Raw genomic sequence first — 121,896 nt, forward strand, 5'->3', positions numbered from 1 at the left:
TTCCACTTTAAGTATAGGAATATAATAGGCTCTGGGGGAACAAGTACCCTCATTCAATGTTGAAGGGGATGCTGAATGGTATTTCACTGCATGAATGTAGCTCACATTTGGAGTTTTATAACTCCTAGAGAGGGAAATTTGGCACTATCTAAAAAACTGTCCATTAACCCAGCAATCCCATATCTAGGAATTTACCCCAAGCATACACTTTCAATATGAAAATACATATGCATGTGATTGTTTATTATAATTTAATAATTTATAATTTAAAGTATTGAAAACTACTTAAATGTCCAAATATAGGCTGTTGGTTGAATAAACTATAAGACATAGGCACAGTGGAGTACTATGCAGCTAAAAAAAAAAGAATGGGGAGCTTTAAGAACAGATATGGAGTAATTTCCCAGAGATAATGTTAAATGATGAAAGCAACATGCAAAAAAATCTATCTTTTGTATAAAAGAGAAGAGGACATAAGAAACATATGTCTGCTTATCTTTACAAAAAGAAACTGAGGAAGAATAAAGCAGAGAGTACTGAATTTGGGGGAAGGAGAACAGGGTGTAGGAAACACGGGAGTGGGGACTTTTTTCTGACTATGCCTTCTACATGGATTTAACTTTCAGAAGAAAGTTCATTTTCTATGTATTTTAAAAATAATCTAAAATCAACAAGGATGGGATGGAGAAAAGAAAACCTAAGACAGAAAACAAATAAAAATAAAAAACCCAAAGGGTTTTTTGTTGTTTTTTTTTTTTTGTTGTTTTGTTTTGTTTTATGGCCACAGTGAGGTGTATGGAAATTTCCTGGCTGGGGTTGAGTCTGAGCCACAGTTTCAACTCACCCTATAGCTAGGGCAACACCAAATCCTTTAACCCATTGCTCCAGGCTAGGGATCAAACTACACCTTTGCAGTAACACAAACTGCTGCAGTCAGATTCTTAACTCACTGTGCCACAGCAGCAACTCCAACCCAAAAGTATTTTAAAGAAACACAAAACTGTACTGTTGCAGGGGGGAGGTGGATAACTAATTCAAGTGACTACGACACTGTGTGTCGATGTGTATCCTTAGTGTTGAGTAGGGTTGAAGACTGGGGAACAACGGATTTCCTCTTAGTTTAGTTCTTTTTTTTTTTTTTTTTTTTTTGCTCAATGGTGCGAGTAAAGCATTTTTAAAACTACTTTACATGTATAATAGGATTGAGCAAATAATTAATGTGTCATTGATGTGGTCGGTATCTAGGGTTCTCACTAAGGAAGAAGGGAAATTTAAATACGGAACAAGGACGACCAAAGAGGATGTGGTATACATATACCTTGCAATATTACTCAGCCCTAAAAGAAGGAAACCTTGCCATCTGCAGCAACACAGATGGACCTAGATATTGAAATAAATCAGACAGAGAAAGATAAATCCTGTTCGATGTCACTTATTTGTGGTCTAAAAAATTATACAAATGAATGCATATATACACGACAGAAACTTACGTTGTATATGTCAGTATGCATACATTTTCTAGTTCAGTTCTTATTATTATTGCAACTTTAAAAATGCACATCTAAGAATTGGTGAAATATGGTCTTTATTTACTTGGCCCTTATGATCTGTCTCAGTCCTTTGTAACATCCATTCTGTTTATTTTGCGAATTGCTTTAATTAAAGCCTAGGACAGAGCCTGCCACAAGATGGATGTTGATAACTATTTGCCAAATGAGTGCAGAGACAAATAAGTGACTAATCATTCTCATTTAAAAGTTCAAAGGAGTCCCTGATTTATCATAGTTGTATTAGGATGAGCCTGCCAAAGAATCCCAAGCTTCTAGCCAGATTTGAGTTTAACAGACTGCTCTCTCCAGCAATGTAAGTAGAATGTCACATGTATTCCTGGGTTTCCACAGTCAAGTTGGTGCCTCCCTCTCCACCAGTGCAGGGAAGACTAAGGTACAAGACCTGTTGTGACTGCCAGATCCCTAGCTCCTAGGAACATAGTAGTCCCCTGAGTGATGAAAATGGGATTTTTTTCTGGCATTTTTTCTCAAAATTAACTTGAGACTTTCCTCCTTTTGGCCCAGGACTCTGCTCCCCCATCAGCACTTTGTGGGTAGCCATCATCGTGGCTCAGTGGTTAAGGAATCCAACTAGGAACCATGAGGATGCGGGTTTGACCCCTGGCCTTGCTCAGGGCATTGCCATGAGCTGTGGTGTAGGTTGCAGACGTGGCTCGGATCCCATGTTGCTGTGGCTCTGGTGTAGGCTGGTGGCTACAGCTTCTATTTGACCCCTAGCCTGAGAACCTCCACATGCCGTGGGAGCGGCCCTAGAAAAGGCAAAAAGACAAAAAAAAAAAAAAATTAATATCCATGTGACTTCAGATAAATCGAGGGGAGTTATTTGTAGAAAAACAGAACGTCGAAGACCAAGTATTCAAATCCAGCACATAATACTTTTGAAATTGAAGAGTTTATCCAAGAGAGCCAAAACTGGCCAAAGGACAAATCACCTTGGAGAACCAGCCAGATCAGGTACACAGGAGGCCCACTTTAAGATGTTAAGAGACTGTGGTCTGCTTTGAAATTCAGAATTCAGCCTTCCCTGGACATCAGCTTCACCGCAAACTTACACAAATGTGAATCACTTGCCATTCATGTGGGCTCCTTCCCTGTTTGAGGATAGCTCTGACTCCTTTTTTTTTTTTTTGCTTCTTCCTTTGCACATCCAATCAAAATCTCATATCCTCCCCCAGGATTGTGGGGACCTCAGCCACTGCCTTGTCCCTGAATTGCTTCTTGATTGAGAGGTGCCCAGGTGCCAGGCTCCCTAACTCTCTGGTTGCACTGGAAGAAGATTTTAGGGCATAGAAAAGAGAAAACATGGAGAAGATCCCATGCCAACTGGCCTCAAGCCCTGTATCAGGACCACAGGGCCCGGAGGAATGGTGCTGGAATTAACCCTTTTGCTGTTTCTGAACACAACCAACCCAGCTCCTATCTTTTCTTTCCCACGGGAGCATCCCCTGGCAGGAGGGAGCTCATTTAGTAAACACCACTGAGCTCTCACTCAGTGGTAGGCATTTTTCTAAGGGTGTAACAGGCATTGACTCATTTCATCCTTAAAACAATCCTGTGAATTAGCCACTAATTATACTCACTAAATACTTCCAGCCTTCCGGAAGTTCCTGAGCCTCTGAGGTTGTGTAAGGCCATGCAACCGGTTCTGACCAATAAGATGTCAGCAAAATGATATGTGAGCATTTGATTGCCAGACCCTCCAAAGAGCTCTTTCCCCTTTGCCATGGGCGCCAGCAATGATCAGACGCCAACTGCTCCATTAAGAAGCATTTTTCAGGAATTCCCATCGTGGCTCAGTGGTTAACAAACCCGACTAGCATCCGTGAGGATACAGGTTCGATCCCTGGCCTTGCTCAGTGGGTTAAGGATCCGGCATTGCCGTGGGCTGTGGTGTAAGTCGAAGATGAGGCTCGGATCTGACGTTGCTGTGGCTGTGGTGTAGACTGGCAGCTATAGCTCCAAGTCAACCCCTAGCCTAGGAACTTCCATATGCCGTGAGTGCAGCCCTAAAAAAAAAAAAAAAAAAGAGAGAGAGAGAGAGAGAGAGAAGTTGCCTTGGAGGAGGAACATTTAAGATTTAGAACTTGAGTTCTCAACAATGATCAGCAGTTGTCAGGGGGACTATCACATACTATCTCTGAGCCTGATTTTGAAAAAAAAAAAAAGGTTGGTAAATTACCTTTATGATTCCTCTGTTCAAGGATGCCTTCCTAGAGACAGCAGTGACATATAAAGAGGAGCTTGGGAGAGGAGGGGACCAACTACCTGGAAACCACTCAGAAACCATCCCAGGCCTAGAGGCTCCAGGCTCTACTCTCAGTCCACAAGGCTTGGAAGACAGCTGAATCTAGTCATTGAGCAAAAGTCGGGAAAGCTGGTAGCATCAGAGGGGGCCAGCAAGAGTGGTCTGGAGGAACTCTCTTGTTGCCACTTTCTACATGGTCCTACCTCGGGCCTGGAGGGCAACTGGGTTCCGTGATGATGTGGATCTCTTCTAGCTATGGGATTCAAGTCCTGCCGAAACCCCTGAACCAGATCCATCAGCCATTTTCTCCTTTGACATTTTAACAACCCAAATGGAAAACTCTTGGGGACCCAGTTACAAAGCATGGTGAGTCATGTCATCAAGTTAAATGATGCCACCTGCATATTCTGTTTCATCTGGATGACTTTTAGACTCTGCTTTTTGCTTAAAAGAGTCTGAACAGCTGGCCACCAGATTCCAGTCTCCAACCCTTGAGTTGTGTTGGCAGCTGATAGTTGGGATAATTTAATGACCAATCCTCACTTAAGTTGGTGCATAGTTACTTCCAAGTTGGACATTTATTATTATGTGGCATTTAAATCCAAGACTAGAGAAGGCTTAAAAAGAGGACAAAGATGGGTCAAGAAAATAGTGCCAAGAATAGGATGGCTAGAGCCAACAGAAGTTTCAGAATTTTTCGTTTACGACCTTGTGCCTGGAGAAGTAAAAGGAGTTCCCGTCGTAGCTCGGTGGAAACGAATCCGACTAACATTCATGAGGACACAGGTTCCATCCCTGGCCTCGCTCAGTGGGTTAAGGATTTGGCGTTGCTGTCAGCTGTGGTGTAGGTTGCAGACGCGGCTTGGATCTGACATGGCTGTGGCTGTGGTGCAGGCCAGTGGCTACACTCTGATTCAATGCCTAGCTGAGAACTTCCATGTGCCTCAGGTGTGGCCCTAAAAAGACAAAAAGCAAAGAAAACAAAACAAAAAACAAATCAGAATAAATATACAAAACTAACCCTGTCTTAAAGATAATAGCTCAAAACAAGTACCACATCGCAGCCTATTTCAAGACTTTCTAAACATTTATCAAACATATATCTTTGGTACAATGAGTAGAAGACAACACAAGGCATGTTTAAATATCAATAAACAGTCTTGATTTTCACATTGGTACAGGAGCATTCAATTTTCTGAAGAGGATATACGAGCTGAAAAGAGTCAGAATTCTCAAGATAATTGCAGGAATATTTTCAGTATTTTTCTTTCTAAATCAACTTTATCAAGGTGTAATTCACATGTAATAAAACGCAACCGTCGTACATGACGGTTCAGTGAGTTGCGACAACCATCTACCCTTGTAGTCACCACCACTGTCAAGACAGATAACCTTCCCATTACTCCCGAAATTTCAAAATTTCGCTGGAGCCCGTCCCCTGCAAGCCCTTTGCTGTCAGTCCTCACTTCCACCCCGGGGCCAGATGGGCTTGCCTGTTCTAGAATTTCTTATAAATGGAATCATAAGTTTATTCGCCTTTGTATCTAGTTTCTTTGGCTCAGCAAAGTGTTTTAAGATTCATCCGTGTTGTTACACACATCAGCCCTCCATTCTTTTTTCCTCATTATATGAATTTATCACACATGGTTTATTCATTCTCCTATTGATGGACATCTTAATTGTTTCCAGTTTTCTTGGGGAGAAGTACTCTATGACACGGATATACTCTGAACTGTTTATCCACTCAAATGATGGATATTTTGTTTCCGGATTTTGACTGTCCTGAACGAGCGATCTATGAATATTTTACATAATTTCTCATAGATGTATATTTTTTTCATTTATCTGGGACAAAGCACCCAGGAATGGAATTGCTGGATTTTGTGACAGAGTTATAGTTAACTTTATATGAAAGCGCCAACTAGTTCTCTAGTGTTTGTAGTTTTCCTCTCCCACCAACACTGTACAAGTTTCTCCACACTTCTCAACTCTTGGTACTGTCAATCTTTGCCATGTTAGGTGGGTGTGGAGTGTTATTATGTTTTTCATTTTCATTTCCCTGGTGACAGGAGCCTATAAGACACTTTTTAAGGTAGGAAGACAGAAGACCTGGACTCAGGTGGAAAGAGTGAAGCTAACGGGTGATTTCCGTATGTTCCAACATGCCTCGGACAGTCGAGGTTTACAACCAGCGTCCTGGTATAATTACCACTGGCATCCCTGTATTAGCTCAGTCTGCCCTGACAAAATACCATGAATGAGGTGGCGTAACAGGAATTTATTTCTCACAGTTCTGGAGACCAGGAAGTCTAAGATCAAGGTGCTGACCCAGTTGGTTCCCCAACAAAACCTCTCTTCCTGACTTGAAGACAGCAACCTTCTCTCTGTGTTCTCATATAATGGAGGGAAAGTGAGAAAGCAAGCTCTCGGGTGTCTCTTCTTCTTCTTCTTCTTCTTTTTTTTTTTTTTTTTTTTTTTTTTTTGTCTTCTTAGGGCCTCACTCGCAGCATATGGAGATTCCCAAGCTAGCGATCAAATAGGAGCGGTAGCTGCCAGCCTACGCCACAGCCCAACAATGCAGGATCCCAGCTGCGTCTGTGACCTACACCACAGCTCACGGCAACATCAGATCCTTAATCCACTGAGCGAGGCCAAGGATGGAACCTGCATCTGCATGGATCCTAGTCAGATTCATTTCCACTGGGCCACGATGGGAACTCCTGGTGTCTCTTCTTATGAGGAAACTTATCCCATCATGAGCATCCTACCTTCGCATAAACCTAGTTACTTCCCAAAGCTCTCACCTTTAAATACCATCACATTGGGATTAGGGTTTCAGCATATGATTTTGAAAGAGGAGGACACTTCACCACAGCGCTGTTATTTGGATGAAGTTTTGATGTTGAGTGTGTGATGTGGTCTCTTCTCTCTCCTTCTAAAACCTTGAGTACATATATATTTCTCGCCAATACATTCCAGGTTATATTTGTGTTGGTAAGTCAGTTGCCAAGAGCAGGAGTTACCAATGAGACCCCATCACAGTCATGCTACTATTATTATAAATGTTGATAACATTAAAAAGTATATGGTACTATATGCAATAAACTGCTGAACTCTTAGCTTTCTTCCAGTCTAGTATTTTGGTGTGAAAAACAAAGCCATAAAGCACATGGCAAGTTTAAAGAACCACTGTTATCAATGAAAATATATTATTTCTCATTCTGGCCAATTCTGAAATAAATTTGAGAATTTATTTCTTTTATTTTGACCTTTTATGAATTGAAAGAATCACACTCCACAATCAGGTACAAGTGTATCCATGAAAGCAAAATAAAAGTTGACCCCAGAATTTTGTCCACCCTGGAATCAAATCCAAGCAAAGAATGTTTTCTTGACTTCCTTCCCATTTTCCTCTTTCCTTCTGGCATCGAATTTCCATCAGGATGTAATAACTTCAGTCTCACCCAGTCTCTCTCCTCCCTGTTAGGAGTCACAGTATGATAATGTCCCGTCTCAAACAATGTTTCCAGTAGCACTTTTTAACTGTTTGAACATTAAGGACCGTGGAGGAAAACAGACATGCACCTGTTAAATGTGCTTCATAACTCTAAGCACATTTTCACAACATAACCTTTCAAATGATTTTACCCTTCTGTGGTTTCATTTGGCAGGTACTTTTTGGTTTTGTTTTTGTTTTTTTGTATGCACATAAATACAAAGTATCATGTGAAGCACCATGGGGATAATGGAAAGTTACAATGAAGGTTAAGATATAATTCTAGCTTTGAGAAACTAACACTGTCGTGGGGGGGGGGCAGTCACATAAAGAACGATGACATAAAGCAGAAAGTGTAAGTACCCTGTGGGTGGGATGAATGACTACAGCTTGAAAGTAATGAGCGTCCTTGTAGGCAGGCTTAGCCAGGACAAGAGAACTATGCATGTAAGAATGCGTAGGCAAGAGGGAAATATGGTGATATTATTTACTAGCTTTGTAAATGCCCATTCCTACCACACTCTGGTCAAGGGGGAGAAGAGCTTTTCTTTTCTCATGCTTAGTGTTGAAGCACAAGGTTTGTTTCAAACTCCAGGAGGGCTTCACGACATTCCATCTTCCACGCCCAAATCCACAAAACCACTGCCAAACTCACTTATTTAAGTAACTGCATGGTCCGCATATTTCAAAAGTCCAATAGAGGAAGGCAGTGAAATGGACAGGGAGTTTAGGGTTAGTAGATGCAAAATACTACACTTAGAATGGATAAGCAACAAGGTCCTACTGTACAGCACAGTGAGCTATATCCTGTCTCTTGGGATAGACCATGATGGAAAATAATATAAGAAAGAGAATGTGTGTGTGTGTGTGTGTTATTGTGTGTGTATATATATATATATGACAGGGTCACTTTGCTATACAGCAGAAATTGGCACAACACTGTAAATCAACTATGCTTAATTTTTAAAAATTGAAAATAAAAAGAAAAGAAGCCCTACAGAATGAAAGATTGGTGGACCTACCTCCGGGCAGATGACTATCCGGTTATTACATGGAAACAGGAAATTAAAAACCACACTCACTGCTAGGGGCAGAGGAAGTGAAAAGGTCCACAAGGCAATGGTCTTCATCCAGCCCTGAGGACAGAAGTCATTCCCCCAAATCAGAAGAGAGCTCAGACAGAAAAGCCGCAGGTGGTCAATGTTATGTCTCCACCCACTAGTGAACTGTGGCCAAAAAATTCCAGTCTTGGACCAAGCAGACCAAGCCTTGGACCAACTTTCTCTCCGTTAGAGGGATAATAGATAAGGAAAGTGTTGCTGAAACTCGGCCTCTGTCCGCCGTTGTCAAATAGAAACGCAGAGACAGAGTTTTGGGTGAAGGAGAAAAAGATAGCTTTATTGCTTTGCCAGGCAAAGGGAACCACAGCAGGCTAATGCCTTAAAGACTGTGCCCCCTTTGGAAGGGGTTAGGAGGTGGTTTTATAGTTTGGGAAGTGGAAAATATGGCTGCAGACAAGGATCAGGGTAGAGGCAAGCTTGAATTGTCTTTCAAAGCCAGTGTTGGGTGGCCCCAGGACTGCTTCTGGTGGTCCCCTTCTCCCTGGAATAAAGACTACTTCCTCAAGTAATTCTTCCATTTGTTGGGGGTTTTAGTTCTGCCAAAAGGCTCAAAGATATTGTTATGCATATTCCTTAAGTAGGAACCTGAGCCCTGCCCCAAGGCTGCACTATTGTCTCTTGACTGTTCCTTCCTGGCCTCTGCATCCCCTCCCTTCCCTGACTAGCAACTGCCCTTTGGAACTCAGAGGTCATGGAGACTGATGCTTACGCCCTAAAAACAAGAAATAGAGGACACAGAAAAGGCTATTTGCCTAGGAGCACCACAGGGCACTAGCTTGGATATAAAATGAAGATCATGGAAAGAGAAAGCAGTAGCACTATCTCTGTGAGCAGAGGGATAGAAATATCCCCTTTCTCTCCCTAATTATCATTATCTTAGAACAGTCTCTTCCTAAATCTGCTTCGTTCACTGCTTGTGCCATAATGTGTGCCTCGAAATAAGAATTATTTGAATCAAGCAATTCTTTGGAAAAAAGGGAATATTTTACCCCTAAGTGAAATATGGATTGTACCCATGATATAAATTTTACACATTCTTGGATCCATATCTAATTTGAGTTCGAACATGCAACTTGCTTTGACTAATGAGTCAACAGCAAACATAATGCAAGCAAAAACTTGAAAAATGAGTTGCATACTTCAGCTTCTTCTCTTGGACTCAGTTACATGAGGACACGTCCAGACCATCCTTCTGAGAAGTTAGAGACATGGAACAGAGTGACCTGCCATACATATCCTGGATCAGCCAACAGCCAGCAGACCACAAGACATATGAGGGAACTCCTACTAAGACCAGGAGAACTGCCTAGCCAACCACAGCCACAGACAATGGAACTGCCTGGTCAACTCACAGATTCATGGGGAATAATAAATGGTTGCAGTATTAAAGAACCACTAAAAAGCTGTTTCTAAAGCTGCAGGGTTTTTGTTCATCATCAAAAAGTCACAAATAAGAGTTCCCATTGTGGTTCAGTGGGTTAAGGACCTGATGTTGCCTCTGTAAGGATGCAGGTTCAATCCCCAGTCTCACTCAGTGGGTTAAGGACCTGGTGTTGCCACAAGCTGTGGCATAGGTTGTAGATGCAGCTCAGATCCTGTTGCCATGGCTGTGGTACAGGACTCAGTTGCAGCTCCAATTTGACCCCAGCCCCAGAACTTCCATATGCTGCATATGAGGCTGTTAAAAAAAAATCTACAAAAAATAAATGCTGGAGAGAGTGTAGAGAAAAGGGAACCCTCCTGCACTGTTGGTGGGAACCTAAACTGGTGCAACCACTATGGAGAAGAGTATGGAAGTTCCTTAAAAAACTAAACATAGAACTACCATATGATCCAGCAATCTCACTCCTGATCATCTATCTAGAGAAAATCATAATTCAAAAAATACATGCACCCCAATGCTCATTGTAGCACTGTTTACAATAGCCAAGACATGGAAGCAACCTAAATGCCCTTTGACAAAGGAATGGATAAAGAAGATGTAGTCCATATGTACAGTGGAATATTACTCAGCCATAAAATAGAATAAAATAATGCCATTTTCAGGAACATGGATGGGCCAAGTAATTACCATAAATGAAGTGAGGCAGACAGAGAAAGACAAATATCATTTGAGATCACTAATATGTGGAATCTAATTTTTAAAATGATACACAACTTACAAAACAGAAACAGATTTTGAAACTGAAGTTCCAGTTACCAAAGGGGATACTGGGGGAGGGGGGATAAATTAGGAAGTTTGGATTGACATGCATGTATATAAAATGGATAAGTAACAAGGACAAATTTATAGTACAGGGTAACCTACCCATACTGTGTAGTAACATATATGCAAAAAGAATCTGAAAAGGAATGGATATATGTATGTGTGTAACTGATTCTCTTTGCTGTACACATGAAACTACACATGTTTGTAAGTCAACCCTACTCCAATAATATTTATTTTTTAAAAAAATGGTACAACCTCTATGGAAAACATTATGGAGGTACCTTAGAAAACTAAATGTAGAAATAGCATATGACCCAGCAATCCCACTCTTGGACATATATCCAGGCAAAACTTTCCTTGCAAGAGACACATTCACCTGTATGTTCACTGCAGCACTATTCACAATAGCCAAGACATGGAAACAACCTAAATGTCCATTGACAGATGGATGGATTAAGAAGATGTGTATATATACACAATGGAATACTACTCAGCCATAAAAAAGAACAAAATAATGCCATTTCCAGCAACATGGATGGAACCAGAGACTCTCATATTAAGTGAGGTAAGTCAGAAAGAGAAAGACAAACACCAGGTAATATCACTTACATCTGGAATCTAATTTACGGCCCAAATGAACCTTTCCACAGAAAAGAAAATCCTGGACATGGAGAACAAACTTGTGATTTCCAAGGGGGAGGAAGTGGGATGGACTGGGAATTTGGGATTAATAGATGCAAACCATTGCCTTTGGAATGGATGAGCAATGAGATTCTGCTGTATAGCACTGGGAACTATATCTAGTCACTTATAATGGAGCGTGGTAATATGAGAAAAAGGGATGTATACATGTATGTGTGATTGGGTCACATTGCTGTACAGTCGAAAATTGACAGAACACTGTAAACCAGCTATAATGGAACAAAATACAAATCATTAAATAAAAAAAATTAATTTTTAAAAAGCTGCAGTTTTTTAGCATAGAAATAGCTAAGTGACAAACCCTTTTTGGAAACTGCTGTGGACTTGTGTCCCCCAGAATTCACACTGAAACGCTAGCCCCCAATGTGATGGTCTTTGGAGATGGAGACTTTGAAAGGCAATTAGCTTTAGCTGAAGTCATGAGGGTGGGCCCTGATAATAGGATTAGTGCCATATAAGAAGAGGAAGAGACACAAGTGGCTCTCTCTCCCCACCATGTGAGAACACAATGAGAAAAGCCAGGAAGACAACCCTCATCACAGCTTGTCCGTACTGGCACCTTCCAGAACTGTGAGAAGATAAAAGCCTATTGTTTAAGCCACCAGTTTATGGCATTTTGTTATGACAGCCCAGAAGACTATGACAGATTTTGGTACCCAGCTGTAGGGTGCTGCTGTAGCAAATACCTAAATGCATGGGAACAGCTCTGGAACTGGGTAATGGGTAGAGGTTGGAGGCATTTGAGATGCTTAAGAAATATGGACATTAAAGGTGATGCTTATGAGCTCTCAGACAGAAGTGAGAACATGACACTGGAAACTGAAGGAAAGGTAATCTTTGTTACAAACTGTCAAAAAAAAAGAATTTGGTTGAATTGAATTTTAGTTTTTTGGAAAGTTGAATTGGTGAGGAATGAAATTGAACATTTAGCTGGGGAGATGTCTAAGCAAAGTGCTGAAAAAGTGGCTTGGTTCCTCCTGGCTGCTTAGAGTAAAATATCAAAGGAAAAAGATGACTGGAAGAAGGAATTACCAAGCAAAGGGAGCCAGAATTTGAAGATTTAGAAAATTCTCAGCCAATCTATATTGTAAAAAAAAAAAAAAAAAAAAAAACTAGAAAGCTTGCTCTGAAAACACTAAGGGTATATATAACACTATTTGATAAAGACCTCAAAGGTAGAATTCATGAACTTAATCAGCTATCTCAGCAGAAAGCCATGAATAGATATGAGATGATGTCAGCAGAGACACTGCCAGTTTAGGACAGAAAATGTGGGAAGGGATGAAGGAAGGCTGTCAGGCATCTGGCTTTTACCAGTGGGACCACGGAGCTATTTGGCTGTAACGGCATGCTGTCTTTCAGGAAAATCTTAGAAGAATCTCCAAGGCAATGCAGAGACCCACGGGGCTGCCGCTCTCACCGCAGACCCAGAATGCACAGGTGCAGAGGCAAAGCTGTCTCCACCTTAGTTTCACAGGATGGGCCCACCAGCAGCAAAGCCACATGTGTGAGGTCATCCCACGAAGACCCAGGATTACAACCCCCCCCCACGCCACCAAGTGAGTCTGAAGAACAGAGCGTCCTACCAAAGAGAGTGAGTCTAGAGCCTTTAGATCTAACGCACACTGACATGCTATGTTTTAGACTTGTTGGGGCCGTCACTTTCTCCTTCCTTCCTATGTCTTCCTTTTGGAACATGTGTTCCATTCTTGTACTTTGGAAGTATGTAATTTATCTGGTTTCACAGGTTCACAGCTGGACAGGAATTTTGTCTGAGGATGAGTCCAAGTTCAAGTCTCACCCACATTTCACTTGATGATTTTTAGATGAGAAGTTGTACCTGAAACTTCAGTTGATCCTGGCATGAGTTAAGAGTTTGTGGGCTATTGAGAGGACATGTATGTATATCTGTGTGTAAGAATAGCTTGAACTTGGAGAGGGAATCAGGGAAGAATGTTAGGGACTGAGTTGTGTTCCCTGAAAATGCATATATTGAAGTCCTAACATCCGTGTGATGGTGTTTGGAGATAGGCAGTTAATTAGGTTTCAATGTCATGAAAGTAGAATCCTCATGATGAAATTAGTGTCCTATAAGGAAAGGAGGAAACCCCAGGCCTACCTCTCTCTACCATGAGAGGACACGGCATAAAACACCCTATACAGGTTGAGAAGAGACAGCTCACCAGAACCCGACCATGCTGGTGCCCTGATCTCAGACTTCCAGCCTCCAGAACTATGAGAAAATCAATGTGCATTGTTTAAGCCACCACTTTCCTAGAGATCCCGTGTATAACTAGTATCATGCAAACTTGACCATTTGCATCCCTCTCCATGGAACATTTCAGAATATGATGTCACAGACAACAGTCTGGGGAGACACGGCGATGAATAAATTGCAGTAAATAATGCCCCCAGATGTCATATTTTGGAGACATAATCAAGAAAGGACAATCAGGATTTGATGGAGGGATGTTTGGGGGAAGCAGAAGGGTGAGTGAGAGGAATAACATTTATTTAAAAGCCTGAGAACCCGAGAGGGTTGTGGTATTAATGACAGAATTAGGCAACTCAGGAGAAGAGGGTCTGAGGGAAAATCATTTTGCCTTAGAGATATTAATGTGACGGGAAGATACTATTTCCAGGAAGTACGATTCAGCAGGCATCAGAAACACCAAAATGATGCCAGGATAGAGACTGGATGTTAAATTCTAGATTAGAATTTAATTAATTCTAGATTATATTCTAAATGGTGAATGACTAACTCATGAAAGAAGATTCTGCAGGAGAGAGAAAGCCAGACGCTGAGGGAGGCACCTCAAGGGGACTTGATATGGGTGAGCCATACAGACAGAGGCCAAGGGTGGGAAATTTTTCGGGTACATTTTAAGGCAGAGATGAGACTAGACTGCAAACTGTTGATTTCTTGTAACACTACAACACTGCCCATGAGTCATTTGGTCATTACTTGAATATTGGTTCGCCAGAGGGCAAGCAGCCAAGATGGTAACCTAACTGCCATCATGTTGCATGAAGAAGAGTTGGCGGAGTCAGAATCATTGAACTTGGAAAAAAGGAAGATGAAGTTGTGGGGGGAGGGGCAAGGCTTCGCGTGGCCTTTGGACATGGTAAAGGCTTTTATGGGTGGCAAATGAAAGCAGGAATGGTCACTGTTACTCAGGAGATTCTCCTATGCCTTGTGAAGTAGTGACTCCTTTCCCTGGGAATCATCAATAGAAGAGGAATGGCCAACTGCCAAGGCCATGGAGGTAGATCATCAGTAGTATGAGCGTGAATTCAAACACCCTCAAGTCTTCTTCCAATTCCAAAGACTTCTTCCAAGTCGTCTTCTTCCCATGATCAATAAACAAATCATCTCCTTTCCTTATTTTGACTGTTTGCAATAAACTGATTTGCTGCTGCTCTGTATCACTAAGAAAGTAAAAAGGGGGCTTGAGAATTGTTCCCCAGCACCCAAATCCAGGAAAGGTAAGCTAGACACTGCAAACTCAAAGAAATGGCTTCTGCCCTCTCAGTGCCTCTGATCTGCAGCAGTGATGGGCACAAAGTACCCATCTATGTACCACCTGATAATTTAGAGAAGATCAGCTGTACCTTGAAGTTGAGACTGAATTACAGTCAGCCCTCCATATCCAGGGGTGCCACATCTGTGGATTCAAGCAACTGAGGAGAGAAAAAAAATTTTTTTAAAGTTCCAGAAAGTTCCAAAAAGCAAAACTTGAATTTGCTGCATACCAACAACTGTTAACATAGTTTTAAACAGTATTTACAACAAGTTACATAGCACTTACATTGTACTGGGCATTATACCTATTCTGGAGATGATTTAAAGTATGCAGGGAGGGGAGTTCAGTGGTTCAGTGGTAACAAACACAACTAGTATCCATTCAGACACGTGCTCAATCCCTGGCCTCGCTCAGTGGATTAAGGGTCTGGGGTCGCCGTGATCTGTGGTGTAGGTCACGGACATGGCTTGGATCTGGAGTTGCTGTGGCTGTGATGTAGGTTGGCAGCTGCAGCTCTGATTTGACCCCTAGCCTGGGAACTTCCATGTGGCCCTCAAAGGAAAAAATAAATAAATAAAATTTTTTTAAAAAGAAAGAAAGAACATTTCATTTGGTCTCCAATCTCCAAACTTTAATAATGTCTTCCAAGAGGAAGAAGAAGTTTCCCACAAGGTTCATTTCTCCTTTGGCCTCTTCCTTGAGGTCTTCATGTTTGATAAAACACAGCAAAGGCCTTATTATAAAATCTAGATGAAGTCACCTGGGTTTCAGGATATAATTTGAGACTTGGCTGCTTGATGCATGCAAAGGAGAAGAAATAAAGTCAACTGAAAGAACACAAAGCTTATGTATGAACAATGTTCAAACTTTATAATTACATTCAGATAGGGAAGCACATGCTTTCCAAGAAAAACAAGTGTCTGCCTCTAAGCGTTTAAAGTATCTTTCAGAAGTAACTGGCACTCATCTCCTATGCAATGGATGCTGAATGAAATACATGACATAAGTATATTCAAGCATATTCTCTTCATTTGTCATCGAGAATGTGTTTTACCCAGTATTTAAGAGGTACTGGAATCTGACAACCTAGGTTTAAATCCCAGCTTTGCTACTTACTGGCTGTGTGACCTGGAATTAGTCACCTAACCTCTCTGGGCTTTAGGTTCCCCAACCATAAAATGAGGATAATGTTAGTATCTACCTTACAGGATTGTTAAAAGGATAAAATGAGTTGATACATTTACAGAGCACATGAAACAGTACCTGGTACATAGTCAGTGCTCAATGAATGTTTGTAGTTGTTGTTGCTGTTGCTTCACAATAGCGGAAGAGAAAAGAGTCTGACTCTTTTAAAAAGCGTTTGTGGAATGAAGGGAGTCACAGGTCTACTAGAAACTGCTCAAAATAGGTAGAAATAAAATATATCAATTAGGTCCTTCTGTGCCTCAGTTTAGAGCATTCCAAAGCCAGTATAAAAAAAACACATGGCCTGGTGGGAGGGCAATTTTAGGAAAATTAGCTCTTGGCCAGTATTAACGAGGTATTTGTCCATTTCTCCTGGGGCACAGCCTGGAACAGCGAATGTCAGGATGATTGCCTTGTTCTGTATACACAGTAAAACAAATGTTTGGGTAGTGGCGGTTATACTAGTTAAATGCTAAGAAGAGTACTTAACTTCTAACTTGTAATTTATAACTTTCTTTATCCTCTGGCTTGAAGGTTGCTTGTGAAATCTAACAGTAAACCGTTGGGCAATTTTCTTAATAAATGTGTATATTTTTAAAGACAGGGAATAAATTTTGGTTTCAGTATCTCTTTCTGCCACTCATCTTTCCACGGTTGCCAGTTTACTTTGCCCATTAGCACGCAATGGAGAAGACAAATTTATGGAAGCACTCACAATGGCATTGGGCTAGATTCATTTTGCGAGAGCAAGAAAGTGTGAGATTATGGCTAATATAAAAATTACTATCATTTGTCACACACCTATTATTGTGCCAGGCCCTGTTTAGCGTTTTTTTTTTTTTTTTTTAAGGGCCACACCTACGCATATGGAAGTTCCCAGGCTAGGGGTCAAATTGGAGCTGCAGCTGCCAACCTATACCACAGTCACAGTAACGCCAGATCCGAGCCACATCTGCACTGCAGCTGGTGGCAATACCGGGTCCTTAAACCACTGAGCAAGGCCAGAGATTGAACTTGCATCCTCATGGATACTAGTTGGGTCCTTAACCCACTGAGCCACCACAGGAACTCCCTCCTGCCCTGCATTCTTCCCATCTACTCTCTCACTTGCTCTTCCAAGAATCTTTCAAGATCAGGATCTGTAGGAATCGATGCTAGCTAACGCTGACAAAGAAACCCCCAAACTCAGTGGGGGAACTCAATATAGGTTTGCATATTATTCAATAATGGCTGATGTAGGTCATGCAGCTCTCTTGGATAGCAATTCTCTAAGGCATGCCTTGGGGTGTGGGGCTCTGACTACTATGGGGCTTCAGGACCTCTAAGTCTTTGGCTTCTTGCCAGGTAGACAGGAGCGAGAGAAAGAATGTGGAGTAGCAGCAGTTTCTAAACATCACGGCCCACAATTAACCTCCCTTACTTCTGTTCACATCCCATTGGCCAGAAATCAGTCACGTGGTCAACTGAACTGCAAGGGAGGCTGGGGGATGGTGAGGAAAATATAGACAGCAGTAAATCCTAAGAGTACCTGCCATAATTTACTCTCTGGTCATGAAATATCTATTTCTATCTTTCGTTCCAAGCACAGGGTGTATTTATCATCGCCAAAAGAAACAATGTCAAGTTCCATCTGATCACTGCAACCAGCTCAAGGTCCAGGACTCCTGGGTGTGGTTAAGTTCTTGTCATAAGTCTGGATGTGGCATTTCTTGATCCAGTGTTCTATGAATTAAAAGGAAAGTGATGGATAAACCAAAATAACAAGTGTGCACCCACTCGCCCACCCATACACACAGTACAAATGATATAACATTTGTACTTATAATTATAATAAAATATTATAAAACATTATAAAAATAAAATAGAAAAATTATAATAAAATATTAATTATAATAAATATTGTGATTATAATTATAAATAAATATATTATATTAAATGCATATTGAATATAATTATAAATAAAGATAATCATAATAAAAATTCCTTTCCAGAAAATAAAAAAGAGTGAGAAAGTGGGAGACACACAGCAGCCACCGATGCTGCATATGGCCAGGCTGACATACCCACCCTCTGCCTTGTGGGTGGAGAAAGTTCTGGATACAGCCCTGGATCTGCTCTCTTAGGGAACTCCCTGCCTGTTTTTCTCCACGGTCAGCAGTTCTTTCTCCTGAGAGTGTCCTCTCGACCATCGCTGAGGTGTGTGTTGAGGATCTAGCCCTCCAGGCAGCCAAGAGTCCACCTCCTGCTGGTAGAAGAGGTGGTTTTCAGTCTCTTGAGACATTCTTCATCCAGGCTTATGGTTATCTTGGCCATATTAGTCCCCTGAAAAATTGGCAGGCTCTTGCAAGCCATCAAATCTATGTACTGTCTCTCGATCCCTTTTATTTCTGTCTGCAAGCCACTTCTTTGCCCAGGCTCATCTCATTTGCGAAACACCTTTGCCAAACGCAGTGCATAGCGGCCAACACAGTCAACTAATGATTCCCTCCCCCCATTCTCTCCTCCGAGAGCTACAAGGTCATTTAGCACACACGCCTTTCAAGTTGTAGTAGTTGTCAGGTTCACTACATGTCTTGCCACTGCAAAACATCGCATCTCACCTTTCCAGCCTTTGGTCATCAGTTTCCTTGCCATCCACATCCTGACTATTAGGCCAATGGCACCAAGTTTAGATTTTGTTAGAGCTGCATCCCACGTCCATTACCGATTTGGGGACTAAACAACATAGGTGCTGTGATAAATCACAGTGACTCATACACAAGTTTTGCTAAGTGCCTTATGCCAGTGAGGTGCTTATTACAGAAAAATGCATTATTAAGTGTGTCTAGGCAAGTAGGTTGTTTTAACAAATTTGTACTTAATCTTTCACAATTAAGGAAACTGATGCTTAAAGAAATTATGTAACTCATCAGAGGTCACATATCTGGAATAGTTAGTCCAGGTCTGTGACCACCACCTGTGCTTGTGCCTCCAGCCATCTCCTCAGTAGAAGCCAGAACAAAAATATGCTCGACTTTCTTCTCTGCTTTTCCAGCAAAGGAACCTGAAACCTGACCATTTCCCTGTAGTTTTAGATCTTGTTTCTCTTTGCACTATTTCAGAGGTAGTGCCTCTGTTCATAACAGTTACTTAAGATGACTCAAAAGCACCATGGAAAATAATCTATAGTTTTTGAAATAATGAATGAGGTTTTTCTCTTGAAATTTGTTTGCATAAATTTACACAACGAGCTTACTTACTAAGTCATGCCTGTGTCAACATTTCTTTTCTTCACTGAATGGTTTATTTATTTAATGAATGTTTTCTGTATTCATCCAGGGCATTTTATTACACCATAATCATTCATTAAATCTGGCAAAGGTACCAAAAATGTCCTATGCTCATCCTTTTCACAGGCTTTGACATATTAACCTTCCTTATGGAAGCATACCTGCAAAACAAATTGTCAAAACTGTTGGTTGATCTGCACCTATGCAATATTTTATTTAGTCAATTAATATTTGTTAAGCACTTAATATCTATCAGGCTTTGCAATAGACTATAAATATTTTTTAAATCACCATTTTCAGTAGACCATATAAATTGGCTGGAATTTCAACTCACCCGTGTGTGTGTGTCTGTGTGTGCGTGTGTGTGTTTAATGGCAGTTGGGAAACGGTGGTGGAAATGGTAAAAATTGCTGACATCGGTTACAGACTTAATGTCAGAAGATTTATTCAGCTACAGGGACAGACTGCAAAGCAGATTCCTGCCCAGAGGCTATGATTTGCCTACAGGATAAGGGTTAAAATAAGGCTAATTCAAATAACATCACTTTAGAGATTCCCCCCCCCCCTTAGGAAAATAGAAGGTTCACTCATTTAAATTTCCAAACAGAGTAAGGGAGGAATTGTATGGAAATAATCGTGTCAGCCAAAGTGATGTTTAAACACAATTTCATTAGCATCATTGCTCCATAAGCAGGAACCTAAACTTTCCTACGGGCTTTCTGTTTGCCAGAAGAGGACATCACTCCGTCTTAAGGTATCACTTTAAAAGGCAAAAGCCACTTGAAGGAACCCGGTGAAAAGAGCAATGGATAAAAGAGAGAAAGAGTACTGTTTAGATATCTGAAACCTTTGCTTCTCATTTGCCTCAGTCTGGGCTTTGCAGAAAAACGTCACCCACTCCCACTCATTCCTAACGAGAGTATATATTAAGCTCTTTGAAATGTGAGTATTATGGGAAGGATCGCAGTTGCTTTAAATTATAGAAGTTGGCAAGTGCTTGGGAGGCGCGGGAGGTTGTTTAAACTGAGAAAGACAGTTGCAAAACTTCGGACGACAGCATGAGCTCCAAGCTTCAAAAGGATTCTCACGCGCGGAGGAGCAGTTTATTTTTCATCAAGTTATCTTCCGTGTCTTTTTGAAGCAGCTTCGAAGCATAAACACCTATTTCTGCTTTAAACTTTTTTAATGGTTTCTAAATTCATGGGACAACCAAAGCCAGAAAGCCTCACGCTTTGGAGGAGCATTTGATGTCAGCAATGCCTAGAAAAGGTAAGCTTCGGTTTTTCACTGCAATTTTTCTCTTTTTCCTTGCTATTCGGCCTTTGTCAAGAATATTTACTAGAAGGGCTTAAGCCAGCTACTTGTAGAGAAATGGAGGACTTGTAGAAAGTATATCAGCAAATGATACGTCAGACATTGGAAAACCTCAGCAGTTTCTCGATTTTCTATTCCGCTGGACGCAGGAAGCTCTGTGAACTATCTTTGACTATGTGAAAAATGCCATTTCCCTCAGAAAATGTGTGCGGGTCTTCCCAATCTCCAATCTGATATGCCTAGCATTCGCCAGTATTGCGGTGGGCTCGTTTATTGTCAAGGTCAGCCTATCTGTGTTTTCTTATCCTTATATGCAACTCAGCTTCCGGAGCTATGACCCCTCTATTAACTCAGAAATCTTTCCCACGGAAGAGTTTCACATTATTCCAAAAATTCTCTGAAGGATGCTTACTCTGATTTCTTATCAGCTTGCCTATGCTTTTCAAAGTGAAATAGATCTTTCGACTTTGCTCTGTAATGACACAAGAGGATGTCACAGATATTATGTCCTGGGCAGGGGAGAAAAAAAAGTTCAGCTCCAAGTCTGAGGTCGCGGTGGACTGGCAATGCTAGCATCTGAATGGGGTGGCTGTGTCTCCTTGATTATGTCCCAGAAGCAGGAAGGGAGCAGAAAGGCTGAGGCAGCCCTGGGTTTTCTACGTCCGAGTCATCGGAGAAGCATCTTGTGGTTTGAGGGGGACAGCCACGTAAATGTGTGACGTGTTGTTCGTCTTACCTGAGAAAGTCTCCGTTATAAGTGTTGCCATCTTTCCCAGGCAGAATCCCCGGTGCAAAACAATTAAAAATAAATAAATAAATAAAAAATAAAAGGCATCCACAGGGATCTGCAATTGCCCCCAGCAGGCTGCGATTTTAGCCAAGCCCACCTTCATCCCCCACGCGCACCCGTGTACTCCCTGGCAGAGGTTAAAGAGCCCTGTGCGTTTGCTGGAGCTCGAGTGGTTTGGGACATTTGGGCGACCTCCGTCTGCGAAACCCACTGCTGCAGAAACCCTATCAGCAAACCGGTTAGGCCTGGGTGAGAATGTGACCTGCCGTCCCAGAGGCATCACTCTTGAGGTGCAAAGGGCCCTACCTTGCTTGACTGTACCAGCTGTTGAGGTTTCTGGAATGTTTTTCCTTCTGCGTCAAATTCTAATGACATGAAGTGGCGCACAGCCACCTCCCCCTGCCTCCTGTGGTCTCGGGGAAAGGAAAGAGATTAAAATCAGGGAGAAGGACAGGACTGTAGAAAACGGGGAAGGCGGCTCCATCCGCTCATGGCAAGGTGGCGGCGGACACAAGCCGTTCTTTGTTTGCTCCATCCGCAGTTGTGAGTGGAGGCTGTGAGGGACCCAGCGGACCGCTTCTCTGTCCCTCTCCTTCCCGGGTCTTCTCTGCCCTCCCCTCTCCCTCCTCTCCTCTCCAGCCGTGCATCCTCAAGAGAGGGAACAGTGGGCTGGACAGAGGAGATTAGCATCTCCTCCTCTTGGCCATCCCCAGGTCAGTTGGGGAAGCCCCCACCCTCTTTGGAGGGGGTCTCCAGGACCGCACCCCATGACCTCATCGTAGGCAGCCAAACAGATGGGGTGGCCAGGGCTTGCGTGGCGCCTGAGTGCACCCCGGGGATGGGTGCGGCCACGAAATGCGCCGAGTGGCATGACTGACGTTGACTGCCTGCCGGGGCGAGGAGCGCACACTTCCCATCTCCGGCTCCGGCGCAGGCTGGCGGTGTTTCTGGAAGCCAGACCCGCCAGGCCCCGCCTCTGGGCCCGGGGAGGCCCCAAAGAGGACACAAACAGAAAGGCAATTAGAGTTGCTAATGAAGCCCCAAGCCAGCTGACTCATCTGCGGCTCAGCCACTGGGGAGGGGGGTGGGGGGCTTTGACATGAAACCTGGACAGGGCCCTGGAAAGGACAGGTCAGGGTTGTCCCAAAAAAAGAGGGCAGATGAGAGGCCCGGGGTGACCTAATCATGTCTCCTCACCTCAGAGAGGCTGCGAGGGAGGCGGCATCAGCAAGGGACCAGGGAGGAGAGCATTAACTAATGAACTGCCGAGCAGTGCGAGAGCCGCTCTGTCTGAACCTGAAGAGTTTGAACAAGACTTAGCCCAGGTTGCCAGCGGGCCGTTAGGCCCCCAGGCTGTGAACCAGGCTCTGAAGCCTCAGGCGCCGGCTCCAGAATCAACACCTGGGGGCCAGGGAAAGAGACACCATTGTAATTCAATAAACCTCAACTTCGGGTCCACTCTGTGCCAGACACTTACCAAGGCTCTTTGAACATGGCCCTTGCCCCAGAGGCCAGAGGGAACAGCATGGAAAGCACAAGAGAGAAAGAGGGGCTTCGCAAACCAGCCAGCTGAATCAAAGCGAGCTTCTAGTTGCATTTGAACTAGACCTTGGAGGAGGAGTAAAACATGGAAGAGGCAAGAGGGTCAAGTGCATGCAGGCGGAGGCCAGGGAGCAAAGGCATAGAGTTATAAATGTCCTGGGCCATTCCCATGGGGGTGCGAGGCTCTGTTTCCCCAAGTGCATTTCCAGAAACACCAATTTCATGGGTTATTAATAAGAGGGTAACCAAAAGTACTTACAGGTCAGGCAAACTTGGGAAAGTGAAAAACTGTACACCCCCAAGGACCAAAACTCAGCCTCTACGGTCACAAACAACAGACTTCAAATCCAGCTCCACCCGTTAATTGCTCTGTGAACTTGGACCCATTCGACCATCAGTTTCTTCGTTTATTAAGTGAGGATAATCACATGCATTTTTATAGTGCACTTTTTTTTTTTTCTTGCTTTGTTTTAGGGCCAACCCTGTGGCATATGGAATTTTCCAAGCTAGGGGTCGAATCAGAGCTGCAGCAGCCGGCTGGTATCACAGCCACATCAGATCTAAGCTGCATCTCCTTAAACCATTGAGCCAGGCCAGGGATCTAACCCTCGTCCTTATAGATACTATTTGTGTTCGTTACCACTGAGCCATGACGGGAACTCCCTCTTATAGCACACTTTAAAGTTTAAACTAGCAAAGTCGTGAAAGAGGCCTCCTATCAAAGGGTCTGGCATATAAAACTCAATGAGTATTAGCAATTCTTACCATTAGATGCTGGTGTCTTTACAGCGTGGTCTCTCACCGTGTTTTAGTTCCTTAATATATCCTCTGTCTCTCCATGAAAAGGGTCATTAGAATCTAATGTTTTCCAACTCATTAGACATGAAATCATTTTTATTTTCCCAAAGAGTATCGCAATAACCAGGGAGCTCAGAAAATGTTTGAATTGGCCCAGTGAATTCAGGCCACATGGCCTTCAAACATATGAAGTTTCATTGAAATGTATCAGTCTCCACCAGGCACTTCATGAATTGTCTTCCACGGTTCTATGAAACAGAAACCCCCAAACTGGGATTCTCATATCAAAGGAAACTGATTCAAAGGAAAAAAAAAAAAAAAAAAAAGACTATTGTCAATTGTCGCCTCTGTGGCATTGCCAGTTCAGTCCCCGCCCCAGTGCAGTGGTTTAAGATCAGTGTTGCCGCAGCTGCGGTGTAGGTGGCAGGTACAGGTCAGATTCGATCCCTGGCTTGGGGAATTTCTATATGCCACAGGTGCAGCCAAAAAAGGAAAAACAAAAGAAAACATGATCCCGCCTTCAAGGAGTCATCAATTGGGTGGAGAAAATAAAATGTGTGTTACCTCTAAAATGCAAAATTAGAGTTACAAGAAAGAATATAAGAGAAGAAAGAATTCAAAGAAAAGGAGATCTCAGGTCCCTGGAATAATCAGAGTAATAGATAACATTCTTTGACATTCGCAGTGTACAAGGAACTGTCCTAAGGACTTTACAATATGATGACCCATTTGTACTTTATAAGGATGCAAGGTGGGTACTGCCCATTTCACAGATGAACAAACCGAGCCCTAGAGAAATGCAGTAACCTGCGTGAAGTCTTCCGGGAAGTAAGGGGCACAGTTCCTCTCAAACTCAGGTCCTTCTGATGCTCTGTGTCCCTCACCCAGGGAAGACTTTTCAGAGGGGACAGTGTTTCACCTGGCCTTTAAGGATGGGTAAGGATTGATGGAGGGGCACTCCAGGCCTTGAGAAGAACATCAGCCAAAGCAGGAAAGAGAAGAGAACAGGGAGTAATAGGAAAGCCACCTTGGCAGAACAAAGGGTGGCATAGAAAGAAGAGGGAAATAAGCTCGGAAGCCTTGGTTGATTCTTGAAGGTTCTCATCACAAGAATAAAAATGTACAAGTATGTTTGGTGATGGAGGTTAACCAGATTTACTGTGGTGCTCACTTCACAATATATACAATTATTGCGTCATTATTCGTACACCTGAAACCAATGTAAGGTTACATGTCAATTGTATCCTAATTTAAAAAAATAGAAAATAAATTCTAGAAAATGAAAAAGAATAGTCAGCCAGAAAATGTCCAAAAATTCATTAAGAAAATGTAGGGAAGTCATGTTGGAGAAATGTATACTTAATAAAAAGTTATGTTATTTTTCTGGGGAAAAAAAAAAAAGACGTGGTTGGGGAAAAAAAGAAAGACTTGGTTGGAATCAGATCATAGAAAGCCTTGAATGCCAAACCGCAAAGACTGGATTTTCTTTTTTTTTTTTTGGGTGGTAGAATAGTTAAAACTTTGTAAACAAGAGAGGAGCTCTCTGGCCATTCATTAGGACAATAATTTCAGATGATTAATCAGTCGGTGTGGCAGGGGCAGAGACTAAAATGCCAGTTTGGAAGTGATGTTTGCCCGGTGAGAGATAACGCTGCCCCAGCAGCTAAGGGTTGGAGGTGTACATAGGACCGAGTTCCCCCAACCCCCTGCACCAAAGCCTGGACCAGCATCGTGGCCTTTCAAAAGCACAACCTTGAAGACCTCACGAAATCCAGATGTAACCCTGTAAACTGGGAGGGGGTGGGAGTCGGAGAGACAAGAGGAGATGGGTGATCTCTGAGGACCTCCTGAGCTTTCACATTCCGTGGAGATAAAACTCCAAACCCTTTATGGAAATCATTAACTCCCCTGTCCCCTCTTCCATCCCCCGTTTCCAGACTTCTTCTTCACATCAAGCAGGCATATGTCCAAAAGAACCTCGGCGTCTACAAAGGCTTTACGAGTTTATGCGTTTATGGCAATTACATAACAGTGGTATTAGTATGCAGTGACTGGGGAAAGGTTATTTTAATATAGCCCTTCAGGAGAAATGTTTTTCCCTCCGGCTGGCTGTCTGCCTTTTGCAAAATCCCACTGCCTACCTCTCGTGACAGAGAACGCTAACTGCCATGCAATGCCACCGAGGATCTTTGGTGCTTTGCATGATAGTTACTCATGCAGGGATGACTTCCGCCAGCTCTCATACAGGGTAAGCTTCAGAGAGGGGCATGAACTCGTCTTGAGATTTTCCAACGCTTTACAACTCTGGTAGGTCTGAGTCCATCTATAAACACAGGTCTGCAAGAAATGTCACATTTTTCAGTTTTATTTAATACAACTTAATCTGATTCCAAGAGTTCCTGGCAGCAGGAACTGTAGTTTCAGAAAATACTAGACTCCTAGCCTCACAATCCCCAATACCAGGGAGGTCCCCCTTTGCATCGGCTATGGCCTGTCCCTCTGAGGGCTGTGGATTCTGCTTTCAAATCCCGCTTGGGCACTGGGAATCGCTGCCCAGCCAGGAACCTGGTGCTTGCACAATCCAAGACAGCCCTCCTCTGAGGTCTGACCACACAGAGTGAGCGTTTCCACTTCTCACAGATGCCCCGATTCCAGACCCAAGTCCCTCCAGGTCTGGATATCACCTCCTGTCAAAGGTCCCTCCTTCTTCCTTCCCCCAGCGCCCGCCCGTGGGCTTGGACTTTCAGAAAAGAGAGGAAGAAGTGGTGTGGTCAAGAAACTTCTTCTTGCTCTGCCTGTACAGCCTTGGACAAAGAAGTACGAAGAGCTGGGCAACATTCTTGGGATAAGTTGGGAGTGGAGAACACATGCAGATAAATATTTCCCTAAGTTATTCTTTCACGTACCCAGTAGGTATTCAGTAATGTCTGTGAAATGGGTGCCCCAGTATTTGATGAAATGGCTTCTCTGAAGTTGCTCCCTTTGCCACCAGAAATCAGTGAGGCTTTTTATTGAGAACCTACTATGTGCCAGTTCTTTACATGTACTATCTGCAGGTTCCCATTTTTCAGATGAGAACAGTGACTCCTGTACCCAGTGGTCCTATGAGGGGTGAAGCAGGTGTTTAAGCTCCACAACCCATGTGCTTTCCATCTTGCACGTGGACCCTGGAAAGGAGTCCTTATTCTCTAACGGGCAGTTCAGAGTCTTGCACTCTTGACTAATCCTTCAGCAGCCATTGCCAATTAACATTTGTTTCAAATAGAGATTTTTTTTTTCACTGTGAATGGCGTGTGCTTGATACAGTGACAATCTCATGGAGTGGTTTATTACCTCATTGGTAAGGTGGCAAGGAGGGAGATTTAATCCTATTTGAAAGATGAGAGTGAGATTAAGGGGTTGTCCCAGGCGACAGAGCTAGAAGGGAGCTCAAGCTCCAACAGGCATTTGTCTATCTTTGCCTCCAAGTCAGGGCGGGGGTGGGGGGGTAGTCCTAATTAATCAAGAGCTAATTATAGAACAGTATTACATATTTGCACTTTTGTGTCTTCTTATGCTACTGAAAACAGACATTGAAAAACCATAACTGACGACCCTGCCTTAAAACGGATCTTAGCAGGCAGATGTACTCTAATGACGTCTGAGAGCTGTCATTAAAACTTTAGTTGAGGAGTTCCCACTGCGGCTCAGTGGGTTAAGGACCCGACATAGTGTCCGTCCATGAGGATGCTGGTTCAATCCCTGGCCTCTCTCAGTGGGTTAAGGATCTAATGTTGCCACAAGCTGAGCCACAGATTGCAGATGTGGCTTAGATCCAGTGTTGCCATGGCTGTGGTGTAGGCCTGCAGTGCAGCTCTGATTCAACCCCTAGCCTGGGAATTTCCATATGCCACAGATATGGCTATTAAAAAATTAATTAGTGGCCTTGACAATTTCTAACATCCTCAAAGCAGCTTACTCACTTAACTCATTTTTTCAGTTTCCTTCTTGTACCATTAATTGTTTAGGAAGACTTTTTTTTGCTTTTTTAGGGCTACACCTGTGGCATATGGAAGTTCCCAGGCTAGCGGTTGAATTGCAGCTACTGCTGCCGGCCTACACCACAGCCACAGCAACGCAGGACCCGAGCCACATCTGTGACCTACACCACAGCTCACGGCAACGCTGGATCCTTAACCCACTGAGCGAGGCCAGGGATTGAACCCTCATCCTTATGGATCCTAGTTGGGTTCGTTAACAGCTGAGCCACGAAGGGAACCCCAGGAAAGACTTCTTATGAGTAATTTTGATCCCCATCCCCTCTAAAATCTAACTTGATGTCAGTAGAACCTCAGCTTAGGGATCCTTTGACTCACCAACCCATTTTATCACAGGTGTTCACAGCAGTTCCTCAGATCATTCGAATCTCAGCCTCTCCTTCACCAATAAAGGCCATACGCTCTGGCCTGGTCAGAGGGGGGGCTCTGAAAATCTGTCTCTTACCCGCCTTCCTCGTCCCCTTCACTCCTACTGCTCTCTCTTGAATATCCATATACCCGTATACACCAAACACCACAGGCTGGGTGGTTTAAACCACAGAATTTATTTGCTCGCAGTTTTGGACATGCGCAGTCCAAGAGCAAAGTGCCAGTGGGTTCAGTCCGGTTTGAGGCCTCCCTCCTTCGTTACAGACAGTACCTCCTCCCTGTGCCCTCATGTGGCTTTGTTCTCTGTGCAGAGAGACCTGGCTTCTCTCTGTGTATCCAAGTCTCCTCTTTTTATAAGGACCCCAGTCAGACTGATGAAGACCCCACTCTCTAGGCTGCATTTGAACCTCGTCCCCCCCTTCACATGTCTCCCCTCCAAACACAGTCCCGTCCTGCGGTATTTCAACATGTGACTTTGGGGGAAGCATAATTCAGTCCAGAGCAACTCAAAAGCTGTGCACAGAGGATGTCACGGTTTGTCAGGCATCCCTTTTCTCATAATCTAAGGAATGGAGTCTCTTCCCTTGCCTTCGCATGAATTATGTTGAACCATATAAAAACGACTGACCTGCGACCATTCCATTACCTACCAAAAAAAGCAATTTCCTATGATTCCAATATAATCTGGAGACTTAAAAATCCCCACTTCTTAAACACGATTTATGTGCGAGGCCCTTAAAATATCACGGAAATCATGGGTCGTCCTCCTGTTTGTCCTTGAGTCTGAGATGAAAGGGTCTCCAAACAGACTTTGAGGATTTATCCACATCACAGACCACAGCTTCAGCACCAGCAGAAGCAAAGCTTACACGTAATAGGGCAGCCTCTTGCATTAAAATACCACTGGTTCCTGCTATGTAGCTTTGAGAACTATGTCTAGATACTTACATCGCAACACAACAATGGGAGGAAAAAGTATGCATACATGTATGTGTAACTTGGTTCCCATGCTGTACAGTGCGGGGGGGGGAAGGAAAAAAAAATACCACTGGTCACCAGAAAGTTCTTTCTTATGCCAGAATCTGGTCCTTTTTCATGTTTCTCCCCTGGTCCTTGTTCTGTTTTTAGGAGTCACAAGGAGAAGTCCACCTCTTTCCTGCGGCTCCTTAAATATTTAAAGACCATCACCACCTGCCTTCCTCTCTCCAGGGTCTCCCTGGACTTGTAGGAGGATTTTTTTTCCCCTGGACCCTGTGTGGGTCACCGAGGAGATTCGTGCCCCTCTTCAAATGGACATGCAGATCTGAACACTGGATTCCAGATGAATTTCACATCTAGTGCTAGCTCCAGATCAATTTCCTGGGAAGGATAACAGCTGCACAGAGCCCCATGTTGAGAAACAATCTGGAGCCAATCTAGGATTATCAGGAAAGAATGGCGAATTCAGTGGGTAATGTCTTAAGGAGAATCAGATACTCTCCAGAGCTGCCCTAACTTCCACTCTGGATACTGTCTGACAGCCCAGAGCACAGGGGAGCTGTCCCTCTCTATGATTTAAAGAGTCTATTTTCCTTGATGCTAAATTTGCATCAGCTTTGCTGGTCAGCCCATCTCATAAAACAGACCAGCTAAGATGCTCAGCCTTGTCTGTAAACTGAGTTGCAGCAAAGCCTACTTCTCTCCATGTGATGGTTCTGCTTTTCTTCCTCCACCACTAAAAAGAATGAAGAATCTGCGTTGTGACTCCCTTGTGTGCCAGTTTGGGTTCTAACCCTTCCTGGTTGTGTATTATGGGCAAGCTATTTGAACTCTCTCAGCCTCTCCTCGGTCATGTCGTGTTAAGTAAGATATTATGGAGAAAATTTTCCAAGTCAGAAGGTGACATGAAAATCCTGGTTAATGTTAGGAGCCTGATAGTTTAGCCAGCCAGATAATCTTTTGACCTTGGTTTCTTTATTTTAGGGGATTTCATCTCACTGGACAGTCTGACACCTGGCAGGAGATTAAAAACAAAAGCACAGGGAGTTCCCTTCGTGGCTCAGTGGTTAACAAATCCAACCAAGAACCGTGAGGTTGAAGGTTCGATCCCTGGCCTCGCTCAGTGGGTTAAGGATCCGGTGTTGCTGTGATCTTGGTGTAGGTCACAGACGTGGCTCGGATCCCATGTTGCTGTGGCTCTGGTGTAGGCTGGAGGCTACAGCTCTGATTAGACTGGGAACCTCCATATACTGCTGGAGCGGCCCTAGAAAAGGCATAAATAAATAAATAAATAAATAAAATTTAAAAATAAAAACAAAAGTACAGGCAAGAGGGAGGAACACGCACTAGATACTCAGTGAATGGACTTGCACATAAATGTAAAGTCATCAGGGAAAGAAGTTTAGCTGAGACAAAAGTGCTTCCACCATGAGGTCAAAGCAGAGTGGCAGCTGAAATCCAGGGTGCCCTCTGCCTGGTTGTTCTGATTATTCACGGGCAAAGGTGTCTGGTTTGGGATGATGTGTGCTTGCTGTATGCTTACACCAATCTACTGCTATCCTAATGCTTTTGCCTGCAAAAGAAAACCGACCCATTTCTCTGAGGGCTGGCATTAGCACAGCTATACCATACGCTGTATCCTCGGGGTGACAACCCTAACTCTGCAGACCCAAGCCCGCAATGCACACAAGAGAATAAGCATGGAACAGAGAGTCAGCAGACCTGAAACTGCAGACCCCACCCACTAGTGGGGGGTGTCCAGTGGCCATGTCACCCATCAATGCCAGACCTTCAAATTTGTCAAGAAAATCCCCATATCTGGATTTTTATGTGATGAGTTCCTTTTATAAAAAGCTCTTCAGAGTTCCCATTGTGATTCAGTGGGTTAAGAACTCGACATAGTGTCCTTGAGAATGTGGGTTGGATCCCTGGCCTCACTCAGTGGGTTAAGGATCCAGGGCTTTGCTGAAAGTTATCGTGTAGGTTGCAGATGCGGCTGAGATCTAGCCATTGCCATGGCTGTGACGTAAGCTGGCAGCTGCAGCTCCAGTTTGAACCCCTAGCCTGGGAACTTCCATATGCCACAGGTGCAGCTTTAAAAAAAAAGGAAAAAATAATAAAAAGAAGGAAGAAAAAAGCTACTTGCTGTGATTTTGACCCACGGAAATGGCAGTGTTATATGGTTTGACCCAATATAATCTAGAGACTTAAAAAGAGTTCCAATTGTCTTGCTAGGTGAGAAATATCAAGAGGACTTGCCCTTCAAAAAAATCTAAGTGGACTCTTACACACACACTATTAATAACAATAGCTAACAGAGAGCACTTGTTACTCAGAAAGATGCATGTAGGTAAACCCTCATTTAATCCTACCAATACACCTGTAAGGTCTGTATTATGTTTATCCCTACTTTGAAAATGATGTTTATCCCAAAGCCTCGCCATCTGTTGGTAGTGACACATATGTACATCAATAGATGATCAGAGCCAATGTCCTTATGTTTCTTGGATTGGAGGAAGAAATTTGAAATGTATGTTGCTACCCACACTCCCAGAGGCTGGGGGTGAATGATAACTTCTGGTAACTTTGGTGTTTTGGTGGAGGTTTTTTTGAGGGTTTTTTTGGGGGGGGCTGGTTTTAGGGGCTGCACCCGAGACATATGGAAGTCCCCAGGCTAGGGGTCGAATCAGAGCTACAGCTGCCAGCCTACACCACAGCCACAGTGATGCCAGAGCCAAGCCGCGTCTGCAACCTACACCATAGCTCATGGCAGTGCCAAATCCTTAACCCCCTGAGCGAGGCCAGGGATCCAACCTGTATCCTCGTGGATCCTGCTGTGATTCGTTTCCGCTGCACCACAACAGGTACTCCTACTTCTGGTAACTTTAAATCTCTGCACACCTTGTGTTAGTCCACTCAGGCTCCCATAACAGGACAATACCACAGACTGGGGGCTTAAACAGCAGGAATTTATTTGCTGATAGTTCTGGAGGCTGAAAGTCCTAGATCAAGGTGCAGGCAGGGTTGGTTTCCAGCCAAAACCCTCTTTCTGGCTTGCAGATGGCCACCTCCTCGCTGAGACTTCACATGACAGAGAGAGAGAGATCTGTGTGGTGTCTCTTCCTCTTCTTACAAGGACACAAGTCCTGTTGGATCAGGGCCCCATCCTCATGACCTCAGTTAACCTTAATGACCTCCGTAAAGTCCTACCTCCAAATAGATCCACATGGAGGACTGGGGCTTCCACATATGAATTTGGGGGGTGGGGACACATTTAAGTCCTTAACACCCCACCCCCTTCTATGGATCATCAGCTTCTCTTGCCTTTTTCTCCACCTCTCCCCCCACCACACCCAGCATTCTTCCCATCCAGCCCACATCATTCAGCCACCTCCCTCTTTCCATCGCATGCGTTGTGTCCTGCAGTTCATTCTCCTACACAGCCTCTCTTTTCTCACTTCCCGAACCCCTCTCTTGACTCGTTCTCCTCCTCTTTCCCTCTTCCCGTCCTCTGTCCCCCGCTTCTCGTTTATTCCAACCATCACCTTCTCCGAAGCCCTCTCCCCTCTCTTCAGTTTCTTCTTGTTCTCTTCTCCACAATGGCCCCTCAAGTCTAAATTCTATTTTTGGTTTGTTTGCATTTACACTTCACACCCTGCAGGGTGTCGCCCCCATAACTGGTGTGCCTTTCACAGTGCCTGGTACACAGCAAAAACCCCAGAAGCGTCAGAAAATTCTTTCTGCATAGGATCTGACGCAAGTTAACAGCAATGCGCAATTTTATATTTACATTTATAAATGATTGTAACTGATGGATCGTGTCATAAAACCAAATTCTTTGTGTTTTCAGAGTATAACTTCAAGACAGATAAGCTTTTTTTTTCTATTAACGAATAAAACAACATACCCTTGTGTCTTAGAAATACAGAGAGAAACACTTGAAGAAACCATTAAAAATTGTTGAAAGACGAAAACAAAAACCGAAAACCAAAAAAGCAAACCAAAAAAGCAATGTGCAAAATAAAGCAGTTTAAGTGGAAATTAAAAAATCAAAGCCATGAGACCGAAGAGAAACAAACTATGTGAACCGCAAGACCCAATCTGGTTACTGTGATTGAGCGTGAAATTTCACTTCCTGGCAGCCAAAGCCAGAGTCCTTTCCGACTTAAAGGGACCCAGGCCACGCTAGTGTGCTGGGGTGAAAGGCTGCCGGAGCTGAAATGAGTTCCTTTTCTCTTACCCTGACCTGGATCCTGCCTTGGAACAACTGTTTCCCCATATCTCAGCTTTCTTCTCAACCTTCCATTGATCCCTCGCTGGCTCTCCAGGGCTGTATTGTGTTAAAAAGCTCACTCAAATCCTATTTAGAATGCTGTTTTGTGTAGCGAAGAATGCAAATCTTATAATTAAGGCAATTTGTCGTTGAAGTGGTTGCTAGGATGTTGCTAAAGGAAATCTGCCATCTTTGCTGAATCAGAAAGTTTACTGAATGCGGGTTCAAGCAACAGCTGTGTGGTTCATGGGAGAAAAATATCAAATAAAAGAAAGAAGGAAGGTAGGAAGAGGAGAGGAGGTGAGGGAGCAGACTTTTCTCTGAATCTTTTTCTACGTTCCCCTGAAGATACTCAGTTTTGGAGTTCCCTCTGTGGCACAACGGGATCGGTGGCATCTTGGGAGCCCGGGATGTAGGTTCGATACCCGACCCAGCACGTTGGGTTAAGGATCCTGTGTTGCTGTAGCTGCAATTTAGGTTGCAACTATGGCTTGGATCTGATCCCTGGCCAGGAAACTCCATATGCCTCGGGGTAGCAAAAAAAAAAAAAAAAAGGATTTCCTCATCCTCCCCAACATTGACATTGTACTCTTTCCTCTTTTCTGCTACTGTCACCTTCCCTCTGAAGCCTACAGAGAAACCCTTATCTCCAACTTAGGCTACTTCCTCACAATAAAAACCTAGTCCTTTATCTCCAACTCCAACACTTCCTCCTGAACATAGAAATGTAACCGTTGTCACAGATGTTCTGTTTTGTTACTGACTCGACCATTGTCCTAGACTGTAAGTGACAACTGGTCAATGCCTAAGACTCTTGCTTTCATACTAGACTCTGGATACTAAGGATCAGTAGGGCCATTGTCAAGATAAAGTAGAGGCGGCCTGGGGGACCAGAAGATGAGAAGTGTTACAACCAAAGCCCATAGGAGTTCCCACTGTGGCTCAGCGAGTTAAGAGCCCAACACAGTGTCCATGAGGATGCAGGTTCAATCCCTGGCCTCACTCAGTGGGTTAAGGATCCAGCGTTGACACAAGCTGCAGCATAGGTCACAGATGCGGCTCAGGGTGTTTCTGTGGCTGTGGTGTAGCCAGTAGCAGCAGCTCCAGTTCAAATTTTCGCCTGGTAACTTCCACATGCCACATGTGCAGCTGTAAAAAGAAAAAAAAAGGCACATAAACAAGGATTGAGAGGTCCTACCCTGGAGAAAGGAAAGATGGGAGATAAGAGAATGATTTCAGCTATTTGAATATCTCTCTCAAGTGTGATACTGGAGTCAGTTCTCTAAGAAAATAGCACCAATTACTTAGGATTCTAATCAAGAGAGGATTTGACCTGAGCTCAAATCTCATCATTTTCTAGACCTATGTTCTTGGGCAACTGACTCTCCCCATCATCCCATCATTTCTTTGATGTGAAAAAATGAGGATAACAGTTTGAGTTTGCAGCAAAGATATACCATGGTGCTCAGTTGATCATTGCTCAGATGAACATTCCTGATGTTTCTGCTGAAATTCAAGAGAAGAGAAAGCACTAGATATATAGGGTTACTGTTTGGATCATAAAACATAAGATTTTCTTTCCTTCCTTTCTTCCTTCCTTCCTCCCCTCATTCTTTCTGCACTGTCTAGTCATACCTTGATCCCACATTCAGTAAACTTTCTGATGAACCAAGAGTAGTAGACTTCCTTTAGCAACACCATAGCAACAACCCCAACTATAGACTGCCTTAATTTATAGTTAAGCCTTACAATACTAGCATTCTTTATTACACAAACCTATATTCTAAGAACAGGATTTGGGTGAGACCTTGAAAGGGATTCAGGAGTTCCCGTCGTGGTGCAGTGGTTAACGAATCCGACTAGGAACCATGAGGTTGCGGGTTCGGTCCCTGCCCTTGCTCAGTGGGTTAACGATCCGGCGTTGCCGTGAGTTGTGGTGTAGGTCGCAGACGTGGCTCGGATCCCTCGTTGCTGTGGTTCTGGCGTAGGCTGGCAGCTACAGCTCCGATTCGACCCCTAGCCTGGGAACCTCCATATGCCACGGGAGCGGCCCAAGAAATAGCAAAAAAAGACAAAAAAATAAAAAATTGAAAAAAAAAAAAGAAAGGGATTCAGAAGACGTGTAGCAGAGCTCTGCAATATATAAATAAAGGCAAGAGAATGTCTTAGCTGTGGTTCTCAACCTTAGCTGCACCTTAATTATGAACAAGGGAGCTTTGAAAAACCCCAAAGCCCAGACTATACCCACAGACCATTCCATCAGAATTTCTGATGCTGGGATCCAGGGATAAATAATTTTTTAAAGTCCCCTGGGTGATTCTAATATACAGTCAAGGTTGAGAACTGCTGTTGTAGAGAAAGTTAGCAGGCAATGGTGTAGAAAGCTGCGGAGTTGATGACGCTGGATGTGTACTCATGCTGTGAGCATGTGGGTAATTTTCTAGGCCCTCGAGACACCTTCCAGGAGAGCTGCGGAAACAGAAATCAGGCTTGACAGGAAGGAGGGAGTGGCTGGGAAGAGTCCACAGCAGGTGCAGCTTAATCCTTAAACGAATATAGCAGAACCCTGAAGGGAAGAGTGGCAAAGATGGCTTGAGGACTTAGCAAAAGCCAGACAATTTATTTCTAGACTATGGGAGATCTAAACATATTTAAACCAAAGACGAGCCTACCATATCTTGTACCCTTGCAATTTAAATTTGGGGGAACTAGTTAAAAAAAAAAAAAAAAAAAAAGCTTGCACTGATCCAGTGGATTTCGTCTTGATTTCAGCTACATCACAGGCGGTTGACCAACTATGCCCCTGCTTTATGGCTCATTTCCTTTTAGCTACCACTTGTTAAATTCTTTGTTGTGTGTCAAATATGTCACTTGATGACCTCTCTTGATCCTCACAAAATCCTATAAGGTGGCTGCCTCCCATTTTACAGACTAGGAAACTTTTCAGATGAGGAGATGAGATTCAGAGAGGTTCTGTGGTTTGTCCACAATAATAAGTGGCAACACTTAGAGTCAAACATGAGTCTGTATAACCCTGAAACTCACAGTCTTTTTACCCTGCCCCTGTGCCTCCAGATAAAGCACTAATTCAATCCCTGGAGAGTTGCTTGCTTCCTTCCAAACCTCCAAAATTGAAAAACAAACAAACCCTATGCTGTGAAAGGTGGTGTTCTGGCTCCAGGACCTCTAGATGAAATGAATGAAAAAGTGAAAATGGGTTAGAGGCTGCAGAAGGGCTTGAGGAAGGTACAAAGCACTTCGGACAGAGGTGGGCACCAGGTCTCTGTCATCACTGGCACAGATACCCAGGAACGTAGTGGAGGGGCAGCCAGAATTGGGGTTGCCCACAACTGACATGAACCTGCACACACAGTGTCCTGAGCTTCATGCTCACAGTGCAGTGGGGTTTGGACAGCAACAGCCACTCTCAACACCGTTCCTCTCTGCCATCTGCCCACACCTTCCTCCTTCCCTGGACATGTCATCCTGGCTAACTCCTGCCTGCCAAACCATCCACCTTGTACCAGCTCATTTGCCCATCTTCTCTTGCTGAAACTGAATCTCTACCTCCCTTGATGACCCCCGACAACTGATTAGTATCCACTTGCAATATTTTCTTCCTAGTATGTCCAGGTATATAGGCTCCAGAGGGCGCTTTGATGTCTGGGATTTTAGCTTAGAGAAGAATGAAATTTAATGACAAGTATACTCTTAGTTCCAAATAGTTGCATCATCTGTGTCAAAGAGATGATTTCCATTTGGGCTGCCATCTGCAGACGTGATGATCAGTTATCCCCTTCACTCAGATGGGGAAGTGAGAACAATTTTGCCTTCCCTTCCAATGAAAAGTTCTCGAAATTGGCGTAACATCCACATAAAAGAGCCAATGGCATTTTGTGTTGCCTTTAAAAAAAAAAAAATCTTAATATTGTATCTTAAAAGAAACTGGCCAACAAGGTCATTCCAGGACAAGTTTTAGATTCTTTGAGAATCAAGTTGGGTAAGACCATAACAGAGACTGTTTAATTTGGACAAATCGCCAACATGCCCTTAAAAGGAAGGATCAGCTGAGCATTTTTTGGGGGCTCTGATTTTCAGTTTTCTTCAAAAGCGAGTCTAACAAAAATTCAAGAGTAGCCGTGCAACATATTCGTGAAATACAAACACCTCAAATAGAGCTTGTATCTCAGACCAAATCAGTCCAGGAATTGGTGGTAATTTGGACAAGATTTCTGTCTGCGATGCCCTAGATTGACTACAAAATTCGTCAGAAGGCAAGGAAGGGCATTTGCTGAGCGTCCACTGTGAGTGCGACACGTGCCCTACTCCTAACACATGTCAGATGGACATCATCTCATCCTCTCCTCTCAATTAGGGAACTAGTCCCATTTACCAAGAAAGAAAAAGAAGTAGGAAATGTGGTAAGTGGAAGGGAAAGATGTGAGTTGAAGAATGAGATTGCAATCATGACGCATCCAAAATGTATCTTGAGTCAATGAATGAATGAAACTTAGAAGGAAGCAAAAAACAAATACAAGGAAATATATTATACAATGAACCCATAGGCCCTGTATCCATTTCAACCCTTGGAAATTGGAAGCTGATGTTTCACATGAATCTAAAATTTCAGTCTGGGGACATCCCAATATCCTGAAGAAGCACCACCATCTCTTTCTCCACAGCTGTTTTGTGGTTGGCTTGAATGTACACTTAATCCTCATCATAACCCACTTTCCAGCTCGGGGAAATGAGAGTCATAAGTCTCAAACTTCAAAACAGGGGAGGTTGGACAGCATCTTGAGAGGGTATGGACCCACATATCCAGTGAAGAACAAGAAAAAAAAAAAAAAAAAAGATTTGTGTATGGAGTCCTTGGTGAAGGCCAAGCAGCCCTGTCTGATCAGAGAAGAATGTTCTAAAAGAAAAGTAGGGAGATGAAAGTTAGGTAAGGGTTGGATAAAGGTCCAAACTGTGAAGGACTCAGAATGCTAGAGAGGTAATTATGACTTTATTTTCAAGGGACTGGGAACTCATCAAAGGCCTTTGAGTGAGGGAGACATGTGGGAAGCAGAGTTTTATAAGAATTAAACTGGTCATGGTTTGAGAGAGGGACTGGAAGTGGGGAGGCCAGATTGGGGGGTGGCGCGGGGCGGGGGGGGGGGGGCTTTGCACAGAAAAACTCCATGACATTCACAGCCATGGCTCTTAGGAGGCTCTGTGTGTCATTTTGGCTCTGCTGTGTACTCTTTGGATAAAGCAGGCATCTTTGGGCTGTTTGGTGCTCTGCTTAATGGGCTCCTGCAGAATGGTCTAATTCCCTTTGATGTGAAAATGTCATCTTGAGTGAATTCTGGGAACTCTTCCAGCAGAGAACACCCACTAAAGAAGGGGGACCCCACTACAGGCATGTTGACTTTAGGAAGCAGGGAGATGGTGATGAGAAGAAAGCTGCTTGCTGGGTGGGGGGGGCGAGGAATGTGGGAATGTGCTTGCCTCTTTAAAGAATTGTTCCCAGTGCCCTAGGACACAAATTTAAACTCTGCTCCCAAAGTAGGAAAGTCAGAACGTGAAGGGCTCTGTTGAACATCATACTTAAAGAATAATTTTCCATAGAGACATTGTTGCCTCACCCCACTCTGCTCATGTCTGCATCTCTGGATTCTTGCTTTTATCAGAGCCATCTCCAGAGATCATTCCATAAGGAACATCCTCGCTTGGCCTTGCTTTTTGTGGGGTAGGGGGTCTATACCTATTACAAGTGGTAAAAATTCAAGAAGACTTTGTGAGTAGAGGCTGGAGAAAGAGCATTGCATCTCAGCTCACTTAGGTCTCTGATCTTGAGCAAATTCATTCAGCTGCAAAACCGTCATAAAAATACAATCAGATAAACTAGTGGAGATGACAGTATGATACACAAAGTAAGGGGGACACAAAGGTCTGCAGGATCATAAATTAATGCCTCCAGAGCCGTGTAAGAGATGCAAATGAATGCAGTGGGCTGCGTGAAAACTTGAAAACCAAAGAGGGTACCAGCTTCTGAGCCCCACACGATTTATCCCCCAATGTTTAAATAATAGCAACTAATTCTGATCATTTGCAAACTCCAAACAGAGCAGTGGGTCAAATTTGGCTGCCAGTTTGCAAGCATGGATTGGTTGCTTGCAAATGGTTATGCTCAAACTCCAGTTCTGCGTTCACTGGTTGTGTCTGTTTAGAAATGTTTTACATCTTCTCTAAAGCTTGCTTCCTCATGAAAGCAATGCAGATAATAAGGGCCATGCAGAGAGCATTCACTGAGAGTGTACACAGGGCTTGGCAATCAGGAGGTTGGAGCTGGGAGGTGGAAGCCCCCTGCAGTGCCAGCCAATAACCTTTTAGTTACTGGTCTTCAAGGAGGTCTGGTGGGTGGTAGATTGGCATGAGTTTTCACCAAAGCCTTCATCCAGTTTTCAGTCTTCTTAATGTTCAATACATGACAAAAGGTTTTTTTTTTATTAAGGTATAATTGATTCGCAATGTTGTGTTAGTTTCTTGTGTATAGAAAAGTGAAGCAGATAGACAAATATAGACATATAATTTCAGATTCTTTTCCATCATGGGTTATTCCAAGATACTGAATATAGTCCCCTGTCCTATAGGTAGGTCCTTGTTGGTTATTTGTTCTACATATAGTAGTGTGTATCTGTTCATCCCAATCTCCTAATTTATCCCTCTCCCTCCTTCCCCCTTTGGTAATCATAAATTTTGTTTGCTTTTTTTCCTGTATCTATGAGTCTGGTTTTTTTTTTATAAATAAGTAAATTTGTATCATTTTTTAGATTCCACAAGTAAGTGATATCATATGATATTTGTCTTTCTCTAACTTCACTTACGATAATAATCTCTAGGTCCATCCATGCTGCTGCAAAATTGCATTATTTCATTCTTTTTTATGGAGAGAGAGAGAGCCATTCTTTAGCCATTCATTTGTTGATGGACACTTAAGTTGCTTCCATGTCTTGGATATTACAAACAGTGCTGCCATGAACAGCACTGTTCATGAACTGCAGCGCAGGTATCTTTTCAAATTAGAGTTTTTGTCCTTTTCATAACAATTTTTTTTTTTTGTCTTTTTGCTATTTCTTGGGCCGCTCCCACAACATATGGAGGTTCCCAGGCTAGGGGTCTAATCGGAGCCGTAGCCACCAGCCTACGCCAGAGCCACAGCAACGCAGGATCTGAGCCACGTCTGCAACCTACACCACAGCTCACGGCAACACCAGATCGTTAACCCACTGAGCAAGGGCAGGGACCGAACCTGCAACTCATGGTTCCTAGTCAGATTCGTTAACCACTGCGCCACAACGGGAACTCCCCCCATAACAATTATTTTTAAGGCTCAATTAAATTTCATTGCTGCTCCCTATCAGTAAATGTTTTCATGTCACTAGGAACTATGCCCTGTGTTAAGGGGAATAAATACAAGGAAAACATAGGCACTGATAATTAGAGGATATAGGACATTTAAATGACGCATCACAGAAAAGGCCAATGTCACTAGACTTGGGCTCTCCTTGACCCCTGATTTGCTTGGGTTTAGCCTCCACCAAGGTCTGGTAGGTGTAATAGGATGGTCTGGTACACTGAAACGGCCTCAGATACTCCACTTGGCCAAAAAGCTATCCTCTGAATAATCAGAGGATAGCTGACTTGCTTTGGGTTTGGAGTGAGTGACCAGACATTTGAGAGTTGGGTTCTATAAGCAAAAGGAATCCATCAGTCTTCAGTTCTTGCTGTTTATAGTAGCAATGTTCTATTTAAAGTCATTCCAAAGACTGACATAGCAAATTCATTGCTCCTAGGGGAAATACAGAGTTGGGTTCCTCTGGTCCCAGCATTTTCTGCAGATGACCTACACATACCCTTGTGTTACACATGTTTCTATTTAAAGATACTTTATTTAGCACATACTGTTGATTCATTAGCATTGAATGCATGGCAACAGAACTAAAACTCATGCCCGATGGAATGATGCTTATCTAACCCACATAGTTTCTCCATAAGGCACCACAGCCTTCTTTACTTAGATACACTAGACAGCACTTCTTGGCTGTGACATGGCAACACACAGACCCTTATTTACCATAAGGGAGCTGAAAGGATACTTATTTATCATATGGTAGCTGAAAGAAGAAAGCAAAGCATAGCCTTGGTTGACCTTGCCAGGAACATGCATGTCAGGTGACTCACATTTTTTTGGCAGTTCTGTACATATCTACAAATGAACAGGAAATCACTATTGATTTTGAGGTTGCAAATAAATTTCAGCAAGCAGGCGAATTTGCAAATACAGAATCCACAAATAAAGAGCATCTAAAAGTTATTCACACTTTTAAACTGTATCTAAAAGTTATTCACATACTTAACATTTGCATTTAAACTCAGCCTGGCAGAGCTCTGGTCAATTCACATCGACTCCATTTATTTCTAAAACCTATGAACAGTAACTAGCCCAGAGGACATCATGAATATTGAAAAAAAATTAAATGTTCCATTGTAGAATTTTTTTCCTTTAAAGGACATAGATCTCAAATGGAATTATCCCTGAGACATCTTACCAACATACTACATCAGCTGCTTGAATATTTTAGCATTTAATTGGTAGAAAAATCTTCTTTCAATTAAAGCAGACTCTCTTTCCAGAATTCCTACTGGTTGATCCTAGTTTAGTCCTTAAGAACTACCCAGAACTGGGTCGAGCTTCCTTCCATGTGGTGCTCTTTCAAGCATCTGAAGAGGGAGTTCTCTGATGGCCTAGCAGGTTGAGGCTCCTGCGTTCTCACCGCGTGGCTCTGGTTGCTGCTGTGCGGCGTAGGTTCAATCCCTGGCCTAGGAATTCCCACATACTGCCTGTGTGGCAAAAAAGAAAAAAAAAAAAAAAAAAAAAAAAAAAAACAAGAGAGAACCTGAAATAAACGTTGCAACTCTCATTTAAAAAAAAAAAAAAAAAAAAGCATCTGAAGACACTACTGGTGCCTCTTTCAAGTTCACAGTTTCCCATGTTCAATGTCCTCATTCCTGGTAATTACCCCAGTTTAAAATCTTTATTTCGGGAGTTACCATTGTGGTGGTTGCAGGTGTGATGTCTGGCCTCACTCTGTGAGTTAAGGATCCAGCGTTGCCTTGAGCTGTGCTGTAGGTCAGAGACGAGGCTTGGATCTGGCATTGCTGTGGTGTAGGCCAGCACCTGTAGCTCTGATTAGACCCTAGCCTGGGAACCTCCACGTGCCACAGGTGCAGCCCTAAAAAAAAGACAAAAAAAAAAAAAAAGCCAATGTTCACATCTTTATTGCTTTCTTGGAACAATGTTCTAATCTATCAGAAGTTAACTGTCATCTCCTACCTAAGGTTCTAGAATGAAATGAGTAGCCTCAGACTCTGCTGGTTAATTTATACAACTTTACTTCCGTGTCCCTTGGCAATATATGTGAAACTGTTTAAAATAAGCACATCCTTCCATGTCTTAATTTTTTTTTTGTCTTTTTAGGGTGACACCCGAGGCATATGGAGGTTCCCAGACTAGGTGCCAGCCACAGCCACAGCCACAGCAATGCAGGATCTGAGCCACATCTGTGACCTACATCACAGCTCACAGCAACGCCAGAGCCCTAACCCACTGAGCAAGGCCAGGGACCAAACCCACATCCTCATGAATACAGTGTCAGATTTGTTTCCGCTGAGCCACGATGAGAACTCCTTAAAATTTATACTAAGGAAATAATCACAGACATGTACTAAAATTTAGTTATGAAGCTGTTCATTACAGGGGTGTTTATGACTCCAACATGTGCAAACGCCCAAAAATAGAACCATATCAAAGAAATTATGGTACATCTATACAGCCGTGAAATAATACATGCCATTAAAGTGTCAATGTGAACAAATCTATGTTGACTTACATAGGTATTTATATAATTGTAGTAGGAAAGAAGATTATAAAAGAGTGATTACAATCTGATTACATTTTATCAAAGCATCCTTCCATATGAAGGGACAATATTCTCAAGAGGTTAACAAATCTCTCAAAGTTTAGTTCCACTGAGTGTTTCCCTTCTTCTTTATCTATTTTTTCTACCTTCATACTCAGGGAAAACTCATTCTGTTCAGTGCTTTACAAGATTACAATGAAAACAACCCTTTAGTGGTTCCCTGTCATTTTCAGGAAAGAATCCAAACACCTGACTTGGGACACCAGACTTCTTACAATCTTACCTCTTATGTTTTAACACCTAACCAGCCATAATGAACCATCTGCAATATCCCCAATTTTTATCACTGCTTTCCACCTTACACCTCTTTTATTTTATTATGCAATGAATTTATTACATTTGTAGTTGTACAACGATCATCACAATCCAATTTTCCACCTTACACCTTCTGCTTGAGAGATATCCTCCAGGTTTAGAAACTGATTGGGGAGATGATCCAAAAATTACTCAAGTGACAAAACCAGTCGAGGTTGCCTGTCTCTGAAGCCGCCTCCAGATCTGAATGAAAAACTGGGACCGTCAACATGATATGTTTCTAATTGTCTGGGTGCCGTATTTAATCTCAGCACAGGCAAGCTAATCACTTGTGCATGTAGGCTATCTGGAGAAGAAGGAAAATCCTGAAATACAGCCCATTCCATTGACCTATATACAGAGGGTCAAAATAATTTCAAAAATGTGTTCTTTCTTTTACAGAGGAATGATCCAGGGTATTTGGAGCAATATTTTGGCAGACATTAAAGCCTAGTTCCAAATCTATGCCCTTTGTGTCAGATTCGCTAATCTGGCCCTCTCTGACTTCTTTGTCTCTTTCATTATAAGAAATTACTATTGAATTTCAAAACCCGAATGGCATAAATAAATTCCAGATGTCTTCCCAAATCCCTAAATCTCACATTAGAATAAGGAGAAACATAAGGATAAGAATAAGGAGAAGAGAGTTACATTTCAATTCACTAAAAAGCTAAAAGGATCTCTGGGCAATATTTCAGCCTTTATTTCACCAAGAAAACACAGGAACTCTTTGGAGTTTCTCATGGATCTGAAATCCTCAAAATTCAAAGCCCAGCTGTCAGACATATGTTCTGCTTTATTTCTCCCCTTAAGAGGTAAAAATAACATCATTGCGAAATGCAGGGCCCTAGAGCCAGGCTGCCTCAAGTCCAGTCTAACTGGGTGACTTTGAGCAAGTCACGTACGTGCCCTATTCCTCAGGTTTCTCATGTGGAAAATGGGGATCGTTATAGTACCTACCTCACCGAGTTGAGATGAATGAGTTAATAATTTAAAGTGTTTAGTGCTTTGCTGGCCACATGACAAAATGTTTGCCCTTGTTACCCAAGAGGTGTGAGTATGGAGAGCTGGTGTGGGTCTTAATGGCTACACCTTCTTTTCCCCTCTTTCCCTCCAGATAAACAGGGTTAATCCAAAGTTAAGGACACTCTCATCCTTCAGTGAGTGACTAATAACCCAACTTCCGGTCCCAGACCTTTCTCCTAAGCCTGGTCCAGACCGAGAATTCCGGACCTAAGTCAGCATTCCTGAATCTTGTTACTGAGCCATGCCATCCCACCAACTTTTCATCCAGGGTTACTTCACTTATGTAAATGTGGGAGCCCTGTCCTCAGAAGATTTGTGGATGCAGCTTCACACCTCCAATTAATTACAGTTGATCCCACACGTAAAACACCAAAGTGCCATAATACGTGCTCAGAGAAATGATCATTTTCTTCCTTCTTTTGGTTTCTTTCCTTCTGCCATTAATGATTGATGCCTATGTTTGCAAGAAACACTTCATTATAACCATGACAGATCTTCACGGCTCTCCTTCAACAGAGAATTTACAGCACATATATCCTTCAACATCTCAATGTCACACCTCAAGACCAAGCATCCGTGCCAGGAGGCAACTAGACAAACTTGGCACTATTTCCCACTTGACCTGTTTTTTTGAAAGCTTGTGAAATATTTTAGTACTTACAGATTCCCTTTCCCCGTCCTTTGTATATCAACTCTTCAAGGAGGTATGATTATTGATGTTATCCTCGTTATCATGACCTTGCAGTCTGGAAAACTAAAGCCTAAACAGACGAAAAAGCCTTGCCCGAAATCGTCCAGCTGGTAAGTGACTAGATTCTCTGCCTTGACATTCTTTCCTTTTTATCTACCACACTTTACTAGTAAATAGTAAACTAAACCAAACAGTTTAATAGTAACTTGTAGGATTAGGAGTTCCCATCATGGCTTAGCAGGTTAAGAAACTGACTAGTGTCCATGAGGATGCGGGTTTGATCCCTGGCCTCGCTCAGTGGGTTAAGGATCTGGCATTGCCATGAGCTGTGGCTTAAGTCACAGATGCGGCCTGGATCCCAGTTGCCATGGCTGTGATGTAGGTTGGCAGCTGCAGCTCTGATTTGACCCCTAGCCTGGGAATTTACATATGCCATAGGTGTGCCCCCCCCCCAAAAAAGGTTATAGGATTAAGGAGTGCAAGCCTTAAAAGAAATCTCATTAATTCTTGTTTGCATTAGATCTTTTTTTTTTTTCTTTTAAGCTCTGATTTCTCTGTTTTCTCTGATGTTGCCATGGTTGGTGAAAAAAAGCTCATCGCGGCCATTCAGCCAGATTGGAGCTGTTTTTGCAGGCTATCGTGATTGTGTATTGGATGTTTGGGTGTTTTTTTTTTTTTTAAGCATGTTTAATTGGTGTTTTCTTTCAAGCAGAATTTTGTTATACTGCAGCCAAATCATGCCTCATCTAGAAAGAAATATGAAATCTTCCAGAAAGTTTGTTCAAAAAGAGGCCAAATCTTTTGCAACAATGAAGTATTATACACAAATCTGAAAGTATTCCATACTAAGAGCAGGATGGGAATGCGGATTAGAGCTGTGTCAATAGGGAATGTGTGACTTCATGGAACAGAAACCCAACTTCAGTGGCCTAGCTAAATAGGGGCTTATGTTTCTCACCTTAAAAAAAAAAATGAGTTTGGAGATGTGCAGTCAAACCCACAGTAGGTACTGTGGCTTCACAAGGTCATTAGAGACCCAGGTTTCTTTCTGCTCTTCCATCATGGTATGTGGCTTTATTTTTTTTATCATGATCTCAAGACGTTTTCTCAGCATCAATGTCATGACTGCCTTCTGCATGAAGGCAAAATCCAAAGAACAAAATCTGAACAGATGACACCAGCTTTCTTTCCCCTTTGGGAAGTTTTCCATCAACCTCTGCTTACATATCATTGTCCCTACTGGGTGGGTCACGTGACTCCCTGGCCACAGGGAGTCTGGGGAGATGAGCATTATCTGGGTCCCGTTGCCTCCCCAAAGAGATGAGCCCTCTGTTAGGAAGAGAAAGAGCAGATTCAACATTGAGAAGCAATGAACTGAGTCTGTCAAGACGACTAACGTTCATGGAGGGCCCAAAATGTGTTAGATACAGACTAAGACCATCCTAAGGAAAAAAAGAATACTATCCTTGCAGTAGACACAAAGAAAATGATATCCAGAGAGATGCAAAATGTGAGAAGACATGCATTTTTTCTCAGAAGCGCGCCACGTGGATTTTTCTCATGTGACAATGCCTGGCATGGAATAGATGCTCAAAAAATGGTTTCAAAGGTTTCTCTTCTCTTTGTGCTCTCTAGCAATGCAACACCAGTTTTCACCTGGAGTGCCTCTATATTTGAATTATCTAGTTATCCTTTCTATCCTCTAATTTGGCTACTGTTCTGGTTCTGGACAATGTGTCCACATCCCCAACCTCTGGCAAACAACCCTGCTGCCTTTATTAGAAATCCTCCCTGCTTGAGGAGTTCCTGTTGTGGCTCAGTCGGTTAAGGACCTGACATTGTCTCTGTGAGGATGTAGGTCCGATCCCTTGCCTGGCTCAGTGGGTTAAGGATCCCGTGTTGTCACAAGCTGCTATGTAGGTTGCAGATGCGGCTAAGATCTGGCCTTGCTCTAGTTGTGGCTACAGCTCTGATTCTGTCCCTGACCTAGGAACTTCCATCTGCCAAAGGGGCAACCATAAAAAGAAAAGAAAAAAAAAAAAACTTTCCTGCTTTTGATATATGGTCTCCCTTTTGATTTTCTCTCCAGAGCTGTAATGATATTGTTTTCATTTGCAACTTCATCAGCTAAGTCATAACTAGCCTTTGGTTTGGTTTGGCTTTTATCAGCATTCTTTTGCTTGGCACCTAGTAGGAGCTCAATGATATCTGTTGAATGAATGAATCTCTGCTTCATCATTTACCAGCTGTGTGACCTTGGGCAAGTTGCAAACTTATCATGATGAGAAAAAATAAATCAATGCTCATATTGGAGTTATTGATTAGGCTGCAGCACTACTGGCTGCCTTAGCTGATAACTCTGGCCTGCCACCATGCAGGGGGAGAGAAATTCATAGAAAAGAGATGCACAGCAGATAATGCCAAAAACATTTACTGTAGAATAGCATCTGCGCTGTAACAAGACTCATCTCTCTAACATTCGTTAAAATTAACAGGCAATCCTGAACTGTAATAGCTTCACATATAATAAATGCTAAAAAATGACATCGGAACATCTCCAAATCTGAGGTTTTCAGAGCATGTAGGACACCGCCGTGGAAAAGAAATGTTTTTCTGGGCAAGGATCTTTCTGTTGCATCAGTGGGAAAATACATGGGATGCCAATGATAAAAGAAAATACCCAGAATGCTTGTCTCACTGACACAGCTGCCTTAGAAATGCCTTAGGTTTGAATTAGGGGGAAGCAATTAAACCATCTCTGTTCAGAGAGTCAATGCAAATTGCATCTCTTGATTGATAGTGAAAACCAAAGCTGGAGTAAATCTGGAAATCTGATATTGGGCTGCCTGGCCCTTTGTCCCTAAAACAGTGTAAATACACACCAGGGTAGATGGGTTTCCGTCTTGCTTGAAACCCTTATGTATCTGATTTCTCTCCACAAAACATCCGGTGAAACCAGATTTTTAGAAGCGACAAGCAGGTGTTTGGCACTATACATAACTTCATACATAGGGTATGAGTCACTAGCGACTTTTCAAGGCATTTGTTAGATAACAGAGTGTAGCTCTCAAGAGATTTCTTTTTTCAGGCAGCATCAACAACTGGAAATGTATTTGTGTGCTTGAGAATCAGGCAGATCTGGCTTTGACTCTGGGTTTGCTCTCGATAAATGCACAACACACGAGGCATACTACTTATCATCACTGAGTTTTTTCCTCATCTATAAAATGGAAATAACACTTCAGTTGAACCAAATGAAATTGCCAATTTGAAGTCAAGAGAAGTCTATTATTGGAGATTTCATGTGGTTCAGCCTATACCTGTTTCACGGGACTCAGTCTGGGATAGAAGACTTAAATCTGTGTATGTCCACTAGTCGAAGCTCTATTATTGCATGAGGCAGGCATCCAAATCAAACTAGTTTTAAAAAAAGAGATGGATGTCAAATCACAACAACGTACTCTTCAAATATCTTTCATGTTTATTTGTCAGTTTTACATCCGTAAAGCTAGAAATTTTTAGAAAGGGGGAAGAATGCATTAGCTCTTGTACTTGGGCAATTTAGGAATGGTGTTAGCGTCACGTGTGGGAAGATTCAGGGGCTGGAATGATGCTCTTTATCCTCTCTCAGTCTCTGCCGCCCCACCTCCTTCTAGTGACTTTGCCATCCATGGTGGACAAGATCATCTTCATGATCAGGTCCAAGGATTATCTTCTGTAGAAGCAAAAAGGATTATTCTCCCAAGGGCTGTCTTTCTTGCCTTACATGTTCAGCCCTCAGCTAATCACGGTTTCCATCATACTGTTAGATGAGAAAGGAAAGTCAGTCTGGTGGACTTTCTCCCCTCCAGAGAGATGGCAGGAGTGAAGAGCACTGTACGTGAGAGCCTGATTAGAACTTCATGAGATAGGGTAGCAGTACCCAAAGAATCCTGGGGTGCTAGGCCAGCAAGAAATAAATACTCACTACAGTGTGCACAACCCTGAGCACAGATTCTGGGACATGGAAGATGTGCTAAAATTAGCAGAAGACTTTCCTACACTGTACACAAAGGATGTAAGACCACTGACCAACCTTTCTCAATTTGCCCATGACTTTCTTGGCATTCGCATGGTAAGTCCTGCATCCTGGAAAATTCCTGGTCCCAGGTTTATCGGGGTTTATCTGGACTATTCCCATTTTAAAACTGAAAGTCCCACATCTGGGTAATCCCTTCAGTCCCAGGCAAACCAAGATAACTGGTCACCCTGCTCAAAGATGGCACTTATAGCTATAAATCTTAGCTGCAACTGAGGTCTTGTTAGGTCAGTTTATTAGTTGCTGCATCCATAGAAGAACGATGCCCTATGGTACATCCAAAACCATGGAAATAGTAGGTAGATAGTCCCATGGAAAAATGTGTAGGCCACGTCTTTCATTTGGACTTATAGGATCTGCTCCTTTGCTTTCCCTTCCTCCTGCTTTCTTTTCTTTTTTTTTTTTTTTCTTTCAATGATTTTCCTTCTCCCTTCTCCTCTTTCCTTTCTTTCTTTCCTTTCTTCCTATCTTCCTTCCTTCTTATCTTTTTTCCTTCTCTCTCATTTTCTTCCTTTTCTTTTCCTTTCTTGTTTGGCGACATATTTATCTTTCGAATGACATGTGATTTAGATTTTATTTGTGATCTTCAAAAGAGCTGTTATGTGTTGTTTGATGAAAACAAGCCAGCCTCAGTAAATATATTTATCCTGGATAATCCACCAAGTAAGTGGAAACTTCACTGTTGATTAAGACAAGAAGTGTATATGCAAATACTGTGGGCTTATGGAGACAGCATGGTCATGAGGCTGAGCATGAAGAATGAAAAAACTGGGGGTAAAAAAAAACAAAGCAGAGATGACAATGATTGTGAAATGAGGAGACTGGAGACTGGAAGGGCTTGAGAATGAATTCTTTCAAGGGACATGTCGGTTTCCCTGTTTACATAGGGGTTGCATCTACTACTAGTTGAAACTGCTGGGATTTGGGAACTCTTTCTTCTTTTAAATCAATATTATCATTAATTAAGCAATGTAAACCAGGAAATCCTTCTTGGTTACAAACTATGCTTTGAAGCCAGGCCTGCATTTGAATGTTTTCAATCAAAACCTTAAAATAAAATTAGGAGGAAAGCAAAGTCTAGTCTTTGAAGGAGGGCTATCCTTGAGGAAAACAGAGCCTTCTGAATGAAACTTTGGAGCATGATGAGACTTTTGTGGCCCTTATTAAAGTGCTGACGTCCGAAGAATTAACTCCACTTTGGAGGCAAGTCCAGAGGCTCCCTCATGACAGGGGTTTCATCCACAAGTCAAGATCATTTGCTTGGGACTTCCACTGCATTTGGGTTTTCCAAATAATGACATTCACATCACTTTCAAAATTTTTGTTAGTACATGGTACTATCTGTACTCTTTTTTTAACCTAACACTTACCTACTAATTTACTTTTTTAGTTAGCTAGACTAAGATGATGTAGCTAATGCAGTTAATCAGGGCTCATGGATAGCAGTGTCTAGAAAGCCCAGGCTGACTCTCAGACTCTAATGCTTTTTAAACCTTTGTGGGAAGAAAAGTATTGTCATCCACAAGAAAAGCAGTGTACTGTGGTGGCATGGAAAAGGCATGGAGGAATTCCCAGTGTGGCTTAGCTGCTTACGAACCCAACATATTCCCCTTGAGGATGCTGGGGTTCCATCCCTGGCCTTGCTCAGTGGGTTAAGAATCCAGCATTGCACAAGCTGAGGCATAGATCACAGATTCCAGCTTAGATCTGGTGTTGCTGTAGCTGTAGTGTCATCCTGCAGCTATAGCTCTGACTCAACCCCTAGCCCAGGAACTTCCATATGCTGCAGGTGCAGCTGTAAAAAGACCAAAAAAAAAAAAAAAAAAAGGCTTAGAGCCTCATCTCCTGGTTCTTATCTTAGTTCTATTTTTTGGTAGCCTCAAGATTTTGGTTAAATGACTTCAATTTTCTGTTCATATGGTTTTGAGCCTAATTAAGACAGTGCCTAAAAATAATCAATGAACAGTGCTAGCCCTTTAAAAACATCAGTCAAGATTTTCTAAGTCCATTAGCAGAGAGAACAAAGTTTGCATAGTCCTATAGGGCAATCAGTTCATTTGTTCTGGAAAAGCCAACTAAATGGGGAATGTAATAAAGATCACATTCTGAAATATGTAGTTTCAAGTCATTACAATAATCTAGGGGAAATCATTTTTTTTTTAATTTATGTTGAAACCAAGGGGGATCTCTAAAGACTGGAGCACTTCGAAGAGAAATGTGTCTACTAGCTCCATAGAGACAAAGGGTGTGTCATAGCGTTTGTTGCTAAACTGGCTTCCCCCAGGCCAGATTTTTATCACTTGTAGTTATTGAGTCAGAGGTAAGAATCAGAAGGGGAAATATATGTATTTAACCAATAAATATATATATAACTAATAAATATATATATTTAACATATAACACACACACACACACACACACACACACACATATATATATAACCAAGGTTTTGTGAGTCTCTTTGCACAAGAGCTGATTAAGGGCCCAATGAGAAAACACAGCCCAGAGTTAGGGAAAGAATGATCTCCTCTTCCTCTGCAGAGAAACCTGCCTCAGTTTGCTATCACCAGGATTTTTTTTTTTATAATTTTTAAAATTCTATCCTCTGATTATTTTGAGGCTATAGGAAATATATTTTAGTGCATTTATTTTTTATCTGACACCCATATTCAGTGTATATTATTTCTAATAACCTTTTAAAAGTGCTTGCATTGTTTAGGTGTAAAGTTGCATTATCTGTCAATAATGATAACTTTGTTTCTTCCAACCCAGTTCCTATACCTCTTATTAGCAGTTTCCTGTCTCATCACATGCAAATGACTTTGCCATTATTTAGGAATAACTAAAATAGTATTGTATTTTTGACCCACTATGATAAGGACAACTTTGAGAATGTAGCAATTAAAAGTCCAAGAAATAGGTAAAAATCTGTTGTGATAAATTATATGTAATGTGACAATGCCCTGGGCAAAAACAATGGGTAAAAATGCAGATGGGAAAAAAGTACCAATGAGCAATATTTTAATTGAGTAAATGAATGAACATAATAGAGTATAAGAAACAAAATGTAACCACAGGGTTAAAATATATTGGTGTGAAATTATCCATCACACCCATCAGGGTTCAGTAGGAAAATCACTCTACGTAGGATTTAAGATAAGGAATCAAAGCCTTAAACAATCTTTGAAAGAATTGCAGAGAATCTGTACATAGGAGTGAATTGGCATTGAACTCTACAGCATGCAAATGAATCCAACCAAAAAATGCCAAAATCTGAATAAGCTCTATAGGCTAGTTAATACAATTGCACTGATGCAAGTTTCTAGTTTTGATATCCTATTTCGGTGATGTAAGTTGTCACTATTGGAGGCTAGTTTTGTTTTATTTGGTTTTTATGCATTTTTCAACTTTCTGTGAATTAAAATTATAATTATAAAATATTATTATATATTATTTGTAAAATATTGATTATTATACACTGTATTAATATACAATAAACACTGATTGATTCATCTATAATTATTTATTTTTTATGATTTTTATTTTTTTCATTATAGCTGGTTTACAGTGTTCTGTCAATTTTCTACTATACAGCATGGTGACCCAGTTACACAGACATGCATACATTCTTTTATCTCACATTATCATGCTCCATCATAAGTGACTAGACATAGTTCCCAGTGCCACACAGCAGGATCTCATTGCTTATCCATTCCAAAGGCAATAGCTTGTATCTATTAACCCAACACCCCATTCAACCCACATCCTCCCCCTCCCCCTCGGCAACCACAAGTCTATTCTCCAAGTCCATGATTTTCTTTTCTGTGGAAAGGTTCATTTGTGCCATATATTAGATTCCAGATATAAGTGATATCATATGTAATTATTTCTAAACAAAAAGCTTTTTAAAAGGGGGAGCTGTGGAACCAACAATTGGAGAAAAAACATGCTGTTTTGCTGGAAACTCAGAAGTGCAGGATGGCTGGGAAGCTACCCTACTGTGTGATTCCAGGATTTCACACAGAAGCACCTGTAAACCTTGCATCACTTGACTGTCCTCACTCTGCCCGCAGCTGCCACCAAGAATGTCTTCTTCGTCCTTTCTGCCTCTCACATCCCTGTGAGTGTCCTCCTTGGCTGGCTCTGATCAGGGATCCTGCCTGCAAGGGATTCTGGGAAATGTCCTTCCAAACTCTCCCTCCCTGGTCTGTAAAAGAGAGACTAGAAAGGGATGGATGATGCTGAGCTGAAAACACATATCCCAGCTCACTGGGTACCCGAGGGAAACCACAGAGCCCCCTTTACCCTCTTTTCCCTCTCAAATGCTCTAGGCAACAATATCCTGAGCTGGGAATTCGCAGGAAGGAAAAAATAGAGGTTCATGGCTCAGAATCTAGGCGAGAAGAGGAGGTAGAGGCAGAATGTGTCCTGAAAAGAGCAGGGCTTTGGTTACCACATTTCACCTTTGGACACAGCCACTTATTAGCTTTGTGACCCTGGAAAAGGCACTACGATCCTCTCATAACTGTGTGAGAATTCACTGAGAAAAGAAACAAGTGGGACTTTGTACCCAGTAAGAGCTCAATAAATGTTAGCTCTCGGCTCTCACTTTCTCCAGGTTCTCTATGGATTGAATTTATATTCCCCCCACCCCCAAATTCCTACACTGAAGCCCTGACCCCCAACGTGACTCTATCTGGAAAGAGTCCTTAGGAGGTAAAAGTAAACAAGATCAAAAGGGTGGGGCCCTGATCTAACAGGACTGTGGCCTCAGAAGAAGAGGAAGAGAGAGAGAAAGACCTCACTCTCTCCACCGTGTGGGGACAGAGCAAGAGGCTGTCATCTACCAGCCCAGGGAAAGGCTCTCATCAGGACCTAACCAGCTGGTACCTCCCTCTCAGGCTTCCAGCCTCTTCCAGAACTGTAAGAAAATACGTTTTTGTGGTTGAAGTCATCAGTCTATGATATTTTGTTATAGCAGCCCAAGCCGACTAAAACAAGGATTAGAACATTGCTCTTGCAGAGGATCAAGTGTGAGCCTTAACCGCCCTGACATTTAAAGAATGAATTCATGAAAATGCACGGGAAGTGAGTGCACCAATCATCCGCTGGCTTTGGGGTAGAGCATTTTCAAAGGTGATGCTGACCTTGACTGATCTGGTGTTCGGTTGTGACTACTGGCAACTGGATCCAGTCTGGGTCAAGGCTGTAGCAGAATGTTGAGCAGAATGTGGTTGAGCAGAATGTTTACTCCTCATTTTTATCCTTACCATCACATGAGAAACGGAAGGACACTTAAACTGTAAGAAAACCAGTAGTGGCCAAGAGATGGGATGACAAGGGAAAAGAGGTGAAATACACTCCTTAAGAGGGGAAAAGAAAAAGCCAAGAATCCTGCATCCTTGGCTGAGAAGCAGGGTATGGGCCGAGGTCCTGGCCAGGATGAAATGAGAGATGGGAACGACACCATTCCATCAACAATGTCTTCTCTGTGACACGCTGTGCAGGACGCTGGCAAACACTGCTTTCCAACTGCAAAGCCGGCACAGGATTGAGAAGCCCCATCCCAGTGGAGACTTCCTGTGACTCTCACCACAGCAAAAGGAGGTAAGCACAGCGGGACAGAGGCCATGCCCCCAGGGACAAAACCATGGTTTGGATTATTGAAATGGGGCTTCCTTGGATGGTCAGTATTAGAGGCAGTGGTGAAGCCTTGATTTTCTGATTCCAGACCCCGAGTCCTTTTCATGGCAAATGTCAAGCCACATACTACCTTGTCCTCTGACCTTGACCTGGTTGTCCAAGGTCAGAAGTTTTCTCCATGTCCCATCCCATTTTCTGACCAATATACTCCTTCTCCCCCTCCAAAAAATCACTTGATGGCTTCTTCTAGCCAAAAATAACATTGGTGGAATACCAGAATGGAAAGAGGAAGAGACATGTGGAAATGCAGCTGGGTTGATAGCCTTGCAGCCTCTGGTGTAATTGCTTTCATCCTTGATGAAGCATCTTCACAGTGTGTTTGACCACGGAAGGAGAGCTATTGTCAGGATTCCCATTTTGCAGCTGGGAGAACTGAGACATAGAGGTATTAAGCACTTCATCCAGTGACGTGTATCCTAAAGATCAAGAGCCAGATCTCAACCGTCTGAGTTTATCTCCACGTCCCTCCAGGGGACAGAGCTCTGGTTGGACCCCCGGGAAGCCCTTCGGTTTCACTCCTTCCATGCATTCCCCTGTGATCCCGGTCAAGCCTTGTCAGCCCTGGGCTTGAGCGCCTACTCTGTAAACTCAAGGACCAAATCACCTGGTCTCTTAGAACATTCTCGAACGTGGTTCACGAGACAGCATACAACACATCTTGAAGACCCTGAAAGTGCTCAGATTTCCCCCCAGCAAAGAAACATGAGATGCCCTGGCCCTTGAATTGTACACTTTTAGAGCAAATATCATCCAGACTCTGCACTGTTTCTCAAGTACGATCTAGGGAGTGAGCCAATGCCAATAGATGGAAGAGAAGATTTATTTTTGTTTGTGAGAGTCACAGACCCTTCTTTCAGGCTCGATGGGACCACGGGGAGGCCTGTGCAGGCCACAGCATCTCTGCACAACGAGGTCATGTCGCGCTCTCTCTGCTCGAGGCCTGGGAGGATGCTTTTGAAATGAATCAGGAAATTACTTATCAATCCGAGGCCCCAAAGAGCCATGAGCCTTCCCCACTGCCAAAGGCAAGGGGATTTCAAGAGAAAGCTCCACATCTGTGCGCTCTAGAGTTCAAAGACTCCAGCTGTTGGAAGGTCTCACGAGCCATGTAAGTAAAGAGTCCTCTCTCCTGATTGAAATGAACCTCTTCAGGCTGGTATTTTTTTTTTTTTTCCGAGATGAGTCTTTTGGCTCACATGGATGATAGTCTTCATCGGCGGCTCTTCTCGGAGGTTTGGGGGTGGGGGGGTGTTCCTTACTCAAGGAAACACCTCCTCTGGGGAAAGTCTGCTGAGCAGAAGAGGGAAAGCGAAAGTGTCGGCGGCGGCGGCTTTGCTGGGTTAGTGCTGCAAACAGCCCTGAACTTGGCAGTCATGTTCCTTCATGGCTATAGATCACCCTCGAGGGGAGTGTGGGGCTGGTGTGCACGCTTGTGGGAGCAGACAGAAAGGGCTCCGCCGCTTCCCCCTGAGAAACAGAGCAGTCATCAGGCCTGCAGCCGCAGAATTCAAGTCGAAGGTGTCTCCTTCGTTTTGCAGGATTTTAATCGAAGAAGAAGAAAAGCAGTAAAGCTCATAGTGTGCCGTGGAGATTTCCAGGTGGCAGTATAAATCTTACGCTCAGTGTATGCTTGGTTAAGGGGGCTGATTTATGTGCTGTTTATTTTATTAAATAAATGTGCCCCTCACTGCACATGGCTGGGGGGAAGAGCTGGATAAAGGCATTCCTTGCAACGCATGAACGTAAATGCCAAACCCGTGTGGGTAAAACTATGGGTTTGTATGAATCGTCATTCTGCGAATGGAATGTTTCATTTCATAAATAATGCATTGTACTAGTGCATGTGTCTTTTATGAGAATTTCAAATCAGACTGTGGTTAAGGGCTGGGAAGTAGTTGCAGGAATATAGCTCATTGAAAAGAAATAGATCTTCTTTGATCAACCTTTGTTCCACGAGTCCCTGCAGCCTCCCCAAGAACCCTGTGTTTGCAGGGAACACGTGCGTGCCATGAACCGTAGACAGAAGGATGTATGTTTGGAAGGTGAAAGGAAATGATTCAAATATTGGGAAACATTTACCAAGCAGTCGCCCTGTGTTTGGCCCAAGACTTGCCCTGTGTTGTGTGGTCTTCAGAGCAGGTGGCTCGCTGGTAAAAAGCAGTGGCTCTCAATTAGTGCACCTGGAGACATGTCCCCGATTAGCCTCTGTGTGACCCAGGGTTGGTTACTTAATGCCTCTGTGCTTCGGTTTTCTTTCTATGAAATAAAGGTAATAACAGCAGGGTTTCTAGGAAGCTTGAGCGTTAATGTAAGTATTGTTTTTCTCTCTCTCGTATATGAGAAATAGGTGAGATATAAATGCATCTTAGTGATAACTAAGTAACTTGCCCACCGCCACATGGGTGATGGCTGGCAGGGCTGGGTTTGGGAGAAAAGGATCTGCTTTATCTTAATGAGGGAAGTCCACGTTTCTAAGCACCGCCTCCTCCCCTTGCGTTCTTTCCCACGCATGCTTTATCCAGCCCTCACAGTGGCCTTCTGGGTAAGTGTTGTTGACCATTGACCGTGAGGATTCAGACCAGGAAACTGAAATGCAGATACATGAAGACATAACCCAAAGTCACACACTTAGACACAAGCAGGGCTCGGGCTGGGCACAGATTGTTTTTGTCTGCTGTTTTTTCTTTTTTAATTTTAAATTTATATTGGCATATAGCTGATTTAAATGCTGTGTTAGTTTCAAGTGTACAGCAAAGTGACAGTTATACATCCACATAGATCCATTCTTTTTCAGATTCTTTCCCCATATGGGTTATTACAGAATAGTGAGTAAGTCCCCTGAACTATATGGCGTGTCTTTGTTGATTATCTATTTTATGTACTGTAGTATGTATTTCTTCATCCCTGACTCCCAATGTATCCTGCCCCCCTTTCCCCCTTTGGTAACCATAAGTCTGTAGTCTTAAGTCTGAGCACAGGTGTTTGACGTTCTGGACTCAGAACCCCACACTCTGGGGCGTGTCAGACCCATATCGCCCCCTGGAGGGAAGAGTGAGCCAGTGAAGGAGGGTAATGCTTGTCGTCCAGGAGCCCTCACTCTGTGCCTCATGAACCAGCACAGGTCCCCGGGCCCCTGTGTTGATCATTCTCCAGAGGATTCCAATGTGCATCAGAGTTTGACAGTCACTCTCCTCAGTGTGTTTTGTAATCTTGGAAAAGTGGATGGACCTTCACCTGAGGAAGGTGCAAAGTTCTGTAACGGACAAGAGATGGAGCCCTTGCCCCCATTCATGCGTTGGGATTGCCCTGTGGTCAGAATCAACATTATTTCAGAGTTATTTACTGTCTTGTTTCTATCCCGGTGCTTTCCTCATCTTTTGGCACGTGTCCCTTCTAAGCCCTGTGACCAGAAGAACTTTTTGTCATCAACCCCTTTGATTGCATCAGGCCTCAGTGATCAGCAGATGGGTAGACTTCTTTCCCTTTGGAGGCTTTTTATTATAAGTCCATACAACTCAGTGGAATTCCCCACCATATTGGAACAGCATGCGCTGCATCTATAATATGAGAAAATTACTCAATAAACTTTACACAGAGAACCAGCAACCTAGAGTCATTACTGTGCCGAAGAAAATGGAATTAGATTGATTTCTCTAGAGACACACAGAGAGAGAAGCCAGCAGGGATGTCAAAACACACACTGGGAACTCTAGATGCCTCCAAAAGAGGTCACGGAGGGTGTGGTAGAGCAGGAACCACCCAACAGTGGAAATAATTTCCTGTGGAGGCAAATGTTAGGATTTGCAGTGAAATATCCCTGGCCTTGAATTCTGGTTTCGCCACTTTCTAATGGCAAGACTCCAGGCAGGTCACTTACCTCTCACGTGTGTGTAGTGACATTAATAACTCAGCATAACACCTGCCTTGGTAGGTGCCCAATGCACAGGAGTTCCCTTCCTCCCTCTATCCAGTCCACAAATATTAACTGAGGACCTACTGTGCCACGTGTTATTCTAGATACAGCAGTGAACAGGAGCCAAAATATCTGCCTTTATACCTTTAGTGGCGGAGACCATGGAATTATAGGTCAGAATGTAATTTGGGAGACTAATCAGTGCTATGAAGAAAATAAAATCTGACCATAAGACAGAGTGACTAGAGGGGCGGGCAGGGGGAAGGAGCTACTGCTTTAGCTGAGCTGGTCAGGGGTTTCCTCACTGAGGAAGTGGCGGTTAGCGTGGTCTTGAATCACAAGAAAAACACAAAAGCCATGGTTAGCCCCTAACTCACCACGTGACACTAGACAAGTCACTGAAACCTGTTAGGCTTCAGTTTCATCACCTACAAACTGCAGAGTTGAGGAAACCAGTGGGGCTTCTGACAGTCCTGAAAGTCTCTTTTGTCATTTTCTTCCCCTGTCTTAGGATCCTATGTCATGAGTAATTGTACGAAAAGAAGAAAAAAAAAAATCCCCAACCCAAACTATACTGCAGTTATTTCCTTCTTTCATTCTGTTTTCTGGGGGTTTTTTTCAAAAGGTTTTCTCAACAAAGACAAATGAGTAGGTCCTAAGTGAATGAAGATTAATTAATTGTTTTCTTTTAAAAGCTCAAATCATCACAATTCCTAGGAATTACATTTCTGGAAAAGACAAGAACCACCGTATGGCAGATTTTTAGGGATGAATTGTGTAGCTTCCCAGTGACTTCATGTGTGGTTTCAAGTCTGAAATTGTACATATGTCTGCGGAGCCAAGAGGCAAAGCTGCCAGAAGTTGGCCGATCCAACACTCTATTAGCCCAAAGTCATGTGCATGGCTTTAAAAAAACAATCCTTGGTCTGAAATGTTTCCTTTCTGAAAATGGTGTAGCAGACCTCACTTGGGGCTTAGACAGCATCCATCCAAAGTGAAGGTTGCCATTTAGATAACTTATCCCAGGGGAGTCTTTGTCTTCCAGTTTGCCAAATACTTGTGGCTGGAGTGTTCTTGGCTGTAGCAATCCAGATGGTTGTCTAATTACCCCATTTTGGCATCGTAGTGTCAACCACAGTTATAGATCTATGACTTAGACTGAGAATTTTGTGTGCATGGCAGCCTAAAATATACAGGTCAGCCTTCTCGATTCTCGAATATGTAAGGGTTTTTGCTTAATTTATAAAAATATGATCTTTCCAAATTGCAAGCAGATTTTTTTTAATCGTTTTGAAAACAAGCTCCAGTGTTAGAATCTAAGGACTGAAAACTAAGAGCGAAGAGGATGAGATTAGGACTCTGGGGTTAATGAACTGGCAGTGGAGAGAGTGGAGGGCATTCAGTGATGCTCCTTGAAGCTCTAAAATGATTTTAATAAAAAAAAAAACGATTTTAAGCAGTGAGCTGCTCTCTAGTAGGGGGAGTGAGAGGGGGCAGGAACCACTACCCGGCACTTACTTTTAACACAAATGATATTTCAGCATTTTCCACGCTTTAGCTCCTTGCCGCAATCTAGGGCAGTGTGGCTATTTCTCTGCTTATTTTATAGATGGGAAGCTGAGGCTCAGTGTAGTTAATCACAGGAAAGTTCACCAGCAAGAATGTAGCAGAACTACAGCTTGCATGTAGGGCTGCCTTACTTCACAACCAACCTATGTGCCCCTCGACTACTCTGCTTTGCGAACATAAAGGGCTTTTCCCCCCACATATTATGCACATCCTGTTTAAGTAAAAAAAAAAAAATCATTCACTGCAAGTTTTTAAATGTTGAAATTGTTGAAATGGCCTCCTTAGGGAAGAGGCTGAGAAATGGTCTTCTTTGGAGGTCTATTAAAACTAGATCAGTTATTATATATGTCTGATATGACTTCAGTGTGGTCCTTCCCCAAGGTGAAAAGATAGACAAGATGATTCCCTAAGTTTCCTTCTAATTTTTACAACCAAAGACCAAGTCTGCACCCATGCAAAGCAAAATGGCGGTGACGGGTTAAGCACAGCCATCCTACCCTCTCTCCTACTCCATACCAATGGCTTTGGCTCAATGTGCAGACTTTTCAGAAGAAACATAGTCATTCAGATCACAGGCTCCACAGGCCATATTCCCACAACTAGGGAGGGCCTCAACTCTGTTCCAGTTCATGCCCAACCAAATGAACACCATTCCAAGGAGTCTATTATCTAATTTGAGCCTGTACTGCCAATGTTTCAGAACTATAATCAGGACCAAAGTCACATAAACATGGAACACTTTTAGAACATAGGGATGTCTTTTAAAATTCTAGCTATTAGGAGTATCAGTTGGGATTGCATGTGTCAGTGAGTACCAGAAAGCCCAGTTCCTTTCACACGTAAGTGGTTTATTTTTCTTACATAACAATAAGCCCAAAGGGAAGTGATCAAAAGATGGTGTAGCTGTTCTGATGTCACCAAGAAACCAAGCTCCTTCTATATTCCTACTTCACCAATATTAGCATGGGGTTTTCATCCTCATTATGGCAAGACAGCTGCTGCATCTCCAGGTGTTAAGCGCATATTCCAGGCAAGAAGGCAAAAGCCTTCTTGTCAAACTTGGCCTTTTTCTTTGGGAAGGGAAGCCCTCTTCCATGACTTTCCTTGTGCATCTTATTGGCTAAATTCTGTCCAATGGCCCCCTCCAGCTGTGAGGGAATCTGGAATGTTGTGAATTACATTAGTCTTCAGTACATTAAAAGGCAGGGGAGACGTGGATTGGGATGTGTTGTAAGTGAGCTGACCGACAGTACTTGTCAAAATATGCCATAAATTCCTATTTCCAAAAGCAATAAATTTGGAATTTGATACATAAATAGGACTACCCTACAGAAATATTTCCTAGCTGTATCTCTTTTCCTACTTAATTATAAGCATGACAATATTTTAATCCAAGAAGTAGGTGGGGACCACATTCCATCTAAAGTACTAGGGAGTAATGGAAAGAAGTGGCTCTGGATGTCACGCCAAGGTCTGAATCCCAGTCCTATACTCAACTAGGTGTCTCTGGACCTCAATTTCTTTATACTTAAAATACGAGTAATAATAGCTATCCATAGAATTGCTTAGAATTAAATTAAATATCATACAAAGAGTCTGACATATAACAGACATTCAAGAAATAGCAGGTCTCTTTTCTTTTGCCTCGCACCTTTTATTCAACAAGTGTAAAATGCTTCCTCAAACCCGACTCAGCCAAGAGCTGATGGTGGAAGAATCCACTCTTTGATTGCAAGAAATTAGAACAAAGCTGCTGAATGGTGTGTAGCCTTTCTTGATCAGCGGACGCCAAGATTCTTTCATGTTGGGCTTCATCGCATTATCTTAGCAAACCAGACAAAAATGTCTAAGCAATTTTGTTTTTCAAGCTGATTTGAAGGCTTCAAAGTGCCATCTGCTTGTGACATGTTACAAAACGGAGTCAATAGAGCCATTTGGTGACATTTTAAAAAGTGATTTCAATGTTTGTACCAAGGGATATAATTCCTAGAATTTGTGCAATTTGTTCTGTGTTGTTGAGATGTGAACTAAAACCTTCACAGAGACTTTCAGCTGTTTCAATCCATTATCTTCATCTTTACCCAGGAAGCCAGGTTTTAAATTGAGTTTCTTTCCATTTTAATTATCTCCCTGTGTCACTCCGACCTTTCCAGCCAATGATCGATGTTTAAAGTTTATCACCTCATAGTCACCATTGCAAAACGAAAAAGAGGAAATGAAACAAACCAAAAAGAGTTCCCAGATTTGCAGCATCGAAATCTAACCATCAGCCAAAAATCTCATTTCTGCACTGTGCAAGATGGGGAAAAAGGATAGAACCCATTCAGAGCCATTGAGTTCTTCTTCGGGTATGAATTCTGTGACCTTTAGGAGAGCCATTTAACCTGACCCTCTGGCTCCTTACCTGGAAAAAGACATGAGCATATCCGCCCCTGCCATCTCACCTGATTGATACGAAGACCTTTGAGATAAAACGCTAGACGTGCTAGTCAAAATGACACATGGTCTCCTCAAGCTTAAGTTTGTGATTTCGCTCTCTTGTGGTACAGTTTTACTACTCGTGGATATAATGCATTCTCACTGGGGAGAATTAGTGTTACTTTTCTTTGCCTTTACGTTTCCAAGATTTTCTATGGTTGTTACTTTTCAAGATCAGAAACAAACAAAACAGGCAGTCAGTCTTACTTACCATTTTGTTTTCTGGCTCTTCTGCATGCCTCCCTTTCTTTGTTGAACTTTGTACTTTTTTCTCAATCCATTGCTGAATCTGTTTATTCTTTGTGTTCAAATCAAGTTCTCCAGTATTTGAAAAAATATGTATATAAGGCCTCCTGTACCCTTCTCAGACTTCCATCTGAATTCTCACCTTATTTTATAGTCAAGCTTTCTTAACAAGAGGCTGTTGCTTCACTCTCTCTTCCATTCCCTCAGTCTGAATTCAGCCTATTCTTCCTGGAGTGTGGCTGTTCAGACTAAATATTCTGCTCTCTGCGGCTGACCACCTTTTCTTCACCCAAATGAAGCCAAATTCATCTCATGTTAATTGAATATACATATATTTATTGAATCTGGAGTGATCCAAACAAAAATCTCTGCCCTTTTGGAGATTATATTCCAAAAATCTGGCCTCCCCAGCCCTGGCAAACTGATAGGGACATTGACAATGTCAGCAAGTCAATGCCCTCTCTTCTCTCTGAGAAACTTGCCCCAAGTGTTTCTAAGCTACGCCCACATGTACTCATGAATTATATGCAACAGCCTTTATGCAAATCATAGCCCAAATCACTGTCACCTATACAAATCATAGACATTAATGGTATCCATCTTGAATGTCAACTTTTTTTTAATCTTTTTAAGGCCGCACCCATGGCATGTGGAGATTCCCAGGCTAGGGGTTGAATCAGAGCTGTAGACGTTGGCCTATGCCACAGCCACAGCAGTGCAAATCCAAGCCTTGTCTGCCACCTACACCACAGCTCATGGCAACCCTGGATCCTTCATCCATCAAGCATGGCCAGGGACTGAACCTGAGGATTCATGGATACTAGTTGGATTGTTTCTGCTGAGCCATGAGGGGAACTCTGATTAACTTCTTTTTTTTTTAATTAAAATATAGCTGATTTAGGAGTTCCTGCTGTGGCACAGAGGATTAAGGATCTGGCATTATCTCTGCAGTGGCTTGGGTCACTGCTAAGGTGTAGGTTCGATCCCTGGTCTAGGAACTTCCCTATGCCAAAAAAAAAAAAATGTATATAGATAGATGATAGATAGACAGACAGATAGATAGTTGATTTATAATGTTGTCAATTTCTGCTATACAGCAAAGTGACTGAGTCATATGTGTGTGTGTATATATATATATAAATATTTCATATGAAGAATGCAATCTCCTGTTCTTCTCCAGATTTGATCATCTCCATGCAGCCAGACTGTGGCTAAGTTCTGGGCAGAGATGGAAAGAAAGCCACCTCCCCACATTGAGTCATCTGACCCCAAAGTAGTTCTGTTTGTATTCAAAGACTCAAGTCTTTACTGAAAATGTCTTCCTGAAAATGTTTCCTGGAAACCCTCCTTTCAGCCCCTGACATTGACAGCTCTCTCTATAAAGCCCCCAAACCAGAACAGAAACAATGCATGTCCCCCGCTGTGCTTGTATGACACCCCCACACCCCCATTCAGATACTTGTGCAGACACTGCCCCCCCAAACCTCTCACCCTTGAAGGTCAGTCTCTAATTTCTAGTCGATCTTAGCTAAAGCACTCTAGAAACCAATGAAATCTGGCAGATTGATCACAAGTTTTGAGCTTTCAAACTGGTGTCATTTGGAAATAGTCATTACAACTTACTCCCAGGCATGGAATGGCCAGGCATACATCAATGCTTTCAGGGGGCAGCTTCTGAAGAGCCCATATGCTTTCTTCACCCCCTTTTGGTCCTATAGGATGCCATCAACCTAGGAGTTTTCTTTTCCTGGGAAGGATGGAGATGCATGGTGGTTAGAGGGGGATCAAGGGAGCTAAGTCAAGATTATTTCAGGATGGAAAGAGACTTGAACATTGGTACAGGCTGAGAGTAACCAGCTGGTGGTAGAAGTTGACGGTACCAGAAGATGAGAGAAGGCCATCTAGGCAAGGCAAGAGGTGGGTCGGAACAACCACCCAGAGGAAGGCTTGGTCTCAAGCACAGGTCCTGTGTCCACTGAGACAGGAACGCAGGTGAGGTTGGACGGGAATGTGAATACATTACAGATCATGGGGAAATGGAGGGAATCATTAGAATGATCAGTTTTTCTCTAGGAGGTTGAAACTCGGATCATCACTTAAGATAAAGGACAGTGAGCTGGTTGAGTATTTACCACAAGCACCCAGATGAGCTCTTGTCATAAGGAAGCACTAGAAAATATATATATATATATTCTCTTCTTTCCCTTTGAGAGACTGCTATTTATAGCAAATGTTTATTTCCAAAAGACCTCCTATAAAAATAGCCACCATGATACCACCCATATATGTCGCATGTTAAGTGAAATGCATGAGCCTTCCCAAAACTTTTATTTTAAACCCTGAACTCTAATGACCTCTCTAAACTCATCTCAGTTTTGGAAATAACTTGGCCCTGGTGCAGACTGACAGAGAGGCCCCCTGACCACACATATTATCTCTCTGTGACCCACGAGCCTGGAGAATGTTCTGGAACTTCTCCAGCAAAGAGGTGTGTTGCAGAAAGGAAAGTGAACTCTTGGAGGTTTTGCTTTCAGTGCTGTGAAAATTGCTGCAGACATGACAAATGAGAGGGGGATAATCTAAAACATGGACCATTTGCATATTGGCCTTTGAAGATTTTAATAAACATCGGCTTTCCCGGGCCAAATCAGGTTCTTAGCTCCCAAATGTTTCACATTTAGACTGTCTTCTTTTGATTAGTTAAAATCAAAAGGATCACTTTGGGGAGGTTTCATGCTTAGAATGGAGGGCAGCTGGTGTGCAGACCAAGCAGGTAGTTGCCCCTGGGGAAGTTGTCTTTGCTTTGCCCCACCTCCGCTCCCCCACAGCATCATGGAAGGAGCCAGACATGGGGGGACCAGGTTTATAGTCCACCAGCGTTTCAGGGCTCCCAAGAGAATTCTTTTGTGAGAACAAGGAGTTTGGGGTTTCTTGAACAGCAGTTTTTTCAATCAGTCTCTCTCTCTCTCTCTCTCCCTCTCTCTCATCTCTTGTGATTAACTAAGTACTGGTCTCTTTGGCTTGCCTTGTAGGATTTCTGGTCACTCACCTCGCCAGCACAGTCATAGGGACACAGAATTAAGTATCCCCAAAATGCCTGGCCTATTCTAGGCTCTTGAGACAGAGCTGTGATCCAAACTCCCTCCTGCCTGACCCTTGCAGTCCCGTGGAGGGATAGACAGACAGACTAAGAAAACACAAGGATGTGTGCGTGTCAGACGGGATGAGGATGGCGAAGAAGGATGTGCGGTACGAGAGGGCAGGTGTGCGGCTTTACAGGTGGGGCAGAGAAGGCTGTGGTCACGAAAGCCGACATTGGAGCAGAGACTTGAAGGCAGAGAGGAATCAACCCCACCAGCATCTGGGAGAAGAGCATCTGGGCTGGGGAGTAGCAGGCAGGAGAGGAGGCGAGATTGATGGCGTTTGGCTTGTTGCGGGCATGGGAGGATGCCAGGAGGCTGGAAAGAAGCACATGAGGTGGACATGTGAGTCCGAAGGGAGTGGGGATCCAGGGCATCTGAGGCCTTTGCACGGGCTTTATCCAAAGGGATGCTTGAAGCTCTTCCTGGGTTTTTGAGCAGCAGAATGACTGACAGGTTCTGACTTCAATTCTGTAAGACCGCTCTGACAGCTATTTGGAAAGCAGACTCTGGGGGTGGGGGGCGGTGCAGGGCAGGCCAGAGGTCAGTTCCACCATCCCACTTGCCAGGCCTGTGGTGGTTTCAATAACAACAGCAGTCTCCCGTGATGGAGAATTCACGGCCGCAATAAAATGGACATGTATTAAAGGTTGACAAGATTCACTTTACAAATCCCATTTTATAGTACACAGCTCTGCTTAAGGACAGACAGACCCCATCACAGCACAGTAATAAAATGTAATTAATTCGACTGAGGACATGCTATTTGGGGCATGTTCTTTCACCAGCCAGAAAGCACACATACCAGACTGTTATATTTAAAACCAGACCTGGAAGCCAAAGGAAAAAGCTGTCTGTTTGTCTTTGTTTTCCCTGGACCTGCCTTTCCTGGCAGTTGGGGTGGTGTCTGCGGGGAGCACGGAGGAAGTCTGTGTCCCAGACCAGCCCACCAGGGTCCTGGGATCCTTCTCAGGCGTTTGTGCCCAGAGCGACAGCTGTCACAAAATATGCTTTGCCTGACCTGTCTCTTGTGCGTGAAACTCTTGGGGGTGGGGAGTGCCTATGAAGGGAGATTTACTAGAGAAACTAGGCATGAGTAGTCATGTCCCAATTAAATTTTTTTTCTCCTTAGGGTCGCACCCATGGCATAGGAAGTTCCAAGGCTAAGAGTCGAATTGCAGCTGCAGCTGCCTGCCTAAGCCACAGCCACAGCAACGCCACATCCGAGCTGCGTCTATGATCTACACCACACCTCACAGCAACACTGGATCCTTAACCCACTGAGCAAGGCCAGGGATCGAACCTGCATCCTCATGGATACGAGTCGGGTTTGCTACCGCTGAGCCATGATAGGAACTCCCTGAATTAAATATTTTGTATCAACATTGGTAGCTTTTATTTAATCATATCACCATATATACATCCCTAACACTCACCAGATGCTGGCTGGCTCTTCTAGGTGCTCAGTACTGGGCAAACAAAAGCTCAGACGAAAACCCCCACCTTCAAGCATCTTTTACGGGGGGGAAACAGGATACAAAAATAAGTAAATAAGTAAAACACAGGATGTCAACTGAAAAAGAAACACATATAGCTGAAGAGCTGCAAGTTCTGTTTTATTCGGGGAACTTATTGAGGACTGTAACCCAGGAGGCAGCCTCTCAGATAGTTCTGAAGAGCTGGTCCATAGCCGTAAGGGAGGAACCAGGATATAGAGGAGTCTTTGCTGAAGAAAAGAAAAGAAAAGAAAAGAAAAGAAAAGAAAAGAAAAGAAAAGGAAAAAGAAAAGAAAAGGAGAGTTCCCATCGTGGTGCAGCGGAAATGAATCCGACTAGGAACCATGAGGTTGCAGGTTCGATCCCTGGCCTCACTCAGTGGGTCAAAGGATCCGACGTTGCCGTGAGCTGTGGTGTAGGTCACAGACGTGGCTCAGATCTGGCATTGCTGTGGCTGTGGTGTAAGCCAGCAGCAACAGCTCTGATTAGACCCCTAGCCTGGGAACCCCCATATGCCTCAGGTGAGGCCCTAAAAGATCAAAAGACAAAAAAAAAAAAAAAAAAGATGCAATAAAACATCAGAAGACTGCTACTCACAAAAAAGTTGACATTTAAGTTAATGATTTTAGTGCTTTTCTGTGTATGGGACATTGAAGTCACTCCTTTTTGACATGCATCTTAACTATCTAGGGCCAGAGTTGTTTTTCTCCATCCTGAATCCCCTCCGGGCACACAGTCTGGGGTGGCTGCAGTGGCTGAAGGCTTGATGGCCACAACATCCTTTGTCTACTGGAATGGCAGGCAACCTTCATTGTTACTGAAGTGGCAGGCAACATTTTTCTTTTTTTGTCCACAACAGTATGTTAAATAATGATGCAAGTCATGGAGAAAATAAATCTTAAAAGGGGTGTGGGGAGTTCCCTTTGTAGTAATGGACCCAACTAGTATCCATGAGTACTCAGTTCTATCCCTGACCTCACTCAGTGGCTTAAGGATCTGGCATTGCTGTGGCTGTGGGGTAGGCCAGCACCTGTAGCTCCAATTCTGCCCCTAGCCTGGGATCTTCATATGCCCTAAAAAAAATTTTTTTTAATAATAAAAAATTTTTAAAAAGAATAAAAGGGTGTGGAAGGATTAGGTTTCCAAGTTTAGGAAGAGTGGTCAGGAGAGGCCTTACTGGCAAAACAAAATGTGCAAACCTAAAAAAAAGTGATAGAGCAAGATGCTGATATGGGTATAGATACAGGTAAACGTAGATATAGATGTTGATGTCAGTGTAAGGGCTGGTGTAGGTGCAGATGTCGGTGGGTATAGATGATAGAGATAGAGAACAAAAATAAAACATTAATGAACAGAAACCACAGTGAAATAAGTCTGTGAGGCCAGAAGGGGCGCTCTGAGTTCTGCAGCAATTCCAAAGCCCAACAAGAGGAAAGATGCCTCTTCCTTCCTGGCACCCTTGGCCAATAACAAGCCTTAGCCTCTCTGTGGACTCGAGCCCACCTGCCTTCCTTTTCCCTCGATGAATGTGATCTCCTTCCTTTGCCATCTGGGTATTTGCCCACAGCTGGCCATGGCTTTGCCAACCACGGATTGCAATTCTCTGCTGATCCCAAATAAACCACCCTCCTTTTTTGGTTAGAGAAACAACTGGCGGCCTGTTTGTTTTAGGTCAAGTAGAAATGATAGAGATAGAGGAAGAGTAGGAGGGAGGTACGGATGAAGATGGATGTACATGTACAGGTAGGGCAGGCAGAGGACATACCTACAGGTGTAAATGATCACGACTCTGACTCCCGCTCCAGTGCTGAAGATTTCTCCCCACAAGAATTTCTCTGTGGGAGTTCCCATCAGGGCTCAGCGGTAACAAACCTGACTAGGATCCATGAGGACCCGGGTTCAATCCCTGGCCTCACTCAGTGGGTTAAGGATCCGGCATTGTTGTGAGCTGTGGTGTAGGTTGCAGACGCAGCTCAGATCCCGCATTGCTGTGGCTGTGGTGTAGGCCGGTGGCTACAGCTCTGATTCGACCCCTAGCCTGGGAACTTCCATATGCTATATGTGTGGACCTAAAAAGACCAAAAAAAAAAAAAAAAGAAAAAGAAATTCTGTGATACCAACTCTGATTCTGCTCCTATACCGGCTGTGTTTCCTACAATTCAACTCAACTCTGACGCTCTTTACCCAGACATAGCATCAGATCTTACAACTTAAGGACTGTCTCACAAGGCTGCCCCCCTCCCCCCACTTTAGATGACGGTCACAAATCCAAGGTGGTATCTGAGCTTCTCACAGGCCAGCTATAGATTAGAGGTTCCAACAACTACCTCCTTGGGTTCAAGTTATTTCCTGGATAGGCTTACAGAACTCAAAGAAACATGTTATTTACTAGATTATGGTTTATTATAAAAGGATATAACTCAGGAACAGACTAATGGAAGAACTGCATAGGGCAAGTATGTGGGCACAAAGCTTCCATACTCACCAAGCCCACCACTCTCTGCAAATCTCCAGTGTTCCCCAACCCAAGCTCTCCAAACCCTGTCCTTTAGGTTTTCATAGAGGCTTCATCATGATTGATTACATTCTTAACTGTTGGATTGAAGTCAATCTCTAGCCCTTCTCCCCTCCCCTGAGGTGAGGCTAAGGGGTAGGGGCAGAGGATGGGGTGTGGGACTGAAAGTTCCAACCCTCTAATCCAAGTGGTTGGTTCCACTGGCAACCAGCCCCCATCCTCAGGAGGCTTCCAAAAGTCACCTCACTGACATAACAAAGGACACCTTTAGCACTCTCCTCACTTAGCAAATCCCAAGAGCTTCAGACACTTGTGCCAGAACCCAGTGGAAAACCAAATATATACTTCTTATTATATATATATCACAATATCACAAAGACATAGATATAGACACACATCTGAGGAAGAAGCTTTCCAGACTGGAAGAAGAGTACATGTGAATATCCTGTAACAGGAATATGGTTGAGGAGCAGCACAGAGACAGCATGGTTGGAGCCAAATGAATGAAGGAGAGAGAGTAGAATAGGAGCTAACATGGTGGGAAGGGCAGGTCTGTGGCTCATTCTGAGCCTTTAATTTTCACTCTAAGAGAGGTCATAGGGAGCTCTCATGAAGGTTCAATCAGAGGGTCATAACAGTATCTCTCTGTTGAGTGTCTTCTCCAAGGCCAAGACAAGAAGACCAGATGGATGTGGCTGCAACAATTCAGGCAGGAGATTATGTTCAAAGGGACATGGGTGGCAGCAGTTGAGATGGTGAGCAATGGTAAGATGCTTGAGATAACATTCCAGGAGAGCCACAGGGCTGCGTATATGTGGGGTTCCTGGGAGAAAGAGCATCAAGGTGGTCTCTAAGTAACTTGGCCTGAGCATCTGAAAGAGCCAGTTATGAATTATGAGACTGGGAAGAGCAGAAGCAGCAGGCAGGGAGGGAGACATCAGGAGCTCTGTGTTAGACACGTTAGGGTCACTGTGTCTGATAAACACACACGGAGATGTCTAGTGGTGGCTGGATGTGAGCCCAGAGTTCAGGAGGGGGCTGTGAGCTGGAAATAGAGATTTCAAGCCATGTAACTAGATGGATCACCAAAAGGGGGGAGTGTCAGTAGAGAAGAGAAAGAGTCCAAGGACTGAGCCTGGGCTTCCAACACTTTCTGATTAGGAAGGAAAGCAAGACCCAGGAAAGGAGGCAAGGAAGAAACAAGAAGAATACCAAAATACAGTGGTTTCTCAAGGATGGATGAACAAAAAAAGGAGAGCAATAGGTCAGTACCAAATTGGTCTGAGAAATTACCACTGGTTTAGTCATTTGATCATTTAGTCATTTGATGACCTTGACAATGGTGATTCCATGGAGTAGTGGGGCAGAAGCCTGATGGGGTAGCTTTAAGAGAGAAGGGAGGATTGAAATTGTGACAGTGAGTAGAGTTCATGTATTCAAGGAGTTTCTATAAAGGGAGGCAGTGACTGGAGAAGGACGTGTCTAGAGAAGGTAACAAATTAGTAATATATCTAGTTTATATAGTAATATATATTACTATGTATACATAAAGTACTTTATTTCTATACATTATTATATTACTATATATGTATTACTGCCCATATAATTTCTCTTTCTATGTAATGTATGTAATGTGATATATATATTATATACCACCACAAGAACTGTGAGGCCAGACTATGGGATGAGTTTTAAAGTAGATATTAAAGTCACTGGGAATTATGATGGTGACGTTGGACACAGGGATGGGGCCAGGAGCTAACATCTCCAAAAACGAAGGGTGTGGTGTAGAATAGTAGATGGCTGTTGGTGGCAAGGGCTTAGGACATGTGATTCAATGCTGGAGGGATACAGGAGGTGGGAGAATGAATGATCTGAAAATGGCAGAGAGGAGCAAGGCATGACCAGCTTCACCTCTACACCCAATGGAATGAGGAGGAGGGTAGGAAAGAGCCAGCACTTGATGGGCTGCAGGGCCAGCGATGTCCTCAAGGGAGACCCAGGCTTCAGTCACAACAAGGAAGTGCAAGGACATTCAGAAAAGAGCAAGGGGATGCAGAGGACTTTGCTGATAGGAGTGGAACTTGAGTTTCAAGAGACATCAGGGAAGGACTTCTGGGGTCAGGAAGGAGTGGGAGATGGGCTGGGAAAGGGACCATAGCAATGAGAGTCCACAGGATGAGTGATGATCTGGGAGCCTGAAGGACATGAACTGGCACAAAGGGGTTCATGAGGCTCCCCTGATGGTCAAGGCAGAGTGGTGGTGAGTGAGGCTTTAAGTGGGAAGGAAGGCAGAGTCCCCAAGAGCCGTGACAGGTCTGCAAAAGCTTGGAGCTGGGAGCATGAGAAGGCTTACCTGGAGCACCCAGAAAGCCCTGGGGTGTCTTCTTTGCTCGCCATATAGATTTTCATGAACTTATCTAGAGAGGACCTGAGGCTGAAGTGGTCAGCAGGGCAAGTTATGGAGACCTGTGTATCCTGTTGAAAATGTCAGCCTTTACCCCACAGACTTAATCTTTGTGACATGACAGAGCCCTTAGGAAGGTCATGGTCTTACTTCCACTCCCACCTAATCCCTGTGCATCCATTCTGCCCACAGCTTCAGGGAGTCAGGGGTTTACCAGTTGTATATGTCAGTGTGCAACCAGAGACACAAAACCGGTAAGAGAGGATCTATATCAAGAGGTGTACTGTGAGACGCTGGTTTATGCAGTTGTGAAGACTGTCTTGAGAGACTGAAATCTGTGGGGGAGACTTCTAGAAAGGGCCAGACTAGAACTGTCAGGGATGAGGTGATGCTGATCTGAATTTCTTGATCAGGGACGCCTCAGCTCTGCACCGAAGATCTTTTCACTGGTTGAATCCCACCCACACGGGTTATCTAGGAAAACTTTCCTTGCTTAAAGGGATCTGGTTGCAGATTGTAATCACAGCTACAAAATACCTTCCCTGCAATACCTAGCTGAATGTTTGGTGAAAAACTAGGGACTGAAATCGAACTGAGCGAGACATCAGTGTGTTCCCTAAGGTCTATAGATCCATGGTGGGGGGGTTCCTTCTGGAAGCAAGGAGTCCATGGAGCACGGAGGGTGAGGAGCGAGATGGTCCACCTTGCACTTCAGAAAAACATCAGAGCTCTGGGCTTAAGTGGTAAAAATTCTTAGGAATGTGAGCACACAGTACTAAAAATAAAATATGACTTTGTCCAGTGTAAGTCCATGTGAATTACAGTGGATCTCAGTGGGAAATAAAGCAAGCTGGAAAGAACCCCAAAGAAAAGTTATTCCAAATTTCCCTGGATATTTCAAGAAAGAAAGTATTTGTCCAGTGTGCAAAGCTTTTTAAGTACTAGGTCAAAATTTCCCAATGGCTATCTCAATTTCCACTACATTTACTATTAATGAATTGATAAATATTTACGGGCACCTAATTAGTGCCCAGCATTCTAATGAAAAGAGGAAAAAGTAATTAACCACAGTTCCTGTCCCCTCCCCAAGAAGCAGTTTCTCTAGGGAGTTGATCAGCACCCTTTCAACTGAAAATGAGAGAACACCCAACTCAAGATGCTTCAAAGCAAAAAAAGGCAAGGGCAGAATTCATTAATTCATAGAACTAGTCTAGGGTGAATCTGCAGCTTCAGGTTCCATTGGATCCAGGTACTCTAAAAACATAGTCTGTCTCCTCGTTTTCTGCATCTCTTAGTTCTGCTTTTCTCTGAGGCAGCTTCACGTTTGGTCAGGTCTCTCCCAGCAAAGGCAGAAATGATGGGCAACTCCAGGCCTTACATCCTAGAGCAGAAATCCCAGTAGAAAAGTCCAGGGTTGAGTTTCACTGGACGCCTGTAAGTCACTGTCCCTCCCATGAATGAATCATTGTGACCAGAGCAGTGTAATAACCTGGAGAGGCTGGAGCACGGGTGGGGAGAGGAAAAGTTCCCTGATGGAAAGTCATGAGGCTATTCCAGAAGCAGGAACAGATTTGGGGCAGATGACAGAAGGCAGGGTCCTCTATGGGAACCTCACAACTCAAGGTCCAGGATCCGGTGCAAATCAGGATTATTAAAGTATTATTAAAAATCAGATGCGGGCGTTCCTGTCATGGCTCAGCAGCAGCGAACCCGACTCAGCAGTAATGAACCCGAATCCATGAGGACGCAGGTTCAATCCCTGGCCTTGCTCAGTGGGTTAAGCATCCGGCATTGCCATGAGCTGCGGTGCAGTGGCAGACATGGCTTGGATCCCTTGCTGCTGGGGCTGTGGCATAGGCCAGCGACTACCTCTCCAATGTGACCCCTAGCCTGGGAACTTCCAAATGCTGTGGGCGTGGCCCTTAAAAGACAAAAAAAAAAAGAAAGAAAGAAAGAGAGAGAGAAAGAACCATATAGGTGTCGAATACATGAATGAATGAACTTAGAGCCCACTTCCAAAATGTGCACGGTGCTTTCATGTAATCTGTCCCAAGTGCCCACGTGGGACCAGGCACTGCTCCAGGGTCTTTCCCAGATAACAGCTCATCTGCCCTTCCCAGTATTCCCCGGGGATGGAAAAGTCCACTGCTATTATCACATTTTGATGGATGAGAAAAATAAGCCCAGAAAGTTGATGTGATTTTTCCAGGGTTGTGCCATTAAAGAATGGCAAGACAGGGCTTTAAGTCCATTGCCTGGTTCCAGGGAAGAACTATTACTGTGGTCTAATATGCATGCTGGGTTCCAGGGAAACAAGACTGGAGCTAAGATCATTGTCTCTAAACCCCGTAGTATGTCAAAGATATAACAGTCTATTCTTAGAGAATGTCTAGGATTGTACACACATTTTTTTTTTAAGTTGTGGAGAAGAGAAATAGTTAAAAAAAAAAAAAAAAAAACAAGAAAGCGTTTACAGGGAGTTCCCACTGTGGCTCAGCAGTAACGAACCTGACTAGTACCCATGAGGATGTAGGTTTGACCCTGGTCTTGCTCAGTGGGTTAAGGATCTGGTGTTGCCGTGACTGTGGTGTAGGTCAAAGATGTGGCTCAGATCTGGCATTGCTATGGTTGTGGCTGTGGCCAGCAGCTGCAGCTCTGTTTTTGAGCCCTAGCCTGGGAACTTCCTTATGCCACAGGTGCAGCCCTAAAAACAAAAGATGGAAAAAAAGAGAGAGAGAGAGAGAAAGCATTTACAGGCTGTAAATTGCAGGAAGAGAGAGAGAGAATGCATTTACAGGCTGTAAATTGAGGAAGACCTAAAGGCAGCAGCTCCCATGGCTCATACAGGTTTGGATGATCAGTATAACCCACCAAAAATCAACTGGGTTTGTTCAGAGGTAGTAAATAATGCTGTCAGCAGCACTAAATTTGGTGCACGAGAAGATATATGAAAGGAAGCAGAGCGAAACTGAAAAGATTTAGGTTCTGTTTCATTTCCTGAAAAACACAAGAAATCTGAAACCCTCCGCAACAAGAGACCTTACTTTGGAGATTCTACAAATTTCCCCTCCAACACTCAGGGAAACTGTGACGCTGGTCAGCGTCCAGGGTGGGTGATGAATGGTCTGCTCTGACGCACACCTTCCAGACAGCCCGCTGGACCTCCTCAATGTCCGGACTTCCTAACATTTGATACAGAAATTGGCTCTTCTTGCCCCATGTTAGTCAAAGAGTCTAGATTATGCAAGAGTGACAAACAAATGCCATGTCTTAGTGGCTTGAAACAGCAAAGGTTTATTATTATTTATTGTCGTTATTGTTATTGCTCCATTTTGTTGTGGCTACAATAGAAAGTTAGAGCTACAGGCTCAACACAGGGCAACAGAATAGGCCCTCGGGGACCTGGCTGACTCCCCCGTCTTCTTGTACCAGCACCATAACTTGAGGCATCACAGTTTACTGTGGAAAGGGAAGAAAGCAAGTAGGTGACTCATGGCACGTCCATTTACACTTTGTTGCCCAAGTGGTTCATCTGGGCATGCCTCGCTTTGAAGGTGGTCACAGAAGGGGATAGAAATGGAAACCCTGGCAGGCAACATAGAAGAAGCGAGAATATCCCTGTAGAAATCATATCCACACTGCAGAGAGCTGGAGATGGGGAAGGAAGTAGTAAATAAAAGAAGAGGAACCAGAAAGAGGTGCCATGTTTGTGGTCTGGGAGCTTCTCTGGTTGGGAGAGCCTGGCTGGCATAAAAGGGGATGAGTAGGGCTGGGGAGAGAAAACCCTAGAGTCAGAACTCTAGTGTTCATTAGGGTCAAGGCCACTGACCCCTGGAACCAAAGCCTGAAGGAGACAATTCACCATGGCCTGTTGGGTAGAAAGGCTGAGATCACAAGCAAAGGTGGAGCCAGTTAAATGATCCCCCCACCCAACCCCGTGCCCTCTCTGCATTATTGTTGATCAAAAGGCTGGATGCGCATATTCATAGTTGAGTAATACTGAGAAACCAGGCAGAGAGGGCGCCAGCATAGGTACTGCCACAGGAAGAAACCAGCATATACGGAAGGCAGAGTAAAAATACATACAACTTGAATGATGTGTTTCGGAGGACAAGGAGATTAGTTCTCTTCTGTCTGAAACAAACTGACAATGTTGATTTTCAGAAAAGAAAGATCGGGAGTGCCCTGGTAGCTCCGAGGGTTAAGGATCTGGCCTTGACACGGCAGCAGCTCCGGTCACTGTTGTGGTGTGGGTTCGACCCCCAGCCCAGGAACTTCCTCGTTCCATGGGCGTGGCCAAAAAATAAGTTCAAAGAAAACAGAGAAGGGATCAAAGAGAAGAAATAAGAAGGAAATCGGCTGACAAGGGAACTGGCAGAGCTCAGGAAATAAACGGAGGATAAAAAATAAAGCAACTAGAGAGATGAAGGTCAGCTTAGAAGCAACAGAAAATAAATTCTATTGAAAGTGCAGGCTGTGCGGAGCTAAGAAATCATGAGGGATGAAATAGAAAGGAACCATGAGATAAAAAAGATTACAGACAAGACAATACAAACTGGAATAAAAGGGGAGGGAGACTGATGGACACAAATGGGTACTCTAAGCAAGAAAAGAGAAACAGGAAAAAACAGAAAAGGCTCTTGGAGTAAAGAAAGCTTCTGTCTCTAGATAAAAAGGACACACCATATCCCAGGGAAAATAAGCAGAACTGGCAATGCTGATATATGCACCATGATGATACTGAAATTCAAGAGGACTATTCCGTCTGCCTCATGCAGAGAACACGAACCACAAGATTCCCCGCTGCCCGCAATGACACTCAACACGAGAAAACAAGGAAATTCTACAACATTCTAAGGACTAAGGGTGACCCAAGAGTTTGCTCCTCTGCCAGATTCTGCTGTGACTATAAAAGAAACAGGCAAACATGCAGGAATTCAAGGGCTCTGGTAACAGAGCCTTTCTTGTAAAATAGCTGATGATGACATCCAGCGTACAAGGCATGAGTCACAATTAAACACCCAGCCGGAGAGAAAAGGAGGACAGTGAGCCCTGGATTCATTTAACCGCGGAACCAAGGCCGAGCAACAGCGGGAATGAGTTGGCAGAACAGAATATAAACATGATAACTCCAGGCGATCCAAAAATAATAATGTCACTGACAATAATCAGGAGGCTGGGGGCGGACGAGAGCAGGAAGTGCATAAAATCCTCCTCTTTCACGGCCGAAAGTAAATACATATTGTAATAAGTGCAAGCACACAGTTTTTTAAAAGCAAAATCGTGTCCAGCTCGGAATATTTTTGCATGATTGTCTTTTATGCTTAGAAACATCTTTTAGGAACTACTATCAGTTGTTATGAACAAATATTTATCTGAAATGCTGCCACTCCTTCAATCTGATGCTAGTTTGTTTTCCTTCGGGTACATGCAAGTAGTCTTAGGTTTAGCATGCAGGTTTCAGATCCGGCTTCCCAGCTGGGGTTTGGTAATCATTTCAATGTAGTACATATTGAGTTATTTGGAATTTTAATGCTTCGCATAGTATTCCGGGGAATCGCTAATGGAGTCAGCGCCCACTTTTCCTCAGTGATAAATGCATCAGTTAGGAATGCTCTGGCTGCAGTCAACACAACACCCGAGAAACAGCAGCTCACACTGGGACACGAGGACAGAGTCTTATTTCTTCACATGACAAAAAGTCAGGGGGTGGCTGGCGTTGGTTCAACGCTCATTAAAGCCCCTGAGACGCAGGCTGCTTCCCTTTTCCCACTGTTTCATCCTCACCCTGTTATCTTTCATCCTCTTGCTTGTCATCGAGATGGTTCTGCACTTGAGACATCACCTCTGCCTTCGTCCCAGCGGAGAAGGCGGGGAGGTACCAGTTGTGTCTGATGCTTTCATGGGGAAAGTAAACCTTTCCAGCATTCTCCATTTGACGTCTTTTTATACCTGATTGGTTGGAATCATGTCACATCCCATGGCCACCTGCAAATGAGGCTGGGAAGTGGGCCTTTATTTCCAGAAGACAAAATCAAAATTCTAGTAGCGAAGCCTGGGGTGGGGGTGGGGGTGGGGCAAATACTGACTTAACAATATCTGCCACAAAAATAAGCCTGGAAAACTCAGGACACTACAATTCAGAAAGCCTGTTCCTTCCTCCTCCTCCTCATTATCTGTTGAGGAGTTATCATTCGCCCTGCTGAGTGTTTTGTCATCTGGAGAAGTTTGGGATAAATTTTGAGCAGAGTGACCTTTCAGAAATGAAAACCAGATCCTATTCCTCTCCAGTTTCCTTCAGTTCCTCACCATTGAACTTCAAATACAGTTTAAACTCCTCTCCCTGGCCCCCAAGACCCGGCATGATGTAGCCCAGCCTAATCCAGCTTGTCCTCAACAGGCTTGCCCTTGCTCTGTCTCACCTCCTCCCTCCTGTCCTGGGAACAGGCAGGGTTTTTCCTGCTGCAGCGCCCCTGACAGTGGCTACTCCTCTACGGGGGCCACTCATCCCCCAGATTCACTGGTCCGACCTTGGCCGCCTCTAGATTTCCAATGTTGCCTCTCCAGGGAAACCTCCTCTGATCTCCACCCCAAGACTCGCCATCTTCCCAGGGCTTTGGGGTCCTCCCAGCACTCGCAGCATTTGGTGGTCTTCACTGCATTTGTTCCCTGGGTTGATGAGTGCCCACCTCTCTACAGCACCACCCCCGTCTTTCCCATCTCATTTGCTCTCTTTCCCCAGGGTCTGAATTCATGCTTCGTGCATCTCAGGCTCTCCAATGATCTCTGCTGGATGGGCACGTGGAGGGACCAGACATCTGTATCCAAGCAGAACCAGTGACCAGGACCTGAGTTCAGGGTAGCAGGCTGAGGGTGGGAACACACAGAAGGCCCATGACAGGGCCATGTATCAGAGAGGAGGAGAAGAGGTGAATAACCCTTGCTCGCCGTCCTCAAAGGAGGACCGTCTGCCCCATGCCTGACAAACCAGGCTGGGGACCCTGCACAGGGAAGGAAGAGGAGAGGAGGGTGTGGGCGAGTATGACTGCCGCCAGCTTCAAGTTTCCAAATTGGAGAAGGATGTCCAAAGATCTCACTGGAGAGATGCATATTGCAATGTTATTAGCAAAAGCAAAACTTTAAAAACAACCAAATCGCCCAACGATAGGGAAATAGTTAAATGAAATATAGTTTCTTAATTACACTGCTGCAATATATTTTATTATATAGAAACATGAGTAAATATAGAGTAAATGACAATAGGATCCCCCCCAAAAGTGATTCATAGAATACTACAATTTTTAAAAAGAGAGAGAATATGTTTCTTTCCAGATGTCAATCCCAAAATGATAGCAGGATTATTCCTGGGTGGTCTGATTACAGCTGATTTCTATTTTCTTTTGTTGTTGTTGTTTTCCATATAGTCTACTCTTGCTATAATTAACTTGTATTAATTGTGTCATCTTTTTCTCCTTTGGAGTAACTGACTCAGGATGCGTGTTTTCAATCCCATCTCAATGGTATGACCAAAACACTAGGTATCAGAGGGTCTTTACTGAGAGCAGGAGAGCAGCCTGCTGTTAAATATTATGGTAGGCACATGACAGTGTTTCAAAGGCCCAGCTGGGCATGAGGACAAAAAGTGTCAGAAGGGCAGCACCAGTGGTACAGCCAGGAGTGACCTAGGCTGCAATAGAATTCCCTGTGCGATATCGCAGGCCCCCATTGACCATCCAACCATATACAATGGCGTGTATATGTCAGCCCCAAGCCTCCCAATCCACCCTTCCTCCCAACCCTTCTGCTTTGGTAACCATAAGTTTGTTTTCTAAGTCTGTGGGTTCATTGCTGTTTTATAAACAAGTTCTTTTGTATCGTTTTTATTAGATTCTACAAATAATTGATATCGTAGGATATTTGTCTTTGTCAGACTTACTTCACCTTAGTATGATCATCTCTTTTTTTTTTTTTTTTTTATTTTCCCACTGTACAGCAAGGGGTCAGGTTATCCTTACATGTATACATTACAATTACAGTTTTTCCCCCACCCTTTCTTCTGTTGCAACGTGAGTATCTAGACATAGTTCTCAATGCTATTCAGCAGGATCTCTTTGTAAATCTATTCTAAGCTGTGTCTGATAAGCCCAAGCTCCCGATCCCTCCCACTCCCTCCCCTTCCCATCAGGCAACCACAAGTCTCTTCTCCAAGTCCATGAGTATGATCATCTCTAAGCCCATCCCTGTTGCTGCAAGTGGCATTATTTTATTCTTTTTCATGGCTGAGTAATATTCTATTATATATATGGATTATACGTTCTTTATCCATCCCACTGTCAATGGACATCTAGCTTACTTCCCTGATGTAAATAGTGCTACAGTGAACTTTGAGGTGCATGTATATTTTCGAGTTATGGTTCTCCCAGACGGATGCCTAGGAGTGGCATTGCTAGATCACGTGGTAGTTCTCTATTTAGTTCTATATTTAGAACTGGAAAGGACCTCCAGACTGTTCTCTACAATGGTTGCACCAATTTACAACCCTCCTCCAGTGTAGGAGGGTTCCTCTTTCTTTATACCCTCTCCAGCATTTATTGTTTGTATATATGATTTTATTACATGAATTTTTCAAACACAATTGTATGTTACCTATTTGAAACTAAGCTTAAAAATTCCCATGCACAGCCATGGTAGGGAATTACAGAACTAGGGAGACACTGTTGCATCTCTTTAAAATCGAATATTATATTTCCATTTGCAGCAACATGGATGCAGCTAGAGATTATCATACTAAGGAAGTGAGAAAGAGAAAGACAAATACCATATAATATTCTTTTTTTTTTTTTTTTTTGTCTTTTTGCTATTTCTTGGGCCGCTCCCGCGGCATATGGAGGTTCCCAGGCTAGGGGTCTAATCGGAGCTGCAGCCACCGGCCTACTCCAGAGCCACAGCAACGCGGGATCCGAGCCGCGTCTGCAACCTACACCACAGCTCAAGGCAACGCCGGATCGTTAACCCACTGAGCAAGGGCAGGGATCGAACCGCAACCTCATGGTTCCTAGTCGGGTTTGTTAATCACTGCGCCACGACGGGAACTCCTTTTTTTGCCATTTCTTGAGCTGCTTCTGCGGCACATGGAGGTTCCCAAGCTAGGGGTCAAATCGGAGCTGTAGCTGCTGACCTTCGCCAGAGCCACAGCAACATGGGATCCAAGCCGTGTCTGTGACCTACACCACAGCTCATGGCAATGCCAGATCCTTAACCCACTGAGCAAGGGCAGGATCAAACCTGCAACCTCATGGTTCCTAGTCGGATTCGTTAACCACTGAGCCACAACGGGAACTCCTACCATATACTATTCTTATATGTGGAATCTAAAATATGGCACAAATGAGCCTACCTCACTGACATGGAAAACAGAAACAGACACAGAGAACACACATGGGGGACGATCCCCTGTGGCACGGCAAGTTAAGGGTCCAGCATTGCTGCAGCTATGGCAAACCAAGGTCACAACTGTGGTGCAGTTTCCATCCCTGGCCCAGGAACTAACACATGCTGCAGGTGCAGCAAAAAAAAAAAAAAAAAAAAAAAGAAGAAGAAGAGAATGGATGAATGGATTCGTGGTCACCAAGGGAGAGAGGGGAGGGAGAGAGATGGACAGGGAGTTTGGGATTAGTAGTGCAAACCATTACATTTAGAATGGATAAGCAATAAGGTCCCACTGTCCAGCATAGGGAACTATATCCATCTCCTGGGACAGACCATAATGGGAAAGAATATTAAAATGCATATGTATATATATGTAGGTACCACTGAGATATTTTGCTGTACAACAGAAATTGGCACAACATTGTAGAACAACTACAATTTTTTAAAAAATAGAGCATTATACAGAATCAGCTTAAGGGTCTGGGGCAGCCTATTTAGGTTGAGTTCCTGGTTGAGATAATGAGCTGTGAAGTCTGAGACCCACAAACGCCTATGTTTCTCCCCGCCCCAACTAGTGTTCGCTCTTCTGAGCATCCCCTCTGTAAAATCCATATAATGCGACCACCTAACAGACCTGTGAGGATGCATGAAGCACTTAGAGGAAAGCAGTCAGCACAGATTGGCACACAGCCAGCGCTCCATAAACAAGAGCAATTCTTGGGTGTTCCCTGGTGGGCTAGTGGTTAAGGATCCAGCACTGCCAGGGCTGTGGCTCGGTCACTGCTGTGGCATAGGTTTGATCTCTGGCCAAGGAGCTTCTGCATGCCATGGGTATGGCCAAATAAATAAATAATAGCTATTCTTCCTCTTTCTTTCCTCTGTAGCCCCTTGCTAGAATGGGGGTTATTTATATGATCAGAACTGAATTATTCTGGAAAGTAAAACTCTTCTTTGTTTCATAAAATCAAATCACTTGACTTGAAGCTGGAAAGATCTTGTATGTGCCAGAAAATGTCTCCACATGCCCTGCTAAACGCTAACGGCCAAGATTTCTCACCCTAGGTTTCTGGACATCAGCACTGATCTAGGAGATTAGAGCTCTTTAGGTATTTTCATTTAGACAAATGTGTGCAACCTAAATTTCTTGGACCTCTTCCATATTGTTTTGAAATTTTGGCTTATTGCTCTCTTTAAATATTTTCCCTTTAGATATATAAATAACTATATTAGTAAATATTTGAAAAATAGAGTTAAGGAAAACAATTCAAAATTCTACCTCCTTAACACGATAGATGTCAGTATCTTGGTATATTTCCTGCTCTGCTGTTAATGTGTGAGTGATAATCATAAAAAGTGTTAGATTCGCACTGAACAAATTTCCCCTTCTGATTTTTCTCTTAACAGTCTATTATGAATAGTTTCCCTAGTTAACCATGCTTTCAGCTAGGTGCATGATATCCCACTGGGTGCCTATCTTGCGATATATTTAACAGTTCTCCTATTGTGTAACTTTTCTGTTTATTCCGATGTTTTGGTTGTTTTTAATGCTGCAACGATCATCTTTATATGCAGATCTGTCTATTGAATGCAGAACTCTTTCCTGAGGCTAAATTCACCCCAGTGGTGTCTTCTTCTGCCTTTCAAATACAAAATTACATTAGAGAACAGTGTCCCCCTAACTAGATAAACTTAGAAAAATCACAACCATTTCGTGTGAACATGCTTTCTCCCTGGTTTTCAGAATTATCAGGGGAATAACTTTCTGCAAAGCAGGAACCAGGCAGCCTGTGATCTACCAGAGACAAATGGAATTGCAAAGAGTTCAAAGGGCAGCATTTTATTTGGCTGTTTGAGCTTCAACATCAATTTTGAATTATAACTGAGAAGCGAAACAGTTTGGAGCAGCATCAGTGCCTGTCATCCAATTTGTATCCCCATTTCCACCTGGGAATAAGAAGGGAAGACACCTCCATCTGCCCCCACTGAAAAAGACCCTCTAAAGGAATGCACATGTATGCTAAGATCATCTTTCATGCCATTCAAACAACCATCTGGGGAGTTTCAACCTGTGCCTTGATGGCAACCATTCACTCATCTCCCACTGTTCCCAGAGACCGACTGTCATTCACATCAGTAAGAACTCATTTATGTTAATTACGGTATTTGTTTTTGGAGCACTTACCAGGTGTCAATGTCCTCCTAGATTTTCTAAACGTTTGCTAACTTTCATCCCATTTCATGGAAGTTACCCTGAGGCATGGAGAGACTGCCATTTTTCAAACGCACACAGTTAGTAATCGGTAGAGTGAAGTTTCAAACCACACACTTGAGCTTCAGAAATCACGATGATCAGATGCTCAGCCCCAGGGACCTGACTCTCTTGGTTGACTGGGGCTCAGGCAGGGTCTCCTGGTTTCGCCTGTGTTTGTTTTCTATTGCTGCTGTAACAGATTATCACAACCTTCATGACTGTGACAATACAGGTTTATCCTATGGTTGTGGAGGTCAAACGTCTGAAAAGGGTGCTGGGGGATGTGGGCCTCTTGGAGTTCTAGAGAAGCTGCTTCCTTGACGTTTCCATCTTCTTGAAGCCGCCTACATTTCCGTCTCCCAGCCCCCCTCCCATCTTCAAAGCCATCAGATAGCATCTTCTCTCTCTGATTCTGTTTCCCTCTGCCTCCCTCCTCGCATCACCTTCTCTCTATAATTCTGACCTTCCTGCCTCCTCTTTTAAGGCCTTTGTGATTACATCAGTGCCCTGGCTGTTTCATCCAGGATAGTCCTCCTTCTCTCGAGAGCCTTAACGTCATCCCACCTGCAAAGCCCCTTTGCTATGTATATATCCACAGCACAGGGGTTAGGATGTGGGCATCTTTGACTAGCCACCATTCAGCTTCCCACCAGTAGAGAAAGAAAAACGACAACTGGAAAAGTCACAAGTGTACCTGAGGAGATACTTTTCAGGAGGTGATCCCACAGGGAAAGCTGTTAGGTTTAGGATTCCCGCAATCCCAGCCGAATCAGCAGTAGGAGATGGAGGTAGTGTAAAAAGAGCATATGTCTCAAATTTTGAGTACCAAATAATTTACACATACTTCATCGCTCCTCGCCTTTTGGCTAAGATCAAGTGTAAGTTCCATACATTCGCTTAATGCCTTTCATTGTCACAACACCCCTGATGGGGAGTACCCTTGTTCCCGAAACTGAGATGAGAAAAACTGAGGCTCAGAGTAGTTAAGTAACTCTCCTAAGGTTACACAGCTAAGAACCCTAATGGGCATCTGGACTGTAATTAGGACCCAGTTGAGGCTGACCCCAAAGCCCAGGTGTTGTGCACCCTGCCCAGCCAAATGACATCAAAACTAATCAGAATCAAGGTTCCTGCCCCGGCACAGTGGGTTAAGGATCTGGTATTGCAGTAGCTGTGGTTCAGATCACAGCTGTGGTTCAGATTCTATCCCCAGCCCCAGAACTTCCATGTGCAGCCAAAAAAAACAAAAACAAAAAAACAGCACCAACAAGAGGCAGCCCTCTGTTCACTCTCTCCGCATCATCATCCCCTTATTTGCTTGTTTACATGTTTATCTCTCTCTCCATGAAGGTAAGGATCTGGCCTGTTTCTTTGAGACAGGCCAGAAACATAGCAGACACTAGAAAAATATTTCTGGAATAAATTAATAACTGTCCTTTGACCTGGAGATAACCAGTGCGGGCAAAGTCTACCACTTACAATGCGGATGGGATGCTAAAAATTAACAAGCACCCCAGAAAGACTTCTCAACAGCCAAAAGAAACAACTCAAAGTCCAAGTTAATGCTCTATCTCTTTAGAAAACCCTTGGGGACCTAATCCAGAGCCTGTGTTGTCTTTCTGAAAGAGTGATTTCTAACCAATTTGTTGAGCTTTTTATGACTCCACTTCCTGTTGAAAAGGACACGCTCCAGTTACAGTTAAAAATTTTCAAAGAGGGTTATCCATCTTAGACAGAAGATCCAGGGAGCGAGGTAACTGTGTACATCAGCGTTACAATACTCAAGGCATATGCTTCAGTGAAGTTACAGCCTCTGTAGATGGAGACAAGGATTCAGAGAGACTAATATTCATTACAGTTCTCAAGCTGATGAGTTGCAAAGCCCCAACGCCAGTGCGTGAGCATGCCTCGTGAGCCCCTGACAAATGCACCACCTCAGTCTTTAGGTCCCATGCTCTCAAAAACTCAGAACTCGCCAGAACAACGCAGGCTCAAAGAGGTGACATCGTTTCATGCATGCAGCCCATTGTCTTAGGGTCACATGCCCTAAATTATTTTTACAATTTTGACTCTGCATGTAAGTATAACAGCCACTGTTTTTTTTTTTTTTTTTTTTTTTTGATTCACATTTTTTTTTACCTCAAATAGAATTCCCTCCTGGCAACAATTCACTTCTTTTCTCTTTGCCTCTCTCTCTCCTATGGTGCTATAAGCTTCTTCCTGGCAGATAAGTAGTCTAATCATCTTTGAATCTCTCTCCTTAGTGATTGGCACCTGTCTGTTGGTTGAATGAGTGAGTCTTTTATTATAAAAAAAATAATGCACAACCAGAGTTCCCATTGTGGCTCAGCAGAAAGGAACCCGACTAGTATCCATGAGGATACTAGATCCAGGTTGGATCCCTGACCTCGCTCATTGGGTTAAGGATCGGGCACTGCTGTGACCTGAGGTGTAGGTCGCAGACTCAGCTTGAATCTGGCATTGCTGTGGCTGTTGCTGCAATTTGACCTCTAGCCTAGGAACTTCCATATACCAAAAATGCGGCCCTAAAAAAAAAAAAAAAAAAAAAAAAAAAAAGATCATTAAGAATTTCAGAAGATAGGAGTTCCCGTCATGGCTCAGTGGTTAATGAATCTGACTAGGAAGCATGAGGTTGTGGGTTCGATCCCTGGTCTCGCTCAGTGGGTTAAGGATCCTGCGTTGCTGTGGCTCTGGCGTAGGCCAGTGGCTACAGCTCCAATTAGACCTCTAGCCTGGGAACCTCCATATGCCATGGGTGTGGCCCTGAAAAAAAAACGACAAAAAGACAAAAAAAAAAAAAAGAATTTCAGAAGATAGAGAAAGGTAGAAAGCAACAAATAGTTCTATGATCATAAAAAAGAAACATGTTTTAATATTTTTCTGATCTTTTTAAATGTAAAGTGTTTATTCTTTCTTTTTATTTTTTTCCTTACGAAATCCTATGCACATATTTCTAGGCTGGGGCTTTTCTTTAAATTATAATATAATTTAGTAAATGTATATAAATTAATTATATAAATTAATTATAACATAAGAATAGCCTCCTGCCATCTCATAGTTCTGAATTGTGGTGAAAATAAAGAAAGTTCTAATATTATACTTAGGTGAGCATAAAGCCATGTTCTAACATGCTTCTTGGGGACCCAAACTCATTTTATGCCATTGGGCACATTATTAACCTCAACTCTGGTGCAATCCAAAGAGAATTCCACCTGCATCCCAACTATTATGAATCAAGCTTCAGTGCCTTGGTTCTGCTGGAAGAGAACTTTGCTGTTCCTCCTCTACCTTTTAGAATCCATGACCTAAATGGAGATGCCTCCATTTCTTCTCGGCAAGGTCAGCAGCAGCAACCATCTATATCTAGCCATAAAATCTGTTATGATCACATACAACTACAGATGTGATAAATTCATTTGCATAATAAAAAAATAAAAATAAAAAATAAAAGCCTCTGATAGCAAATTAAAAAAAAAAAAATCTTCCAGCAGGAGTTTTTTGGTAAAACATGGTATTGGGCTTCTCTGGTTCTAGTGCTATTCTATTCAGTTTTTTTTCTATGCAAATAAATGTTTTCATGAACTCACAAAATGTGTTAGTCATAATCATCACTGAGTTCCAGTTGATGATTAAAAAACAAACTAGGTTTGGGAAAAAATCCAAGATGCCGTCCATACTCCCAGCTCGTTCCTAGTAAACAGAGAACAGGGGCCAATGCCTTGAAACCAAACATATTTTTATGAAACCAAACACCATAAAACATGAGTGAGCGTGTACCCTTACATCACTCAGGCCCCCAAGATTAATAGACACGCGGAAAGCATTTGCTTCACACTTGCTCGACTGAACAAATACATCTTTTCATGAAACGCATCCAAAATCATGGCCATTCCCAGATGTCAGAAATTCCAGACTCTTTGTTCTCAAATTCATCAATGAGAAAGTGTTGAAGAAGAGAATTTGGGAGTAGAACCAATGTTTAAACCTGGCGCCGGGAAGAGAGGAGCCAAAATTATACATTCAAGAACCAAAACAAAAACAAAAAAAGGAAGGAAGAGGAAAAACCCACTGAGACAAATATCCACAAATCATCTGACAGTATCAATGTTTTGTTTCCTTGAGAAAAAGGACATTCTTTCCATCCACACAGGATATTGTCCGTTGCGTGGGTGGAGTGAGTTGGTTTTGTTTTTCTGTGGTATTTATTGACTTTTTAAACCCCAAAAGACTGTGCCTATTGCCCCTCATGGGAAGTTTGGAAAACATATTAGAAATGAAAGTAGAAAATGAAATTCATCCATAACCCCTCCACAAGGCAATATGGCTACATTGATGTTTTAGTCTTGAGGTGTACTTTTTGATACATATGTTATTTTTTAAGCCAGAATGAATATTCCAACACTAGAGACACTACTGAGTGGCCTACTTATTTTCCCTTAGGTAGTATAATATAAACATTTGCCTTTGTCCCTAAGTGTTCTTACATAACATAGGATTTAATGGATGCAAAGTAGTCCTTTTGTTGATGTGTCGTTGACTTAACCAATCTACAACTGTAGAACAAATAACTGATAATGCCCCCAAAAATATGTCGTGCCACTATCATCTTCATTGCACACATAGCTTTGCCTACATTTTTTATTTTTCTGCAGATTAAACCCTAAGAGCAGAAGTGTTGAAACAAAAGCTTGTTCAGCTTTCAGGCTCTTTGTATATATGTGTTGATAGAAATGTGATACCACCAGGAGTTCTGGTTGTGGCTCCGTGGTAACAAATCTGACTAATATCCATGAGGATCCAGGTTTGACCCCTGGCCTCGCACAGTGGGTTAAGGATCTGGCATTGCTGTGAGCTGCGGTGTAGGTTGCAGACACGGCTCAGATCTCACATTGCTCTGGCTATGGTGTAGGCCGGCAGCAACAGCTCTGATTTGAGCCCTAGCCTGGGCACTTCCACATGCCGCACTTTCGGCCCTGAAAAGCAAAAAGAGAAAAAGAGAAGAAAAGTGGTTCCACTAAGTGACTGGACTGCTTAACATTTGCACAAACGACTTATGAGAGCACCTTTTCAAGGTCTGAAATGATGTGACCTCATCTATTTCTCTGACCTTCTCTCATGTAGTCCACCCCTGTCCGTTCATTTCCTAGAGTTCCCAAAGCCCTTTCCTGCCACAGGACCTTTACACATTCTGTTCTCCCTTCCTGGAAGGCTCTTCAGTCTTTATCTAGCTAAGTCACCCTCAGGAATACCCTTAAAGGTCCTTTCCTTCAAGTGGCCTTCACTGACCCCCGGAGCTAAAGTAGGTTTTTCCCTTTTTATTCTTTACACCAAGCCCCCTTCTTTTTCTTTGCAGCATTGGCCATCTGTAGTGTATGTACTTACTGAAAAGAGGCAGTAAAATATAGTAGGAGTCTAAACACGGCTCAGCCTCGGGCCAAAGCGTTACCTCTTGTGCCTCAGCTTTTCCATGTGTAAAATGAAAGCAGTAGTAATGCTAATAGTACCGACCTCCTAAGGTTGGAAGAAGAAGAAGCGACTCGGCTTGGCCCCTGCCTGGGCACAGAGTTGAATATCGACGAAGGTGTTTGGAAGAGTGTCAGGTTGAACTAGGTAAAGAAACAGCGAGAAAGATCTCGCAGGTTGAAAGAGAGGAGCAACATGCCACATCGGAGAACTTCAAGAGAATGACAGGTGGACCAGGACCGGAATGGACTTGCCTCACTGCCGCCCTGCACATGCGGCTAGTGGCTGGCACAGGGGATGCTGGATAAATCTGCATGGCATGATAGACTGCCCGGAGTTACTGAGCCATAGTCCAGCTGGATCGGGAAAGGTGGTGGTTCTAGATAGCCTGAAGGGCAAAGGAAGGGCAGATTGAAGGGCATGCCCAGGGCAAAGGTCACCAGTCGGCCTGAGTCAGGGTAGTACCTTAAGGGGAGGGCCAAACGGCCTGACCCTTGGGTACAGAAGAGATAGAAAAGGATTCTAGGAGTTCCCATTGTAGCTCAGTGGGTAAAGAACCTGACAGTTTCCAGGAGGGTGCTGGTTTGATCCCTGGCCTCGCTCAGTGGCTTAAGTATCCAGCATTGCCACAAATTGTGGCGTAGGTCACAGATGTGGCTTGAATTCAGTGTGCCGTGGATGTGGTGTAAGCTGAAGCTGCTGTTCTGATTTGACCCCTAGCCTGGGAACTTCCAGGTGCAGCTGTAAAAAGAAAAAAGAAGGAAAGAAATGCATTCTACCTCTCCCTGGTCACATGATTCCTCCCTGTCATGTGACTCTTTGAGCAAGCATCCCTGGAAAGCTTTTTAAGAGTATCCAACACATTTTTTTTTTAGGGCTGCACTCGCAGCATATGGAAATTCCAAGGCTAGGGGTCGAATCAGAGCTATAGCTGCCGGCCTACACCACAGCCACAGCAACGTGGGATCTGAGCAGCATCTGTGACCTACACCACAGCTCACAGCAATGCTGGATCCCTGTCTGACCCACTGAGTGAGGCCAGGGATGAACCCGCATCTTCATGGATACTAGTCAGATTCATTTCTGCTGCACCCCAATGGAAATTCCAAGAGTACCCACATTTTAAAAACCACCAAGAAGGGGAGCCTTGGGAACTCAGGGCCCCTGGTGCCCCTGAGCCCTGCCATACCAGGAGGCAACTGTTCTGTCCCAACACAAAGCTGCCTCTGGTTTTCTGCCAGAGCTTTCTACCCAGGGGGACAATGAGATAGCTTGCTCCAGGCAGTGTCTCCTCACCTCTATCCAATCTGCCAAGGTAGATGGACAACCCACTGTGTGCCCAGCATGGTCCTGGCTCTGAGAAATTAGAAATGAGCAGGGCTTAGCCCCTGGCTGAGGTTGAGTAGAGAACTTGGAGCCATTCAACCCAGACAGGGTACAGTTATCAATACTGCTGCGGAACAAGCTTTGATGTTCTCTCTGCAAATACACCTCTTGATCGAGCATCAACAGAGGTCAGTTTCACTGACCTTTAAAGTTACTTCCAAATGGGAGATTCTTGGCTCTGTCTGTGTTCTAGGGACTAGCAGTGCCTGACTGTTAAGGGCTACATTCTCTTGCATTTGTTTTCATAAAGGGATGGAGCAGTGTAAACTCACACAGCCTTTTGGAAAGCAGTTTGGCAGCATGTACCAAGAGAGACAAAAAACATCCAAATCTCTTGACCCAGTAATTCCATTTCTGGGAATCTATCCCAAGGAAATAATCCTAAATAGGGATGAAGGCTTATGCACAAAAATTTTCAATATAATCTCATTTATAACAGAAAAAATGGAAATATCTTAATTTTCCAATAATGGGGAGGAAAAGGAAATTCAGTAAATTACAGGACAACTTTTTGATGGATATTGTTTGGCCTTTAATGATTCCAAAGAATAACAAAGGAGGAAAGCTTATGATATAATAGTAGGTTAAAAGAAAGGCAAGCATATAATCCAGCAACCCCACTTCTGGGGATCTATTCAAAGGAAATGAAAACAAGATCTCAGAGAGATACCTGTGCTCCCATGTTCACTGCAGCAATATTCACATTAGCCAAAATATGGAAACAGACCAAATGCCCATCAACAGTTGAATAGATAGAGAAGATATGGCATACCTAACAACGGAATATTTTTCAGCCCTGAGGAAGAAGAAAAGTCTGCCATTTGAGACAACATGGATGGAACTGAAGGGCTTTATGTTAAGTGAAATAAGTCAGCTAGAGAAAAACAAATACCATGTGCTAGCGCTTATATGTGGAAACTAAAATCTACATCCTAAAACCAGAGAGTAAAACAGCGGTCACCAGGGGCCACCAAAACAGGAGAGACGTTGCTTCTGCAAATGTACAACCAGCGGACAAATACATCTTGAAGATCTAACGCACAGTATAATGAATATGGACAATAGTGCAATATAATCATCCAACTTACTAAGAGACTGAATCTGAATTATTTCCACCACAAAAAAGAACTGATAATCATGTGATATAATAGAGGAGCTAATTATCACTGCAAAGGCAGTCGTATTACAATATATAAATCTTTCAAATCAACAGGTTGAACACCTTAAATTTACCCAATGTTACATGTCAAATATGTTTCAGTTAAAGAAAAAGCAAAGCAGAACTGTATATGGCAATATTACAAATCTTTGAACAGAAGATCCTTGCACACACACACATACAGAATAAAAAAAAAAGGCAGGAAAAAAATGAACTACAATGGCAACAGAGCTATCTAAATGATAGAAACATAATTTTTTACTTTTGTTTTTCTACATTTTCCTCCTCCAAATTTTCTTTAAGGAGCATATATTGAAAATAAAAGTGTTGGAGTTCCCTTCATGGCTCAGTGGTTAACGAATCCGACTAGGAACCATGAGGTTGTGGGTTCGATCCCTGGCCTTGCTCAGTGGGTTAAGGATCCAGCGTTGCTGTGAGCTGTGGTGTAGGTCGCAGACGCGGCTCGGATCCTGTGTTGCTATGGCTCTGGCATAGGCTGGTGGCTACAGCTGCAATTAGACCACTAGCCTGGGAACCTCCATATGCCACGGACAGCCCAAAAAAATGGCAAAAAGACAAAAAAAAAAAAGAAAGAAAAGAAAAGAAAAATGTGAATAACTCTATATAACAATTATACTTGGTATATAGTGCAGAAAATAAATTTGGGGATTATAAAAGAGCATATATATTTTGATGAAAAAATTGTAAACTTTGAATAGGAAAAGATATTAGGAGGAAATACACACACACACACACACACACACACACACACACACACAGGCGTGACCAAATAGAAAATGAACAAACCAAACCTGTTACCGACTCCGGTAGAATTGCTGTCAGTAGTTGGGTGGCTTTCTTACATCTCCTTACCCCAGGATGCTATCTAACACGGTCCTTCATGCCTGCCTTCCTCCTGTCCCTTTTGACGTGACAGCCCAAGAGATCTCTTTAAAGTGTCTGTGTGGTCTTGGGGCTCTCAGACTTACCCTTCACCTGTGTTCTATTGCTCTTCAAATAAAGTCCAAGCTCACAGAAGACCTTCAACTTCCCGCTACTCAGCCTCTGCCTCATCTCCTAACATTCCTCTTCTCTTTCTTCTTCTCCAGCCTCCTCACCAGCTTTCTCTTGCTTTCTCCAAGGTGTCCCGTTCTCTCTCAGTGCCAGGCTTTTTCTCAAGCCATTGGCTCTGCCTGGAAAGCCTGCTCTACCCCAATCTCACGCTTATCTTCCAGGATCCCTCTTAGTCATCCTTCAAGTCTCAAGAAATCACTTACAAGTTACTTCCTCAGGAAGAGCTTCTCTAACTATGGAGGTGAGATTGTTCTGAAAATACAGATCTAGAGCCCAGAAGGAGTGCCACTAAGGACCTGTATTTTCTAGCCTCAACCAGTAGGTAAAATCTTAACTTTGAGTTGCTCTTCCCTCTACCAGCTGAAACCAAATTTCCTGGGAAGCACAAAAGTCAGCCAAGGAGATAGCATTATTTCATTCCTCTCACTTGGTTTGAGCCTTTCTAAACTTTCAATTGATGGTAGAGAAAGCTGAGGTTCCGAGAAGTCATGCACGTTGCCCAAGGTCACATGACTGGGCAACGAAGACCTTCACCATCAAAGCCAGGGGTCTTATCCCACCAGCTGCCATAAAGCCACGTTAGTAGGAAGAGAGAAGGCACGGAGAGACTTTGGTAACATTCCATTGCTTTCGTCTCTTTTTTTTTTTTTGCCAAAACTGCTATGCTCAGCTTTCTTCCCAGGCACATGATGAGTCACCGCTGGATTTCTAATTCTCTCTCAACTGAGATGGAGTCAGTGAGAAGATTGTTTTGGCTGGAAAGGGATGTGTGTGCAAGAAGTACCACCTGCGGCTAAACCTTTGCCTTTGTTGGGTCTATTGTAGCTCTTGACTCTGAACCTGGCTCATGTCCACTGATCCCCTCTCCCAGAATGCCTCACGTGTTTTCAGCAAGGAGCCAAGAACAAGTCTTCCATTATCTGGGCAGAGCTTTAGAAACACCAAAGAGTTCAAACAAACCTGAGATGCCTGAAAAGAAGTGAGTTGGGGCTTTGCAATAAATGGAGGCGTTATTATTATTATTACCATTATTATCATCGTCACTACTTTGCCTCAATAACACCACACAGACACTCTCAAACCCTCAGCGTAAAGAAGTTTGCATCGCTGAATGTCTACATCGCCTCTGGCCTCCTTGCAACCAAGGATGGGCCTTTGGATGATTTTCAAGTGCAAATAAGCTGAGCACAGAGAACGCAGGACAGAAGATCCATTCATCAACTCATCAAAGAACAGCAGCCACCAAAGCTGCGGAGGTCAGAGCATCGGTGGTCAGGGCAATGGCAGCAATGACAGCATCGTGAACCTACCTCATGATTATTGAGCATCTGCTATGCTCAGAGCAACCTGTGACTCCTGTTCTGTGGATTATTTCAGTTAATCTTTGCAACAGTCATAGGAGCTAAGCGCTATCCTGTCCCCATTTTAAACTAAGGGTTTGATTTGGGGGGTCAGATAATCTAATTTGAATGTCAAATCTGTCACTTAGTAACTGTATGACCTTGGTAAACTCTCTCATTTGGGATCTACAGTTTCCACCTCTGTAATAAGTACATAATAAAACCTAATTCACTAAGTGGTCAGGATAACTGTGCTAGCATAGAGTAGGTCCCTAATAAATGGGTGCTATTATCATTTGCTACTTTCGAATTTGGAGTCCAAATAAATGGTGCTGACTATTAACCCCTCACAGAACTTCTGGGCTGCCAGCTGCAACCCTTTAGGTAGGTGCCCTGTCCTGGCCACTAGCTAATATCCTAAGACACCAGATATGTACCTCCCACCATACCTGTCTCTGTGGCCAGCTGCACAGGACAGCAGATGTTTTTGGCATTCAGGTTGCCCCAGAATCCAAGGGCAAGGTGGGTCCTTGCAACCAGTGGACCCCATGTACCAGCAAATAATCCCTCTTCTTATTTGCGCCTTCTATAATTTTCCCTGATATTTTCCCCATGGCCAAGTTCTGCATAATGGATGTCTTTGAGCTAATTCTTTGTTACTCTTCTTTTATTTTTGGCCACACTCAAGGCAACTGAATATTCCCTGGCCAGGGGTCAAACCCACACCACAACAGTGACCTGATTCACAACAGTGACAACCCAAGATCTTTAACCCACTGAGTCATCAGGGAACTCCAATTTTTAATTACTTTTTTTTTTTTTTTTTTTTTTGCTTTTTAGGGCCGCATCTGTGGCACATGGTCGTTCCCAGGCTAGGGGTTGAATTGGAGCTGTAGCCGCTGGCCTATACCACTGCCACAGCCACTTGGGATCCAAGCCGCGTCTGTGACCTACACCACAGCTCACGGCAATTCCAGATCCTTAACCCACTGAGAAAGGCCAGGGATCAAACCCAACACCTCATTGTTACTAATCGGATTCATTTCCGCTATGCCACGCATGACGGGAACTCCAGTTATTAATTACTCTTAACGAACTGGAGGCTATTGTCAGCCGGCCACCAATACTGCCTATTTCCTCTCCCAGCAAGGAAGCTCCCTTTCAGGTCCACCCTCCCTTTCAGCTCCTCTCTTTCCGTTCATGGGAGGGTCCCCAGAGAACTGCTCCCAGGGCCAGGGATATTACCCAAATGTGCCACTCTTGCTTGTTTGTTTATCCATCCTGGCAAATAGTAGACATTCAACATATGTTTGTTTACAGTGTATTTCCTGTCATTGCAGATTTTTTTCCTTTGGGTCATAAAATTGCAAAGTGGATTGAATTGTCTGAATGGTTGTAGACACAGGAGTGCTATTTTTTGTCCATTTACCAAGTATTCGCTCATCAAAGGCTCATGGTTTGAACTCACTTGAGCGACAGACTAGAGGTAGGCTTGAAAGCAAAGAACTGCAAGGGAGGATAGAGTAGTTAAGAGGCTGTTGCAAGAGGTCAGGTGGGAGACATCCAGGCCTAAGCCCAAGGGGGTTGATCTGGGAAAGTAGGAGCGTTATTTATCTGGCTGTTGGTACACACACACCCCCTCTGTGGTTGCCTCCAGAAGCCAATCCACACTGAAGATGATTTGTCTTGCTCTTATGTTGGCATCTAATTAGAACCAGTCATTACATCAACCAGCCAATATTGCATTTTTCTAGATTTTCGGCCGTGGCTATAAGGGGGTGACACAAAGATGAACAAGACAGGGTTCTTGCCCCCAAAGAAGTGCCTTGTCAGGTGCACATTCTTGTCCCTGAGTTTATATCAAGTGTAAATCAATACAGAAGCCTGGCTTCCCCCTCAAGCCCGCAAACCCCTTAAGAGTAGGAGTTAGCTTTCCCACATTTATTGGGGACCTCGATGAACAAGACCCCTGTTCCCTGCCAGAGCTTTAAGGACATTGATTAATAAAACAAAGCAACATTGGCATCTGTATGTGGACATCAATGACAAGCAATGAAATGAGAACAAGTAAAGGCTATTGATTCAGTTTGTGGTAGCAAGGGAGTCAGACATCAATACTGTGTTTGGGCAGAGATTTTAAGACAGGTAGAGGAGTGGGAAAGTTTTATAGTGGAAAGCAGAGAGGACTTCAGGTGTGCTCTGATAAGGGCAATTGTCAGAGGAAAGCTGTAAGGTGCGTTAACCGGAAGTGGGACGTTCTATATGATTGCTTGGGGTGTGTATTTCATTTTTTCTGGTGGGACTTCAGTTGCAAGTGGAGGCAAAAACTAAGGACATAGCCAGTTATTAATCAAGTCCTGGCCATTTGAGGCTGATTGTTACAAGGGTTTATTGTCTGGCATCCTGGATTGTTACTAGAGACAGAAATCTGACTTCCTACACATCTAGTTTCTAACTGTCTTTCTTGGCTGTATGTAGGTAAGATGGTTGTTTTCCTGGGTAGGTTGCTTCAGGTCATGGGTCAAAGTCTATTGTAAATATGATCTGGCCATTGTCTGTATACTCCATCTCTCAATATGCAAGAACAAAACAAAGCAAAACAAAACTTGACCCTTATCTCACCTTACATAAAAGAAATTTTAAAGGAATCATAGACCTAAATATAAAACCTAGCACTACAAAATTTCCAGAGAAAATATTTGTAACCTGGAGTTGGGCAAAGATTTCTTAAGCAGGATATAAAAAAGTCACTTATAAAATAAAAAGTTAATGCTTCTCTTAAAATTAAATGCTTCTCTTCAAAAGACATAGTTAATAAAATAAAGAGTCAAATCACAGACTGGAGAAACTATTTGTAAAACTCACATCTGCTGTATATCAAAAATATATAAACCTTACAACCAATGATAAATAGATAACTCAAAATGAACAAAAGATTTGAACTGATTCTTCAAAAAGGAGGATATATAGATGGCAAATAGGTATACAAAGAGATTTGGGGAAATGCAAATCAAAACCACAAAGCAATACTACCACATGCCAATCAGAATAGCTAAAATTTGAAAGCAAAACCAGTAGTACCAAGCGCTGGCAAGGAGGTGGAGCAATTAGCAACTTTCGTCCATCACTGCTGAACGTGCAAAATGGCATAGCCTCTTGGGAAAACAGTTTGGCAGTTTCCTATGAAATTAAATACGCACTTAACATATTCACCAGCCATCTGTCTCCTAGTATGTAGCAAAAAGAAATGAAAACATGTGTCCACACACAGACCTGTGCATGAGTGGTTGCCGCAGCTTTAATTCAGAATAGCCAAACACTGGAGACAGGTGTAAGGTGCATCAGCTAGTATGTGGACAAACAAATCATGGTACATCCATACAGGGGGACTCTGCTCAGCTCAGGAAGAAACATGAATGACTCTCAAGATCCACCGCTCCGTGAAAGAAGACAGATGCGAAAGCTCACGTGGTAAATGACTCCATTTAAACGACGTTCTGGAAAAGGCAAAGTTATATGGACAAATAAGCTCAGAGGCTGCCAGTGGCCGGAAGAGGGTAGAGATCTTACTACAAAGGGACATAAGGAAACATTCTAGAGGAAGGGAAATACTCGGTCTCTATTCTGTGGTGGTTACACAACTGTATACTTTGGTCAAAACTCATTGGACAAGACACCTAAGAAGAATGAATTTTTTTCTTTATAAAATATACCTGTTGAAGAATATTGCTTTGGTGTGATGGTAAAGGAGCTTCTTAATCCAGAGTCCCTAAAATTGGGCAGATTTTCATCTCCAGTCAACTGAGCTGAACACATCTAGTTGTTCCTCCCAAGTGTCCCAAAGTCATCCATCCCACCTCCCCTGGGGTGAAATAAATAAAGGGGAGGATTGCTTCCAGAAAGCTCTCCTCCTGCGGACCCTAGGAGCAGGGAAAAGGCAGACTCCTCCACCATCACTCCTGTCCCTTAGGTGCTAAACTTTGAAGTGGCACATTTTCATGGACAGTTCCCATTCTCACTGCTGTTGAATGTGTTATGGGTCATGAAGATAGACATCTAAGCCAAAATTGGAAATAGTCTTTGGATTTTACTCTATGAATGTGAGGGTTTTGGAATCCAGCTCTGCCCCTTACCAGCCACGTCCCTCTGTCTCTCATCTCAGCCCCCTCCCTTCTCATGGGGAAACCATAGCAGCTACTTCATGTGTTTTTGGTAAAGAATAAGTGAGAAACGCATGTAAAACACTTAGGACAGTGCCTTGCCAGAATACATGATAAATGGTGACCATTCTTTATTCCCTGTTATCCAAAGATACAGCATCTCGAAAATAATCTTATGTCCATCAAGGGATGAATGGATATAAAAAATGTTGTATATATACATAGAATCACAGGAACATTTTCAGCCGCATAAAAATGAAGGAAATCCTATCATTTGCAACAACAGAGATAGACTTTGAGGGCATCATGCTAAATGAAATAAGTCAGAGAAAGACAAGCACCACATGATCTCATTTCTATGCAGAATTTTTAAAAAGCAAAAAAAAAAAAAAATCGTAGTTACAGAGATCAAACTGGTGGTTGCCAGAGGAAGAGGTGGAAGGTGGGTGAAATAGGTGAAAGCGGTTCAGGTATAAGATAAATAAGTCCTAAGATAGAAGGCACAGGGAAGTGACCACAGCTAGTACAACTGTATTGTGTAAAAGTTTCTAAGAGAGTAGATCTTACAAGTTCTCATCACAAGGAGAAAAAAAAAAAGTATGTGTGTGCTAGATGCACACTAGACTTCATGTGGTGATCATGCTGCAACATATGCAGATGTGGAAGCATCATTTTGTACATCTGGAACTAATGTCATGTTATCTGTCAATTAAATATCATTAAAAAAACATACACACGCATACATAGACACACCACAAAATAAAAATGAAAGATACAGAATCTCTCATATGCCAAATATTTTTCAAGAAAAGGTGCACATTGAAGTCAGCGCTCTGGGGAGGCGTGGAGATGGTGGAGCAGACACCCAGAGGTCTGGCTCCTGCGATCTGCCGTCCAGGTCAGGTTCTACCCTGCCCTGCCTCTTCCCTCTACACCGTCGGTACCTCGTCGCAGAGTGAATGGAGGCAGCCCTGCGCACCGGGCCTGAAGGTTCCCAAGGCAACGCACATCACCCCGTTAGCCTTCACATCACAAGACTCCAGGATGACCTGACATTTTAAAGACGATGCCAGTCCTCTCGTGTTTCCTAAACAACCTTAGGACAGCATGACAGTTAATGTGAGCGAAAGCTAAAAACTGGAGCACCTGGCGGTCACATCCCCGTGCTCACCGCCGTGGGGGGAGCGAAGGCCAGCTCTGTGCCGCTTCCCTTCCCGGAACCCATGGGCCCACAGACAGGCCTCTAATGAGCTCAAGACTTCTTGGAATTTCTGCAACGAGTCATGGGACAGCTCCCCGTGAACTCTGAAAACCTCGCTGAAACAGCTTGACAGCCGCATCAAGTTACATTTCGGAACTTTGAGTGCACAATGTGGCAGTGTGTGAGTAAAATGCTTTTAAGACGTGTTGGACTTGTCTAAAGCCTGTCCATTGTTGGTTAAGCGGTCTCAAGGGCCTATGAAGCTGCCTGGTGTCGGTCACGCTGTTATCTATTATCCGAGATGATTTTTTCAAAAATCCTAGGTTGTCTTGAAATCGTTATGAAATAGAAGATATGATGTGTGACATTTGCTTCAAAATATTCCAAATGCATGGGTAGGGGTGGGAGGTTAAGTGGGGAGAAGTGAAGAGTCCCCTTCCTTTCCCCCCTTCCCCCCTGGCAAGTAACTGTTGAGCTGGTAGGCCAGTGTAAAGCAACTCATTTTCCACTCAATATCCGCCTCTGTGTATGTTTGAAATTTTCTGTAATCTTTAAGAATTGTCTTATGATTTAAAATATAAGAAGTAGGAGTTCCCATTGTGGCTCTGTGGTCATGAACCCAACTAGCATCCACGAGGATTTGGGTTTAATCCCTGGCCTTAACCCTCGGTGGGTTAAGGATATGGGCATTGCCATGAGTTGGGCCTTAGGCCGGCAGCTGCAGCTCCCATTGGACCCCTAGCTTGGGAACGTCTGTGTGCCACCAGGTGTGGCGGTCAAAAGCAAAAATAAGTAAATTAATTAATTAAAAACATAAGAAGTGATGTTTGGGGCAGAAAGTCAAGAATCAAGTATTATAATCTGGAATAATACAATCACGTTAATTCTCAGTTATCCACAGTGATGGTTATTTATGTGGCAGCAAGTGTCACGTCTACTTGTATCAACTTTGTCATTGTCTCAATAGCTTGAGAAGAATGATGGGGAAAGCAAGATCAAAAGGAAGGTTTTCAGTCACTTCATTTCCAAAAATGACATCATGAATTCCCTGTCACTATTGCTAAGGAGATACATGAAGTTCATATCCAAAGACCAAAAAGAAATTGATTGCACCGAAGACAAGCTGTCACAGGGTTTGGAGAACCATTCTCTGCCTTTTGAATTGTTGTGATCAGTTCTCTGTAGGAACAAACTATATCCATCTTTTAAAAACACCCGGCCATTTGTCCATCCAGCAAAGAACAAAGAAAACTCAGTATGGTACCCATCTGCCTCTCATTTTGCAGCACATGGAATGGGGGACGATTTTACCAGAATAGGGACACTTCTCCTTGTTATCCCAGGAGGCACAGTCTTACATCCAGAATCTGAAGATTCTGTATTGAACATGCTCAAGTGGGAAATGACTCTTGTCTCTAAGTTAACAACTAATTTCCAGTCAGTGAGTAATTTTTTTTTCCCTGAAACATCCACTCAGTGGAAAACAAATGAAGAGGGAAAAAATTAAGTAAACAAATCTGAAAACCGAGGCCACGACACACAGCGATGGGGGTGCCTTCTGCACTCAGCACTCAAGGAAAGCAGGCGCTTGCAGGTTTATCTCGAACAGAACCCTAATTTTAACTGGTCCTGACTGAGCCTCGCCTGATGAATGACTTCCAGGGCCTCTGGCTCTTTGGGACTAAAGGAGAGAAATATTTTTAGCACAACTATTTGGAAACTTCTGAGAACTTGGATCTGTTTTTCTGTCTGGTACCAAAGCAAGTTTTTCTCTGAGCTCTCATGAAAGATCCTCAGTCTCTTGTGGATTTAGAATTCTGGAGCAACCCACCAGCCCAGAACAAGGTATGGTGTTTACTCTTTTTCTAGAACGTTGGCAGATGTGGCTGCAATATCCCGTTTCATTACGGGAGCTTTTGAGTTTATTAAACAGATGGCTCTGGGAGAAGAATCCATGACACTGAAGACCTAGGTTCAAATCTCTGGTTTGACACTCACTTTGTGACCATAGACAAGTTGCTTGACTTCTCTGGATGTTGGTCCCCTGTCTGAGTGACCACGAAAGGGTCTTTGGAAAGATGATCATGGGCTTAACATTGCTTTGTGGAAGACCAAAAAAATGTTGGACAGATGTCAGGATTGATTGCTGCGGTGCCATCCTAGCCCTTGATGTAAAGCAGCCAAAGCTTTATAAATCGGGAACCGTGGATAAAAATAAGTATTGATGAATCAGTGTTTCCCTTCTTTCAACCTTTGTGGCGCCATGACTGCAGACCAGTCTTTGCCTTCAGGGCTGGCGATAGAGTTGACATTTTGGTGGAGAAAAAGCAATAGCTGGCCACAGCACAACGTGGTTGTGGGGCCATGCAGGGTGCAGTTAGACACAGGAGAGGGAACGGGATTTCCCAGCCAACAGGAAAAGCTGTTCTCAGGAGGAAAGCCAGAGCCTCAGAGGCAGAGCTGTGGAAGCACAGACAGAAGGCACTGGGGCTTGAGCTCCGAGGGTCCCATCCCTTCTTGCTCACAGGGCCACTCCTAGTGCAGCGAAGGAAGGACACCGCCTGCTGTTGTGAAATCTCTTCCTCTCAGGCCAAGGATATGTCTGGTGTTGGCCGCCATGGTTACCTAGTCTCCTCCTAATGCTTTCCAGGCAAAACGCATTTTCAACTTGAATTAGGAATCGAGCCCAGCCCTTCCCAGGAAGTAAGGTCACAATTTCCCTCGCATGAGATGGGGAAAACCCACATGTGTAAAGACAAAAGAGCTGGGTTCAAATTCTGCCTGGGCCATTTTGAGGGCTGTGTAGACTTGAACCCTCAGACTCTCTTTTATTTGTAAAGATAATAGTACCTACTTCAGAAAACAGTCTGGAGGTTGAATAAGTGATGTCTTCACAGTATTAAGAATGCCAGTATGTTCCATACACCTCAATTTTTGTTACATAGGTTTTTGTGTGGGTGGGTGGGTGGGTGGTAAAAATATACAAAGCAAAATCTGTCACATCCCTTTTGGCCGCACCCATGGCATGCAGAAGTTCCCAGGCCAGAGACTGAACCCACACCACAGCAGTGACAGTGTTGTCTCTTTAACCACTAGGCCACCTGGGAACTCCCCAGATCTGCCACTTTTAAGCATACAGGTCTGTGGCACTAGGCACATTCATGGTCCTATACAATCATCTCCATCTTCCATCTCCAGAACTTTTCATCTTCCCCAATTAAAACTCTGTCTTCATTAAGCACTAACTCCTTATCCTCCCTCCTCACAGCCCTTGGCAACCACCATTCTACGTTCTGTCTCTACAATTCTGACTATTCCAGATACATCGTACAAGTAGAATCATATCGCATTTGTCCTTTTGTGACTAGCTTATTTCACTTGGCATTGAAGTCTTCGAGATGTAACCATATTTCAGTATGTGTCGAATATTTCTTCCTTCCAGAGGCTGAATAATACTCCATTGTATGCATGTACCATGTTTTGCTTATCTGTTCATCTGTTGATGGACACTTGCGTTGCTTCCACCTTTTGGCTATTGTGAATAATGCTGCTATGAGAATGGATATACAAACATCTGTTTGAGCCTCTGCTTTCATTTCTTTCGGGTATACCAGAAGTGGAATTGCCGGGTTATATGACAATTCTACATTTAAACTTTTTAAGGATTCATCCTACTGTTTGTTACAGCTGCTGGACCATTTCACATTTCTATCAACTACATTTTAAAATTTTTTTCCAGCTTTATTGTGATAGAATTGACATAAAACCTTGTGTAAGTTTAAGGTGTACAACATGAAGATTTGATACACGTGGGTATTACAAAGTGATGACCACAGTAAGATTAGTTAACACACCCATCCCCTTACATATTATATCTTTTGTGTGTAGTGAGAACATTTCAGATCTACTCTCTCAGCAAAGTTCAAGTATATGATATAGTACTGTTGATTGTAGACACTGTGTGTGTGGTACATTAGAGCCCCAAAACTTATGAATCTCATAACAGGAAGATCTTTTGTATCCTTTGACCAACAACTCTTCATGTCGACCACACTTCTGCCCCTGGAAACCACCATTCTACTTTGTTTCCGTGAGTTAGGCTTTTTAAGTTTCACATATAAGAAGGATAATTTGTCTTTTTCTGTCTGATTTATTTCACTTAGCATAATGCCCTCAAGATTCATCCATGCTTTTGCAAATGGCAGGACTTCTTTTTGTGGTTGAATACTTCATTGTACATTATATATGTGTGTGTATACACACACACACACACACACACACACACACACACATGCTATGTTTTCTTTATCAACTGCTTCCTTTATCAGTTTCTTTATCAGTTGCTTCCACGTCTTGGCTCTTGTGAATAAATGCTGCAGTGAACACAGGGATTCAGATATCTCTTCAAGGTAATGAGTTTCATTTCCTTTGGGTGTATACTACCCAGAAGTGAGATTGCTGGATTTTATGCTAGGTCTGTTTTTAATTTCCTGTGGAATCTCCATTCTGTTCTCCAAAGTGGCTGTACAAGTCTATGTTCTCCTCAACGGTGCCCAGTGTTCCTTTTCTCCACGTTCTCATCAACACTCGTTACATCTCCTATATTTGATAGTAGCCATTCTGCCAGGTGTGAGGTGACACCTCTTTGTGGGTTTTTTCCTTCTTTTTAGGGCCACACGTGGCATATGGAAGTTCCCAGGCTAGGGGTCAAATGGGAGCTGCAGCTGCTGCCCTACACCGCAGCCACAGAAACGATCTGAGCTGCGTTTGTGACCTACGCCATAACTTGCAGCAATGCTGGATCCTTAACCCACTGAGCCAAGCCAGGGATCAAACCCACATCCTCATGGAAACTAGTTGGGTTCTCAACCTGCTGAACCACAATAGAAACTCCCCTCATTGTGACTTTGACTTACATTTCCCTGATGATTAGTGATATTGAGCATCTTTTAATGTACCTGCTGTCCATTCATATCTTCTTTGGAAAAATATCTATTCAGATGCTTTGGCCAATTTTATTTTTTTTTCTTCTTCTTTTTTATTTTTTTAAGTTTTTTTCAAGTATAGTTAATTTACAAGGCTGTGATCATTTCTGCTGTACAACAAAGTGACACAGTCATACGTATACATATATCCATTCTCTTGATTCTTTTCCCACATAGATTATCACAGGATACTGGGTAGGGTTCTCTGCGCCAATTTTAATTAGATTATTTGTTTTTTTGCTAGTAAGTTGTATGAGTTATTTATGCATATTTAATATTAACCCCTTATCTGACACATGATTTGCAAGTATTTTCTCCCATTCCATAGGTTACCTTTTCATCTTATTCATCATTCTTCTCCTGTGCAGAAGCGTTTTAGTTTGATGTAGTCCTGCTTGTTTATTTTTGCTTTTGTTGCCTATATTTCTAAGAGCATATCCAAAAAATTGTTGCCAAGGCTAGTGTCACAGTGCTTTTCCCCTATGCGGTCTTCCAGGGGTTGATGATTTTAGGGCTTGCACTTACGTCTTGATCCATTTTGAGTAATGTTTTTGAATATTGTGAGATAGGGTTCCAGTTTCATTGTGCATGTCCATATCCAGTTTTTCCAACACCATTTTTTGAAAAGACTATCTTTTGCCTGCCGAGTATTCTTGGCTCCCTTGTCAGGTATTCATTGACCATGGTTACATAGCTTTATTTTCTTTTAAAATATAGAAAGACATGCTATTTACAAAAAGATCTCAAAGTGTGGACACATTTTCTAGAAGTTTAAACTTTGCATTGATTTATTCAGTATTTCTCCAAATGTTTTCCAAAGCTAGTTTAGCAAAAACAGAGTCCTATGATTTTAAAAGTTTACAAAACACTATATACTACATTCCTCCCTTATAGATTGCAAACTAACATGAACACAAAGGCTTTGAAATCTGCAGTACCACAAAGTAATTTTTTAAATATGTGTTCAAAAAGTTGAAGTTCTCTTACTTTGTAACCCCTACAGAAAAATAGGATAGAGAGTCTTTTACAATTAACATCCAGAACAGATCTGTTCAAATTAACCATATTTCCAGAGCTTTGATTTTCTAACTCCAAAGGAACACAATAGTGGGGAAAAGATACATTCAGCACATATTCTACATAAATCTGCATAATTCAATGCAAAACTTCAAAGTATTTTATATGAGGAGTGACTGTTAATGTGTATTAGGGTTTTTTTGTAGTTTTGAAAATATTCTAAAAATTAGATTATAGTGTACATTGGGCTGTATATTTTAAACTGGTCAGTTTTATATGGAGTGTAAATTAAATAGCAAGAAAGCTGTTTAAAGATATTGTAATGTGTATACAGCCATGACTTACATAATCCATCCCCAGCCAAAATAACCAAATTCATTACAGACCAATGAGGCAGTAGAAGAAGGATGGATTTTTTTTTTATGATTTGTATTTTTTCCATTATAGTTGGTTTGGATTATTAAATACAAAGTGTTGAAAATATAAAGTTGGACCCCTACCTCACACTTTTTATGAGAAAAATTCCAATGGCTCAAATTTTAAACATTAAAAAAAATGAAACAAAGAACTGAAAGAAAAGTGGGAGAATTCTTTCTGTTATCTTAAAATAGGGAAGGCCTTCTAAATACAAGAAATTGAACCTCAAAAAATGTTTTCATGATAAAAAGACTTTTCAAATACATAAACAAAGTGAAAAAACAAACTGGGAAAAGCTTTTTCCTGCTTATGTCATAAACCCTATGCAGAACTCCCGTTGTGGCACAGCAGAAATGGATCCAACTAATATCCATGAGGATTTGCGTTCGATCCCTGGCCTCACTCAGTGGGTTGGGGATCCAGAATTGACATGAGCTGTGGTGTAGGTCAAAGACTCAGCTTTGATTCCCACGTTGCTGTGGCTGTGGTGTAGGTCAGCACCTATAGCTCTGATTCGAACCCCTAGCCTGGGAACTTCCATGTTCCACTGGTGTGCCGCCCCCCCAAAAAAAGAAAATAAATCACATGCAATAAATATATATGTGGAGATACACACACACACACACACACACACACACATATATCCATTGCACTATTGCTTATAATAAGGCAAGAGTAAAAACATCCCAAATATCCATCAATATCCATACAAATATCCATACAATATCCATTGTATGGTTAAATACAATACATTCATATGATGGATATGCTATAGCCCCAAAAAAAGAATGAGGCTACTCTACCTATATTTTGATATAGAAAGATCTCCAAGCTAAATAAAAAAGCAAGGTACAGGAATTTTCACATAACGTGCCTGCAGGGGAAGGACACACAAGAAATTAGCAGCAGTGGTTGCCTCTAGAAAGGGAATCTGGATGTCTGGAAGCCTGGAAGAAGGAGAAGAGATTTCCTTTTCATCTCATATTTTTTTAACTTTATGAATGTGTGCATGTTTTATCTATACAAAGAAATTTTAAATACTCTAGACTACACAAAATTCAAACAACTTAAATCCTTTCTTTGTATTTCTCAAACACTGCAAAAGGGATTCATAGACCCCAGGAATATTTCTTTAAACCCTCTCCTCTTTCTTTTGGAGTATTCTCATATTTGGAGAGAATATGGAAACCTCTCTAGTTTTTTCCCCACAAAAATCACACTTCCTCCCTTCAAAAATATCTTCTGCCCCCAGCCTGAAGGTTTTTTTTTTTTTTCATGCCAAGCTCTGTCTTAGGTGGTTGGAGATATCAATGGCTTAGACAAGGGTCCCTGCCCTCAGGGACCTTTTATTGGATGGTGATATATAATATTTTAAAAATATAATACAAATAAGAATAATCTAGTAAATTAGAGAAAGAGAGTACAATGGGGGATGGGGAAAACAGAGCAGAATGAGAACAGGTCAGGGGGTGGAAGAGGGCTCTTTGCAATGTTAGATGAGGAGGGGAGGGTTGGCTTTAATGAAAGGGTAGCATTTGAGCAAAGACAGAAGCAGGAAGTGAGACAGGTAGGCATCTTGGAGAAGAGTTTCAGATGGAGGGAAGTCAGTATGAAGATGCAGAGCATCCCTGGCATCTTTGAGAAACATCAAGGAGTCCAGTGTGACCGGAGCTGAGGAAGTGGGACGGAGAGTAGAAGAAGATGAAGTCAGGGAGGTAGGGAAGTTGGCGTCCAATCAAGTAGGATCGTGTAGACCATGTACCATGAGGCTTTGGACTTTTAAATGAAATAAAGAACAATCACAAGGTGATGCCACTGTGGCTTTCTGTTATCATCCACACCCCCTTGTCATCCTGATGACCTCAGTTCCACGTCTCCACTGGCCACTCACCATTACGTCATCATCACACCTCGTTCCTCAGTTCTGATGAGGATTAGTAGTGGATAACCATTTGGGGGGGGTGTCTTTCAAAACATTCTAACTGGGAATGCTTTCAGCATTTAGACTTCTGTACAGATAATATTCTAGTGCGTTTACCAATGAGTGGCAAACATTTGTTCAAGAAATACATTTGTTTCCGTTGTTTTCATTCTCTCTTTGAGCATCCTTTTGTCTGGCTGCTGGAAATTTTAATATCCTTTCTTCCAAGCATATCTTTAAAACATGTGCATCCTCTATCCATTGTAAACCCTTACCACATGCTCCTTCAGAGACTGATCCTCAACCACTGGCATGTGTGTTTTTAGCATCTCCACCAGTGCCCAAGATGCCACTGCCCAAAGCACCCTCTCTTCAGATCATTTCAAGTCCCTCTTAGAACCAGCTCCTGGCCTCATGTCTGGCCAGGAGATACTTAAAATCATCCATATAAGTATCTCTTCCTCTCTTTCAAATCCCTTCACAAAGCTTCCTTTAATCAGTTTTTTATAAGAGAGAGGAACTGGCAATTTAATCATTGTGTTTAATTTTAACTGGCAGTGGTTTGGATAAAAGATTCTTTCCATTTTCTTTCATCAGAGGCACCTTTGGAAAGGCTGGCATGCTTATCGCATCTGCTGAGCTTTTCAGAAATTGCCTTAATCCCAGCTGAGTAGTAGGATAAGTAAGTTTGAGTTTGTGCTCTGGAAGCAGACATAACATCGCAAAAATATCTTCTTTGATTTTTTTTTTTTTTTTCTGGTGAGGGGGAAGGTCCCTGGTACCATGGAGATTTGGTCAAGGATACAGAGCCTATATTTGGATATGTTGCCTTAGTTTTTCACTAAAAAAGATTTCTAAGAATCAGGCTCATTTTGAACCACATGTGCACACTATGTTTTTCTCAGTCTGTCATTGCTATGCTCTGGCAAATTTCTGGATCTAATGCCAAGATGTTGCAATTTCCCCATGGGTGCCATAAAAATGGTAGACTGTGCTGGTTAAGTTTCTGATGCGGCTGTCAAAAAAATAAAGAAACTCCCTCCAATTGCTTTTCCCACATGGTATGATTATTTCCTTTGGGCTAGTATATGCCAGGCATATACATCAAGCTTTGGACAGATTTCTCCATAAAGCACAGATCCCATCATGCTAAAAATGCTCATTTACACCATCTGAGAACCACAGGTATACCTTCTCCCATCCAAGACGCTGATAGTCCTAAGACCATTAGCCTAGAGAATGACGTGTCCACAGCCCACACTTCCCACCCTTCAGCCTATATGCCAAATGTGATGCTAATTAATGATCCGTCATTTGCAGCTGCCAGGCTTTGTGGAGGGAAAAACCAAATTCAAATCATAGCTGAAGAGACCTTTTGCCTGCTTCTCTCGGAGCATGTGGCAACATGCATGGTTCAGATTCACTCAGCTCTTTAACTGAGCCCCAGGGCTAACAGCTTAATGGGACACTATGGCATTCTATCTGCAGCTTTTAAAGTAAAGTTTGAGACACACACACCCCACTCCGGACATACACAGTACTCCAATTAACACCAACTGGCATTACACATGATTATCAAGTGGAAAACATGATTTCCCTGAAAATGTCACTTCCTTTCTCTTGCATTAAAAAGCATATTCTAAGAAAAAGACCATGGATGCCTGCAAAGATTAGATATAAGAATGTCTATCCAGCATGGTGTTTGTACTGGCAGAAAACTAGAAGCAAATGTCTCAATGGGGAATGGTGCACATAAAGGGTAATAGGGAAGGAGAGTAACATTAGTTAATGTTACGAATAATTTTTGGCATGGATGCTCATGATATAGGGTTACGTGAAAAAAAAGTTAAAGATTGCAGGAATGACATAACAGCACTTCTCTTCATAGCACAGGAAAAAAGACCAGAAGGACATATACATCAAAATATAAAAAGGCAATTATCTCAGGGTGGTGAGGCTAATGTTGATGTTTATTTTATTCATTTGCACCTCTACTTTTCTTTTTAAAATGCATACTTTTACAAAAAGAAAACGTGATTTTTTTTTTTTTTTTGGTCATTTTAGGGCCATGCCGGTGGCACATGAAGGTTCCCAGGCCAGGGGTCAAATCGGAGCTGTAGCCGCTGGCCTACACCACAGCCATAGCAACACGGGATCCGAGCCGTGCCTGCAACCTGCACTGCAGCTCATGGCAACACTGGATCCTTAATCCACTGAGTGAGGCCGGGGATCGAACCTGCCTCCTCATGGATGCTAGTCAGATTCGCTTCTGCTGAGCCTCAACAAGAACGCCCCAAAAAATTATTTTTTGGAGTCCGTCATTGGTTCCTGCAGGGAAAAAATGCAACAAATTGATTTACTTTGGAATTTTAAAAAATCAGTACTTTATCTTCGCCAACCCTTGTGTTGAACACTGAGAAGTCTCTATCGATAATGTGCTAATTATTCCCCATGGAATTATGAGGACCAACAGGACATTTCTACACACATGGAGAGGTGAGTCCTGGAGTGAATTGTTGCAAAAGCCCATTCTCGTGTTAGTTCCCCCACCTAAGAGGGTGCATTTATGTCCGTGTGTTTCTCTTCCAGAGCCAAAGATGTTTGTCTTGCTCTATGTTACAAGTTTTGCCATTTGTGCAAGTGGACAACCTCGGGGTAATCAGTTCAAAGGCGATACCTACTCCCCGAGATATATCTGTAGCATTCCTGGCTTACCTGGACCTCCAGGCCCCCCTGGAGCAAATGGTTCCCCTGGGCCCCATGGTCGGATCGGCCTTCCGGGACGAGATGGTAGAGACGGCAGGAAAGGAGAAAAAGGTGAAAAGGGGGCTGCAGGTAATGAACGAAGTTCTGCAAAACACCCCTGTGACACCCCCACCTTAAAACATTCCCTGGCTTTGTTGCTCTTTCTAATGAGAATTGCTCCTTAAATCCCTTCTTGACCTCACCATCATTACTCGTAACAAGTTTATTGAGTCCTCTCTATGCTTCAGATACTGCTCTGCACTCTACCTACCTTCTCATTGCACTGTAATGACAACCCTTTCACAGGGACCTGATCACACTCTATAGATGAGAACACAGAGCAATTGCATGATTAAATGAGTTACTGGAGCTGGACATGCACGGCTAGTGATTGGCAGAGTTCAATGCATCTAGAACACCTGATGCCTGTGACCGCTGAGCTGGTACAGCTAGCAAGTGATGGCTGCATGCGAGAGGCCATGGATGGATAGACAGACAGATGGATGGGGAAGAGACAGACAGATGCAGTAGGGGCAGACAATAGGAGTCAAAAGCACAGGAGCCATCCTGCTTTGTACTAAAATCCTCAACAAAGACGCAAAAGCTTCTGGATTTTGCTTTTCACAAATAAATTGACAGTAGTACTATAGAGCCTACCTTTCCTAGTTCAACACTCTCCCATCTGTCCTGAAGCCAAAAATAAACAGATTTCTTCCTCTTCTGTCCTGAAGCAGCCAACAGATTTCTTACAGCCCTTTACAGCAACACAATCATCCCCTATGCTTTCAGTCATTTTCACTTTTTTCCCACAAATGAGTCAGCCCAGGAAGCTTGCCAGATCCTGCAATCCTTCACAGTAAACCAAATTGAAATTCTAGTGAGGCTGTGCTAACTCTGAAAGAGGAAGTGATTTGGATGGAATCAACCTTTGAAAACCAGTTTCTGAGTGTAAAAGTTGGGACAACAGATAGGAAGGAAAAAATCAATAGCTCTAAGAGATACGCTTCTATCTCGCCATTGCACCTGCTTCGCTGGTGTTATGTGAAAAGATACCACAGCATATATTCAAATGATTAGATAAAAATCCATTGTTGACTTTGTCATACAAAACTATTTGGCAAATCAGCAACCACCAAATCTATGACCCTTATTCAACATTAGATAAAGAACCTTTAGGAGAAGTTCAACATCAGGTAAAGAACCTTTCATTTGGAGCTTACATCCCATCTTTCAAAGGCTTCTTTTTGGTAATACCTCTGAACACTTACTGCTGTGTCGTGATCATGAATATCCTTGAAATTCTAAAATAACACCAGGATCATAGTGAGACATGATCTGCCCTTTTAGTTTACTGGGTCTGGAAGCAATAATGCAGTGGTTACACAAACATGCATTGGAACCAGAAAGATCTGACTCCTTCAATTACTAACTCAGCATCTTTGGGCAAATAGACTCTTCAAGCCTCTGTTTCCTCATTCATAAATTGGGGGTGTTAAGTGTGATTGTGAAATTAAGGAAAATAATACAAGCAAAACACTCCTCAGAATAAGTACCATGCGTTAAGCATTCCATAAATATGAGTTGTTATTTTTTATTACATAGTGAACTGCAAATATTAGTCATAGCTCAGTTCATGAATACCCAGAGCCATATAATAAACTAGAAACAAGTGATCTTCTTCATGAGGCAGTTCTAATGTTATTTAAATGTATGGATATGGATATGCATTCACATTAAATTGAATGCTTGTAATTGCTTCAATTTTAACCATGTACGAGGCCAGCTATGCCCCATATTAATCAATCTATTCATTCATCCATCCATCCATTTTTCATTCAACAAGCTTTTGTGCCCCTGTTGCTCTGAAGTATTGTTCTAGATCAGTGTTTCTCAACCTCCACACTAATGATATTTGGAGCTAAATAATTATTTACTATGGGATGGCTATCTTGTGCATTGAATGACATTTAGCAGCATCCACTTGATGCTTATGTCATCCCCCCACACACACACCAATTTTGACAACCAAAAATGTCTCCTGGTGTTGCCAACTTTCCCTTGGTGGACAGTATTAATTTGCCCCCAGTTGAAAACACTGTTCTAGACACTGGGTATGCAAATATGAGTAAGACATTGTTTCCGCTTTGATAAGCAAACATTTGGGTGGCGGGGGAGGCCAATATGGAAATACATGATTCCAGTATGTCATCATCATCCCTATTTATTAAGAACCTACTGGGTGTCAGCAATTTTACATTTAATACTTAATTTCAACCATAACTTTATTAGCAAAAATTATAATCAGCAATAATAATAATGTTACAAGTGACAAAATTGAGATTCAAAAGTAAAAAGACTTCCCCACTTTAGTGACTTAAATCCAATACACACATATTCATATGTAAGGGGAGACAATAGCTAAGAAAGGTAAGACTGTCTTTGTGATCAAAGAAGAGAAGCACATCTCATTTACAAACCCTAAGAACAGAGCCCTGGGGCTGGAGCAGGACACCACCTGGTTGGAAGAGTCTGCTTCCTGTTTCCCCTTTCGTGATACAATGTCTTCTCATTCACGTACCCTTGTTGAACGTCTCCACCACATCCACCTCACCTCCCTAACAAGGTCAAGTACGTGTTGTTTGTTTCCTTAGTTTTTCCAATTTCCTTACCCTAAATTACAAATACAGTGTTCATTGTACTGAATTATCAATTTTCTGTACAAAGATCTGTCTCTCTCACTGGTCTATAGCCATTGCTGTTATAGCATATTTTTAAAACTTAATTTAATGTGAATGCACATCCATATAAATATCTTCAAATACCATGAGAACCACCTCACCATGACATAGAAGTAGATCATTCTATTTTGTTATATGACTTTGGATGTTCATGAACTTGGCACATATCTGCAGATAGCAATGTAATATGTAATAACAGCTAACTTGAGGGTAGGACAGGGGTCATTCATGTCAATGGCTCTCAGCCCCTGGAACAGTGCCTGGCATGTAGCAAATGGTCAGTCAGTATTAGATGGTTTAGAGGGATGTATGCAAGCACACATCAATCTATGATGGATGGATGGATGGAGGGATGGATGGCAGACACTGAAGAAGAAAAGCCCATTTCATGGAGAACTAAGACAAAGTCTTTTCTCTCCCAACTTCAGTATTTAAGCAAGACTAACACTCCATAATTCTCCTCTCTATCCAGCATATGTCTGACTTAATAGGGAGGGGAGAACCATTCTCCCTTCATTCCATTCGCCACTAATCAGCCCTTATCACAAGGGAAAAATCTTTCGAGCAAACAGGAAGAATTACCATAAAATATTACATCAAGTCCCCGATTATCTAATTCCTAGCTGTTCCAACTATTAAATACCTATAGAAATCCAAATGTTGAGATCTTTAAGACTTTTTCAAAGCTGACCTTTTTAAATTGCTTCTTGGTATTTATGGTTTGGTCTCAAAGAATTTTCAAGAGGATAAGACCACAAGCAAGCTCGTCCAATATCTTCAACAAGTGGAAAACTAAAGTCAGGGAGATAAAGTCCCTTCTTCACACTCACTTAACTAATCCATGGCTGGACAGAGTCTTTATCGGGTCTGCTGAGTCACTGCTTACCACTTTCCTCACTGGAGTTTACAGTGGATTGAGGTCCAATTTCTTCATATTACAAATCAGGCATTTGAAACTCAGACAAGAAGTGACTTGCCCAAAGTTGTTGAGGCAGAAGAATTTCAGTACATAATGAAATGTAATGGTCAAACCATCAATGTACTGATTCCAAAATGGTTTTTTAATTGATGTATCAAAGTCACTGTGAGGACAGCAAAAGTTAAGCTCCTATTGAAGATAAAATAACATTGTAGAAGTTGAGGCCTTTGATTCAAAAGTAAATTTAACAGTAAAATACTATTCCTATTCCATCCCTATCAAAAAAAAAAAAGGAGCAAAGACTGAAAGATCAGACTATTTTGGCCTTATTTCAAGAAATAAATACCAGAGTTGGTTCTAGCTGGGGCTTGTGGAATTTCAACTTAACAACAAAAGTCATCTAGAGCTGAGGATGAGCTATGATCAGTAACAGCACTGATCCTAGCTACCCGAAAAAGGTTGCATTCAGTATTGGCATTTTCTGTGCATCACAAATTATTAAACACCCTCTTTCTAAAAGTATTAAAACAAAATACTTGATGTTTTGAGGGCAAAGCTTTAATTCTCCTAAAACTTGTGTTATTCTGAATACTTCATTGCTAAATTTGCCAAGTAACTGAAAACTGATCAAACTCATACATTGATGGATGTATAATAGTCAAATAAATTATATCAAGCACTATCAAGATAATAGGCTTAGCTTAATAAAAGTTCTTGAGAACAAATACATAGTTAAGAGTACAATTACACAGTATAACAACAATATACTTTCCTGGACTACAAAAGTGCATTACAGACTAACAATAATGTGGATACTTTTCAGGAAAGTATCATTATATAAGCATTATTTATGGAATGGATTTGGCCATAAAATTCAGAACATTTTATATGCTTTTAAGTCACTGTTATTACATATATGGTTTTAAAATTAAATAGATTTTGCTTATCACTTTCAAACCATGATCATAATTACTCTGCACTTTACCTATGGTTGATCTGTAGATATAAAGATTGGACAAACAGAAAATGTGCCTGTATGATGATTTTTAATTTGTCGAAATCCTTTCACAGCCCTTATGTCTTTTCTACATACATGGAGACCCAGAGAAATTAAAGGACTTGCCTAAAATAATACAACCATTTAGCTGCGAGCCAAAAAGAATTAAAGGTTTTTTATTTCAGCCCCAAAGGTAAGAGGCATTTTGATGAAGGGGAAACATCATGAGGCTATGACTTGGATTCCAGTCCTAGCCTTGCTATTGAAGCGAGTTTCTTCACCTTTCTGGCATTCAGTTTTCTCCTCTAAAACAGAACCCCTGCCCAGTGGTAGCAGTCATTGTTCTTTGGCCATCCTGACATATTAAAGGGCCCTCTCTGGTTGCAGGTACACTTTACAATTTATACTCTGGCCCCTGCCCCAGGAGATGTTCAGGTGCCAGAGGGAGGCATGTGTTCAAATCACAGCTCCGTCACTCACCAGCTCTGTTCTCTTGAACACACTAACTTCTCCCTGGCTCAGTTTTCTCATCTACAGTGGAAGTAATAATAATTCATAGTTTATAAAGTTGTGGCAAGACTTGAAGATAATGCATGCATAGAAAGCATTGCCCCTGGTACCTGGTAAATGTTCAATAAGTATGAGCTAATCTAACTTTGATTAACTTTTTTTTTTTTGCCTTTTTAGGGCCACACACACAGCATATGGAAGTTTCCTGGCCAGGGGTCGAATCGGAGCTACAACTGCCAGCCTCTGCCACAGCCACAGCCACAACACCAGATCCAAGCCACTTCTGTGACCTATACCATGGTTCACAGCAATGCTGGATCCTTAACCTTCTGAGTGAGGCCAGGGATCAAAACTGCATCTTCATGGATACCAGTTGGGTTCATTACCACTGAGCCACAATGGGAATGCCCAGATTAACTTTTTATTAATAATACTGATAGAAGTAGAATGGGGCATGAAGCTAAGTAGCCTCTAAGGATTCATCTTGTTCTGTCTGCATCCATGACCTCAGTCTGGGAAATAATATCAGCATGCTCACTGAATTCTTCCTGTAGTGATGAGTGTCTGGATGTGTCTAATTTAGCAGCAGGTGATCCATCATTAAAAAGATGGTTAATTATTTTAAATTGATCAGGATTTAAATGATTTCTTACATACTCAGGAAAATTTTCTTGAAATGATGAAAATTCTCTACTTCTGTTTTAGTGCATCAGTGATTTTTTAAAACATTAATTACCTAAAAGTATACTGTTGAAAGTTGACTGAGAAGCCAAAGTTATGGCAGGTGGGCCTGTTCTTAGTGTCTCTACATTTGAAGAAACTATTAATTAAACTATAAACTCTTTTTGAAGGTTTGAGAGGTAAGACTGGACCACTGGGCCTTGCTGGAGAGAAAGGGGACCAAGGAGAGACTGGGAAAAAAGGACCCATGGGACCTGAGGGAGAGAAAGGAGAAGTAGGTCCTGTTGGGCCTCCTGGACCAAAGGGAGACAGAGGAGAGAAAGGGGAGCCGGGGCTGCCTGGTGTTTGTAGATGTGGAAGCATCGTTCTCAAATCTGCTTTTTCTGTTGGCATCACAACCAGCTACCCAGAAGAAAGGCTACCAATCATATTTAACAAGGTCCTCTTCAATGAGGGAGAGCATTACAACCCTGCAACGGGGAAGTTCATCTGTGCTTTCCCAGGAATCTATTACTTTTCTTATGATATCACATTGGCGAATAAGCATCTGGCAATTGGGCTGGTACACAATGGGCAGTACCGGATAAAGACCTTTGATGCCAACACAGGAAACCATGATGTGGCTTCAGGGTCCACAGTCATTTATCTTCAGCCAGAAGATGAAGTCTGGCTGGAGATCTTCTTCACTGACCAGAATGGCCTCTTCTCAGACCCAGGTTGGGCAGACAGCTTGTTCTCCGGATTTCTCCTGTACGTTGACACAGATTATCTAGATTCCATATCAGAAGACGACGAGCTCTGATCAGCACCGTTGGCCTGAATGTCCCAGGATCCTTGTGGCAGACACTTTGATTTAATCTGGGCCCTGCCAGGTGGAACAAGAAGAAATGAGCTCCAAAAAGACTCCCACTCAGATTCCAGAGCATTTACAGTTATAGCAGAATCTATTAAAGCAAGTTGGAACCACCAAACTGCTGAAATCATGCCAAAATGAATTTATAAAACAATAACCTCAGATATGTTTTCTCAAAAGTGATGGTTCATAAATATTTAAACAAATTAAAGACAATGTTACAAATTTTCTATTAAATTCCTTGAGTGCTGAAACAAAGCTGGCAATGATATTGTCTCATTAAATTTTTATAAAGTTACATTTTTGCCTGTTATTTAAGAGAAGCATAACATACCACAATCCTTGACAATTCTCAAAAGGCTGTAGTACGTAAAAATAATAATAATAATAAAGGTAAGAGATGCCAAGAAATTTCAAGCAATTTCAATTCATTCCTTCATGCTTGTATATATTCACTCAGAAACTCTTTAATGAGCTTGTATAAACCGGACACTATAATACTGGGCCAGATCTAATAATGAGTTAAAACAAAAATCCCTTCCTTCACACAGGGTAATGTGTGATGAAGCATATTGTCACAGTTCAATGTGGTAAGCACCATGGCAAATATATTGACTGGGTTCTAGAGGCACACTGGACCTGCTATTCCTGGGAGGGGTGCTAGAGAAGATTTTACACATGGAAGAACCCTATACATGCTAAGGTATGTATTTTTAAGTAGGCGGGAAGGATGCAAATAAATCAAGGAATTCAGTGGTTACATTCTTCCCATCTCCCCCTCAAAATACCATTAGTATTTGCAATCAGAAAGGGATGAAAACTTGAGAGATATCCTGAGAAGAGTGATGGAAATGAAGAGAAACAAGTTACAGAGGCCAGTCAGTAGGTTGTCTCCTAAATTCTTATTGTGATGGTTTCCTTGGACAAATGTCCTCTTAGCCTTCTCACAGATAATGGCACTACTTTACATTGTAGTGAGATACTGTTTCTCATGGATATACCCAGTATTGAATTCAAATACAGCAAAGCTTATGACCCCCCGATTTACAAATGAGTTGATGGGAGGAGTGAAAGGAAAGAAGAGAGGGTGCGACCCAACATCTGAGCAAATAGCTGCCTTTCCAGGTCTCATTCATCCCTTAATTCCACTCTCCAGTGTCAGCATCTTGTTCCCCAAACTGAAATTTCTCTGTTAATCTCACCCATAATTCTCTCACCACCATTCCCTTGACTGATAGTAATGATATTCCCTTGCATCCTCCCTTGTGGCATCATCTCACCCTCCTCCCACGTATTCCTCTCTTTCCTCATTCATTTAATATCATGTAAAACCTCCTATGGGTAATCATCACACAGGGTTCTGTTAAGGTGGAGCAACACCTAGATGAATGTGGTTCATCACCTGCCATCAACAGTCTAAGCAGACAAGAAAGGAAATGACATGCACACATACACAAAATACCTAGAATTCTGGAAATGGACATGCTAAAATATGCTGAGTGATAAACTGGAGAGAAAGACAAAGTACTTTAGAAGGAATGCTGAGGGGGGAATGTTAAGGCCCAAATTAGAAAGTGAGAGAAAACAACGAGGGAAAGCTTCTCCACCCCGTGAGCTGGAAGTGACAAATAGGACTTGGAGTGGCCAAAGTGGTGGAAGGACACTACAGACAGAGGTAATAATGGGGGCAAAACATGAAAGTGAGAACAGAGACCCAAAAGAGAATCTACAGGCCATATTGGCAAAGGTCTAGAATATCAACCTGAGCACGAGGGGCCTCATACATGAGAAAGTGTGGAGCCCCTCTGTGTTCTAAAGCTGGGTGCTACCATTATCTAGGGTGACAATGATAACAATCAAGTAGCTGTGCATAAAGGCAATGCTTTCTTCTCCCATCTTTATTCCATCTTACTTCCACCATCTTCCCCTGCCCACTGGGCTTTATCCATTCATTTCTCTCCTTCTCAGTCAGGACGTGGGTCTGGAAGACCAAGGCCAATAAAGATTAGACAAAGAAGGAGTTCCCATTGTAGCTCAGGGGGTTAAGAACTCGACTAGTAGCAATGAGGATGTGGGTTCAATCCCCTGCCTCCCTCAGTGGGTTAAGGACCTGGTGTTGCTGCAAGCTGAGGCATAGATTGCAGACATGGCTGTGTTGCTGTGGTTGTGGTGTAGAATGGCAGCTGCAGCTCGGATTCGACCCCTAGCCTGCAAACCTTCATGTGCCACAGATGCATCGGTAAAAAGAGAAGGAAGGAAGAAAGGAAGGTTAGACAAAGAAGAAAAAAAGGTGGTTTGAGACAGTCACCTGCCTCTGGATAGCTGAACCTGGAATGCTGAGCTGTAAAGTGTTGAAAAAAAAAAAAAAAGCCAACGGGAGTACCTAATCTGGGGAACAAAATATGAGCCCTCTGAGCACTGTAGGATTTGCTAGAAACTGGAAATGGAGAATGTATTGCAGACAGCCATGCCCCAGAAGATTATTATGTAATTTAGATTTTCTTCTGATCATGATCCTTTAATGCATTCATTTTTTGGATGCTGTTTACTTACTTAACTCTTAAACGTTTCTCTCATTACAAAGCCTACAGAGTAGCCTTTGAAACTGAAGTTTCTTTAGCTGGTTCTAGGCCAAGGGATGAATTTTATTTTGAAATATCTGGCAGGATGGTGATGGGTATCAGAAGGCTAAAGTGGGAAAGGAAAGGCTATTTTGGTATTAAAAGGATAAACTCTTAAGCAAAGGCAGGTGTCTTTATTCCTACAAACATGATAGATACAATTTATCCACCTCTACTTATATTTGTGTAAAGAAAGTAGAAGAATGACTTGGGTTTGAAAAATTCCAAGTCCTTCTTTGTAAGGGCTGACTTGTAATGAATATGAATTAAGAAATGTTTATTGATAATATACCACCTTGTTCCAGAAGGATTCAAAGCCACTTATAAAGATGGATAAAATACAGAAAGAACACATTAGTCAGAAGCAGATGAGAAGAAAAGGGCAAAACAAAAAACAAAAGAAAGGGAAGAGTGAGGCTAATACAAAATCTTGTGTATGTAAACACAGGTGTTCTTATGTTACACATCTCTAGGATACATGTGCTTCCTTGTACCTGTGCCTGCAAAAAGGACATCCCCAGGTCATTTGTCATTGTGAATGATGTTGTTGGTGATGGATTAAAAAAAAGATTCCACAAACTCTAGATATACTTTCTCTCTGCCAGTCAATGACAAAATCATGGACATAAACACATTTTTTTAAATTTTTATTAAAGTATAGTTGATTTACAATGCTCTGTCGATTTCCACACATACCTTTTAAATATTAGGTATTTGTGGTTTTACACCTTCCTGTCTCTCCTTCTATGGTTCCACTTTCAGTAAATGGCATCATTCTTCACCTTGTCACCAAAGCCAAAAGCTGAGGGATATTCTGGATGTGTTCCTTCCTTCCCCAATGAATATTGTTCAGCATAAATGTCGATAGTTCTAGCCCCCACATATAAATTTCTGAGTCACTGCGGGTTTCCATTCTCACTGCCAAGGTTTGGTTCACATACTCATGATTTCTTCCCTGGACTATTAAAAAAAGTTTAATGGAAACTTGCTTCCAGCCACAA

General features: G+C 42.7%; 1 protein-coding gene and 1 long non-coding RNA gene across 6 annotated transcripts; one reads left to right on the forward strand and one right to left on the reverse strand.

The window, feature by feature from the left end:
• Positions 20,555-118,686, forward strand: C1QTNF7 (C1q and TNF related 7). Of its 5 annotated transcripts, XM_021100290.1 has the most exons (4): positions 100,146-100,672; positions 101,459-102,336; positions 111,421-111,666; positions 117,592-118,686. In XM_021100290.1, the coding sequence occupies exons 3-4, from the start codon at positions 111,429-111,431 to the stop codon at positions 118,221-118,223; spliced, it is 870 nt and encodes a 289-aa protein (XP_020955949.1). In that variant the 5' UTR covers positions 100,146-100,672; positions 101,459-102,336; positions 111,421-111,428; the 3' UTR covers positions 118,224-118,686.
• Positions 111,143-116,298, reverse strand: LOC102159020. Its single transcript, XR_304753.3, has 3 exons — positions 112,234-116,298; positions 111,547-111,605; positions 111,143-111,159 (listed from the first exon to the last, which is right to left on the reverse strand). It is a non-coding gene; the product is annotated as an uncharacterized LOC102159020 (long non-coding RNA).

This window comes from Sus scrofa, chromosome 8 (assembly GCF_000003025.6).
Source record: "Sus scrofa isolate TJ Tabasco breed Duroc chromosome 8, Sscrofa11.1, whole genome shotgun sequence".
In the NCBI taxonomy this organism is placed as follows: Eukaryota; Metazoa; Chordata; class Mammalia; order Artiodactyla; family Suidae; genus Sus; species Sus scrofa.

Excerpts from the sequence above, each read along its gene's own strand:
- C1QTNF7 (XM_021100288.1), top strand. The coding sequence starts at position 111,291 with ATGAGGACCAACAGGACATTTCTACACACATGGAGAG. Across the intron at positions 111,328-111,420 it reads ATTTCTACACACATGGAGAG|AGCCAAAGATGTTTGTCTTG; the intron begins GTGAGTCCTGGA and ends TTTCTCTTCCAG. Across the intron at positions 111,667-117,591 it reads AGGTGAAAAGGGGGCTGCAG|GTTTGAGAGGTAAGACTGGA; the intron begins GTAATGAACGAA and ends CTCTTTTTGAAG.